General features: G+C 41.5%; 2 protein-coding genes across 2 annotated transcripts; both read right to left on the bottom strand.

Moving 5' to 3' along the window:
- Nucleotides 1-10102: 10102 nt before the first annotated feature.
- On the bottom strand, nucleotides 10103-54389 carry cpb2 (carboxypeptidase B2 (plasma)). Its single transcript, XM_072262340.1, has 11 exons — nucleotides 54360-54389; nucleotides 53994-54069; nucleotides 36313-36437; nucleotides 30767-30878; nucleotides 25105-25206; nucleotides 24921-25025; nucleotides 22485-22589; nucleotides 21727-21817; nucleotides 19285-19487; nucleotides 15215-15299; nucleotides 10103-10501 (listed from the first exon to the last, which is right to left on the bottom strand). Exons 3-11 carry the CDS (start codon nucleotides 36411-36413, stop codon nucleotides 10326-10328), a joined length of 1080 nt encoding a protein of 359 aa, XP_072118441.1. The 5' UTR covers nucleotides 36414-36437; nucleotides 53994-54069; nucleotides 54360-54389; the 3' UTR covers nucleotides 10103-10325.
- Nucleotides 54390-73920: 19531 nt separating this feature from the next.
- Nucleotides 73921-143238, bottom strand: LOC140199173 (plastin-2-like). Its single transcript, XM_072260802.1, has 16 exons — nucleotides 143145-143238; nucleotides 127277-127376; nucleotides 125590-125747; nucleotides 121585-121711; nucleotides 118970-119105; nucleotides 116361-116442; nucleotides 114713-114878; nucleotides 110430-110572; nucleotides 103145-103240; nucleotides 98188-98383; nucleotides 97275-97353; nucleotides 88719-88833; nucleotides 86994-87127; nucleotides 85955-86078; nucleotides 84240-84364; nucleotides 73921-75771 (listed from the first exon to the last, which is right to left on the bottom strand). The coding sequence occupies exons 2-16, from the start codon at nucleotides 127341-127343 to the stop codon at nucleotides 75639-75641; spliced, it is 1881 nt and encodes a 626-aa protein (XP_072116903.1). The 5' UTR covers nucleotides 127344-127376; nucleotides 143145-143238; the 3' UTR covers nucleotides 73921-75638.
- Nucleotides 143239-144179: the final 941 nt, after the last annotated feature.

Genomic DNA, 144179 nt, shown 5'->3' with positions numbered 1-144179 from the left:
GATGGTGGAGGAAGGGAAGCCCCTTTCTTTAAAAAATGACATCTCCCTCGTCCTGGAATGAAAAGCCTTATCTTGAGAGCAGATGCGGTGGAGATGGAGGAATTGCAAGAAGGGGATGGCATTTTTGCAAGAGACAGGGTGAGAAGAGGAATAGTCCAGACAGCTGTGAGAGTCAGTAGGCTTATAGTACACATCAGTAGATAGGCTGTCTCCAGAGATAGAGGCGGAAAGATCTAGAAAGGGGAGGGATGTGTCGGAAATGGACCAGGTAAATTTGAGGGTAGGGTGAAAGTTGGAGGCAAAGTTAATAAAGTCAACGAGCTCAGCATGCGTGCAGGAAGCAGCGCCACTGCAGTCGTCGATATAGCGAAGGAAAAGTGGGGGGATAGCAGTATAGGTTTGGAACATAGATTGTTCCACAAACCCAACAAAAAGGCAGGCATAGCTAGGACCCATACGGATGCCCATAGCTACACCTTTAGTTTGGAGGAAGTGGGATGAGCCAAAGGAGAAATTATTAAGAGTAAAGACTAATTCCGCTAGACGGAGCAGAGTGGTGGTAGAAGGGAACTGATTAGGTCTGGAATCCAAAAAGTGGCAGAGCGCTTTGAGATCTTCCTGATGAGGGATAGAAGTATATAGGGGCTGGACATCCATGGTGAAAATAAAGTGGTGGGGGCCAGGAAACTTAAAATCGTCGAAAAGTTTAAGAGCGTGAGAAGTGTCACGAACATAGGTAGGAAGGAATTGAACAAGGGGGGGATAAAACCGTGTCGAGGTATGCAGAAACGAGTTTGGTGGGGCAGGAGCAAGCTGAGACAATAGGTCTGCCAGGACAGGCAGGTTTGTGGATCTTGGGTAGGAGGTAGAAACGGGAAGTGCAATGTGTGGGAACTATAAGGTTGGTAGCAGTGGATGGGAGATCCCCTGAGCGGATAAAGTCGGTGATGGTGTGGGATGCAATGGCCTGGTGCTCCTTAGTGGGGTCACGATCGAGGGGTAAATAAGAGGAGGTATCCACAAGTTGTCGCTGTGCCTCGGCAAGGTAGAGGTCAGTACGCCAGACTACAACAGCACTCCCCTTATCAGCGGGTTTAATAGTAAGGTTCGGATTAGTGCGGAGGGAGTGGAGAGCAGAGCTTTCGGAAGGAGTGAGGTTGGAATGAGAACAAGGTGCGGTGAAGTCGAGACAGTTGATGTCCCGTCGGCAGTTGCAATAAAGAGATCCAGAGCAGGCAGCAGGCCAGAGCGGGGTGTCCATGAAGAGGAGGAGGATTGAAGACGCGAGAAGGGGGTCATCAGTGGGGGTGGAACCGTCTCCGAGCCTACTTCTTCGGCAAGGACTCTTCCACCCCCACCGATGACCCCCTTCTCGCGTCTTCAATCCTCCTCCTCTTCATGGACACCCCGCTCTGGTCTTCTGCCTGCTCTGGATCTCTTTATTACTAACTGCCGACGGGTCATCAACCTTCTCGACTTCCCCGCACCTTGTTCCCATTCCAACCTTAGTCCTTCCGAACGCTCTGCTCTCCACTCCCTCTGCACTAATCCTAACCTCACTATTAAACCCGCCGATAAGGGGGTGCTGTTGTAGTCTGACGTACTGACCTCTACCTTGCCGAGGCACAGCGACAACTCGCGGATACCTCCTCTTATTTACCCCTCGATCGTGACCCCACTAAGGAGCACCAGGCCATTGTCTCCCACACCATCACCGACTTTATCCGCTCAGGGGATCTCCCATCCACTGCTACCAACCTTATAGTTCCCACACCTCGCACTTCCCGTTTCTATCTCCTACCCAAGATCCGCAAACCTGCCTGTCCTGGCAGACCTATTGTCTCAGCTTGCTCCTGCCCCACCGAACTCGTTTCTGCATACCTTGACACAGTTTTATCCCCCCTTGTTCAATCCCTTCCTACCTATGTTCGTGACACTTCTCACGCTCTTAAACTTTTTGATGATTTTAAGTTCCCTGGACCCCACCACTTTATTTTCACCATGGATGTCCAGCCCCTATATACTTCTATCCCCCATCAGGAAGATCTCAAAGCGCTCTGCTACTTTTTGGATTCCAGACCTAATCAGTTCCCTTCTACCACCACTCTGTTCCGTCTAGCGGAATTAATCCTTACTCTTAATAATTTCTCCTTTGGCTCCTCCCACATCCTCCAAACTAAAGGTGTAGCTATGGGCACCCGTATGGATCCTAGCTATGCCTGCCTTTTTGTTGGGTTTGTGGAACAATCTATGTTCCGTGCCTATTCTGGTATCTATCCCCCACTTTTCCTTCGCTACATCGACGACTGCAGTGGCGCTGCTTCCTGCACGCATGCTGAGCTCGTTGACTTCGTTAACTTTGCCTCCAACTTTCACCCTGCCCTCAAGTTTACCTGGTCCATTTCCGACACATCCCTCCCCTTTCTAGATCTTTCTGTCTCTATCTCTGGAGACAGCTTATCTACTGATGTGTACTATAAGCCTACTGACTCTCACAGCTATCTGGACTATTCCCCTTCTCACCCTACCTCTTGCAAAAATGCCATCCCCTTCTCACAATTCCTCCGTCTCCTCCGCATCGGCTCTCAGGATGAGGCTTTTCATTCTAGGACGAGGGAGATGTCCTCCTTTTTTAAAGAAAAGGGCTTCCCTTCGTCCACCATCAACTCTGCTCTCAAACGCATATCCCCCATTTCACGCACATCTGCTCTCACTCCATCCTCCCGTCACCCCACTAGGAATAGGGTTCCCCTGGTCCTCACCTACCACCTCACCAGCCTCCGGGTCCAACATATTATTCTCCGTAACTTCTGCCACCTCCAATGGGATCCCGCCACTAAGCACATCTTTCCCTCCCCCCTTCTCTTTGCTTTCCGCAAGGATCGCTCCCTTCGTGACTCCCTTGTCCATTCGTTCCCCCCCCCCATCCCTCTCCACTGATCTCCCTCCTGGCACTTATCCTTGTAAGCGGAACAAGTGCTACACATGCCCTTACACTTCCTCCCTTACCACCGTTTAGGGCCCCAGACAGTCCTTCCAGGTGAAGCGACACTTCACCTGTGAGTTGGCAGGGATGATATACTGCGTCCGGTGCTCCCGAAGTGGCCTTCTATATATTGGCGAGACCCAACGCAGACTGGGAGATTGTTTTGCTGAACACCTACGCTCTGTCCGCCAGAGAAAGCAGGATCTTCCAGTGGCCACACATTTTAATTCCACATCCCATTCCCATTCTGATATGTCTATCCACAGCCTCCTCTACTGTAAAGATGAAGCCACACTCAGGTTGGAGGAACAACACCTTATATTCCGTCTGGGTAGCCTCCAACCTGATGGCATGAAAATTGATTTCTCTAACTTGCGCTAATGCCCCACCTCCCCCTCGTACCCCATCCGTTATTCATTTATATACACACATTCTTTCTCTCTCTCTCCTTTTTCTCCCTCTGTCCCTCTGACTACACCCTTTGCCCATCCTCTGGGTTTTTCTCCTCCCCTCCCCCTTTTTCTTCTCCCTGGGCCTCCTGTCCCATGAACCTCTCATATCCCTTTTGCCAATCACCTGTCCAGCTCTTGGCTCCATCCCTCCCCCTCCTGTCTTCTCCTATCATTTTGGATCTCACCCTCCCCCTCCAAGTTTCAAATCTCTTACTAGCTCTTCCTTCAGTTAGTCCTGCCGAAGGGTCTTGGCCCGAAACGTTGACTGTACTTCTTCCTAGAGATGCTGCTTGGCCTGCTGTGTTCACCAGCAACTTTGATGTGTGTTGCTTGAATTTCCAGCATCTGCAGAATTCCCCGTGTTCCCAAAATGTAGAGTATTTTTCTTTTGACAAGAGTGTTGAGGACATCTGATGATGCCATGACCAGGTCAATAATGTTTTGTCTTTGAAAATTAGCCAGAAATAGATAAATAATGAATTATTTTCCTATTTTACCAGAAGCATCCAAAAATAAGGTTCCTTGGTTATTGCAATAGCCTCCAAACAGTATCCATGGAATTCCTGTGGTATCTCAGTAAACTTGGTTCTTTCTCACAGATAGATGCATCTAACAAGTTTAAATCATAGCTGAGCTCCTGCAGAAACTTGTTGCAGAAATCTTCCCTTTCCTTTTGTGGTTTGGGTATACCAGAATTAAATGGGTCAAGTCCATCCAAATATTTAGCATCTCAAATAGATCTGAAATAATTCATCAATTTTGGAGGCGGAGCTAAGATGGGGCTAAACAGTGATTCCTTTGCTTGCATCTTTGGAAACAGCTCTATTTCCATCTTTAATATTTTTATTTTTCCCTTTCAAGGTTCGTTTGAAGACCCTGACCTGGTGTTACACACCGACTTCGGTTCTTTGCGTGAATGGGACCCGTTCTCGGGGTTTCCGGTCTGGCCATCGTTGTTCGGCACACCAAGGGTTCGGCCTGAGAGTTTCACTCATATTTGGAAGCCTACGATCTTGGGGATCCGGAGATGGGCAGATCGAGGGTCGGTGTCTCGTGTGAGACTCGTGTCATTGGGGAGGCCGGAAAATCTTTCACTGTGGGCTCGAAGACCCAGGATATTTGCGATCTTCAGGCACAGAGCTTGTAAAAAGCAACAAAATGGACTTTTTAAAATCGTGAACCAGCAGGTTGTTGTTATGTCTCCTGCTCGCAGTGAAAATGGGGGACACTTCCTTCTTCCTTATTAGGGAGGGAGAGAACCTGTGGTTTGTTGAATGCCGCATGAAATGCGATAGTTATTGGGGTAACTGCAAGGTCTGTGTCTTTGCTATCGCCTAGGTTACTCTCGTGCTCAGTAGCGGGTGTGCTTTTTTTTTGCTGGGGAGGTGGGGGGATCATTGCTTGCTGTCGCTTATGCGTGGGAGGGGAGAGCTGGCAGGGAAGCTTTTAGGGTTCTTACGTTTAACTGTTCATCCTTTGGGGCACTTCTTTTCGTGGCTGTTTGTGAAGAAAAAGCATTTCAGCATGTATATTGTATACATTTCTCTAACATTAAATTGGACCTTTGAACCCTTGAAGTTTCAATGGGGAAATTGAAAATTAATCCCACTCTGGGATAATGAGCATCTCCTATGAGACAAGAGAAAACCTGCAGATGCTGGAAATCCGAGAAACACACGCAAAATGCTGGAGGAACTCAGCAGGCCAGGCAGCATCTATGGAAAAAAAAGTACAGTCAAGGTTTTGGGCTGAAACCCTTCGGAAGGGTTTATGAGAGTATCTCCTATGAGAGTTTTAGAATAACCACAAGTGCAGTGCACACCCTTATGCTAAACCTAACTTCACATGCAAAATTTCAGATTCCTAAGTTGTTTCATTGTTGAGCTATGCACAGGACATTGTATTTCCATAAGAGTGTAAGACAGAGGAGCAGAATTAGGCCATCTGGCCCATCGAGTCTGCTCTGCTGTTCAATCATAACTGATTCTTTTTTTCTTCTCCTCTTCAACCCCAGTTCCCGGCATTCTCCCTGTAACCTTTGATGCCATGTCCAATCAAGAACCTATAATGAAGATTTCTTATCTTATTTCATTATAAATCTTTAAATTTTTCATCAGTTCTAGATACTCTTGATTTCGGATTCACCTGTTTCATTCATAACCAACATGCTTCAACTTGACCCATTGTTAAAGAAGGAAATAATGGAAGTATGTAAATTTGTCTCAGTTGCATATCCAGGTAAAACTTACTTTTGGCTGAACATGTAACAGGATGAGACTATGCCTTAATCTGAGCAAATCTAATACCGCTAATTGACCATAAATATGTGCTTTCCTTTGAGATTTATTGTTTATCAGTAAAGGAAGCTGAAGTTTGTGCCTTTACCATTTTCTCTCTTCAGGGGTTTACAATGGAAGGCAATGAGATAAAATGGCTCTTGCTTCGTTCAATGAATGTATAGTCACAACCAAATCTGCTCTGAATGGATAAAGTCATAGTTCCAAATAAAAAATACACAGTCCTTTGTGGTTATCCTTCGATGTATTTGGCAGTATTTCATTTTTTTCATGCCAATGTGTATATGCAGTGGAACCCAGTCACCTGGGCCATCAGTTAATTAGGACAACCACTTATTTGGGACAACTCTTGAACAAAAACAAGTGGAGAAAATAGCCGGGATTCCCTTTGTTTATTTGGACACTAAGCCTCTTTATTGGAACAGTAAACTGTTGCTGAATAATTTCTGACTAGAGTCAGTTGTGTGCATGTCATTTGACTGTTAGCCACTACACTGTGCTCAGAGCAAAGTTTTAAAATAACATTAGTGTGTGTTTGTGTTCAAAACGCAGTGATTTTTGTCACTGATAATTGTCGAGAAATAAGTAGTAAGATAATTCAGAAATGTTTTTCCCAGCATGGTTTCAAGCATTCAGGCTTGGAGATGCTAGAAATGGCCAGGAGTGAAAATGACTTGATTTCACTACTTCAACAAGTTAGGCACTATGAAGAATTTGAAGGTCTCAACAATCATTCTGAATGTTACAATGAAACTGAAGATTTGGAGGATGCAGTCATCAAAAGCATTGTATGAGGGCAGTCCACTATCTTCACTAGGTGTTTCTGTTGATTTGGTTCATTTACAGTCAATCAAAAGAACATGGCAGCATACACTGGATTAATTCCTCCATCAGTAACTATTAGGAACTAATACACAGTTTTATGGTAATGTAGTAGCTTTGGTAGTGTTCTAAATTGTTTGGTATTTCATTTAAATATATAATTTATTACTCAGTCAAACGGTCATTTGTCTTCTTTATACCTTCTCAACTATTTCCATGAAACTTTGGCTAATTAGACCAGCTTGAAAAAGTTTACATATAATGATAGGACTTTCCAAAATGTGGCATGAGATGGCACAGTAAGCACTCTTGATGGTAGTATAACAGTGGTCCAGTGTGTTGGCTTGTCTGGTTCCACAGTGATTTTTGAACCCTCGCAAAGTGTCAGGGCCTAATGGAGTACCTGGTAGGGCTCTGCAAACTTGTGCAACCAACTGGCAGCGGTGGTTAAAGACATTTTCGATCTCTCATTGCTACAGTCAGAAGTTCCCACCTGCTTCAAAAGGACAACAATAATACCAGTGCCCAAGAAGAGCAGCGTGAGCTGTCTTAACAACTATCATCCAGTAGCACTCACATCTACGACGATGAAATACGTTAAGAGGCTGGTCATGGCTAAAAAAAACAACTGCCTCAGCAAGGACCTGAAGCCACTGTAATTTGCCTATTGCCACAACAGGTCTACAACAAATGCAATCCCATTGGCTCTTCACAGGGCCTTGGATCACTTGGACAATAATAATAATTACATCAGGCTGCTGTTCATCGACTACAGCTCAGCATTTGACACAATCATTCCTCCAGTTCTGATCAAATTACTCCAAAACTTGGGTCTCTGTATCTCCTCTGCAACTAAATCTTTGACTTCCTCACCAGAAAACCACAGTCTATGTGGATTAGAAATGACATCTCCGCCTCACTGATAATCAATACTGGTGCACCTTAAGGGTGTGTGTTAGCCTAGTGCTGTACTTTCTCTACAACCATGACTGTGGCTGGGCACAGTCAAATGTCATCTATATATAAGCTGACAATACAACTTTTGTTGGCAGCAACCAATGTCAGTAAGACCGAAGAATTGATTGTGGACTTCAGAAAGTGTAAGATAAGGGAACAAACATCAGTCCTTGTTGATGGATCAGAAGTGGAAAGGGTGAGTAATTTCAAATTCCTGGGTGTCAGCCAGGGATCTGAGGATCTCTCCTGGGTCCAACATATCAATGCAGTGCCAAAGAAGGCATAACACCAGCTATACTTCATTAGGAGTTTGAGGAGATTTGGTATTTCATCAAAGACACTTTCAAGTTTCTACAGATGTACCGTGGAGAGCATTCTAATCGGCTGCATCATCGTTAGGTATGGGTGGGGGTAGAGCGCAGTGCACAGGACCTAAATAAGCTGCAGGAAGTTATGAACTCAGTCAGCCCCATCATGGGCAGTAGTTTTCCCAGCATCCAGGACATCTCCAAGGAGTGATGCCTCAAAAATGCCACTTTCATCATTGAGGACCCCCATCACCCAGGACATGCCCTCTTCTCACTGTTACCATCAGGTAGGAGGTACAGGAGCCTGAAGGCACACACTCAGCGATTCAGGAACAGCTTCTTCCCCTCTACCATCCAATTTCTGAATAGACATTGAACCCTGAACACTACCTTACTTTTTGCACTACTTATTTCATTTAACTATTTTATATATATAACCTGATTCTGATTTGGGGTAGCTGTTTAATTGGGCCAAAATGGGCTGGTCCTGATGTGTCCCAATTAACTGGAATCCGCCGTATATATTGTTGCGTGAATGAAATCACCAGAGAGAGTTACTGGTAGATACAAAGCAATTCCTTTATTCGACAAAACAAGGTACAGCAGGCATCATAAGGAGACGTTTTCGGTGGAAAGGTCTGCTGGCCCAATGCGATTTTATGTGCCAAACATCAAAGGGCAATTCAGTATAGACAATGCTTTCTTTTGAAACTACATACAAACTTCTCACCTCCTGATTCGCATCTGCAGGTGGCCCCCCCCCCCCGTTTTCTGAACGTTTGCTTTACAACACCTCGCTGTTACGAAAGACCTACATTAGTTACCTGTTTTCGCTAATAGAAGGTGTATTCACTGTTAAGAAAAAAGGCAGCACGCACCTGAACAGCCAAGCTCCTCCCCCGGAACTGCATTCTAGCCAGCATTGCTTATACACGTGCTTTATTTCGATTTATTTTATGCATCCATTAGCAAGATGAGTTCTAAGGTATTGGAAAAGCCTAAAAGAGCTCATAAGGGTGATACACTTAGTGTAAAACTAGACATAATTAAGCGTTTCAATCGTGGTGAACAAAGTAAGGACATTGTCTGCGCGTTGAACTTGCCTGCATCCACCATTCGCACTATTTATACGCAGAGAGAAAGAATTTTGAAAGCTGCCGATGTTACTGTTGGTTCTGCTCGTAGCAAAGTGGTTTCTCTTAGTCAGCATCCAATAATGGATAAAATAGAAAGTCTATTGTTTGAGTGGATTGATGGGTGTACAAAGCATGGTGTTCCATTAGGTTTTCTTGTACTTAAGGAGAAATCAGTCAGTCTTTTTATTAAGTTGAAACAGAAAGCGCTGGACGATGGTGATGAAAGTGTTGCGAAAGTGGAATTTAAAGATAGTCATGGGCGGTTTGATCGGTTTCTGAGGCGAGGGCAGCTTCATAGTTTAACAGTGGTCCCCAGCCTCCGGGCCGTGGACCGATACATTGCTGCGAAGAATGCAGTGGTGCGGCGGTAGTCGGAACACACCCAGCACATCTTTAAGAAAAAAGCCGAAATAAACAAGCTAATTAATTAGGTGCCACTCAACACATAAACGTCGGCCCAGATCAGAGGCTGTTGCCAATTGCGTCAGGTGGTTATTCGTATAAGCAAGTGTTTAACTGTGATGAAACTGCAATTTATTGGAGTCTTCCCAGTTCCGGTAAGTGAAACTACACTGTACATACTTAATTTCTACTTCATATAGGCTGTGTATTTTTATGTGTTATTTGGTATGATTTGGCATCTTCATAGCTTAAAGGTTACTAAAGAGAGTGTTTCTGCCGAGAGCGCTTGCGTGAGATTTTCACTGCGCTAGACAGTGCTGCAGGAAAGTATTTCTACTTTATATAGGCTGTATATTTATCATATCATTCCTGCTTTTACTATATGTTACTGTTACTTTAGGCTTTGTGTTACTTGGCATGATTTTGTAGGTTATTTTTTGGGTCTGGGAATGCTCAAAAATTTTTCCCATATGGTAATGGCTTATTCACTTTAAGACATTCCGGCTTACGAACCATTTCATAGGAATGCTCTACCTTCGGATAGCAGGGGAAACCTGTATACCACAGACACCAGCATCACCTGGACTGGGATTCACAGCTTTTAGGAATCCATCATCCCAAACTAAATCCACAATACATTTTCAAGGAACAGAAGACTGGTAGCTAAAGCCATTTGCTAAATGTAAATAACCTAAACCCAAAAATCACTCTAACAAATATTCCTTAACTAAATAATGTACACTTTTAATTCAAAGTTAGCTCATTCAGATTTTAAACTCTAAGTTTACATATTTGTTAAATTCAAATATTGTAGAATTAAAATACTTTAATTGAAGATTAGCAAAATTGTCTGGAATGGACTGGAGTTAACTAGCAAAATATGTGCATATAAAAGCCAGACAACAGTTGCAACCAGACATTTCTGTTGATGTTCATGAGTAAATAGTTAATGTTATTCAAATATTTCAAGCAAGATGCTGGAGTATTACTTTCAAAGCCATTATGGCCTCTTCACAAGTTGGTTTTATTAGATGAGGGGGGAGGAAGAAACCATATTTTCCAGTATCACGAAGTTCAAAAGTAAATGAATATTTAATGCCCAAGTCATAAGCCCAGTCATCTGAACATCCACTGGTTAAATCTGTAACGATGATGAGAAAGAGATTTAGAGATCTAGTTTGGAATTTTTCATTTGTATGGCATTTCTTGTTAACTAGCCCTAGTAGTTAACAAGAACTACTTGTTAACTAGTAATAAATTCATGCGGTAGTTAGTAAACCACATAAGACCCAGGTTCACTTCATAGTTTGTGTCATGTTAATAAACTCGGCTGCAGGAACTATGGAGGCATGAAAAGTGACCTCTGCTGTAATGTTAGGATTATAGAAATTGTCTCTTAATGTAGGCAGTCTGATAAGATGGACCTAGTACAAAGAGATGGACTTTTGACCGTCACAATCTACCTTGTTATGATTTTGCATCTTACTGTTTACCTGCATTTTCTCTATAGCTGTTATACTTTATCCTGCATTCTGTTACTGTTTTACCTTGTTCTACCTCAATGCACTATGAATGAACTGAATGCACGAGGAGCTACGTAGCTCAATACATGTGATGATAAACCAGTTCCATTGCATTCCAGTTCTTCTTGTGAGCCAGTAGCCAGAAAGTATGGTCAAAGGTTTACAGGACAGGTTATTATTTAGCCTGCCCATGGGTCTTACTTTAAGTCAGCTTTAATTTATAGAGAATAAATAATTTCAAATGTGCTTAACTTTTTTTTTGAGCAAGTAACTTAAAGTTGTGTCTCCACTCATTTGAATGGCTGACAGGCATTCTGCAAGGTTGCACAGAAGGGATGGAGCTGAAGTTAAAGGTCACAGAATTGAAGACAGCTAGAGATTGGTAGGAATAATTGGTGTGTTCTCAGATTGTGATATCCCACAAGGATTTGTTCTGGTGCTTCAGTTCTATGTAGATTTAGTGAGTGCTGTAGGATGAATCATTAAATCACAAAGAGTCATTGATAAAGTGTGGATAAAACTCCTGGCAGAGGATTTCCAAGTACAAGATGGATTAAAAAAAGATTTAGATACTTTTTTTTAAAAAAAGGAAAACAGATTTTTAAAAAATGTACAAATATCATTATAATCACAAGATCTCATATGGTTTCCTCCAATTTATCTTATCAATACCTTTTCCAAAAAAAACCAAAAGATTTTCAAGCAAGTAATCCCTTAATCATCTAAAGTTGATTGTATATTGTGACAAAAGTACACATAGACTAAGATGTTAACTGTCCTGTGCTATCACCAGTGGGATCATCAGTTGATCTGCCACCTGTCTTCAGGAGAGAGAGATAAGTAAGACAATGGAGCAGCATTTGGAAATGTTAATGAGGAGACAAGAGAGTTTAACGGAAGGAGACACCGGTCTGAGTATTGTCAAGACCGGCTGCTTTGAACCCTGAACTGTTTGAAGTCTGATGGACAGGTGGTACCCCAACAGGGGGGATAAAAAGGGACAGGTTCGCTAAGGCAAGAGACACCACTCACGACACCACAAAGTAACGAGACCCTGGAAGCGGTGCGCCCCCACAAGTCGGTGGGAGTTTTGGAGGGCTGATTGCGGGACCAGCCATAGACGCACAGGGTGGAAAGATACGGTCGGCAGGAACCTGGTGTGTGTGTCCGCCCTTGCCTGGGTGCCGGGTTCACCGCCGAGGAGCGATCGTATCTGGAATGGAGGGGTCACAGTCGGTGACCTCAGAAGACTTTACAAAGGGCTCGCCCGAAAGCTGACTGCGAGGAATATCGAAGGTCTGTTTGGAATCCGATTTGAATATTTATTCGTTCTCTCTCTCTCTCTCTCCAACGGCACAACAGCGATTACTGCGAACTGAACTAAACTGAACTCTGTCACTTGTGATTGATCATTTTACCCCTAGACTACGATAGAGCTGATTGACCCTATTATCCTAGTTCTGTGTACATGTGTGTTTATTCATTGCTAACCTGTTGCATTTATATCCTTACTATTAGAGTACTGTGTTGCTTATTTCTTTAATAAAACTTTCTTATTTCCAGTAATCCAGACTCCAACTGAGTGGTCCATTTCTGCTGGTTTGGCAACCCAGTTACGGGGTACGTAACAATATGAACTGATATTTGTAAGATTGCCTTGTGCTTTAATCCTTGAGATCCTGATGATAGTTACACAGATTGACTACTTAAACCTTTGTCAATAGAAACCCTGCTGGCACCTCCCAAACTAGTTCCTGAAGCTACATAGCAATAATGCATCACTGTAGCAGCAAAGAATGACTTTTCAGACAATATTACTTATTATATTGAAATGTTCACTTCATTGGGCACCTGACTTAAGGCTATCTGGCTTCCTAGATCAGATCTGAAGCACCAGAAGAAAATTATGACATAATTTGAATACACACTAATTATACCCAAACTGTTTCCTACAACCTAAATGATCTGTAATTGTCATCCATACCATGAGAGCTTTAATTTTATTTCTAAATAGCAAAATTTAGAAATTAGCATTGTCAGTTATCATTCATTCCCTCTGTGATAAAGTCATGCTCTACATAAGACATTAATGAACTGTTCAGAACATTATTTTTTAATTAAGAAAATAAGAGATTTACCATAAGAAGATGTATTTCATTAGAAATATATACATATGTGAACTTAATCATTATCAATTTAAGCATGGGTACTAAAGAATGAAATTAAAATACTACATGCTGATAAAAGAATCTCAGGGTTGGATGTGGTGACATATTTGTACTCTGATAATAAATTTACTTATAACTTTGAACTTGAAGTTTTGAAAATTGGTTTGACCTCCTGTCTGGGTGCATCGATGTGTCTGAATATGCTTTATTTTCTTTGTGGTGCATTGTGATAAATTATCATGACTAAAACTGCTGTGATTTTTAGTATCATTGACAGAAAGGGTAACTTTGGCATTATTTTACACGTTGAATTGTTCTAATCTGGAATGCACAGCTTGTAAAGATACTCGGTGCAAATTCAGTCATTAGTTTCATCTGCACTGGAAAGGAAGGGGGAAGATACCAGAATAAGAAGGTGGAGGGAGAGGAAGGACAATCTAGAAGGTGATAGGTCATGGAGGGGGGAATAAAGTGAAAAGCTGGGAGATGATAAGTAGAAAAGATAAAGGAGTGGAGAAGAAGGAATCTGATAAGAGAGGAGAGTGAACCATGGGAGAAAGGGAAGGAGGAGGAGCACCGGGGAAGATGAAGACAGAGTGGGGAATTGAAGAAGAGGACAGGGGGAGGGAAAAATGACCAGAAGTTGGAGAAATTCGAGTTCACACCATCAGGTTGGAGGCTACCCAGATGGAATATGAGGTGTTGCTCCTCCAACCAGAGAGTGGTCTCATTGTGGCAGAAGAGGAAGTCGTGGACCGCCAACATGTCAGAACAGGAATTCAAATGGTTGGCCATCAAGAAATCCTGCTTTTTTGCAGATGGAGCAGAGGTGCGCGACAAAGTGAGCCCCCAGACTGTGTCGGGTTTCACCAATATGGATGAGGCTGCATCGGGAGCACTGGATTTGGTAGACAGCCCTAACAGTTTCGCAGGTGAGGTGTTGCCTCATCTGGAAGGACAGAATGCAGGTGAGGGAGGAGGTGAAGAGCAGGTGTAGTACTTCTGCCACTTGCAGAGATCAGTGCCAGGTGGGAGGTTAATGGGGAGAGATGAATGGAAAAGAGAATCTTGGAGTGAGAGATACCTGTGGAAAGCAGAGTGAGCAGGAGCAGGAGGTGGAGTTGTGTTTGATGCAGGAATTGGGGCTGGGGGTGGCACTCTGTCTCTGGGGGGTTGCTCCTTATGTGCCTTCCTCTTCTGCCACATTGAGGCCACTCTGCTTATCACCTCCCCAGTGTCCCCCCCCCATGGTTCACTGTCCGCTTGTATCCGATTCCTCCTTCTCCAGCCTTCTATCTTTCCCACTTATCACTCCCCAGCTTCTAACTTCACCCACCTGGCTTCACCTATCACCTTCTCGCTCGTCCTCCCTCCTCTCCCCCACCTTCTTATTCTGGCATCTTCTCCCTGCCTTTCCAGTCCTGATGAAGGGTCTCAGCCCAAAATGCCAAGGTTTTACACTTTTCCATAGATGCTGCCTGATCTGTTGAGTTCCTCCAGCATTTTGTGTGTGTTGCTTTGGATTTTCAGCATCTGCAGAATCACTTGTGTTTCTGTAGCTGGCACAGGAATTATTTGTTCCTCATCCCTGAGTTATGGAGTGCCACACGACAGTACAGAAACAGGTTCTTCAGCCCATCTAATCCATTCCAAACTGTTCTTCAGCCTAGTCCCATCAGACCATAGCCCTCCATACATGTACCTATCCAAGCTTCTCTTAATTGCTGCTATCGAACCCGCATCCACCACCTCCACCGGCAGCTCATTCCTCACTCACATTGCCCTCTGAGCGAAGAAGAAACCCTCAGTTTCCTCTGAAATACTTCATAAGTTATGACCTCCCGTTCTAGGCCCACCCATCTTCTGTGGAAGAAGTCTGCTTGCATTTACCCTATCTATATCCTTTATAAGCTTGGATACGTCTATCAAATCTCCCCTCATTCTCCTACACTGCAGGGAATAAAGAGAGAAATGTGCAGGGCAGTGGTAAGGTAGCATGTGAGCATAACTAACTGGATGTCCGCAGACTGCGACTATGAGAAGAAAGGTCCCCAGTGTATAATGGGAATCCATCAATGTATTGACGAGACTTCTTAAATCATCACTGTCAATTATTCTACTTTGTGATTTAGCTAACTTTAGAAATATAACAGCCATACTCACAGAGAATTTCAGCTGACTGTCCATATGTGTATCTGGCCCCATGCAGTTTCATTAGAGCATTGGCAGCCTCCCTCGTCAAGTAATACTAAAGAAGAGAGATTATGAGCATCAATTGACAACAAATCAATGTCTGTTCTTTCATGTAAATACTTAAGCAATTTTACAAACAGGTGAGAATCTGCAGATGCTGTAAATTCAGAGCAACACACACAAAACGCTGGAGGAACTCAGCAGGCCAGGCAGCATCTATGGAAAAGTGTAAAACCTTGGCATTTTGGGCTGAGACCCTTCATCAGGACTGGAAAGGAACAGGAGACGTCTGGAGGGAGGGGAGGAAGAAGCAGAAGGTGGTAGGTGATATGTGAAACGGGGAGGGGCGAGTGGTGAAGTAAAGAGTTGGGAAGTCAATTGGTGAAAGAGATACAGGGCTGGAGAAGGAGAATCTGACAGGAGAGGACAGAAACCATGGAAGAAAGGGAAGGGGGAAGAGCACTAGAGGTAGGTGATGGGCAAGTAGGGTGATAAGGTGAGAGAAGGAAACAGGAATGGAGAATAACATAGAACATAGAATAGTACAGCACAGTACAGGCCCTTCAGCCTACAATGTTGTGCCGACCCTCAAATCCTGCCTCCCATATACCCCCCCCCACCTTAAATTCCTTCATATACCTGTCTAGTAGTCTCTTAAACTTCACTAGTGTATCTGCCTCCACCACTGACTCAGGCAGTGTATTCCACGCACCAACCACTTTCTGAGTAAAAAACCTTCCTCTAACATCCCCCTTGAACTTCCCACCCCTTACCTTAAAGCCATGTCCTCTTGTATTGAGCAGTGGTGCCCTGGGGAAGAGGTGCTGGCTATCCATTCTATCTATTCCTCTTAATATCTTGTATACCTCTATCATGTCTCCTCTCATCCTCCTTCTCTCCAAAGAGTAAAGCCCTAGCTCCTTTAATCTCTGATCATAATGTATACTCTCTAAACCAGGCAGCATTCTGGTAGATCTCCTCTGTACCTTTTCCAATACTTCCACATCCTTCCTATAGTGTGGCGACCAGAACTGGACACAGTACTCCAAATGTGGCCTAACCAGAGTTTTATAGAGCTGCATCATTACATCGCGACTCTTAAACTCTATCCCTCGACTTATGAAAGCTAACACCCTCTAAGCTTTCTTAACTACCCTATCTACCTGTAAGGCAACTTTTAGGGATCTGTGGACAAATACCCCCAGATCCCTCTGTTCCTCCACACTACCAAGTATCCTGTCATTTACTTTGTACTCTGCCTTGGAGTTTGTCCTTCCAAAATGTACCATCTCACACTTCTCTGGGTTGAACTCCATCTGCCACTTCTCAACCCACTTCTGCATCCTATCAATGTCTCTCTGCAATCTTTGACAATCCTCTACACTACCTACAACACCACCAACCTTTGTGTCGTCTGCAAACCTGCCAATCCACCCTTCTACCCCCACATCCAGGTCGTTAATAAAAATCACGAAAAGTAGAGGTCCCAGAACAGATCCTGTGGGACACCACTAGTCATGATCCTCCAATCTGAATGTACTCCTCCACCACAACCCTCTGCCTTCTGCAGGCAAGCCAATTCTGAATCCACCCGGCCAAACTTCCCTGGATCCCATGCCTTTTGACTTTCTGAGTAAGTCTACCATGTGGAACCTTGTCAAATGCCTTACTAAAATCCATATAGATCACATCCACTGCACTACCCTCATCTATATGCCTGGTCACCTCCTCAAAGAACTCTATCAGACTTGTTAGACACGATCTGCCCTTCACAAAGCCATGCTGACTGTCCCTGATCAGACCATGATTCTCTAAATGCCTATAGATCCTATCTCTAAGAATCTTTTCCAACAGCTTTCCCACCACAGACGTAAGGCTCACTGGACTATAATCACCCGGACTATCCCTACTACCTTTTTCGAACAAGGGGACAACATTCACCTCCCTTCAATCCTCCGGTACCATTCCTGTGGACAACGAGGACATAAGGATCCTAGCCAGAGGCTCAGCAATCTCTTCCCTTGCCTCGTGGAGCAGTCTGGGGAATATTCCATCAGGCCCCAGGGACTTACCCGTCCTAATGTATTTTAACAACTCCAACACCTCCTCTCCCTTAATATCAACATGCTCCAGGACATCAACCTCACTCATATTGTCCTCACCATCATCAAGTTCCCTCTCATTGGTGAATACCAAAGAGAAGTATTCATTGAGGACCTCGCTCACTTCCACAGCCTCCAGGCACATCTTCCCACCTTTATCTCTAATCGGTCCTACCTTCACTCTGTCATCCTTTTTTTCTTCACATAATTGAAGAATGCCTTGGGGTTTTCCTTTACCCTACTCGCCAAGGCCTTCTCATGCTCCCCTCTTGCTCTTCTCAGCCCCTTCTTAAGCTCCTTTCTTGCTTCCCTATATTCCTCAATAGACCCATCTGATCCTTGCTTCCTAAACCTCATGTATGCTGCCTTCTTCCACCTGACTAGATTCTCCACCTCACTTGTCACCCATGGTTTCTTCACCCGACCATTCTTTATCTTCCTCACCGGGACAAATTTATTATGGTGAAGGGGAGGGCCACAGTTACCACAAGCTTTGGGAATTGATGTTCATGCCATCAGGTTGGAGGCTACCCAGACGGAATAGAAGGTGTTGCTCCTCCAACCTGAGTGTGGCATCATCGCGGTAGGAGAGGAGTCCACGGACTGACATGTCAGAATGGGAAATAGAATTGAAATGGGTGGCTACCAGGAGATCTGCTTTTTCCGGTAGGTGCTTAGTGAAGCGGCCTCCCAATCTACGTCCGGTCTCACCGATATACAGGAGGCCACACTGGATACAGTAGATGACCTCAACAGACTCACAGGTGAAGTGTCGCCTCACCTGGAAGGACTGTCTGGGTCCCTGAATGGTAGTGAGGGAGGAGGTGTAGGGGCAGGTGTGGGACTTGTTCCGCTTCCAAGGATAAATACTACGGGGGAGATCAGTAGGGAGGGACGAGTGGACAAGGGAGTCGTGTTGGGAGATGGCAGAAGATACAGAGAATTATGTGCTGGTCGCGAAGGCGAGTGGGGTGGTAGGTGAGGTTTAGAGGAACTCTATCCCTGGTGCAGAGGCAGGAAGATGGGGTAAGGGAAGACATGCACGAAATGGAAGAGATGCGGTTGAGGGCAGCATTTATGATGGAGGAAGGGAAGTACCTTTCTTTGAAGAAGGAGGACATTTCAGTAGTTCTGGAATGAAAAGCCTCATCTTGACAGCAGATGTGGTGGAGTCAGACGATCTTAGAGAAAGGGCTGGTGTTCTTTCAAGTGGCATGGTGGGAAGAGGTATAGTCCAAGTAGCTGTGAGAATCAGTAGGTTTATAAAAGATATCAGTAGATAATCTCTCTCCAGAGATAGACAGAGACCTCAAGAAAGTGGAGAGAGGTGCTGGAAAAGGACTAAGTAAATTTGAGACCAGGTTGGAAGTTGGAGGCAAAGTTGATGAAGTCGATGAGTTCAACATGGGTGCAGGAAGCAGCACCAATGCAGTCATCGAAGGAATGTAGGAAGAGTTGGGGAGCGATAATGTAGGCTTGGAACATAGACTGTTTCATGTAGCTGACAAAAAGGCAGGCATAGTTGAGACCCTTGCAAGTGCCCACGGCTATACCTTTGGTTAGGAGGAAGTGGAGGAGCCGAATGAGAAATTATTGAGAGTGGGGACCAGTCCTGCCTGACGGAGGAGAGTGGTGGTGGAGGGGAACAGGTTGGGTCTGGTATCGAGAAAGAAGTGGAGAGCTTTAAGACCCTTGTAATGAGGGATCAAGGTGTATAGGGATCGGACGTCCATGTTGAAAATGAGATGATCTTGGCCATGGAGCTTAAAGTCATTGAAAAGTCAGGAGCATGTGAAGTGCCATGGATGTAGGTAGGAAGGGACTGAACTGGGGGGGATAAAACGGAGTCCAGGTATGCAAATGCAAGTTTGGTGGGGCAGGAACAAGCAGAAACAATGGGTCTTTATGTATCTTTACAACATTGGAGAAACTCCTTACCAATTCAGTATGATCCTTTGTTCTGGACATTTTATAGGAATATGGAAACAAAATCATTTGAGAGTACGAATGTATTGAGATATAACTCTTGATGTGATCAGATCTCTGCCTTATGAAGGCAACTACAGCTTTCACCTCTGGTTCTGACTCTGGGTATTGGCCAGCGTATATTTCACTGCATGGGTCATTTGATGAACCAGAGCCTGTAAAGGGAGAATAACCAAAGTGAGCTGAAATCTGATAGCCTATCCTTCCAACAAATATGGAGGGCAGCAAATAATTTTCACAGTGAAACTGAATTTATTTAAGCATTCTTTCCTCACAGGAGTTACACAGATCCTGGTTGCATTATCGTAAATCAGAAGTACATATTTATCACTTTTATCAGTTCTATTTCAATAGGATAACCTGGTGGGAAATTATTCGTTGTCACGAAAACTGTATTTACTGACGCAAATTTTATTATATTTAGTGGTCTTTTAGATAAAAGGACCTTGCAAATATGAACTTCTCAGTGTGCTACAGATTTAGTTTTTGAACTTCCTACAAAGCAGCATAGACTGCATTTCAGAGTTGCTTTATTGGGTTTAAACCTTCAGATGAAATGTACTGTATAAGTGCAAGTTCATGTGAATTCAGTTTTGTAGCTTGTGTCACCAATTTGCAGGATAATATTTTGCTGAGGAAACATTCATGAAGAAGTTACATCAATATTTTTGCAGCAGCAATGGCCTTGTGGCTTTTGTCAGCAGATACATTTTCTTTTGGATTTTCACCCAAGCTGCAATTTCACTTCTTGACTTTGAACTTAATGCCTCTACTAATAAAGGCAAGCATGTCATGTGCCTTCTTAACCATCCTTTCAACCACTTTCAGGGAGCTGTGAACTGAGACCCAAAGAGCACTCTGCTCATCAACACTGTTAAGGATCTTGCCCTATCGGTGTCTCTTTGCATTTGACCTACCAAAGCGCAGCGCTTCATACCTGGCCAGGTTAAATGCTGTCCGCCATTTCTCCACCCATATCTGAACTGATCCATATCCTGTAGTGTTCTTTGCCAGTCCTCTATGCTATTCACACCACCAATTTTCGTATCATCTGTCAACTTACTAATCCACCCATCTATGGTACATTTTCATCCAGGTCATTTATATACATTATAAACAGCAGAGGTCTCAGTACAGAACACCACTAATCACAGACCTCCAGCTAAAATAAGTCTCTGTATCTCCCTCTTGATGGCAGCAGCAAGAAGAGAGCATGGCCTGGATGGTGGGGGGTCCCTGATGGACAGCGCCATCTTGTGGCAGTACTCTTTGTAGATCTGCTCAATGGTGAGGGGGGCTTTGCCTGTGATAGATACTTTTGGGTGTTTTGCAAATTGGTGAATTGCTTTTTGTGCAGAGACGGACAGCTATCTATTCAAAGATGGTGGGGAGGAGAAGATCGCGACGTAGAGCGCGTGGCCGCTTCGAAATGATATCGTATTTGTTAAGTAGGTACCGTGCACAATCCTGATTTGATGGAGACAGACGTGAGAAGCACAGAGGAACATCTGGAGAAACTTCTGAAATGCCCGCTTCGCTGCCACTGCTACTGTGCGATCGAGAATCTCCAGAGGAGAAGGCCCCAAATCCTCAGCTTTGCCTATTGCCTGTTGCCAGGGCCGGGGTCGAAGCGCTCGGCAGAGATGGTGCTCGGTGCTCGGTGTCGGAGAGCTGGTCGGAGGCTTGAAGTTTTCAGACGGACTCAGGAGTCGACTGTGGTTGGGTGCTTCCAGGATGCTGCATCGGCAAGTTTGCGGCGCTGGAGGTTCATGGCAGGGAGAGTTTCTCTTCCTTTTTCCGTCTGCGTGAGATGATGGGACTTCCGAGAGACTTTGAGACTTTTTTTTACCGTGCCCATGGTCTGTTCTTTATCAAATTACGGTATTGCTTTGCACTGTTGTAACTATATGTTATAATTATGTGGTTTTTGTCAGTTTTTTTAGTCTTGGTTTGTCTTGTGTTTCTGTGATATCATTCTGGAGGAATATTGTATCATTTCTTAATGCATGCATTACTAAATGACAATAAAAGAGGACTGCATGTCCTCATAATCTAATCTAATCTAAAAATGGTAAGGTCAATCTCCAATTTAATGAATTGAGATTTCTTTGGATTGTCATTTTTTTCCTGTTCATTCATTAAATCTACTGCTGTGGTGTGCTTCAAGTGAAGAACTTCACTTGCTACTGATGATGAATACCTCCAACGAATCGTCTGCTTACAACGCTGAAAGTAATAAAACTTCTGGCACAGCATATAGAGGTTTCTTGAAGCTATTAAGGCAGTCATGGAATTGAGCAATAATTGTTATCAGTATGGAGACAGTTCAGCCAGAGGGAAAGCTGGAATAAACATGGTTTAAGCTTTGTACTTTGAAACATTTAGGCAACTCACCGCCCCAGTTTGCGTCCCAGTTGCGGTTTAGGTCAGTACCTACGCACCCCTTCACATTGTTCTTGGAGCGGTTCTTCCTCCAGAAACGATCCTGAAATATTCAAGTTAGAACATTTTGGTTTAAATATTTAATGCTTATGGTATAATTAAGTGTCAAAATGGAAAATTCTAAGTTGTAGGATTTTGTTTTGAACAGGAGATTCTGCAGATGTTGGAAATCCAGAGAAACACTCACAAAATGCTGAAGGAACTCAGCAGGTCAGGTAGCATCTATGGAGAGAAATAAACAATTGATATTTGCAGCTGAGACCCTTCAACAGGAAGGTGGAAGAAGCCCCCTTATGGATTTTTTAATTTCTGTTCTAAAAGAAGTTTTGAGGAGGCATTTAGGGGCTTAGCTTACCAGCTAGGTAGAAAGGAAGCATCTTTTGAAAGTAGCAAAATTCTTGGAGATTTATTAGATTTGGTATATTTTACTATTTTTTTTGACTCAGAAACACATTATCCCTGAATCAAAGCTAGCACATTGCAGGTAGAGAGCTTGCTTGTATCTTTTTAAGTATTCTAGTGATTCTACTGAAATTGCTACGTTTTCATAATTTGAAGTGGAATTGAAGCACAGATTAATTGTAACAATGCCTGCACAGCGTCATCTCTTGGGCTATGGATCAGCTTGCACTATCAACAAATCATGAAGATTATTATCTGAAACGAAAGTTATATTTTATCCATGAGTAAATTAAAATTAAAAGTATTACCGTTGTCCACGTGTAATCGTAGCCATCAACGTTCCATACAGGGAGGATGTATATCTCATATGAATTTAGAATGCCATTGATCACAATGTCCTGTGTATCTAAAAGCTAAAATATGACAGATTCAAGGATGTAATTTAGAGCTACATCAACAAAACTAAGGATAGATAGCTGGTCAAAGTATGATCCATATCTTCATGCAATTAGATTTGGACAATATAGAAGTACAGATTGATATGTGACACAAGAGTTATGCGTATTCCACAAGTGGCACCAATGAATATTTCTGACAAAAATGCCTAACTGACTACCTTTGATATTCAGTGTCATCATTATTGTTAGTTCCTCATCAACATCTTGGGGGTTTCCGTTGACCAAAAAATCAACTAGATCGACCATGTAAATATAATGAATACAAGGGCAGATGAGAGCTGGTATATCTATCAATGAGAGGCTGCATGCCTCACTTTTCAAACTCTTTTCATTTTATACATACAGCACTTCACCTCAGTAAGAGCAACATCATCCAAAATAAAGTGGCCAGCTTGTTTGACACCTCGTTTCCACACCCTTGACATTGAAACACCCTGGTTTCCTTGGCTGTGTAAGTCTAGGGAAAACACTCTCAAGTCCTGCCAAACTCGCAAGATTGAGACAGCTCGTCCCACCCCAAACCCTGGTTTGCGTGGATGCTGTGTAATTTGCTACCCTGTTACAAATTAGTGCCACTACACTGTATATGATTAAAGGAATTATATTTATGAATCTTAACTAAAGGGTTCGTAAAGAATGACAAAAAGGGCCCATTCTAATTAAACAGTTAAACGTGCACAAGTTGGAGCTCATCTTGAACTTCTCTATCACTCACACGCTGGGCCCTCGGTCAGCGTGAACACCCACACCACCTTCCGAACATCGCTTGCAAGCAGTTCTCCCACCGGATCACATGCTACGACCGGTTCTCCCCAGCATTTTCTCTCTTCATCTCCCGCTGAACAAGAGCCCAAGGCCAACCTTATTGTCCCTCACCAAGGAAACCTCCCCCTAACTGGATGGTATATATTCCCGTCATCCCTTATCTTCACCAATAACCCAGACAGGCTGAAGCAGAACAGACTGCTCTTACAGAGCTGCTAAATGAGAAACCTACGGCATAAAAGTAATGAGGTGAATCAGGGCACTACACCATCAACTCCTCCATCAAAAGTACACTCTGTGTGTGGTTACACGAGGAATTCTGCAGATGCTGGAAATTCAAGCAACACACATCAAAGTTGCTGGTGAACGCAGCAGGCCAGGCAGCATCTCTAAGAAGAGGTACAGTCGACGTTTCGGGCCGAGACCCTTGGCCGGAAATGTTGACTGTACCTCTTCCTAGAGATGCTGCCTGGCCTGCTGCGTTCACCAGCAACTTTGACGTGTGTTGCTCTGTGTGTGGTTGTTCCTTTCCTCGTCAAGTGGCAACTTTGCCATTTCTTTAGCACTTTTGTCTTGTTTTTTTTTACGAGGCTGAGTTGCTAACTTGACATGCAACCCAGCACAGATGGAAAGCATGCAAACAGCCAGCCAGATTCGAACCCAGGACCACTCACCCCGAAGTCTGGTGCTGATGCCACTGCACCACTGGCCACACCCTGTGGGTGCTCATCACATAATGTAATGCATAAGTTTATAAAGCTTTCTTCAAAGCACCACTCAAGCCCATGGCCTTCAACATAGACGTGGTAGGTACAAGGGAGTGTCACCACTTGCAGGTTTACTCCAAGAGACATCATTGTGTGTCATGAGAAGTCCTATTTCTGACAAATGATGAGATCTAGATCGGGTTTATGCAGTTAATGCTGATGTTAGAGGATATGTGAGCTGCAAAGGAAGTGTAGTGTGTTTAACTAATAATAGTCAGTGTCAGTTATGTTATCATTTCTGCAGAATGAAAGGTTGGTATTCTGGAGATATCATCTCATGCCAACTTGCTTTCTGCTGCCATCACTGCCAAGACTGCTCTGCTCATTATGACTTTGCTTGCACTCTCAACTAGCAGGCCAATGAGCCGCTCCAGTCTGCCCTACCACCCAGTACAATCATGGCTGATCTCTGCTGACCTCAGCTGCTCTTCTGCACCAACTCCCTACGCAACACCCTTGATTCCAGCAGGTTCTTGCACTAACAGGAGATTGAGTGGGTACTTTATTGTGCAATTGAATTCCTCACGGCAGTCGAAACTTTTTATTGCCTTTTCAGTATTTTTCTGTAATAGTCAAACTTGTTCAAAGAAAAATTAAGCCTGTTTTTTCTGATCTTTCCTCTTGCATCACCTGCAACAATACCCTAGGCACTCAGGGACAATCTCAGAGGAATGCATGCCATGTATTTGGGTGGAATGTAGGAGAGTACAACAGTTAAGTGTGTGCATTTGGTCCATCTTTTCAACTTACTTACATATTGCACAAGCCACTGACAGAAAGCAGGTGATATCCATTCCCGGGCATGGATACCGCAGTCAATCCAAAAGGCACCTTTTGACGCATTAACACCTTTATATATCTGGAGAAATATGTTGCATGGCATGAAGATATAGTAATTCTTGAAAAAGGACTATGTCCACAATGAAATGCAATTTTACCTTTAAGACATAGATTAGACGTTTCTCAGCTGATGACCCAATAAGAATTCTTTGAATGAGGGATGGGTATGCTCTTATGATTTGTGACATCCATAAATAAATCTGTAAATAATCAAGTAATAAAATTCAAATTACAACATTTTTCATAAGTAATCAGTTTGGATTATTATACAGTAAAATGATTGCATCCAGGAGTGCCCTTTGTGTTCTCTATGTGTCCGCAGCATTCTTCATTTCCACTGATATGTCAGTCATTATTATGTTTGGGTTTGATGGCCATTGAATAAATTACTTGTTCTAAAGTTGCTAATAGTGTCCAGTTGTTTCAGTTGTGGTATTTTGTTGGAGCCAGCAGGTTGTGGGCTGAAGTCCCAGTCAAGGACTTGAACATTTTCTAACCAGTGGAATTTGACTAGAGAGAAGCTGTGATCAGGCATAAGTCTTTTTTCCTCCTACTGCCAGGTAGAAGGTACCACAGTACAAGAACAAGGACTGTCAGGCCGGGCAAAAGCTTCTTCCCCGCAGGCTGTGAGACTTCCCAACACCCTGCCACCACCCAGTACACATTATTTGTGACAGCACCAGTAGCATTATACTGTTGTACATTTAACTATGTATCAAAAGTGCACTTTTTGTTAACTTGTGCATCTACTCGCAATACTTTTTTGTTCGTTAATATTATTGTGTTCATATTATCTTACATCCTGTATGTGATATATATCTTTGTGTCCTAGTCCCTGAGACACAGAGTTTTGTTTAGCTATGTACATGTGTACAGTTGAATGACAATGAACTTGAACAAGTGATGTGTAAGTAACGACTGGTGAAGAAGTACCTTTCTAGCCTTAAAGATTCATTTTTAAAGTCATACTAGGCAATTAAGAACATTGAAGCCTGAATAGACAAAATGTACATGTGTGAATTGGTAAAATCAGAATATTCCTCATCATAACAAAGAAAGAATAATTTAGTTCCCAGATAAAGTAATAAAGGTAAAAATATTTGAAGAATTAGCAATCACAGGGGATGTAAGATTGTTTTGGATAATTTGAAAAAGTGTCCAGTAATAAAGTTCACAAAGGAAATATCAAGGCTACCTGGAAGTTGCTTTAAAATGAAAGTTTATCTTGAAAGATACCATTCAAAATAGAGTTCAGCATTAAACTGTTTGACTGGGACTTAATTTTCTGATAGTCAGTTGAAAGCCATTAAGGTTTTTGAGCTGATCAAGCTATAAAGCTGTTAAATAAACAACGTCTGTGTGTGAGCAGCTGCCTGTGTCAGGGACATGATTCAGACTGATAAATCCATGGCACTGCTCCAGTTCTATTAAGTGGACAGATATTTTTAGGTGGCCCTTTTGTTTGATAGTATGCACTGCCATTTGCCTAGCCACACTTTTGATCTGCATTAAGAAGGAATAACTAAAAGGGAGTCAGAGGATGTGGTATTCCACATGGAAGTGGACGAGGTCCAGGATCACCCTTGCTTTTAGTGAATGAAAGAACAGGCTCATGGGGTGTTATGACCTACTCTTATTTTCTTTTGGGGAATCCAGCCAAATCTTCTCTGGAGAAAATCAGATTTTCAGACTAGCTCCACTCAGCAGATACATCTTTTCCTTTGAATTACTTTCCAACTGTTAAATTTAAAACTAATTTACAGCATCGGTTGGAGCCCAAATGCTCTACTTATCAAGTCGAGGCTTCTGGTGGATTTTGCTGTTCAGACTGTTCACTGGCAGAAGGCACATACAGCGCTGGGATAATCTGTATGAGAAAGCTGTCAGTGCGGCAGTGTCCATGGAGCAATGCCATAATCCAAGCACTGGCTGAAGGATAATCCACTATCCTTCAGCATTTCCATCACTGACTTGATGCTAATTTTATGGACAGGATGTTAACCAGGATGAATTTATACTTTTTTCTGTGGTTATGTTGAAAGCAGTACAGTTTAAGTAAATGCATTAATCCCTGATTTACCTGTAATTGCTGGAGAGCTGTTGAATGCAAACTTATTAATAAAGAATGAAACATAAATCGGTTAAACTCTCACTTTTCAAGATAATAAATGGATATGATTATTTACTGTTATTAAATATTTTATGATAACTTTTCTGATGTTGCCTGCTCAATTTCATAGCCTGTCCTCTGACTGTTTTCCTTCTGTTGGGAGTTATGTTTAGTGAATTTACTTATGCAGTTGCTTCATGTCCAATGACTGAGAATCACTAATTTTGTTTATAGTCGACACTGCCTTGTGCCGAGTGTGACTGTTGGTACTGTGCTTTGAGGAACGCTGTTTCGTTTGGCCGCATTCATGGTTATTCATGTGTGGTTGAATGACAATTAAACTTGGACTACCTGCTATGATTTAGTTACTAAAATAAAGCACAAAATTAGTGGGCTGTTTTCTAATGACAAACAGATTTTTTTTACAGATGTCCATCGGACCGGGGGTCTGACTGGGGCATTAATATCAAAGATCGAAGCCTGACGGTCAATCATAAACCATACGTCAAAGCCTGTCAGCCGATGGCTGGGGTTGGAGAGCTATCTGTGTGTGGGGCTGGGAGGGAATGAGGAAAATGGTCTGTTTTGCTGTTGTTGTTTTGTCGATTGTTGCGTTCTGTTGTTCTGCTGAGAACTTTGAACAGGCTATGTCAATGCCAAAATGTGTGGCGACATTTGTGGACTGCTCCCAACTCACCCTTAGCTAGTGTTGGTTGCTAGTGCAAATGACACATTTCATGGTATGCATTGATACACCTGTCATAAATAATTTAATCTGGATTAGGTGATTTGTTCATAAGTCAGTAAATAGACAAAATTATTCTGTGCCTAACAACAGTATTAGAATGAATAGAATCAAAAGCACTTAAGACTGATAAGAAAGAAAAATGACTTCGATGGGAAGCTAGTCCTGCCATTCGTAGGAATAAAAGTATATTGGTCTATCTGACTTTTGAAGTTAATAATATTCTTGGAGCTCAGTTATATATAGGGGGTGTCCATAAATCATGTTGCAGTATACAGAGTAACATCTAAATGGTTTCACCTGAAAGCACTTTCCTATCAATGGCTGACTGCCCATTCATTTCTTTTTTCCATCTGCTCTTTAATTTGTTTTAATATGAGCATTTGTATAAGTCTAAAATAGAGATTTTTTTTAAAGTTCATTTTCAGTGTCTGGGCATTACTGATAAGAGCAACATCTCCATAATGGCCTTTGAAAAGATAGTGCGGAGTTCCCTTCACTGATGTTCATCTGATGCAGGCATTTCCACAAAGCTACTGAAGGAGTTCCAGGATTTTGTCCCAGTGACAATGGAGCATCTGGGATATAGTTCGATGACATATGACTTGGAGGGCAACATGAAGATGGTGTCCTTCCTACCTACTTACTGCTACTTGAGGTTGTGGTTTCGGCAGGTGCTGTTGGAATAGCTGGGCAAGTCACTGCAATGCATTTTATCTACCACTGGTAAAGGGATTGAATATTTTAAAGTGGTTGATGGGGTTTTGATGAAACTGGCTGCTTTGTCCTGGATGCCAGTGACCTTTCGGAGAGCTCTTGGTGCTACATTCATCCATGCCAGTGGAGCCTGTTCCATCACATTCCTGACTTGTGCCTTTAGATGGTGGAAAAGCTTTTGGATGTTGGGAGGTGATTCACTTACTGTAGTACATCCAGCCTTTGATCTTTTTGTCGGCACAGTATTTCTGTGGCTGATCCAGCTGTTTTTGGTCAATGATGTGTTTCTGGAGCTGCCTAAAATTGGTAGACCAGAGGCCAGTCTCTGAGGACAGTCAGTAGTAATTGAGTGCGTAAAAGTTAATGCTCAGCTACCCTTTAGCTGGCTTTTATCATTTTGAAATTGTGTTTATTACATCAATTGTTGACCTCCTAAGTTCAAGGGAATATAATTTTAGTTGAATCCTTTTTGCCATTATAGGGAATTTGTTCTGTATTATTGCGGCCCCCAACTCCCCAGCACCAAAAACTGAACATAGTAATTCAGTTGCAATTTGATTAATCAGAATCAGGTTAAATATAACTGCCATACGTTGTGAAATTTGTTGACTTTGCGACAGCAATACATGACAATAGAGGGAAAAAACTGGGAATTACAGTAAATATATGTTTTAAATAGTTCAATTAAATAAGTAGTGCAAAAATAGAAATAAAAAGTAGTGAGGTAATATTCATGGATTTAATGTCCATTTGGAAATCGATGGCAGAGGGGAAAAGGCTGTTCCTGAATCATTGAGTGTGTGCCTTCAGGCTTCTGGAGCTCCTCCCTGATGGTAGCAATGAGAAAATTGCTACCAGGACCTGGGTGATGGGGGCCCTTCATGATGGACGCTGCCTTTTTCAGGCATCACCTCCTGCCTTTTATATTCAAACCTCTGAGATCTACTTTCAGTTTACTTTTCATCGTTCTCCCAGGTTTTAATGATCTGCACAAGTACCAATATTCCTTATTCCTTCTGCTTCTTGCTCCTTTACCGCTGGTCTGTCTCAGATCCATACCCTGGATTTGTATCTTTGCCTAGTCCTGTAGGCTGTCTGAGCACTTTGTAAATTCATGTTCCTATCCATCCAGCTTATTATGGTTCTTAATTTGGTACAAATTTGAAATTTGCAAAACAAAATCTATTTGTTACACTAATCAGTCATCAGTATTTCTAAATCTGTCTCCTCCTCCTCAATCATAAATTTAGCTCTTATGGTTCCTTGTAATTTTCTGCATTTTTATAAAGTGCCTTCTTAAAGCATACAGAGATGGATTATCTATGGATCATTCTCTACCTGTTAAACTGGTGGCCTCAGGAATCTCGGCTAGATTAGTCAGATGTCACCCTACCTTCACAGCCCTGTGCTGATTCTTCGATCATCTTATCCCTGGTGATATGCGTCATCTGATGATAGATTCCAGTAATATCCTCATAACTGCCCTCACAATGACATGTTTGTAATTAATCAGAAACAAGGAGAAAGACTGCAGATGCAGAAATCCAGAGTGACACACACAACATGCTGGAGGAACTCAGCAGGTCAGGCAGCACTATGGAAATGAAGAAGCAGTTGACGTTCTGGGGCCGAGATCCTTCTTGTTTATAGAACATAGAATAGTACAGCACAGTACAGGCCCTTCGGCCCACATTCTCGTGCTGACCCTCAAACCCTGCCTCCCATATAACCCCCCACCTTATTATATTTGTAGTTACTCTTTTTATCCCCCCTCCTTTCCTTTCTAAAAGACGGAGGTATATTTTTTTATTTCACATTTCAATGCAAAATTCCTAATTCCAATGAGCTTTGGAATATTTGGTGGCACAACAGTGTATTGATTAGCACAATGCCTTACAGTACCAGTTCAATCCCCACCACTGTCTGTCAGCAGTTTTTATGTTCTCACCAAGAACATAAGAAATCGGCGATCGCTGGGCAGCGTGGCTCAAAGGGCAGGATCTGAATCTCAATAAATAAATAAATATCGTCCTCCCATTTCCTCCTGCACCCTGGGATGTAGGCCACTAGGAAATGAAAATTAACTGCTCTAAATACCCATTGTTTTATAAAAAGTTAATACTTTTTATCTCCCATAACCAATTTCTTATTCAAGAGTTTGAAATAAGAGAATTAAAAAAGTTCTTACCTCTTGCAATGAATGATACCTTTCGTAGTAAGAACTGGAGGCACGGGGATGAGAAACCTGATCGGAGGGTTTTTGATTTCTTATGAGCTGCTCAACATCCTCGATCATTACTCTGAAAATGATACACATTTGAGCGTTGTGTGTCATCACTGATTAACTGCATTCCAACACCTCGCACCCATTCTTCAGCAACACTATTGCTGTGCACAAAGAGAACAGCCTGACCCCCACCACCATCACCAGACTACTCTGAAGTTACAGCTCAGAGTTGTCCACGTTTATACAGTTCTCAATCTTTATGCAACTTCTAATTCCACCACTTGTATGTGTAACTATCATATAATATGTCATAATACTACATTATATTACACACAATACTTACATATGATAAATATGGCATAATACATATTTCAGTTGTTGATAGTTAACTCTCCCTGTTAAAGGCCAATAATACTTCAGCATTCATAAAATAACTGTCCAGTAGCCATAGAATCCTTTGTTTGCATCTTTACCTTGTCTTGGTATGCTTGGTGATTGGTTTCCAGGCTTGAAAAGAAAAGGCTTATCCTTTGGATTGGGACTACAGAGCATCGTGGGAGCTGAATTGTGAAGGAAGGCAGTTTTTTTTAAAACTTCTTCGAGTGCAGGAAGGGCGAGACTGCGCAGGCGCGTGACGTCAGAAGGACCGCGCGGAGAGTTTAAAAAGGAGACCACCCTATACAGCGGGCAGCTGTCGGATCGGGCAGCGGAGTGAGCAGTAGCAGAGTGTAGGGCTTTGGCTTCAACGGGCTTCAGCAGTAAACGGGAAGAGGCTAGAGCGAAGCACCAACTCTTTTTTCTCTCCCCCCCCCACCCCTTTCGCGAATCGGCCCGGACAGACAGGAACAGCAGGGCTCTCACAGCTAACGGTTTAAAAAGTTTGTCTGTTTGGCGAAGTAAGTGGGTGAGTAGACTTATTTTTCCTGTTTCATTCGTGTAGAATTAGATAGCATGCCTGCAGGGTTAGTGCTTTGTTCAGGGTGTCAGATGTGGGGATCCTGGGAGACTTCCAGCCTCCCTGATGGCTACATCTGCGCCAGGTGCATCGAGATGCAGCACCTCAGAGACCGTGTTAGGGATCTGGAGCTGCAGCTTGATGACCTACTGCTTATCAGGGAAAGTGAAGAGGTGATAGACAGGAGCTATAGGGAGGTAGTCATCCCTAGGCTACAGGAGTCAGTAGTCATCCCTAGGTTACAGGAGTCAGAACACTGGGTCACTGTCAAGAGAGGGAAGGGAAATGCCCGGATAGTGGAGAGCACCCCTGTGGCTGTCCCCCTCAGCAACAAATATCTTGTTCTGGATGCTGTTGAGGGGGATGACCTGACAGGGGATGCCCACGGTGACCGGGTCTCTGGCACTGAGCCTGGCGCTGTTGTGCAGAAGAGAAGGAGGGAGAAGAGAAATGCGGTAGTCGTGGGGGATTCCATAGTCAGGGGAACAGACAGGAGATTCTGTGAGCCTGACAGAGATACCCACATGGTGTGTTGCCTCCCAGGTGCCAGGGTACGGGATGTCTCGGATCGGGTCCTGAATATTCTAAAGGGGGAGGGTGAGCAGCCAGTTGTCTTGGTACATGTTGGTACCAATGACATAGATAGGACAAAGGAGGAGGTCCTGAAGAGAGATTTCCAGGAGTTAGGAAGGAAGCTGAGAAGCAGGACCTCCAGGGTAGTAACCTCGGGATTGCTACCTGTGCCACGTGCTAGCGAGGGCAAGAGTCGTCGGATCAGGCAGATGAATGCCTGGCTGAGAGACTGGTGTAGGGGGCAGGGCTTCAGATTCTTGGATAATTGGGATCTCTTCTGGGGGAAGTATGACCTGTTCAAAAAGAACAGGTTACACCTGAACCTGAAGGGGACCAATATCCTGGCGGGAAAGTTTAATAGAGCTGTTAGGGAGGGTTTAAACTAATTTGGCAGGGGGATGGGAACCGGAATGATAGAGCAGAGGAAGGGGATAACAGAAATAAATCTAAGATAGTGAGCAGTAAAGATGTCAGGAAAGACAGGCAGGTGATGGGCCAAATGTGTAGCCATTGGGATGAGTTGAAGTGCAATAAAGTTGCAGTGAAATCAAAGCAAAAAGTATCAAATACTGATCTTAAGGTGTTGTACTTAAATGCACGCAGCATAAGGAATAAGGTGGATGATCTTGTTGTACAGCTACAGATCGGCAGGTATGATATTGTGGCCATCACTGAGACCTGGCTAAAGGATGCATGTCTCTGGGAGCTGAACGTCCAAGGATACATGGTGTATCGGAAGGATAGGAAGGTAGGCAGAGGGGAAGGTGTGGCTTTATTGGTAAGAAATGATACTAAATCATTAGAAAGAGGTGATATAGGATCGGAAGGTGCAGAATCTTTATGGGTTGAGCTAAGGAATAGCAGGGGTAAAAAGACCCTGATGGCAGTTATTTATAGGCCTCCAAACAGCTGCAGGGATGTGGACTACAAATTACAACTGGAAATAGAAAAGGCTTGTCAGAAGGGCAGTGTTATGATAATTGTGGGGGATTTTAACATGCGAGTAGATTGGAAAAATCAGGTCGGCACTGGATCTCAAGAGAGAGAATTTGTAGAATGTCTGCGAGATGGCTTTTTAGAACAGCTTGTTGTTGAGCCCACTAGGGGATCGGCTGTACTGGATTGGGTATTGTGTAATGAACCGGAGGTGATTGGAGAGATTGAGGTGAAGGAACCCTTAGGAGACAGTGATCAGAACATGATTGAGTTCACTGTGAAATTAGAAAAAGAGAAGCCGAAATCTGATGTGTCGGTGTTTCAGTGGAGTAAAGGAAATTACAGTGGCATGAGAGAGGAACTGGCCAAAGTTGACTGGAAAGGGACACTGGCGGGAAAGACGGCAGAGCAGCAGTGGCTGGAGTTTATGCGAAAAATGAGGAATGTGCAAGACAGATATATTCCAAAAAAGAAGAAATTTTCGAGTGGGAAAAGGATGCAACCGTGGTTGACAAGAGAAGTCAAAGCCAAAGTTAAAGCAAAGGAGAGGGCATACAAGGAAGCAAAAATTAGTGGGAAGACAGAGGATTGGGAAGTTTTTAAAACCTTACAAAAGGAAACCAAGAAGGTCATTAAGTGAGAAAAGATTAACTATGAAAGGAAACTAGCAAATAATATCAAAGAGGATACTAAAAGCTTTTTCAAGTATATAAAGAGTAAAAGACAGGTGAGAGTAGATATAGGACCGATAGAAAATGATACTGGAGAAATTGTAATGGGAGATGAGGAGATGGCAGAGGAACTGAACAAGTATTTTGCATCAGTCTTCACTGAGGAAGATAGCAGGATACTGGACACTCAAGGGTGGCAGGGAAGAGAAGTGTGCGCAGTCACAATTACGACTGAGAAAGTACTCAGGAAGCTGAATAGGCTAAAGGTCGATAAATCTCCTGGACCAGATGGAATGCACCCTCGTGTTCTGAAGGAAGTAGCTGTGGAGATTGCGGAGGCATTAGCGATGATCTTTCAAAAGTCGATAGATTCTGGCATGGTTCCGGAAGATTGGAAGATTGCAAATGTCACTCCGCTATTTAAGAAGGGGGCAAGGAAGCAAAAAGGAGATTATAGACCTGTTAGCTTGACATCGGTGGTTGGGAAGTTGTTGGAGTTGATTGTCAAGGATTAGGTTACAGGGTACCTGGAGGCAATGACAAGATAGGCAGAACTCAGCATGGATTCCTTAAAGGAAAATCCTGCCTGACAAACCTATTACAATTTTTTGAGGAAATTACCAGTAGGCTAGACAAGGGAGATGCAGTGGATGTTGTATATTTGGATTTTCAGAAGGCGTTTGACAAGGTGCCACACATGAGGCTACTTAACAAGATAAGAGCCCATGGAATTACGGGAAAGTTACATACGTGGATAGAGTGTTGGCTGATTGGCAGGAAACAGAGAGTGGGAATAAAGGGATCCTATTCTGGTTGGCTGCCGGTTACCAGTGGTGTTCCACAGAGATCAGTATTGGGGCCGCTTCTTTTTACATTGTACATCAACGATTTGGATTATGGAATAGATGGCTTTGTGGCTAAGATTTCTGACGATACGAAGATAGGTGGAGGGGCCAGTAGTGCTGAGGAAACGGAGAGTCTGCAGAGAGACTTGGATAGATTGGAAGAATGGGCAGAGAAGTGGCAAATGAAGTACAATGTTGGAAAGTGTATGGTTATGCACTTTGGCAGAAAAAATAAACGGGCAGACTATTATTTAAATGGGGAAAGAATTCAAAGTTCTGAGATGCAACGGGACTTGAGAGTCCTCGTACAGGATTCCTTTAAAGTTAACCTCCAGGTTGAGTCAGTAGTGAAGAAGGCGAATGCAATGTTGGCATTCATTTCTAGAGGAATAGAGTATAGGAGCAGGGATGTGATGTTGAGGCTGTATAAGGCGCTGGTGAGACCTCACTTGGAGTACTGTGGGCAGTTTTGGTCTCTTTATTTAAGAAGGGATGTGCTGACGTTGGAGAGGGTACAGAGAAGATTCACGAGGATGATTCCGGGAGTGAGAGGGTTAACATATGAGGAACGCTTGTCCGCTCTTGGACTGTATTCCTTGGAGTTTAGAAGAATGCGGGGAGACCTCTTAGAAACATTTTGAATGTTAAAAGGCATGGACAGAGTGGATGTGGCAAAGTTGTTTCCCATGATGGGGGAGTCTAGTACGAGAGGGCATGACTTCAGGATTGAAGGGTGCCCTTTCAGAACAGAAATGCGAAGAAATTTTTTTAGTCAGAGGGTGGTGGATCTATGGAATTTGTTGCCACGGGCAGCAGTGGAGGCCAAGTCATTGGGCGTATTTAAGGCAGAGATTGATAGGTATCTGAGTAGCCAGGGCATCAAAGGTTATGGTGAGAAGGCGGGGCAGTGGGACTAAATAGGATAAAATGGATCAGCTCATGATAAAATGGCGGAGCAGACTCGATGGGCCGAATGGCCTACTTCTGCTCCTTTGTCTTATGGTCTTATGGTCTCATGGCTCTACGAAGGAGAGTCAAGCTCTCAAAGCTTTTGTTCAGCTTGAGACTTTACAGTGTCTGCACTCTGTTCTTCCTGCACCCCATATTAACCCTGCCTTGCTGCAACTCCCACAGCGGACAAGCGGACTACCTGGACGGTAAATAATTAGTCAAGTGAAATTAGTTTGGAAACTAGCAGGGGGAAAATATCAAGTTCAAGCGATCAGCATTGCTGTTAAAGCTCCCCCCATTGACTAGTTGGTAAGGGCGGTGTCACTAGGAGTGCTACAACTGCAACACTTTGAGTCAGGGAGAGGAGAACACCTAGGTTTCCCACCCGGACTGGTTTGCAGTCAGCCCCACTGAAAGCTGTACGTGAGTTGATGGTTGGTGAGCTAGGAAAGCAGCCTTGCTTGCCAGCTCCAGGTATAAGGCTCACATAAGGGGAGTTGCACTATATCAGAGGGCTTTGCAACAGATTCTTATCTGAGACACCTGCATTATTAGCTTAAGAAACGTCTGCAATACCTGTACGTGATGTTTCCTGTAGCCATTTGAGATCTCACCTCTTCAATATCAGTGGCATTGATGTAAATGTGAATTTCTTGGTTGATCCCAATAGCATCCATTGAGATTGGTTGGAACAAAACTGTCTGCAGAGAACATCCATATTCAAACATATCAAAGCCATCCTTGGCTCAAGACATTGTTTATAGCTGTGCAAATTAACATAAATCTCCATCTGTCAGAACAGAAATCCAGCTAACGTCTGATTAACAACTGGGTTTTGTTTTGATCAGATGGGTAATATAGTATAGTTGATGTTGATATGGATATTCGCCAGCTACCTTTGGAAGTATCCCAAATTATACTTATTAGGGAAAATGAAGCCCACTGAATAGAAGCCCGGTAACACAGTTGAGGAAGGGACAAGAGACATGGTTAAGGTGAATGAATGTCAGTTGTATTGATTGGAATGATTTTTACTTCAGCAGTGTATTATGATGGTTTCTGAAGTATATTAATGACTTGCACTTGTAGAGATCTGCAGATGACAACTCTACATTAGGAAGGTCTTAATAAACTGCGTGGAGATATGCACAGGCTGGTGGAATGGGCAAACACTTCACATTTTAAATTCAAAGTTCAAAGTGATTCAATTATCAAAGTACATATATGTCACTATATACAAGCCTGAGATTCATTTTCTTGTGGGCATACACAGCAGATCCATAGAACACTATAACGGGGTCAATGAAAGATCAACCAAAGTGCAGAGACAACAAAGTGTGCAAATATAAATAAACAGCAATAAATAAAGAGATAATGAGTCCTTAAAATGAGATCTTTGGTTGTAGGAGCATCTCAGCAATGGGACAAGTGAGTATAGCCATCCCCTGTTTTTCAAAAGCCTGATGGTTGAGGGTAGTAATTGTTCTTGAACCTAGTGGTGCGAGTCCTGAGGCTCTTGTACCTTCTGTCTGATGGCAGCAGTGAGAAGAGAGCATGACAGGAAAGACTGACATGCTGACCTCATAGCTCTGGTGAGCCACATTCAATCCTGAACAGCTGAGTGACATTTGGACATTTTCTCTGTGCCCTGGTTCCTTCCGCAATTGAAAGATGAGTGTCTAGTGAGCTGAATTGCCCAATGTAAAGTGCGTCTTGGGTGCTGGGGTGGAGATATGTCTTTACCAAAGGAGGTGTAAGGCACTCCTTCCCTCTGCCTGCCTGCAGGTCACCCTTGGGCAAAGTGTAGCACCTGCTTAGTCCCCCGATCATGGTCATGTGAAGCCCTTGGAGCAGGAGGTGGATGGTTGTACGAGCAGCTGGTTATGTTACCACTGATGCCAGGCAGACAATCTCTGAAGAGTATTGATAATGGCTGGGGTCACCCATCTTGTAAAGACACTGCCCAAAGGTGGCAATGGCAAACAATTCTGTAGAATTTGCCAAGAGCAAACATGGTCACAGACCATGCAAGACACAGAAGATGCTGGAGGAACTCAGCAGGCTATTCAGCATCTATGGAAAAGAGTACAGTCAACGTTTTGGGCCGAGACCCTTCATCAGGACTGGAGATAAAAAGAGTTAGAAGGAAGAAACCCAAGGTGATAGGTAAAACTGAGAGGGGGCGGGGTGAAGTAAAGAGCTGGGAAGTTGATTGGTGAAAGAGATACAGGGCTGGAGAAGGTGGAATCTGATAGGAGAGGACAGAAGGCCGTGAAAGAAAGAACAGGGGAGGAGCACCAGAGGGAGGCGATGGCAGGCAGGGAGATAAGATGAGAGAGGGGAAAGGGAATGAGGAATGGTGCAGCGCCGGAAGTTCGAGAAAGCAATTTTCATGCCATCAGGTTGGAGGCTACCCAGATGAAATATAAGGTGTTGTTCCTCCAACCTCAGTGTGGCCTCTTCGTGACAGTAGAGGAAGCCATAGATTGACATATCAGAATGGGAATAGGAAGTGAAATTAAAATGGGTGGCCAATGGGAGATCCTGCTTTTTCTGGCAGACAGAGCGTAGGTGTTTGGCAAAGCGGTCTCCCAATCTGCGTTGGGACTCACCAATATACAAGAGGCCACACCGGGAGTATATGGATATAGTATATGACCTCAACAGACTCACAGGTGAAGTGTCACCTCACCTGGAAGGACTGTTTTGGCCCTGAATGGTGTAGGAGCGGGTGTAGCCCATGTTCCGCTTGCAAGGATAAGTGCCAGGAGGGAAATAAATGGAGAGGGCGAGTGGATAAAGGAGTCACGTAGGGAGCCATCCTTGTGAAAAACAGAAAGTTGGTGGGGGGAAGGGAAAGATGTGTTTGGTGGTGGGATCCTGTTGGAGATGGTGAAGGTATGGTCCAGGTCACTCCCCCTCTTTTCCTACACTACATCGACTGCGTTGGTGCTGCTTCCTGCAGCCATGCAATGCATGTTGACTTCATCAACTTTGCCTCCAACTTCCACCCTGCCGTCGAATTGACCTGTTCCATTTCCGACACCTCCCTCCCCTTTCTCAATCTCTGTCTCTATCTCTGGAGACAGCTTATCCACCAATGCCTATTACAAACCCACGGACTCTCACAGCTACCTCGACTCCACCTTGTCCCACCCTACTACTTGTAAAAACACCATCCCTTTTTCTGAGTTCCTCCATCTCCACCGCATCTGTTCTCAGGATGAGGCTGTTCATTCTAGGATGAAGGAGGCGTCCTCCTTTTTCAAAGAAAGTGGCTTTCCTTCCTCCACCATCAACGCTACCCTCAACTGCATCTCTTCTACTTCACATACGTCTACTTTCACCCCATCCTCCCGCCGCTCCATCAGGGATAGGGTTCCTCTTGTCCTCGCCTACCACCTCACCAGCCTCCGCATCCCAGCACGTAATTCTCTGAAACTTCCGCCACCTCCAATGGGATCCCACCCCCAAACTTTCTGCTTTCCACAGGGGTCGCTCACTATGTGCCTCCCTTGTCCATTCGTCCCTCCCCACTGATCTCCCTCCTGGCACTTAACCTTTTAAGCAGAACGAGAGGTACATCTGCACCTCCACCTCCTCCCTCACTACCATCCAGTGTCCTAAATAGTCCTTCCAGGTGAGGCAACACTTCACCTGTGAGTCTGTTGGGGTCATCTGCTGTATCCAGTGCTCCCAGTGTGGCCTCCTGTCTATTGGTGAGACTCGATGTAGATTGGGAGACTGCTTCACCGAGCACCTGTCCTGCTGAAGAGTCTTGGCATTGACTGTACTCTTTTCCATAGAAGCTGCCTGGTCTACTCTGTTCCTCCAGCATTTTGTGTGTGTTGCTTGGATTTCCAGCATCTGCAGATTTTCTCTTGTTTGTGAATGAATGAGAGACGAAAGCAAAACTAGCTTCAGTTGTTATGACTGCAGAACTTAATGTCAGTGGGCTGGTTGGCCATGATTTAAATGCCGTTACCTAATTGCTCCTTATATTTGACACAGGAGGATGAGAGTTTGCGATTTGCTCCATGGTGGCTCCTGGTGTTGTGTGCTTTCAATAAGGGAGCAATATCACAGCAGTTCCGAGTCCTAAATGAATGTGAATGGAAAACCTCACTGGAGTTTGTGCAATGTTACAATGAGCAAGTTGGCTTTTAGATTTTGTCAATATTGGTGGCACAGAAGTTAAATTACAGGACCAGTAGTCCAGAGGCATAAAATGACGATCCAGAGATCCTAGATCAACCATCACTATAGTAGATGTGAAATTTAAGTTCAGGTTAATAACGTGCAATGGAAAGGACAGTAATTAATGGTGGAAGGGTGTTATCTGGCTGGAGTCTGTCATCATTGGTGTTCCACAGGGATCCGATGCTTGGGCCCTTGTTGTTTGTGATGCATATAAATGACTTGGATGAAGATGTTCTAGGATCATGAGAGGTTGTGTGTAATGTGCTCTCCCAGAAGTTTGAAACTGCTCAGTTTTTACCACTGTGCTACCAATGTAAAGAAGGTTGCGAGAGCGAATGTGAAGTCAATAATAATCTCCTTTGTCTTGTTGGCATTGAGGAAGAGATTATTTGCCTGGAACCAGGCTTCAGACTCTGCCATCTCCCCTCTGTAGGCTATCTCATCGATGTTGGTGATGAGCCCCACTCTTGTCGTGTCGTCAGCGAACTTGACAATGTGATTGCTCGGTTATTTGGTCATGCAGCCAAGTGGGAGAAGAGCGTACAATAATTGGCTCAGCATGTAGCTGGGGGTGGGGGGAGCGGTTGCTCCTGTGAGGATGATGCAGAGGAAGGAGCAGTTGTGCATCCTGATTGTTAGGAAGTCCAACACCCATTTGCACAGTGGTGTATTTAGACAGAGGAGTCGGAGTTTGCTCACCAAGGTTTGTGGGACAATATTATTGAATACCGAACGGAAATCCAGAAACAACATTCTGACATAAGTGTCCTTGCTTTCTAGGTATGTCAGGGCCAGATGCATGACAGATGCTAAGGTATTTGTCATAGAGCAGCTCTGTTGGTAGGCATCTTGGTGAATGTCCAATGTGGCAGAAATGGAGTTTTTGATAGTAACTCTCAGATATTTGTGAGGAAGACATTGCGAGGTTGTTGTTTAGTTCTGAAGGTGCAGTGTTCTTTGGTAGAAGGATGATGGTAGCTGATTTGAAGCCTGTGGGGACGGCAGCCTGGATGAGTGAAGTGTTGAAGACATCCGTGAAGATGTCAGTGAGCACACTCCCCGAGTACTCAGCCTGGGATACTGTCTGGCCAGTGAGCACACTCCCCGAGTACTCAGCCTGGGATACTGTCTGGCCAGTGAGCACACTCCCCGAGTACTCAGCCTGGGATACTGTCTGGCCAGTGAGCACACTCCCCGAGTACTCAGCCTGAGATACTGTCTGGCCAGTGAGCACACTCTCCGAGTACTCAGCCTGGGATACTGTCTGGCCTGTGAGCACACTCTCCGAGTACTCAGCCTGGGATACTGTCTGGCCAGTGAGCACACTCCCCGAGTACTCAGCCTGGGATACTGTCTGGCCAGTGAGCACACTCCCCGAGTACTCAGCCTGGGATACTGTCTGGCCAGTGAGCACACTCCCCGAGTACTCAGCCTGGGATACTGTCTGGCCAGTGAGCACACTCCCCGAGTACTCAGCCTGAGATACTGTCTGGCCAGTGAGCACACTCTCCGAGTACTCAGCCTGGGATACTGTCTGGCCTGTGAGCACACTCTCCGAGTACTCAGCCTGGGATACTGTCTGGCCAGTGAGCACACTCCCCGAGTACTCAGCCTGGGATACTGTCTGGCCAGTGAGCACACTCCCCGAGTACTCAGCCTGGGATACTGTCTGGCCTGGCCACCTTACAGGGTTGGGGGGGAGTGGGCACTAAATATAGCATTTTATGGTGGTGCGGGTTCTGCATTGCCGGTGAGGCAGATAGTGAGGGACCTAATATGATGGGTGAATCTATGGTTTGTACTTGACTCTTGAAGCAGCTGGATCTACCTATGACAGCACTGGTAAAGGTGACCACTGCACAATTCTTTCAGAGACAACATCCCACTTTCACACTGAGGACATCCTCCATGGTATTGTGTGGTACTGCAATGATGGTAAATGGGAGAGATCTGGCAAGACTGGGCAATCATGGGGTGGTGTGAACACCACTACAATCTGTATGTTTATAGCCTGGCACATCTATCTCTCTGCCCAGGTTCAGAGAGAAAAGCAGAACAGTACATTGGTAGCTGCAGATGGCTTACCTGGCATGGCGTTTGGATATGGCCCAAGTGTGGATTGAGAGACATTGAAGTAGGTTTATAGTTCACAGACTTTTAACGTGACCAAAGTTAGAGGGAAAAGAAAACAATAAACACTAGGCCAAGCAGGGCCGTTAACTAAAACTCTCAAATGGAAAACGAAGCCAGCACTGCGGCTGAAAGGAATAACTAAATATGAAACAAATACCACTAATCTTCAGAGTCAGTTGATTCAACAATTCAATTTCTCAGGCAAGGCCGAATGCAAGCAGGCAGCGAAATGTTGCTGTGCTTTACTCAAGTCTTGACAAGCACTATGGTGAAAAGAATGGAGTTAAATACCATCGCAATGAAATAATAGTTAGCTGATACGTGTATATTTGCGAGTACAATTGGTGTATCGGCAGCGTTGCCAAATATGAGGCTGTGACATTAGCTAAAACTAAGTGGAGCTGTAACACAGGACTTCATCTGTGCTAAATAGCCACAATTAAGCAATCTCACAACCAATGTATCAGATCAGACTCAAATCTTGACTAAATTAAATTCCAGAAGAAACCTCATCCCAACATGACAGGGTTCAGCATGTACACTATATCTGAGAGTTGAGGATGAAGTACTAGCAGTCACTTTCAGCAGGATGTGCCAAGAAAATGATCAGCCACAGCTTCCTCCTGTGTTCCTTCATCATCAAAGAAGACCACTTTCAGCCAACTTAATTCACCCTCATGATATCAAGAAAAGGCTTAAGAGTATTGAATACATTTAGGCAAGCTGCTTCAGTGCCACCAGCTCAACAAGATGTAAAATTGCCTACGTTTGTCCTGCTTACAAACAGCTGGACGAATCAAATTCAGATAATTACCATCAAGTGTGTACTCTCAATTGTAAGTGATGGAAGCCATCATCAGCATTGCTGTCACACAGCTCTGCTCACCAACAGTTTGCACACAGAAACTCAGTCCTTTCCAAAAACACACTGGAGTTGTATTACAGAGGTTAGGTGAGAGTGACTACCCTTGATATCAAGACAGCATTTGACTAAATGTGGAATGAACATTCTTAATGGGCATTAAAGGGGAAACACTTCTAGAACAAAGATCTAGTGCTTTCCTGGCATTTGTGATGAATAAACACTTCTCAGGCTTCCAGTTGGGTGCAGGTAACCCATATATTGCTTTGTGAATCCAGAACTGGCTTGCCCACAGAAGGCAAAGAGTGATTGTAGACCGGTCATATTCTGCATGGAGGTCGGTCACCAGTGGAGTACCTTGGGGATCTGTTCTGGGACCCCTACTCTTCGTGATTTTTATAAGTGACCTGGATGAAGAAGGGGAGGGATGGGTTAGTAAATTTGCTGATGACACAAAGGTTTGGTGTGTTGTGGATAGTGTGGAGGGCTGTCAAAGGTTACAGTGGGACATTGATAGGATGCAAAACTGGGCTGAGAAGTGGCAGACGGAGTTCAAACCAGGTAAGTGTGAAGTGGTTCATTTTGGTAGGTTAAAAATGATGGCAGAATATAGTATTAATGGTAAGACTCTCGGCAGTGTGGAGGATCAGAGGGATCTTGGGGTCTGAGTTCATAGGACACTCAAAGCAGCTGCGCAGGTTGACTCTGTGGTTAAGAAGGTGTACGGTGAATTAGCCTTCATCAATCACGGAATTGTATTTAGGAGCCGAGAGGTAATGTTGCAACTATATAGGACCATGGTCAGACCCCACTTGGAGTACTGTGCTCAGTTCTGGTCACCTCAGTACAGGAAGGATGTGGAAGCCATAGAAAGGGTGCAGAGGAGAATTACAAGGATGTTGCCTGGATTGGGGAGCATGCCTTATGAGAATAGGTTGAGTGAAGTCAGCCTTTTCTCCTTGGAGCGACTGAGGATGAGAGGTGACCTGATAGAGGTGTATAAGATGATGAGAGGCATTGATTGTGTGGATAGTCAGAGGCTTTCTCCCAGGGCTGAAGTGGCTAATCCAAGAGCACACAGGTTTAAGGTGCTGGGGAGTAGGTACAGAGGAGATGTCAGGGGTAAGTTTTTTACTCAGTAAGTGGTAAGTGCGTGGAACGGGCTGCCAGCAACGGTGGTGGAGGCGGATACGATAGGGTCTTTCAAGAAACTTTTAGATAGTTACATGGAGCTTAGTAAAATAGAGGGCTATAGGTAAGCCTAGTAATTTCTAAGGTAGGGACATGTTTGGCAGAACTCTGTGGGCCGAAGGGCCTGTATTGTGCTGCAGGTTTTCTATGTTTCTATGTTTATGTACTCATCTGGAAGCCTGAGAAGAGGTTACTCACTTCTAGAACATTACGCAATGAAGTCATAGTTTTGTTGAAGGTGAATCATCCCTAGTCCAGGACATCGACTCCTCAGGGCAGTATTCTGGGGACAAAATCTTCAGCTGCCTCACCTTTTATAATAAGGTTCTTTAATTATAAGGTCAGAAATGGGGATATTAACGGATGGAAGCAGATCATTTTGCAGCCTGTCAGCCTTGTTTTCGTATAGCAAGACCTAGTCAACACTGGGTCAAGAGGTAAGTATCATGGGGATGACAAATGTACAGACTATCACCAAGTGAGAGTCTAGTCTCTTGCCCCTGACATTCAAAGGCAACCTTGTTGGTTAATCACTCATCTTGAGCTTGCCATTGACAAAAGCTTGGGTAGAGCAATTGTGTGGCTGTGGGTACAGGAGCATTTCAGCTGTCAGATATCTTGCACGAGTGGCTGAGCTCCTCAGTCCAGAAAGTCTTTCCATCGGTTCTTTTATATTTTCATTAATTTGGTTTCTTGATGATGCTCAAAAAATATCTTTTTATTAAAAAGTACCCTTTTTATTCACATTAAAAGGGTTGCTGGGCATGGGTGAGAAAGCACAAGTCAGGGTATTTTTAGCTTGCTTAAGGGGTACAGGGTTTTTTTATAGGATATGATGAATAAGTAGGAATAGATGGGAGGATAAAATGTAGGTTAGGGTATGTGTGTGTATGATTGGGTGAAGGAATTTGCAATGTGAGTCTATTGCACACGCTGGAGCAGAAGGTGGTGGTAATGCACCACTAAACTGGGTGCCAACCGCCGTAAAACAAGAAGAAGAAGAAAAAGATACTCAAAAAGATCAATTCCAACCACAAGGGGTCGGTAACTTTAAATTCCTTGGTGTTAATCTCTCAGAGAACCTGTTCTGAGACCAGAAGGTAAGTGCCATCGCAAAGAGGGCATAACAATGCTTCTGTTGTCTTTGACATTTGTGCAAGTTTGCAATGCCATCTGAAAGTTTTACAAACTTCTATAGAAGTACAGTCAAGAGTATGCTGACTGGTTGCATCACAGCCTAATATGGCAACACCAATGCCCATGAACAGAAAAGCCTACAAAAAGTGTTGGGCACAGCCCTGTCCATACAGGCAAAGATCTCCCCCACCACAGAGCGCTGCTGCAAGAAAGCATCATCAAAGATCCCCAAATAGTAAGAGAACCGAGAAAGCGGGACGGGAGAAGGGCAAGAGGAAAATAGTAAGAGAACCGAGAAAGCGGGACGGGAGAAGGGCAAGAGAAAAATAGTAAGAGAACCGAGAAAGCAGGGGACGGGAGGAGGGTGAGAGAATATCAGGAAGAGACTGTGAGTTTTCTGAAGACAGCCCTCAACCCCTCCAGAAGATCCATAAGGTTTAGCTAACTTTAAAAGTGTTGATAAGATAAACAGAAGCAAAAATAGATGGTGCTATACCTATTTCAAGAAATACTTATTATAATGTGGATTTTATATTACTCAATTTTTTTATTCATACATTCACACCTTTTTCCCCCACTTAAATGAGAATATATATATTGGAGGAATACACATGGAAATATTTTCTGTGTAATGGACATAGACTTGTTCACTTACTTTTATGGGTACTGTAATGGGGGCCCCCAACTCACAGGGAGGAGGGGCTATCCCCCATGGCTAGTTGTTTCCTCTAGCTCAACCCAGGGTCATCTACTAGAGACCTCAGCCTTGGAATCACACCTTCGTTGCCTTTTTTTATTATTCGCATTTCTTGGTTCATATTTGTTCAGGGAGTAGATTGATTAAGTTTTATTCTGCTAATTTCAATGATATATTGACAGATAAATACACATGACTAAGGACAAAGTAAAATTCATTTCTTTTAATATCATTGGGCTGTTAAATCCAATCAAACGCAGTAAAATTCTATCCAAAATGAAGAAAGAACAAGCCCATGTCGTATATTTACAGGAAACTCACTTAGTTGATATTGAGCATGGAAAACTAAAGAGAATGGGCTTCACTAATTTGTTTTTCTCCTCATATAAGTCAAGACATAGGAGAAGAGTTGCCATTCTTATCTCAAGCAAGCTAAATTTTGAAAAAGTATTCAAAATGGGAGATAAGGAAGGAAGATATATTCTGGTAAGGGGGAATATAGATGGAAATTCAGTTACTCTATCGAATATATACACACCCCCAGGAAGTGATATTAGTTTCTTCCAGAAAATTACTAATATTATGCTAATGGAAACAGAAGGTCTCCTGATGTGTGGGGGAGACTTAAATTTGCAATTACAACCAAAGTTAGACTCTTCCAATAGAAAAACCTATGAAACAAAATCCTTACATAAGTGAGTTAATACACTTTTTGAGGATGTTGGTTTAATTGAGATATGGAGGGACCTTTTCCCCGACAGAAGGGATTACACTCATTATTCTGTCCCCCTATTCTGTATATACAAGAATAGACTATTTCATAACATTTGGAAAAGACAAAGACAAAATAAACGCCTGTGGAATTGGGACAATAGATGTAAGTGACCATGCACCTATATATTTATCTGTTGATTTTGATCTACAACCAAAGAATACTATTTGGAAAATAAATTCAAGTCTACTCAATGATCCCCACTTTAAGGAACAAATTAAAAAGAAATTGGTCTTTACTTAGAATTCAATGATAATGGAGAGGTTTCACCTCCCATTCTATGGGATACTCTGAAGGCCTCTTAAGAGGGAAAATTATAGCGATATCTCATATAAGAAAAAAAATAAGGAATAAAACATTAGAGGAATTACAAAATAGACTGAAGGAACTAGAAAAAAACACAAATTGAATTTGGCACAGGATACATTAGAGAATATTAAAAAAATTAGGAATGAAATTAATAGTTTGGCTACGCAAGAAATTAGGAAAAAATTAACGTTTCTGAAACAGAGACGTTATGAAAGTGGATCTAAGTCTATGAAAATACTGGCGTGGAAACTGAAGAAAGAGAAAGCAAAAAGTACAATTCATAGAATTAGGGATCCAAGAACAAAAATGATAAGAAAAAATAAGCTAAGTGAAATTCAAGAAGCTTTTGAAGTGTTTTACTAAACTCTGTACTGTATTCCAAAGTTCCAGGGGGAAGCATAACCCAAATTGACATTTTGCTGAATTCTCTAGAGTTACCCACTTTAAGCGAAGAACAAAATAGAAAGATGACTGCTGACATAACTGAAGCTGAACTAAAAGCTGCAATTAGTAGGCTTAAATTAAGCAAGTCACCAGGATCAGATGGGTATACGGCAGAGTGGTACAATGAATTTAAAAATGAGTTAATTCCTGTCTTACTCCCCACTCTGAACTGGGCTCTAAAAAAGGCACAAATGCCACCCAGCTGGAAGGAAGCGATAATCTCAGCTATACCAGAAGAAGGCAAGGATAAAATGGAATGTGGGTTATTTAGACCAATATCCATTCTTAATGTAGGTTATAGATTATTTACCTCCATCATGGCCAAACGATTAGAAGAGTTTCTACCCATACTGGTACAGAAGGATCAGACAGGTTTTATATAACAATGCCAAACACAAGACAATATACGAAGGACACTTCAGATGTTGGATCATATACAAAAAAAAATAAATCGAAGCAATAGGGATAAGCGTGGATGCTGAAAAGGCATTTGATTCGGTTAATTGGAATTTTCTTTACAGAGTTTTACATAGATTTGGTTTCCATGACACAATTATTAAAACTGTACAGACACTATATGACAACCCTACTGCTAGGATTGAAATCAATGGATATTTATCAAATAGTTTTACCCTAGAAAGGGGCACGAGACAGGGTTGTGCATGGTCACCGCTACTCTCTGCATTATATCTGGAATCATTAGCTCAATACATCAGGCAAAATGAAGATATCAGGGGAATTACTAATAAAGGGACAGAGCATAAATTGGCCTGTTACGTGGATGACATTTTGATCTATCTAGGGCAACCAACATACTCTTTACCTAAATTGATGCAATCCTTTGAACAATATGGCCAATTATCAGGATACAAGATCAACATAGATAAAACCCAATTACTTTCATATAACTATAGCCCACCAAGAGAAATTGAAAGTAGATATCCCTGGGCATGGAAAACAGAGTCTTTCAAATATTTGGGCATCATTATGCCAAAAGATTCGTCAAAATTATCAGAATGCAATTATTAGCCTATATATATACAAAAAGGAAGATATAACAAGATGGAACCTAATTCCTTTTTTTAGTCTCAGTTCAAGGATTGAATCCATTAAAATGAATATATTGCCCAGACTGTTATATCTCTTTCAGACCCTACCAATAGAGATTAAACAGAATCAATTCAATGAAAGGAACAAAATGCTATCAAGATATATATGGCAAGATAAAAGGCCTAGAGTTCATCTCAAAACTTTGCAATTAGCCAAGGAAAAGGGGGGAATGGGGCCTACCTTCTCTTAGAGATTATTATTTTGCAGCACAGTTGAGAACTGTGATATGTTGGTACATCCTATCATATGACGCTCAATGGAAAAACATTGAGGAGGGGATACTTCCCATCCCCATACAGGCAATTTTGGCTGATAACAATCTACAAACGTACATAAATACTATTGATAATCTATGGGTGAAATGGACTCTTAAAATATGAAAAACTATTATAAAAGGGTAAATTGGATTAGTAAGTATGCAGATGATACGAAGATAGGTGGTGTTGTAGATGATGAGGTAGGTTTTCAAAGCTTGCAGAGAGATTTAGGACAGTTAGAAGAGTGGGCTGAAAGATGGCAGATGGAGTTTAATACTGAAAAATGTGAGGTGCTACATTTTGGTAGGACTAATCAAAATAGGACATACATGGTAAATGGTAGGGCATTGAAGAATGCTGTAGAACAGAGGGATCTAGGAATAATGGTGCATTGTTCCCTGAAGGTGGAATCTCATGTGGATAGGATGGTGAAGATAGCTTTTGGTATGCTGGCCTTTATTAATCAGAGCATTGAGTATAGGAATTGGGATGTAAGGCTGAAATTGTACAAGGCATTGGTGAGGCCAAATTTGGAGTATTACGTACAGTTCTGGTCACCGAATTATAGGAAAGATGTCAATAAAGTTGAGAAAGTACAGAGGAGGTTTACTAAAATGTTGCCTGAGTTTCATCTCCTAAGTTACAGAGAAAGGTTGAACAAGTTAGTTCTTTATTCTTTGGAGCGTAGGAGGTTAAGGGGGGACTTGGTAGAGGTGTTTAAAATTACAAGGGGGATTGATAGAGTTGATGTGGATGGGCTTTTTCCATTGAGAGTGGGGAAGTTTAAAACAAGAGGACATGAGTTGAGAGTTAAAGGACAAAAGTTTAGGGGTAACATGAGGGGGAACTTCTTCACTCAGAGAGTGGTAGCTGTGTGGAACGAGCTTCCAGCGGAAGTGGTTGAGGCAGGTTCGATGTTGTCGTCTAACGTTAAATTGGATAGATATATGGACAGGAAAGGAATGGAGGGTTGTGGGCTGAGTGCAGGTCGGTGGGACTAGGAGAGAGTAAGAGTTCGGCATGGACTAGAAAGGCCAAGATGGCCTGTTTCCGTGCTGTAATTGTTATATGATTATATGGTTATGGTTAAAAGAATATAAACTGGAGGGAGATATTGCAATTCTTAAATGGTGTGCATATGACTGGGATTTTACGCCGAATAAACTAGATGCTGCATTTAAGGACTGGACAGCTAAAGGAATAACAGTTCTTTGCAATATAATGAAAGAAGGAACACTGTTCAGTTTTGAAATGCCTAAAAAGAAACATTTATTAGAAAAACAAGACTTATATCGTTATCTACAGATGCGGCAGTATGTTAATAGGAGGGTTAAAAATGTAACCAAGGCAAGTACATGTTTGATAGAGCTACTTAGAAAAGCATATAATTCAGATAACGGTAGTAGAATCATTTCAAGCATGTATAAGGGTTTGTCAAATCTTAAAACGCATTCGACTTCATACATTAAAACAAAATGGGAGAAGGAAGGAGGGATAATTATATCTGAGGAAGAATGGACAATAATATGGAGGTATCAATGGAAGTGTACCAGTTCACAGAAATGGAGGGAGTTTGGGTGGAAAAACTTGATAAGATATTTTATTATACTCTCTCAGAAATCCCATTATGATAGTAACCTCCCTGTTTGCTGGAGAAATTGTGGAAATCAAAATGCAAACCATTATCATATTTTCTGGGATTTCCCTGTTATCAAAGACTATTGGAGTGGGATACACAATGCCCTACAAGACCTTTAAATGTGAAATACCCTTAGAGAGTAAGACCATATATTTTGGGAATGTACCTCAAGAATGGTTGAAAAGAGATAAATATTTAATGAATATACTGTTGGTGGCTGGTAAAAAGACCCTTACCAGGAAATGGTTATCACAGGAGAGCCCAGCTTTAAATGCATGGATGAAAATTACAATGGACATTTACAAAATGGAGAAGATAACAGCATCTGTTAATCATAAGTTGGAACAATTTGATTCATACTGGGAAAAATGGTTTAACTACATAGCACCTCATAGGCCTGATTTTATTCTCAAATCAATGAATAGGTTGTAAAAAAAGATCACTCCCTACTTGTACATAGTTTTCTCCTTTTGCTTGTTCTTTCTTTCCTCTCCTTTCTATAGTGTATAACTCAGATAAATAGTATGTGATTTGTGGCAAATATGATTATATGATATATGTGTACAATATCTGAAATACATCTTGTGGAAATGTTTGTTTGATGATGAGCTTCAATAAAAAATAAATTACAAAAAAAAATCAAAGATCCCCGCCATCCAGGCCATGCTCTGTCCTCGCTGCTGCCATCGGGGTGGGGGTGGGGAAGGTACAGGAGCCTACGGTCCCACACCACCAGGTTGAGGAATAGTTATTACCCTACAATGATCTGGCTCCTGGACCAGTGTGGATATTTCATCCATCTCAAGTCTAAATAGATCCCACAACCTATGTACTCCCTTTCAAGGACTCTACAACTCAGGTTCTCAGTATTATTTATTTCATTTTTATTTGCACAGTTTGTCTTTTGCACATTGGTTGTTTGTCAGTCTTTCAGCGTAGTTTTTCACTGATGCCATTGTATTTCTCTGTTGTACTGCAAACACTTGAAAGAAAATGAATCTGAAGGTTGTATATGGCGATATATATGTACTTTGATAATAAATTTACTTTGAATTTTGAACTTTGAACCAGATTGGGAGTTTGCTGTTAGTCTAATAGTTCAGAGAAAGAAAACAAAAATTGTTAAGAGGAAGGAATGTGTAAAGGAAGGAATTATTTAGTGATTTTCATGTCACTGGTTTGCCTCAAAGTACTTTACAGAAAATTGTATACCTTTTGCTGAGGTACTGTACTTTTGAAGTTGGCTCTTTGTTGTAAAATTCATTCCCAGTTTGCACACAAGATTCCATAAAAAGCAATGGGATGATGACCAGCTAAATTGTTCTTAGTAATCGTAGTTAAGTATATATTGAACAGTTTTTGAAAGCAGAATACACCAGGCCAAAGAGTGGTCCTGTTATTTTGCTCTGGTTACGGTGGATAGATAAGTGCAGAACTGAAACAGAGGCAATTCTGCTGAGCTAGACAGTGGAGAAAACTATCAAAATTAGTTTAAGTGGTCTGAATGATTTTGATTACATGCCCCTAAAGTACATCATGGAATTCTAAAGTAAATTGTGAGATAATTCAAAGTGCTCAATGAAAGGCAAAATCAAAGCACTAACAACCTATTAGAGTCAGAGTCACAGAAAAGTACAGCACAGAAACAGGCCCTTCAGCCCATCTAGTCCATGCTAAACCATTTAAACTGCCTAGTCCCATCGACCTGCATCCAGACCATAGCCCCCACCCCCATATCCCTCCCATCCATGTACCTATCCAAGCTTCACGTAAACATTGAAATCGAGCTCACATGCTTGACTTGGCTGGCAGATTGTTGAACACTCTTATGGCCCTCTGAGTGAAGAAATTTCCCCTCATGTTCCCCTTAAACATTTCACCTTTCACCCTTAGCCCATGTCCTCTAGTTGTAGTCCCACCAATCTCTGTGGAAAAAGCCTGCTTGCATTTACCTTATCTTACCCCTCATAATTTTGTATACCTCTATCAAATCTCCCCTCAGTCTCCTGTGTTCCAAGGAATAAAGTCCCAACCTATTCAAACTTAACTTATAATTCAGGTCCTCGAGACTCGGCAACATCCTTGTAAATTTTCTCTGTACTCTTTCAACCTTATTTACATCTTTTCTGTAGGTAGGTGACCAAAACTGCACACAATACTCCAAATTATGCCTCATTGATTTCTTATACAACTTCAACAAAACATCCTGTATTTAATACTTTGATTTATGAAGGCCAAATTGCAAAGCTTTCTTTACGCTACTATCAACCTGTGCCGCCATTTGCAATGAATTATGGACCTGTACTCTCAGACCCCTTTGTTCTAGCACACTCCTCAGTGCCTTACTGTTCACTGTGCAAGACCTACCCTGGTTGGTTCTACTGAAGTTCAACACTTTGCACTTCTCTGCACTAAATTCCATCTTCCATATTTCAGCTGATTTTTCCAGCTGATCCAGATCCCACTGCAAGTCATGATAGTCTGCCTTGCTGTCCACTACACTCCCAATCTTGGTGTCATCTGTAAATCTGCTGATCCCCATTATCATCCAGATTGTTGATATAAATGACGAACATCAACAGACCCAGCACCGATCCCTGTAGCACTCCACTAGTCACAGGCCTCCAGTCAGAGAGGCAACCATCTACTACCACTCTCCGGTTTCTCCCACAAAGCCAAAGTCTTATCCAATTTACTACCTCACCTTGAATGCTGAGCAACTGAACCTTCTTGACCAACCTCCCATATGGTACTTTGTCAAGTGCCTTGCTAAAATCCATGTAGACAACAGCCACTGCCTTGCCTTCATCCATTTTCCTGGTCACCTCCTCGAAAACTCTATAAAATTGGGTAGACACAACCCACCACACACTAACCCATATTGACTATCTTTAATCAGTCCTGGTCTATCCAAATACTTATGTACCCGGTCCCTTCAAATACCTCCCAATAACTTCCCCACTGCTGATGTCAGACTCAACAGCCTATCATTTCCTGGTTTATGTTTAGGGCCTTTCTTAAACAGTGGAACAACATTGGCTCTCCTTCAATCCTCTGGTACCTCACCTGTCGCTAAGGGTGATTTAAATATCTCTGCTAGGGCCCCTGCAATTTCTGAACTTGCCTCCCACAGGGTCTGAGGGAACATCGTGTCAGGCCCTGGGGATTTATCCAGCCTTATCTGCCTCAGGACAGCAAACACCTCCTCCTCTGTGACCTGTATAGGGTTCATGACCTCGCTCCTACTTCGTATTTACTCTGCGTCCGTCTCCCAAGTAAATACAGATACAGAGGATTCATTTAAGATTTCCCTCGTCTCTTTTGGCTCCACACATAGATTACCATTCTGATCTTCCAGTTGTCCCTTGCAATCCTTTTCTCTTAAAATATCTGTAGAATCCCTTTGGATTCTCCTTCACCTTCTCTGCTCGGACAACCTCATGCCTTCCTTTAGCCCTCCTGATTCATACTGATATGTGTATTAAACCGGTAGACTTCACTTTTACCTGATATTGGTTGTATATTTGTTTGATAACTTGAATCTCTTCATCTGATGTAGGCTTGATATACAAAACTTGGTCTCTAAAAGAAAAAAAATCACAGAATTTAAATATTTCCTGATGATACTTTATGACTCATTTACAAATTAATAGTTTCGCATGCTGATTTCATGGTATTACATTACTGTAAAGATATATTTGATTCCCATTATCAACCTGTGATAATGATTGATGGAACCTTTTGTGAAAGAACAATAAATAAAATTGAGGCCCACCACTCCAGTTTGATTAACTGGGTATTTAATTGATGTCAGATCTGGGAAATAAAGGCAAGTTACGCCAACACAATTTGAAATTGAGATTCCCAGTTACCTTATTGGGGAAGGTGCAACTGTTCCATCAGTAAAGGTACACAACAAACATATAAAAACTAAAGTATAATTTGCCATCTTGGGTTGCACTGGAACTACACAATGCAGGAAGATTTTGTGTCCTGTCACTTAGCCTGGACTATTGACTCGTGGGACTCACAGTATTTGCTCTCTAGTTAAAGTTTATACTGACTGGAATCCTGTTGACCATAACGTTGTGTCATTTATTTTGTCATTCTCGGTGTGGGCTGTCACGGACAGGTTAATTTAGTTTAATTGCTCGCCTTTGCATTGTTTTGTTATTCTCCCCACTCTGATTGTATTTCCCTTGTTATGCTCACCCTGCTGTCCAAATAATTAATGCATACTTCTTTTCTTACTTCCAATTTTTCACATGCCTTTATCTTTCCATGCCACCTCAAATTTTATATAAGTGTCCTTTTTTCTCTCTTGGACTTGTTTGACCATTTTAGATGTTTCCCGCTGTTTAAAATCATGGCCATTATTACTGTCCCTTTTATTTTCCCAAGTACTTTTCTCAGCCCCCCCACCCCCAGCGTTGGTTTCCCTTCAGCGATTGTTGCAGGCTTTGCCCTTATCAGTTATCCTGAATCTTATCATGTAATGATGGCTATTGCCCAGATAATCCTCTAGTTTTATTTTTCCAGCTATCCCGACAATTGAATAAGAAACCCAAGAAAGTCTGCAGATGCTGGAAATCCAAAGCATCCCACACAAGATGCTAGGGGAGCTCAGCAGCTCAGGCAGCATCTGTGGAAATGAGTAGACAGTTGACGTTTCAGCCTGAGACCCTTCTTCAGGACTAAGAATGTAGGCAACATGAAATCCCTGGAAAATTACGATGTCACTGCTAAAGTAAAGCTGAGTAAGAATATAGAGTAACTAATTTCACCCCGCAGTGTCCCCTTCCCCCCCACCAAACTCATTAACATTCCCCAGCTGGGTTGTAGAGTATTACATTATGGAAACATGCTGTCCAGCCGGGCACGTCCATGCCGACCTTGGTTCCTGCCAAGCTAGTCCCGGTTTTAACACCGATCACTCTAAAACTCTTCTATTTATGTAATCAACCAAATGTCTTTTAAATCTTATATTACCCGCTTCAACCACTTTCTTTGGCAGATAGTTTCATATATACACAACCCTCTTTGTGAAGAAGTTGCCCCTCAGGTCCCCTTTTATATCTTTCCTCTCACGTTAAATCAGTGCTCTGGAGTTTAGTTTGGTAAAGAGACCATATGCATTCACTCATGATTTACACACCTCTATAAGATCACGCCTCACTCTCCCACATTCCAAGGAGTAAAGTCCCAGCCTGCCAAACCCCCTTCTCGAGTCCTGGCGGCATCCTGTAGGGTCTCTCAAAAACAGAGGTGGAGGTGTATGTCTCATGATCAACTCCTCTTGGTGCACAATTTTTTTTAAATTTCAAAATATACTTTATTCAAAAATAATCATATACAATAAACCATTCAATAACTTTCCATCCTTTACATACGTTTCCGTTATAGTCTGTACATATCCATACTTTTGGCCACCCACGTGGCACTCTGTTGGTTCACCTTACCACACCATTGTTGAGGGGTAAACTCCCCGTCACCCGACCCCTCCCACTCTCGCCGGTGAAGAAACCTATACTGTGTTCCTTCCCCACCGGGCCCTTGCGGTGGCTGCACCGAGTTTCAGTGCGTCCCTCAGCACATACTCCTACAGCCAAGAATGTGCCAGTCGGCAGCATTCTCCCACGGACATCTCCATGTGCTGGTAGATCATCAAGTTTCGGGCTGACCAAAGAGCGTCTTTCACCGAGTTGATGATCTGCCAGCAGCACCGGATGTTGGTCTCCATGTGCGTCCCCGGGAACAGCCCGTAGATCAGAGAGTCCTCGGTTACGCAGCTGCTGGGGATGAAACGTGGCACTAGCCCGTCCATCTTCCTCCACACCCTGTTTGCGAACTGACAGTGTGCAAAGAGGTGGGTCACAGACTCCTCCTCACTGCAGTCCTCCCGTGGGCAGCGGGGTGCGGAGACGATGTTCCGGGCGTACAGGAGGGCTCTGACTAGGAGGGCCCCTCTCACTGCCAGCCAGGCGAGGTCTTGGTGCCTGTTGGTGAGATCTGGCAATGAGGCATTTTGCCAGATGAACTGGCCGGTCTGCTCAGGGAACCACCCCACTGTGTCATCACGTCCTTCTCCTGCAGTGTCTGCAGGACATTACGTGCCGTCCACTGCCTGATGGCCCTGTGGTCAAAGGCGTTCTCCTGGAAGAACTTTTCTACGTAGGACAGGTATGCTGGCAACAACCAGCTGACTGGGGCATTGCGCGGGAGTGGGGCCAGACCCATCCTTCGTGGCCAGGGCGACAGGTAAAACCTGGGCACATAATGGTACTTGGTGCCCACATACCTGGGTTCTACACACAACCTGATGCAGCCACATACAAAGCTGGCCATCAGGGTGAGGGCAACATTGGGGACGTTCTTGCCCCCATTGTCCAGGGATTTGTGCATGACGGTCCGTCTCACCCGCTCCATCTTGGATCCCCAGACGAATCTGAAGACAGCTTGGGTGATTTCCGAGCTGTAGAAGCAGCATGCACCAATGTTCCAATTCTGCTCACCAGACCTGGAATATCACGCAATTAGGTGCCGTCCATTTTACCTGCTGTGGGAGATTTCAGTGACCCTTTTGGTAGCGGGGTACATTCCACTTCAGGCCAATGTCAAACAGGCTCTAGTTGATCCGAGTGATGTGATCAATGTGCACAAAACAGCACACCCTGATGTCTTCACCATCATTTTGGGGGATTTTAACCAGACCAGGATGAAAAAAATCACTATAAACAATTACCATCAACAAATCACTTGTAGTTTCAGAGGAAACAACATACCGGACTACTGTTACAACACCATCAAGGGTGTTTGCCGTGCTATTTCACGCCCACACTTCAGAAAGTCTGATCACCTGGCTGTACTTCTACTCCCTGAGTATAGGCAGAGTCTGAAAATTGCAGCACCAGTAGTGAGGACCAAGAAGGTATGGACAAGGGAAGCACAGGAGCGCCTACAGGACTGCTTTGAATCAGTGGACTGGACTGTATTTAAGGATTTATCTTCAAATCTGGATGAGTATGCTGCAGTTGTTACAGATTTCATTAAAACCTGCGTGGATGAGTGTGTGTTTGCAAAAACTTGCTGTACATTCCCAAACCAAAAGCCATGGATGAACCAGGAGGCTCATCGCCTGCTGAGGTCTAGATCTGTGGCATTTAAGTCCAGTGACCCAGGTCTGTATAGGAAAACCAGGTATGACTTGTGAAGGGCTATTTAGAGAATGAAGAAACAATTCTGAGTGAGGTTAGAGGTAACATTGGATGCATGCCAACTCTGGCAGGGTTTGCAGGATATTACTTCCTACAAAGCGAAACCCAATAGCATGAACGGCAGTGATGCTTCACTACCAGATGAACTCAATGCCTTCTCTGCCCACTTTAAAAGGGAGAATTTAACTACAGCTGTGAAGATCCCTGCTGCACCTGATGACCCTGTGATCTTTGACTCAGAGGCCAATGTTAGGCTATCTTTGAGGAAGGTGAACCCTCGCAAGGCATCAAGCCCTGAGAGCATACCTGGTCAGGCTCTGAAAACTCGTGCCAACCAACTGGCGGGTGTATTTAAGGACATTTTCAACTTCTCACTGCTATGGGCAGAAGTTCCCACTTGCTTCAAAAGGTCAATGATTATACCAATGCCCAAGAAGAGTATTGTGAGCTGCTTTAATGTCTGTTGTCCAGTAGCGCTCACATCTACGGTGATGAAATACTTTGAGAGGTTGATCGTGGCTAGAATCAACTCCTGTCTCAACAGGACCTGGACCCACTGCAATTTGCCTATTGCTATAATAGGTCTATGGCAGACACATCCTCAATGGTTTTCATATAGCCTTGGATCATCTAGACAATACAAACACCTATGTCAGTAAACACGAGGAATTCTGCAAATGCTGGAAGTTCAAGCAACACACATCAAAGTTGCTGGTGAACGCAGCAGGCCAGGTAGCATCTTGAGGAAGAGGTACAGTACCTCTTCCTAGAGATGCTGCCTGGCCTGCTGCGTTCACCAGCAACTTTGATGTGTGTTACCTATGTCAGTATGCTGTTCATTGACTATAGCTTAGTGTTTAACACCATTATTCCCACAATCCTGATAGGTAAGTTATAGAGCTGGGCCTCTGTATCTCCCTCTGCAATTGGATCATTGACTTCCTAACCAGAAGACCACAATCTGTGTGGATTGGTGATAACGTCTCCTCCTCGCTGACGGTCAACACCTCAGGGGTGTGTGCTTAGCCCACTGCTCTACTCTCTGTATACACATGACTGTGTGTCTAGGCACAACTCAAATACCACCTATAAATTTGCTGATGATACAACCATTGTTGGTAGAATCTTAGATTGAGATGAGAGGGCGTACAGGAGCGAGATATAGCAGCTGGCGGAGTGGTGATGCAGCAGCAGCATTGCATTCAGTGTTAGTAGGATCAAAGAGCTGATTGTGGACTTCAGGAAGGTTAAGATGAAGAAACACGAACCAATCCTTGTAGTGGGATCAGAGGTGGAGAGAGCGAGCAGTTTCGAGTTCCTTGGTGTCAATATCCCTGAGGATCTAACCTGGTCCCAACATATCGATGCAGCTATAAAGAAGGCAAGATAGTGGCTGTATTTCATTAGGAGTTTGAAGAGATTAGGCTGGTCACCTAAAACACTGAAACTTCTACAAATGTACCGTGGAGAGCATTCTGACTGGCTGCATCGCTGTCTGGTACGGTTGGGGGTGGGGTGGGGGGGAGGCTACTGCACAGGACCGAAAGTATCTACAGAAAGTCGTAAAATTAGTCAGCTCCATCTTGGGTGCTAGCCTCCATAGTACCCAAGACATCTTCAAAGTGCGGTGCCTCAGACAGGTGACGTCCATCATTAAGGACCCCCATCACGCAGGACATGCCTTCTTCTCATTGTTACTGTCAGGTAGGAGGTACAGAAGCCTGAAGACACACAGTCAGTGATTCAGGAACAGCTTCTTCCTCTCTGACTGTCACGGTCCCAACCGTTAATTCCAAATTTTCTTCTAATTCCCTTTGATGGCAGCACACCTGGTTCTCATCAAGATCTGTAGCATAAAGACCCTGACTTTGCATCCATTCATTGCCAGATCGTTGTTTCAACCATTGTGGTAATTAACATTCCCGGCCGCTTAGGATTGCGTATTCTATTCAAAGATATCTTTGATATTATTTCAATTGTTTTGAGTATTGATTTAAAACCCCACCCTATTACTGCAATTTTTGGTTTACCAATGATAACACCTTCAGCTTGTCGGATGATTGCATTTCTTACACTAATGGCCAGAAGATCCATTTTGCTGAATTGGAAAGAGATCAATCCCTCCCCCCCACCACCACATTTCATTGGTTCTCTCAAACTATGTTGTGTTTAAATTTAGAAAAAAATAGAAGTGTTATTTATGATCCCTTTATTAAATTTGAAAAGATTTGGAGGCCATTTATTCAACACTTCCATATGATGTAATTTGACCTTTTCCAAACCTACTCTATTTCTTTTTAGTATACGTTGAGGGGAGCGGAGTCAACGACACTAATGGTTCCTTTTTTTTAATGTTTCACAACAGCCCATGTCTTTTTTTCTATAGTTTAGTTGGTTAGTCTTGTTAGATTTTTTGGGGGGTATATATTTTTTCCTTTTTCATGTTAATTTGTTTATATATAATATTTGTATCCTGTAAGATTGGGAAGTTTAATATCCATGTACTAACTGGGCTTATATTTATATATGGTAATTATAACAATGTAATCCCAATAACTTTGTATGATTATTATGTTATGTTAACGTTTATTATTACGATACTAATAAAAAGTTTGAAAAAGAAAGGATTGTGTATTCTAAGGCTACGTCCACACTAGACTGGATAATTTTGAAAACGCCGGTTTCGCGTAAAAATGACAGGCGTCCATACCAAGCATTTTTGAAAATACCTCCGTCCTCATTAAAATGGGTATTTGGGTGAATCTCCTACTGGGCATGCGCAGGACACACAGAAAACAAACGAAGAGGAAATGATATACTTGGTGCGCGTTTGTCTAGTTACAGACTAGAAAAACTTAAAAGGAAATTGCCAAACGAAAGACTTGTGTGTGTTTGTCCAGAAACATTTCCTACAGCCATAGTCTCTTCACCGATGAAAGAGATGACAGCTACAACAAATGCAATAAGGTTTGTTACTGGGCAATAGTGAAATTTGCTGTTATCTCATTTGTTTGCCTTTACTTTTGCCATGTCTTTGTGTATTATTTTGCTGTATTTAACATGTGCAATAAAACGACGAGTTACTGGGCAAAAGTGACAATTTAATCTATTGAATGTTTGCACAAGCAACGCATTAATAAAGCACCTTGTTAAATGTATAAGACATGTCTGCATCAGTGTTATCTTGTATTTCCATACAATGTTACATTAGGCTGTTACACATCTATTGTCAGATATTGTTGTGGTGTTGGAGGTTGTGTTCAAGAAAACAATGAAATGCCGCGCTGCCGGTACCATTTGTTCCGGCACGTCATGACAGTGTTTTAAAAATGGCCGGTTACCCCGTACACACTACGCCCGATATTAGGCGTTTTCAGCTTTATTCACTCTGGAGAGTGTTTCTGAAAAGCTCCATTTTGGGGGGAGGAAAACGCCATTTCAGTGTGGACAGAGGGTCCAAACGAAGAGAAAAAGCTTCGGTTACTGATTTATCCGGTCTAGTGTGGACATAGCCTCAGTTTTACTTCAGTACCGAGGGTTGCCTGTGTAACTCTCTCGCTCTGTTTCAAGTTAAGTATTGCCTGCCGTTTGTCTTTCCATTCACCGTTCAGCTCTAGCCACGCTCCGTGTCAAGATAAGTTTTCCTTGTTCTGCCTTGTTCCGCCACCCGCCTACGCTCTCCGTTGGCTCAGTGGGTAAACGCCACGCTCTCACCACAGCGACCCAGGTTTGATCCCCGGTCAAGTCTCGCTCGATCCCCGGCCTCCCTGCAACCGTTAATAAACACTCTTCAGATTAATCTACTTCCGTGTTAGTATCCTGCGTTTGGGTTCACCCGTTCTTTGCAACACTGCCATATGACTCCTAAGTGGACATTGAACCCATGAACACTACCTTTTTAAAAAAATATGTTATTTCTATTTTTGCACTATTTTAATCTATTCAATATACATATATATTTACTGTAATTGATGGATTTATTTATTGATTAATTGATTTACCTATCTATATTATGTACTGCATTGAAATACTGCTGATAAGTTAACAAATTTCACAACACATGCTGGTGATAAACCTGATTCTGATTAAATTTTCTTTGCACTCTTTCCAGTTTAATGATTTTCCTATAAAAATCTGTACATCATACTCCATGTTCCATCTCACCAGTGTCTCATACAGCTACAGCATGACGTCTCCACTCCTGTACACAGTGATGAAGGGCAGTGTGCAAAATGCCTCTTCACCACCACAATCCTTTCAGCGAACTGTGTATTTCTACTCCTGGGTCCCTCTGTTCCCCAGCTCTGCACAGCAACTCCCATTATCTGTACACGTGCTACCCTGGATTGACTTCCCAAACTGCAGTGCTTAGCACTCCACTAAATTGAAAGCTGTTTTCCAATCCTCAGCCCACTTACAAACTCCTCAGTAATTTTGATAGCCACCTTCATTGTCTATAATACTACCAATTTTAGTATCATCTGTAAAAACTTCATAACCATGTCTTGTACATTGTTAATATAAATAATGAACAACAGTTGCCAGCACTGACCCTTGTGGCACACTGGCCTGTTGTGCGGGACCTTGCTAAAGTCTATTTAGACAACGTCCACTGCCTTACCCTCACCCATCCCCTTGCTTTTTGTACCTCACACACATTTGCCCCTAACCTAGGTTTCTGTGAGAGGAGAATGAGTCATGGAATCGTACTTGTAGAGTTATACAGTGAAGAAACAGGTCTTCCATCTCACCGTAGCCGGGCCAATCACCGAGAGCACATTGCCACCCCTCCATCACCTCCTCAGGCAATGTGTTCCAGATTCCCATTACCTTCTGGGTGAAAAGAAATCCTCCTCAGATTCACTGTAAGCCTCAGAGCTCTTTTCCCTATGCCCAGACCCCAAAGTTTTGGACACCTCTGAGATGGGACCATGGACTTAGAATTATAAGTCCATGGACCCCCTGATTTCTTTGTCCTATAGTCAATAATCAGCTCTTTGGTTTTTCTGACGTTGAGTGAGAGTTTGTTGTCTGGCACCACTCAGCCAGAGTTTCTGTCTCTCTCTCCAATCTGTCTTAGTCCCCTACTCTTCCCCCTTGTACATGCTGCCCTTAGGAAACATCATTAGAGACATAAACTTGATTTCCACAGTTATGCAGATGACACACAGTTGTATATCTTGGTAGAGGCTGGCGGTAATAACACCCTATCTTCTCTGACTTCTGGTATGGCTGCAATAAACAAACGGATGAGCAATAATTTCCTAAAACTAAATGAAGATAAAACTGAAATACATCTAGTTGGTCCCAAATCTAAATGAGATAAACTTCTCAATGAACTTGAGAACATGGCTCCCCTTGTAAAATCAGAAGTAACTATCCTTGATTCAGATTTGAATTTTTAATCCCACATAAAGAAACTAACCAGAGCAGCATTTCTACACTTAAGAAATATGCAAAGGAATGTCATTTCTGTCATGTAATGATGCTGATAAACTAATTTCATGCCTTTATATCGAATAGACTAGATTACTGCAATGCACTTTTTACTGGCCTTCCAAAGCAATCTATTGACAACCAATTCATTCAGAATTCCGCTGCTAGACTTTTAAGTAAAACCAGGATGAAGGAACATATCACTCCTGTCCTAACTACTCTGCGTTGACTTCCTGTATCTTTTAGAATTGATTTTGAAGTTCTTTTACTAAAGCTCTCAACGTTCTGAGACTGGTGTACATTGTAAAATTGCTTTTGTTTTATAATCCTGTCCAACCTCTCAGATGTTCTTTTGTCAATCTCCTAAATTTAAACAACCTCCCTCAAAAAATCATTGCCAGGTCAGCTTTTTTGAACTACACTCCTAAATTGTGGATAACTGGAACTCAACACCTAAAACTACAAAAGACGCAGACTTGGTTGACACTTTTAAATGGCAGCTCAAAACATGTATATTTAACTTTGCTTTTAACTAACATCTTTTTTGTCTTTTAATGTTCCCATTGTAAAGCACTTCGAACTAAAATGTCTGAATGAAAAGTGTGGTATAAATAAGTTATTATTATTATTAAATGCTGATTTGTCATCACAGTGACGGCAGTCATCACTATGGCGTGAATAAGTTTGTTTCAGTACTGATGCTTTTACTTGATGTAACTAAATTTTTGTTCTTTGCATCACTGCATATTACTTTTATCTGATTTGCCTTGGCTAATTGATAGCATTTTAAATCTGAGTGAGAAGGTTGTAGGTTCAAATCCCTCTTCAGAAGATTAAACACAAAATTTGTTCTTTCAGATCAGCAACCTTCTGACTTAACTGTCCATTAACATAATTTCTCCTCTTATGATGCACCGACCCTTCACCACGTTATTTTGCCTCTTATTGCAGAACACCAGGAGGCGACACTTGTCCACCATCATTCCCACCACCGAGGAGAGAGACTTTATAAGAGGAGGACACCATACTGCTGTACTTGACACTCTCATGCACCAGCCTGGGTCATGGCCCTTTGCAAAATAGCACTGGTAGGGCTGGGTGGCACATTTCATGTTGTGAAGCCCAGCCAAAGACTTGGGTAGCTTATGTGTCAACCTTCTGGAGAGAAAGATCACATGGAAGTCTGCTGTGGAGCAATCATTAGGATAGCTGACAGGTGGCTGACGTGGTGTGCAAGATAGACTGCTATAATGAATGTTATGGCTGTCAAGGAGCATAGATGTGTCTGTCATTTAATGTTTCACAAGATTCACAAGAAGAGCAGGAGGTCCTGAAAGGTGAGTTCAGGGAGTTAGGTGCCAAGGTAAAGGACAGGACATTCCAGGATAGCAATCTCAGGATTGCTACCATTGCCATGTGCAAGCGGGTTTAGAAATAGTAAGATAGCACAGATCAACATGTGGCTGAAGACATGGTGCAGGAGGGAGGGCTTCAGATTTATAGATAATCGGGTAGTTTTCCAGGGAAGGTGGGACCTGTTCCGGTGGGACGGTTTACATCTGAACTGGAGGGGGACAAATGTTCTTGCACGTAGGTTTGCTAGCGAGGCTCCGGTGGATTTAAACTAGATACGAGCGGAAACAGAGTGTAGGAACAGATGTAGGGGAGAAGGAAGAAAAAGAAAATAGTAAAGTTGTCTGCATCGTTAGTGATAAACAGAGAGTAAGAGGTGGAAAATTTCTTAAATGAATTTATTTTAATGCTAGGAGCATTATAAGAAAGGTGGATGAGCTTAAAGCATGGATTGATACCTGGAAGTATGATGTGGTAGCTATTAGTGAAACATGGTTACAGGAGGGGTGTGATTGGCAACTAAATATTCCTGAATTTAATTGCTTCAGGTGTGATAGAATCAGAGGGACAAGAGGGGGAGGTGTTGCATTGCTTGTCGGAGAAAATATTACAGCACTGCTCTGGCAGGATAGATTAGAGGGTTCATCTGGAGAAGCTATTTGGGTGGAATTGAGGAATGGGAAAGGTGTAGTAACACTTACTGGGGTGTATTATAGACCACCAAATGGGGAGTGAGAATTGGAGGAGCAAATTTGTAAGGAGATAGCAGATATTTGTAGTAAGCACAAGGTTGTGATTGTGGGAGATTTTAATTTTCCATAGTCTGGGAAGCCCATACTGTAAAAGGGTTGGATGGTTTGGAGTTTGTAAAATGTGTGCAGGATAGTTTTTTTGCAGCAATACATAGAGGCACCAACTAGAGAAGGGGCAGTGCTGGATCTCCTGTTAGGGAATGAGATAGGTTAGGTGACAGAGGTTCGTGTTGGGGAGCACTTCGGGTCCAGTGATCACAATGCCATTAGTTTCAATATAATTATGGAGAAGGATAGGTCTCAACCCAGGGTTGAGATTTTTGATTGGAGAAAGGCTAACTTTGAGGAGATGTGAAAGGATTTAGAAGGATTGGATTGGGACAATTTGTTTTATGGGAAGAATGTAATAGAGAAATGGAGGTCATTTAAAGGTGAATTTTTGAGGGTACAGGATCTTTACGTTCCTGTTAGGTTGAAAGGAAAGGTTAAAAGTTTGAGAGAGCCATGGTTTTCAAGGGATATTGGAAACTTGGTTCAGAAAAAGAGAGATATCTACAATAAATATAGGCAGCATGGAGTAAATGAGGTGCTTGAGGAATATAAAGAATGTAAAAAGAATCTTAAGAAAGAAATTAGAAAAGCTAAAAGAAGATATGAGGTTGCTTTGGCAAGTAAGGTAAAAATAAATCCCAAGGGTCTCTACTGTTATATTAATAGCAAAAGGATAGTGAGGGATAAAACAGGTCCCTTAGAGAATCAGAGTGGACAGCTATGTGTGGAGCCAAAAGAGATGAGGGAGATTCTGAACAATTTCTTTTCTTCAGTGTTCACTCAGGAGAAGGATATTGAATTGTGTTAGATAAGGGAAACAGGTAGGGAAGTTACAGAAAATTTGATGATTAAAGAAGAGGAAGTACTGGTGCTTTTAAAGAATATAAAAGTGGATAAGTCTCCGGGTCCTGACAGGATATTCTGTAGGACCTTGAGGGAAGTTAGTGTGGAAGTAGTAGGGGCTCTGACAGAAATATTTCAAATGTCATTAGAAACAGGGATGGTGCCGGAGGATTGTCGTATTGCTCATGTTGTTACATTGTTTAAAAAGGGTTCTAAGAGTAAACCTAGCAATTATCAGCCTGTGAGTTTGATGTCAGTGGTGGGTAAATTGGTAGAAAGTATTCTTAGAGATGGTATATATAATTATCTGGATAGACAGGGTCTGATTAGGAACAGTCAACATGGATTTGTGTGTGGAAGGTCATGTTTGACAAATCTTATTGAATTTTTTGAAGAGGTTACTAGGAAAGTTGACGAGGGTAGAGCAGTGGATGTTGTCTATATGGACTTCAGTAAAGTCTTTGACAAGGTTCCACACGGAAGGTTAGTTAGGAAGGTTCATTCGTTATGTATTAATATTGAAGTAGTAAAATGGATTCAGCAGTGGCTGGATGGGAGATGTCAGAGAGTAGTGGTGGATAAATGTATGTCAGATTGGAGGCTGGTGACTAGTGGTGTGCCTCAGGGATCTGTACTGGGTCCAATGTTGTTCGTTATATACATTAATGATCTGGATGACAGGGTGATAAACTGGATTAGTAAGTATGCAGATGATACTAAGATAGGTGGTGTTGTGGATAATGAAGTAGGTTTTCAAAGCTTGCAGAGAGATTTAGGCCAGTTAGAAGAGTGGGCTGAAAGATGGCAGATGGAGTTTAATGCTGATAAATGTGAGGTGCTACATTTTGGTAGGACTAATCAAAATAGGACATACATGGTAAATGGTAGGGCATTGAAGAATGCAGTAGAACAGAAGGATCTAGGAATAATGGGCATAGTTCCCTGAAGGTGGAATCTCATGTGGATAGGGTGGTGAAGAAAGCTTTTGGTATGCTGGCCTTTATAAATCAAAGCATTGAGTATAGGAGTTGGGATGTAATGTTGAAATTGTACAAGCCATTGGTGAGGCCAAATTTGGAGTATTGTGTACAGTTTTGGTCACCACATTATAGGAAAGATGTCAACAAAATAGAGAGAGTACAGAGAAGGTTTACTAGAATGTTACCTGGGTTTCATCACCTAAGTTACAGAGAAAAGTTGAACAAGTTGGGTCTTTATTCTTTGGTACGTAGAAGGTTGAGGGAACACTTGATAGAGGTATTTAAAATTATGAGGGGGTTAGATGGAGTTGACATGGATAGGCTGTTTCCATTGAGAGTGGGGGAGATTCAAACAAGAGGACATGAGTTGGAAGTTAAAGGGCAAAAGTTTAGGGGTAACATGAGGGGGAACTTCTTTACTCGGAGAGTGGTAGCTGTGTGGAACAAGCTTCCAGCAGAAGTGGTTGAGGCAGGTTTGATGTTGTCGTTTGAAGTTAAATTGGACAGCTATATGGACAGGAAAGGAATGGAGGGTTATGAACTGAGTGCAGGTCGGTGGGACTAGGTGAGAGTAAGAGTTCAGCACGGACTAGAAGGGCCGAGATGGCCTGTTTCCGTACTGTAATTGTTATATGGTTATATATGGTTATTTGGACGTTGAATAGAATCTATGGCATCCCTGTAGCCAGTCTGTAAGTGGTGGACATCTTCTTACCAGTCACAGTACAGTGGTTGATGGCAAGTTTCAATTCCTATTATAGCACAGTGGATTTCCCCCACTGTCTGTACGTTCTCCCTATAGAATGTGTGGGTTTCCTTCAGATGCTCCAGTTTCCTCCCACAGTTCAAAGATGTGCCAGTTGGCAGGTTAATTGGTCATTGTAAATTGTCCCTTGATTAGGCTAGGGTTAAATCGGGGTTGTTGAGCAGAGCAGCTCGAAGCGCCAGAAGGGAGTATTCCATGCTGTATCCTAATAATAAATAATTTTTTTTTTTTTTTAATTTCAAAATATACTTTATTCAAAAATAAATATATACAATAAACCATTCAATAACTTTTCATCCTTTACATACGTTTCCATTATACTCAGTAAAATACCCGTGTTTATAGCCACCCACGTGGCACTCCAGTAGTTCAGCTTAGCATCTCATTGTTGAGGGGTATACTCCCCACCCACCGACCCCTCCCACTCCCACGGGTGGAGAAACCTATACTGTGGTCCTTCCCCACCGGGCCCTTGCGGTGGCTGCACCGAGTTTCAGTGCGTCCCTCAGCACGTACTCCTGCAGCCCAGAGTGTGCCAGTCGGCAGCATTCTCCCACGGACATCTCCATGTGCTGGTAGATCATCAAGTTTCGGGCTGACCAAAGAGCGTCTTTCACCGAGTTGATGATCTGCCAGCAGCACCGGATGTTGGTCTCCGTGTGCGTCCCCGGGAACAGCCCGTAGATCAGAGAGTCCTCTGTTACGCAGCTGCTGGGGATAAAACGTGACACTAGCCCATCCATCCTCCTCCACACCCTCTTTGCGAACTGACAGTGTGCAAAGAGGTGGGTCACAGACTCCTCCTCACTGCAGTCCTCCCATGGGCAGTGGGGTGCGGAGACGACGTTCCGGGCGTACAGGAGGGCTCTGACTGGGAGGGCCCCTCTCACCGCCAGCCAGGCGAGGTCTTGGTGCCTGTTGGTGAGATCTGGCGATGAGGCATTTTGCCAGATGAACTGGACAGTCTGCTCAGGGAACCACCCCACTGTGTCCATCACGTCCTTCTCCTGCAGTGCCTGCAGGACACTTCGTGCCGACCACTGCCTGATGGCCTTGTGGTCAAAGGCGTTCTCCTGGAAGAACTTTGCTACGTGGGATAGGTATGCCGGCAACGATCACCCTCATCTACAAGCAGAAGGGGGAAAGGGAGGACATTAGGAATTGGAGACCCATCTCTCTCCTGAATGTGGATTACAAGATCCTGTCCAAGGCTATCACCAACAGGGTCAAGTCTGCTCTGGGACAGGTGATCCACCCGGACCAAACCTGTGCTGTACCGGGCAGGAAGATCTCAGACAGCCTCGCGCTGCTGAGGGACACCATCGCCTACGTGCAGGACAGGGGGGTGGACGCCTGCCTGGTCAGCTTGGACCAGGAGAAAGCCTTCGACAGGATATCGCACACATACATGGCGGACGTGCTCTCCAAAATGGGATTTGGGGAGGGAATCCGGAATTGGATCAGACTGCTCTACACAGACATCCGTAGTGCAGTCCAGGTCAACGGGTGGGAAACAGACAGCTTCCCCATCAGGTCTGGAGTCAGGCAGGGCTGCCCCCTCTCCCCTGTCTTGTTTGTCTGCTGCATAGAACCCTTTGTGGAAGCCATCAGGAGGGATGAGGGCATAAGAGTGGTGACGCTGCCAGGCAGTGGAGGGACCCAAGTGAAAACCTCCCTGTACATGGACGACGTCACCGTCTTCTGCTCTGATCCGAGGTCAGTTCGCAGGTTGATTGGCACCTGCGAACAGTTCGAGCTAGCGTCGGGGGCCAGGGTCAACCGCACGAAGAGCGAAGCCATGCTCTTTGGCAACTGGCCCGACCGATCCAGCGTCCCCTTCACCATCAGGTCTGACCACGTGAAGGTGTTGGGGATCTGGTTCGGAGGGGCTGAGGCGTGCAACAAGAACTGGCAGGAGCGGACTGCCAAGGTGAAACAGAAACTGGGACTGTGGGGAGGGCGCTCCCTGTCGATAACGGGCAAGAACCTGGTCATCAGGTGTGAGGTGCTCTCAGGGCTGCTGTACTTGGCGCAGGTCTGGCCCGTCCCCCGCTCCTACAGCTCGGAAATCACCCGGGCTGTCTTCAGATTCGTCTGGGGATCCAAGATGGAGCGGGTGAGACGGACCGCCATGCACAAGTCCCTGGACAACGGGGGCAAGAACGTCCCCAATGTCGCCCTCACCCTGATGGCCAGCTTCGTATGTGGCTGCATCAGGTTGTGTGTAGAGCCCAGGTATGTGGGCACCAAGTACCACTATGTGCCCAGGTTCTACTTGTCGCCCTGGCTGCGAAGGATGGGTCTGGCCCCACTCCCGCGCAACGCCCCTAATAATAAATAAATATCCTACCGAAGTCTGCCTGGAACAATAGCTGCTCAGACTGCTGCCAGTGAAGCTCTGTGAACCACCAGCTAGGCACACCTTACTGTCATCACGGCACAGAGAATGGAGGTATTTTAGGCCAAACTAGTATTTAGTGCTTATCTTAATTAGCATTGAGCCATTGTTATCCTTTTGGCAAAGGTATGCCTAGTATGCATTTTGTTAATAAGTTTCAAAATTAAGCCTTAGCCATGATGGAAACATGCCAAGACATTCTCAGACAGAAGATGCTGGAAACACTCAGTAGCCCAGGTAGAAATGACTAGCCAAATTTCTCCCTTCATGCATGCTGCCTGACCTGTTAAGTATTTCCGGTGTATTTAAGTTTTATTTTGGATTTACAGTATCTGCAGTATTTTGTTTTTATAATTCTAAGTCAGGATATTGTGTGACGTAAAAGAGTACTTGCAGGTGTTCGCATTCTGACCTACCTTCTGTCCTGTCATCCTTGGCGACAGATATTATTGATTATGAGGATACCATCAGGATAGCTTTAGTGAGGAACTGCAGTTCGATGAGCCTTTTCTAATCATTATAGCTTCAGTCCTACTATCATTTTAGCAAGTCTTACACCATAAGACATAAGAGTAGGATTCAGCCATTCATCCCATCAAGTCCACTCTGCCATTTGATCATGACTGATTTCCCTCTCAACCCCATTCTCCTACCTTCTATCCATAACCTTTGATGCCCTGACTATCAACCTCCACTTTAAGTATACTCAATGACTTGATTTCCACAACTGTCTGCGACAATGAATTCCACAGATTCACCACCCTCTAACTAAAAAAATCCTCAACTCTGTTGTAAAGTGACGTCCTTGCATTCTGAGACTGTGTTCTCTGGTCCTAGACACGCCCACTATTGGAACCATCCTCTCCACATCCAATCTATCCAGGCTTTTGAATATTTGGTAAGTTAAATCTTTTCTAGTGTTGTTAGATTCACTTTGCAATGTAAGGGACAGGACTATACTTGTGTAAATAAGTGTTCTTGGTGGAAGTAACAATGTAATGATATTTTATTATGACTGTAACTACTTAGTGGAAAAGGGGAAGTAATCACTAGCCATATTAATCATTGTCATAGGGACATATCTTATGTAAGTGCACAGCATGTTAGTTGATGCTGCAGTTCTTAGTGAACTGAAGCTGGGAGCAGAAAAATGACCCTTGCTGCTCCTGCTATCCCAATGCTATTGTGGTTGCTAGTTTGAAACAGATGGTACAGAACTGCAATTGGTAATTTGCCAAGCCATGGGCCACAGAGATGATCTTTTCTTGTTGGACTGCAAGTTAAAGCATGGATAATCTGCTGCTGCCTCCTGATTTCTTGGCACATCCTGCTATCTTGTACTACTCAACCATGAAATATCCAATGGGGCTGCGTCAAAATAAACCATCATTCACCTCTCTCATTGCCTACTGTGCAACTCTACCTTGCTCTTGCTTCTCAGCAAAATTTTATAATAAGTGTATCTTTCAGGCACTTTTCTTCCGGTTGCTCCTGTTCTATTGCAGTTTTTGAAATATATTAATTACAACCAGCTTTCAGTGCATTTTTGTTCTATATATTACCAACTCTGTTCTAACAAAAAGGGAATTATATATTAAAAATAATAATGGCAAGGTTTTTACCAAAATGTTCTATAAATCTAACCATTAAAATTTATTTTGAAAATATTTGAACATAACATTCCTTAATCTCATTTTAGGTGCCGTAAATATATGTTTAATACAATTCTAACCATTATTTTAATATTAAAGTACCACCACCTCTAAAGCCTTTTACCGCCAAAAATATTACTTCCTGTGGGTGGAGTTTGAATCTTCAAGGTACTACTTTGATACACTGAGTTTAGCTTCAATGTAGCTAAATTATCTTTGACAACAGTCTGAGGATTCGAGAAATGTAGCTATGCATCATTATAGAATACAAAACTCATAGCAAGATTTGTAAAATCCTTTACACAATGACTCTATGCAGACAGAAATTGTGGCAAATGATGTGAATCTACTTTTGCTTTCATTAGTTCAGGAAGAACAGCTCAGTGCATCATTGCACCTTACGTCCTCTGCTGGATAGGTAAATGGAGCTCAGTTTAATCTTTCCACTGAACAGCAGGACCTCCAACAGTTTCCTCGATTTGGCACTGAAGTGTGAACCTAGAAGTATTCCAGGCATACAGAGGGGTTGCAAAATCTTTAGCAACTGACTATGAAAGTGCTACCGGGGAGCCACGGAATGATAGGTTCTACACTTAACAGGTGGGACATTAGTTCAGAGAGGCTGAGATGTGTAACAAAAATTGGCTGGAGCAGATAGGCAAGGTTAAAGGAAAACTGGGATTATGGAAGCAGCAATCCTTCTCAATGAGCTGGTATTTAGGTACAAGGTGCTCTTGTCATTGCTGAAGTTCTGCTTATCCCTGGTGCTGTGAAGGATGGGCCTGGTCTCTTTGCCATGCAATGTTCTGCTCAGTTGCACATTACTGCACCGAATAGAATATTGTGTCCTTTATTAAAAGGTTCCTTCAGAAAAGCACCTTTGACCACGAGCAACAAATGAAAAGCATCTAGGAGGGAAATGGACAGTCAATGTTTTGGGTCAAGACTGTCCAGATGAAGGGTCTTGACCCAAAAAGTCAGCTATCTGCATTCTTCCATTGATGCTGCCTAACCTACTCTGTTTCCCTGGTGCTCTTAGGTTTTTTACTCAGAGAGTGGTTGGTGCGTGGAACGCACTGCCTGAGTCAGTGGTGGAGGCAGATACACTAGTGAAATTTAAGAGACTACGAGACAGGTATATGGAGGAATTTAAGGTGGCGGGTTATATGGCAAGCAGGGTTTAAGGGTCGGCACAACATTGTGGGCCGAAGGGCCTGTACTGTGCTGTAGTATTCTATGTTCTGTTGTTGCTCAGATTCCAGCATCTGCATCTCTTGGGTCTCCACCTTTGAGCACAAGCTCATCAGCGAGTTGTTAGCATGGGATGTACTCTATGCACTACAGAGTAGGATCATATGGAAGGGTACTCTGAGCAGACTGTCAAAATAATTTGGCAGAACTCTCCAAAAAGCATCATGACCTTGCAAGAATGGCAGTGAGGCGCCGTGCCCTTCAGGTTCTTCTGACTGAGCAGTTAGAGTCTTATTTCTAATGCACACTTCCCTCAAGGTGGCTATGATGAAATTGAAACAATCACCACGCTATTTGTGGGCTGTCTTTTGCAAAACAAGGGGTCTGAGTAAGAATGTAAGGTCCCTTGTCAATGTTCCTCCCAAGTATGTGGTGCAGTAGCGGGCGTTCTGATCTACAGGTTCAGAGACGCATATATAGTGAAAGCTGCACTTTGGTCTCTCCAAAGCATGTTACGGTACAATGAGATTCGTGAGGGAATGGCGCTGGCTGACACATTTCAGGTTGCAGGAGTACCTGTAAAAGGATGCATTGAAGCTTGATGGAGTCAATACAAAGGCTGCACTGTACGGTTCTCCTGCCATTATACATTGAAGGTTTACCCTACACGGAAGCGTCGCAAGCACTTGAGGTTTGCACTATCCCAGGAAGCAGCAATATGCTAAAACCAATACAGTAACACTATGAATGTACAGGCTGCACAACGCTATGAATGACTCTGAGAAAGCCAAGCACACTTCTTTAAAATTTCTTGTATTTATTTTTGTGAATAAATTTTATTTTTGAAACTATAAAAAGATTGCAAATGCCCTTAGCACAGGGACTGGAATTATTGAAGATATGGTCAACTAGGATTGCCATTGTAAGTGGAAGGAATACAAGGAAAAAAGCTGTATGATGTAAGTATGCAATGTTTTCTTAAAATGTCAAATCATTTTATCAGTGTATTTATATGAAGCACAAATTTTAGATTTGTAAATATTTTAATAGCATTTTATCCTAAAGCTAGCATTTCAATATGAATTTTACAAAACCAAAATATAAAAAAAGATTTGGGTTGAAGAGTTGGTTAAGAACATAAAATTTGGTAATTTCAGTATCCATCATTACATCCTTCAGATATTGAAATATCCATTAGGTAATTTACCTTCCAGATGATCAATCCTTTTAAGAATTCTAATTAAGAGTGACTAAGGAAACATCTTGTTAGTATACATGCAAGTTTATTTTACAAGACTATTACCAGTAATTACTTAGAGAGCGTTATTCAGGATGTATAACAATGGATGTGCACTCAGCATATTTGCAGATCACCTGACAGCTAGGGACAAATGAGCATAATAATAATCTTATTTCTTTTAAATTCTTTTTATTGCTATCTGTGAATTCAGAGAAAATTGTATGTAGACAACACAACATACTGGTAAATTTCAGTGGTGGGAGTATGCAAATGGAACAACAAATTAGCTCTAGCCTTAGGGTTAAATATGGATGTAGTAGAAATCTTCTGTGTCAACCTGCAATTTCACATTTCATTGACTTGAAGATTTAGTTGGGGAAAAAAGTCTGAATGACAAAACAATACCATTTTCAGCAGGTTGAGGAAGTGAGAGCCCAGGAGTTATAAATAACCTGAATTTAGAGGGCTGATTTGCACTGTTCTGCCATTAGACTCAGGTAAACAGCATCTTGTGCTGAACAATCTGGCAATTGCCATGAAGTTGTTGCATTTGTACTTTTAACTGTTTGTTTAATAGGTAGAAAAAGTTGTGTGGGAATAAACAGAATTAACAATGTGATAATTACAAAAGATTTAATGTATTTTATCATTGTCTCTTGCCAGTAGTGGAAACATAAAGAGAAAATTTATGAAAACAAAATTCTACATTTTGCTTTGTTTTCTTTTTCTTTCTGTCTACCATCTCTCCCTTAATCCAACTTTTTGTCTTTAATGTACTTCAATTTTTTCACAAAGTTATCAACAGTTTTTAGGGCAATAGATTTTAAAGCTAAATGATGTGAGTAAGCTTTACAAAGCATGGTACTTGATGCCTTGCTCCAGCAAAACTTAGGTAATTGTAAAGAGTTGCCAAATGTCCTCAGGCTCTTCATTATTCTGTGGATGTAAAGAAAATATCCAAAGCTGTTCTAGGTCTCATAATTCATTTTCCAAATAAAAGGCTTCTGTGTTGGGAAGTGCTCTCATGTTAACTAATATCTTTGGTTTAGATGAATGCATAGCAGGTTTCCTGTAGTTCAGCTTGTGTTCTAGAATATCTTCAGATTTTTATATAATGTTTAGGGAAATGAAAAACTTTGATCTATTATTTTAGTCTGCAATTGCAAAGCCAGGTAAGGTAAGACAGGAGTATTTCTGAGCAAAGGTCCGGCATTTGAATGTTGCCTCCAAAGTAGGACATGCCAGAAGAAAACAGTTTAACTTGGATCAAATCCTTTAGACTCTCTTCATTCCTTTTCCCATCAGGCATGCAAAGACAGTCATTACCATTTTTGGTTTTACTTCAACTAGATCTTCTGGAAGAGCGTAGACTCGAGCTCCAATCTTTCTTGCCATTGAAATGGCATACCTTTGATTAAAGCAATGTAAAATGTATTTAGGTCAGACAAATCTTTTTAATAAGGCCAGCCATTAGTTTAGATTAAATTAGTAAATATTTGCTGTAATAATATAATCTTAAATATAATTTATAGACAGAAAACATTATTGTATCTAAAGAGTGCAGAATAAAAAGTTAAGTTGTACTCTATAGGAACATAAGTAATGATACTGAGCGTTGTAAGATATCAGAGTAAATCTATTTATTACATTACTGCAGAGAAAATAAATGAATTGGTGGTTTTCAGGCAACAAACAAAAATGTTCATTTGTATAGTGTCTTTAACGTCATTAAAGTAGCTTTGAAGAGTTCAATAAGACTGAAATTGCTCCAAGCCAGTGAGAAACTAGACTGATAACAAGAATGGTTTTCAAGAAAAGGAAGGGGAGAGAGCCAGTGAGATGAAGTACCTTCGTGGAATTAGGAGGGTATGTGAATTAAAACTGGGATCAGCAAATGTAGGATTGAAGGATAAACAGGATTTATTGTTAGTTAGGATATTGACACCTCAGATTAAGTTTAAGGAGTCTATTCTACCTGATTTGCTAGAGTTAGTTGGTCAGTTGATTTATTAATTTTAGAAAATAGGAATGGGAGCAAGTCCATCATAATTCACGTAGTTGCAGGAGGCGAGTAGTTGGGTGACTGTCAGGAGAAATGGAAATGTGAATAGGCAGTTAGCGCAGAGCATCCCTGTGGCCATTCCTCTCAATAATAAGTACACTGCTTTGGATACTGTTGTGGGGATGACCTCCCGGGGGATGCTTCGGAGAGCACTGAGCATAAGTCCAAGGTGCAGAAGGGAAAGAGGGAGAAGAGGGGAGTGGTAGTGATAGGGGACACAATAGTCAGGGGAACAGACCGGAGGTTCTGTGGACATGAACGGCACACCCGAATGGAATGTTGCCTTCCAGGTGCCAGGGTCCGGGACATCTCAGATCATGTCCACACCATTTTGGAGAGGGAGAGAGAGCAGCCAGATATCTTGGTACAAATTGGTACCAATGACATAGGAAAGAAAAGCAAAGAGTTCTTGAAAAGAGAATTTAGAGAGCTAGGTAGAAAGCTGAGAAGCAGGACCTCCAAGGTAGTAATATCTGGATTGCTGCCTGTGCAACGCCCCAGTGAGGGTAGAAACAGGATGATTTGGCAGATAAATACATGGCTGAGAAGCTGGTGTAAGGGGCAGGGCTTCAGGTTCTTGGATCATTGGGATCTCTTCTGGGGGAGGTATGACCTGTTCAAAAGAGACAGGTTGCACCTGAACCAGAGGGGAACCAATATGCTCAAGGGCAGTTTTGTTAGAGCTGTTGGGGAAGGTTTAAACTAATTTGGCTGGGGATGGGAACCAGAATGAAGGGTCTCAGGATAGAATGGATGGTGAAAAAGCAAAGATAGTGTGCAGTCAAACTGTCAGGAGGGCAGGCAGATGATAGGACAAAAATGCAGTCAGCAGGTGGGTATCAGTGCGTTAGGGATGAAGAATCAAAAACGGTAGCAAATGCAGTACTCAGTGTTATATCTCAGTGCACAGAGTTTAAGAGATAAGGTGGTTGATCATGTTGCACTGTTACAGATGGTCAGGTATGATGTTGTGGCTGAAGGATGGGTGTCATTGGGAGCTGAATGTCCAGCTCTGATACATGTTGTATCAGAGGGATAGGAAAACAGGCAGAAGGGGGTGGCATGACTCTGCTGGTAAAGAACAACATCAGATCAGTAGAAAGGTGTGACATAGGACAGAAAGATATTGAATCTTTGTGGGTTGAGTTAAGCAACTGCAAGAGTAAAAGGACTCTATTGGCTGTTAAAAACGGGCCTCCCAACAGTAGCTGGAAGGTGGACCACAGATTACAATGGGAGATAGAAAAGGTGGATCAAAAGGGCAATGTTATGACAGTCATGGGAGATTTCAACATGCAGGTCAATTGGGAAAATTAGGTTGGTGGTGAATCTCAAGAGAGTGAGTTTATTGAATGTCTATGAGATGGCTTTTTACAAAAGTTTGTCGTTGAGCCTACTAGGGGATCAGCTACACTGGATTGGGTGTTATGTGATGAATGGGGGTGATTAGGGAGCTTAAGGTAAAAGAACCCTTAGGAGGCTGTGATCGCAATATGATTGAGCTCAACTTGAAATTTGATATGGTGAAAGTAAAGTCTGACACAGCAGTATTTCAGTGCAGTAAAGGAAATTACAGTGGTATGAGAGAGGAGTTGGCCAAAGTAAATTGGAAGATGTTGGCAGAGTAGAAATGGTATGAGTTTCTGGAAAAAATGAGGAAGGTACAGGATCGATGTATTCCAAAAACAATGAAATACTCAAATGGCAAAATAGTACAACCGTGGCTGACAAAGGAAGTCAAAGGTGATGTAAAAACAAAAGAGAGGGCATGCAACAAAACAAAAATTAATGATAAGACAGAAGATTGGGAAGCTTTAAAAAATTTACAGAGAGCAACTAAAAGAATCACTAGGAGGTAAAAGATGAAATATGAAAGCAAGCTAGCAAACAATATCAAAGTGGATAATAAAAGGATTTTCAAGTATCTAAAAATAAAAGAGAAATGAGAGTGGATATAGGACTGCCAGAAAATGAGACAGGAGAAATAATAAGGGACAAGGAGATGAAAGATGAGCTAAATGAGTATTTTGCATCAGTCTTCACTGTGGAAGACACTGGCAGTGTGCCAGATGTTGAAGGGTGTGCGGGAAGAGAAGTGAATGCAGTTACTATTTCAAGGGAGAAGGTGATCAAAAGGCTGAAAGACCTAAGGTATATAAGTCACCTGGACCAGATGAACTGCACCCTAGGGTTGTGAAAGAGGTAGCGGTAGAGATTGAGGAGGCATTAGTAATGATCTTTCAAAAATCATTGGACTCTGGCATAGTGCCAGAGGACTAGAAAATTGCAATAGAAAATTGCAAATGTCACTCCACTCTTTAAGAAAGGAGGAAAGCAGCAGAAAGGAAATTATAGACCAGTTAGCCTGACCTCAGTGGTTGGAAAGATGTTGGAGACAGTTGTTAAGGATAAGGTTATCAGTACTTGGTGACACAGGACAAGATAGGACAAAGTCAGCATGGTTTCCTTAAGGGAAAATCTTGCCTGGCGAACCTGTTGGAATTCCTTGATGAGATTGGAAGTAGAATAGATAAAGGGGATGCAGTGGACGTTGTATATTTGGACTTTCAGAAGGCCCTTGACAAGGTGCCACACATGAGGTTGTTTACCAAGTTAAGAGCTCATGGTATTACTGTTAAGTTACTGGCATGGTTAAAGTATTAGTTAATTGGTAGGAGGCAGTGAGGGGGAATAAAAGGATCCTTTTCTGGTTGGCTGCCAGTGACTGGTGGTGTTCTGTAGGGGTCGGTGTTGGGACCGCTGCTTTTTATGCTGTATGTCAATGATCTAGATGATGGAATAGATGGCTGTTCTGCCAAGTTTGCAGATGATACAAAGATTGGCGGAGTGGCAGGTAGTGTTGAGGAAACAGGTAGGCTGCAGGAGGACTTAGATTAGGAGAATGGGCAAGAAAGTGGCAAATAAAATACAACGTTGGAAAATACATGGTCATGCACTTTGGTAGAAGAAATAAATGTTCAGACTATTTTCTAATTGGGGAGAAAATCCAAGAATCTGAGATGCAAAGTGATTTGGGAGTCCTTATGTAGAACACCATAGAAGTTAACTTGTAGGTAGAGTCGGTGGTGAGGAAGGCAAATGCAATGTTTAGCATTCATTTCAAGAGGTCAAGAATACAAGAGCAGGGATGTGATGCTGAGGCTTTATAAGGCACTGGTGAGGCCTCACCTTGAGTATTGTGAACAGGGTTGGGCTCCTCATCTAAGAAAAGATGTACTGGCATTGAAAAGGGTTCAGAGGAGGTTCGCAAGGATGATTCCAGGAATGAAAGGGTTATCATACAAGGACCATTTGATAGCTCTGGGCTTGTACTTGCTGGAATTTAGAAGAATGAGGGGACATCTCATTGAAACCTTTCAAATGTGGGAAGGCCTGGACAGAGTAGATGTGGAAAGGATGTTTCCCATGGTGGAGGAGTCTAGGACAAGTGGGCACAGCCTCAGGATAGAGGGGCATCCATTTAAAACAGAGATGTGGAGAAATTTCTTTAGCCGGCGGGTGGGGGTAGTGAAATTATGGAATTTATTACCATGGGCAGCTGTGGAGGCCAGGTCATTGGGTGTATTTAAGCCAGAGCTTGGTAGGTTCTTGATTGGACACGGTATCAAAGGTTATGGGGAGAAGGCTGGGGAGTGGGGCTGAGGAGGGAAAAAAGGATTAGCTGTGGTTCAATGGCAGATAAGGCTCGATGGGCCAGATGGCCCAAATGGACCAATTCCATTCCTGTGTCTTATGTAATGCACTGAAGCAAATATCAGCTAAGTTCTATATCCTCTGATACTCTTATCTCATCCATAGTTCTCCCAGAGAGGCCGCTAAAGAATGTTTATTTTTAAAATGTCCCTTTGTTACAAAACTTAATTACTATGTTTTGGTAATACCTTGAAGCTCTTGGATGAAAATGCTTCTCTAATTCTAGTCTAGTGAGCATTACTAAATGTAATTCACCCCACCATAAGTAAGCACGCCATTACTTACCATGGCTCTATACTCTGAAATTTCCTCCCCAATTTTTCCTCCTTTAAATATACATCTTTGGACAAACTTTCAATTTTGGTCAGTGTCATATTTTGTTTTGTAACCAAGGTGAAGTGAAAGAGAAACTGTGAGTTTAAAACTGAAGCTTTTCAGTTTTTTTTAAAACAAGCCTGTTGAGAAAGGCTAAGGCCAGTAGTTAAAGGACTTTGGGAACATACAGACACCTCTATGATTATAGAAGTGATCCCAGATAGTGTCCTGCTTCCATAATGCTAGAATCATGTTTATCATTCAAGGATATTACTGAGATTGCATAACATTCCTCAGTAAAAGGAAGATAACCTGAGATTGTGGTCCTTATTGACACTAATAACAGAAGTTAAGAATAGGGTGAGTGGTGAGATCCTGCCTGCCGTGCACCAACAAGTACAGAAGTTAGAGGACAACACGCATAAACATGTAGCTGGTGAGATGGTGCGTTAGATTACTGGAGAATTGGGAGTGGTTGTGGGGAGCTGGGACCTGAATGACCAGGTAAATTGCAACTTGGTACAGGTGGGAACAATACCCTTGTAAGGAGATTCTTAGATTGAGCATCAGATGCTACATTGAAAAAGACAAAAAAGAATTGAGAGAGATAAATAGCAATCAAGAGAAAACTTTTAGGTTGGACCAGAATAAAAAGTACAAAAGGGTGTGAGATATGGTTTACACTGCATGTACACAAACACATGCTGTATTATGCAAGGCTGCGAAACTTTTAGTGATGTGGGATGGTGAAGTCAGGGAATAAGAAGCCCTGCTTATCCAGAGGTGTAGGGCTGGGAATTGGTTCTAAATACTCATGGATACAAAGTTCAGTAAAAGTAAGGAGTGGAAGAATGGTGGTGGGGCAGTGGGGAGTGGAAGGATGAGAAGAGTATTACACTGTTGTTTAAGAAAAGTATTACCATAATATATAGGAATAGAATTAGGCCATTTGGTCTATTGAGTCTGCTCTACCATTTCATCATGGCTGATCCATTTTCCCTCTCAGACTCAATCTCCTGCCTGCCGCCCCCTCGATATCCCTTCACCTCCTGACCAATCAAAAATCTATCAACCTCTGCTTTAATTATATATATATATAAAGACTTGGTCTCCACTCTCTGGCTAAAGAAATTCCTCCTCATCTCCATTCTAAAAGGATGCCCTCTATTCTGTGGGGTCCTCTGGTCTGGGACATCCCACCAGAGGAAAAATCCTCTCCACATCCATCCTATCAAGGCCTATCACTATTCGACAGATTTCAATTAGGTCACCCTTCATTCTTCTGAATTCCAGTGAATACAGGTCCACAGCCATCAAATGCTTTTCATATGACAAGCCGTTCAATCCTGGAATTGTTTTCGTGAACCTCCTTTGAACCCTCTCCAGTTTCAGCACATCCTTTCTAAGATAAGGGGACCAAAACTGCTGCCAATACTCCAAGTGAAGCCTCACCAGTGCTTTATTAAGTCTTAACACTACATTCTTGCTTCTATATTCTAGTCCTCTTGAAATGAATTCTAACATTGCATTTGCCTTCCTTGCCACAGACTCAGCCTGCAAATGAACCTTCAGGGAATCCTGCACAAGGACTCTCGAGTCTCTTTGCGCCTCAGTTTTTTGTATTTTCCCTCCATTTAGAAAATAGTCAACCCTTTCATTTCTTCTACCAAAATACATAACCATACACTTCCTAAAACTATATTCCATCTGCTACTTCTTTGCCCAGTCTCCTAATCTTCTGTAGCCTCTCTACTTCTTCAAAACTATCTGCCCCTCCACCTGTTATCTGCAAACTTTGCAACAAAGCTATCATTACTGGAGAGAGGTGGGATGGTGTCCTGAAAAAAATGATGTCTGGCGAAATAACCTATTTGGATAAAAATCATCATTATATAAAAGAACGTATTGTGTTTGCCTCCAGTAAAGGAAATGGATAGTGAAGAGCAAATTCTGGAAAACTATAAAGATTTGAAAAAAATTATAAATGTGATGCTGGGGGAACTGAATAATCCACATATAAGCTGGGATGATAATGGTAAAAAAGACATGGGGAGGAGCAAGGAAGATGTTGCTGGAGCAAAACCAATCCAATTAGTATTTTGGGTGGATTATAAATTGATAAAAGGAATACATCAGAACTGGCAGCTGCGTTAAAGTGGATCAAGTAACTGGCCCAAATGAGATGCATGCTGTTGCTGATGAAAGCAGGGGAGAAAATGCAGAAGACCCGCTTTAAATGTGCAAACTTCCATAGATTTAGGGGTAGTGCCTAAGATATGTAAATGCTACACTTTGTTCTGAAAAAGGTGTTGGGGTAAACTCGGTAACTATAGACAAGTCAGTTTAACCTGTCGAGTGGGGAAAGTTCCTGATAATCAGGGACACAATTAGTAGACACTTGAACAACTGTGGATTGATTAGGGAAAACCGGCATAGACTTGCAGATTGGGTTTAACTAACTGATCAGCTGATCCTTGGTCAGTGTGGACTTGGTGGGATGAATGGGCTTGTTTCCATGCTGCTGCATCTCTTCTGACTCCATATCTCAACAAAGTTTTCCCTGAACAGAGGGGTCTTGAGGCAGATGTACTTGATAAGATATAAATGTAATTTCGAAACACATTTGATATAGTTGATCCACATTGGAGACCATACAGCACAGGGATTAGAACATTGGCTAAATGGCAGCAAATGGATAAGAAGTGAAAATTGTTTTTTGGACCCAGACAGTCCCAAATTTTTTTATACCATGGACTCTTACTATTAACCAAGGGGTCCAAGGTCTTGAAGAGGAGAAGCCCTAGACTAGAGTAAAGTGTACAGTGGAGTTTTCCACGAGTCAGTACTAAAGATCACTGCTGGGAATGGGTAAATAGGCAGCAGATGAAATTTAACACAGTGAAAAGTGAGAACTTACACTTTGGTAGAAAAAAATGTGGCAATATAAAATTAGAGGGCACAATTGTAAAAGTGATACAGAAACAGTGATCTGAAGGTACATGTACCTAATTCAGTGAATGGGTCAGGGCAGATTAACCACCACCTTGAAAAAATCAGACAGGATAGACAGAGCGAAAGAGTACAAGAGCAAGTAAGTCACATTGGACCTTTATTTGCTAAAAGTACAACCACAATTGTGACTAGTCTTGTGACCAGCTCTGGGTGCTAGACTTTTAAGGATATGAATGCCTTGAAGAAGGTGTAAGAAATAATTCCTAAGTTGAGGAATTTTAACTGTGTAGATAGATTGCAGAACCTGTGATAGTTTTTGATGAGGAGAACAAATTGAGGTATATAAAATCTTGAAGATTATAAACAGAATAGATTGAGAGCAGAAGTGGCTGTAGGGTCAAGAACCAGAGGACACAGAAAGAAGATAATTGCTGAAAGAAACAAATGTGCTTTGAAAGAAAACAGTGACTGGCTGGAAGTTGGAATACAGATTCAGTTGTTCAAAGGGAAGCTGGAATAGTTTGTGACAGGAAATAATTTTCAAGGAAAAGTATGAGAGAGTTAAATAAGTATTCTTCACTCTCTTCAAAACTGCAAAATGTCCTCCTATTCCTATCTTCCATAATTGTATGAAAGCTACATAGTTCTGTGGGAGTCTTTTTAGCTTAACAGTTAAAGAAGGCAGTTCATCATCACCTTCTCAAAGACAATTAGGAACAGGAAATAAATGCTGGCTTTGCCAGTGACACCCACAAGCCATGAATGAATAATAAAGTAAATATGCTTTCCTGATTTCTTCTTAAATAATATTATAGTATTTAGATGTGACTCACTTAGCATTGTCAAGCTTCTCTTCATCAGTCAAATCTCCTGTCTTCACAAGGTCATACCGGATCGATGCAGTCTGAATGGCATCAATCAAATCCAGTACTGGTATACTTGTGCTAATTACTTTGTCCTGTGGATTAGGTAACATATCGGAATGGCAAATGTCAGAAAATCCAGCATAAATTTGATGCTTTTATAGGTTAGTGGCTTTGAGAGCTAATTTACAAAGGTTATTTACTGGATATCCATTTATTCTAAGCCTCACAGTTGTAACCTGATCTGATAGCCAACTGAGGGGCTAGTGTGGAAAGGATTCATCCAATTCAGGTTTAGAACCACTCTGGTAATATGCACGTAGAGCCATAGCTTCAAATGTTCTGCAGACAACCGTCAAATACTTGCCTTTGTTGCAATTGATTTTATTCAAATATCTAAAGAAAAAAAAAACTATACCTGAAGTGGCACAAAGCACCACCATCAGTTTGTGCCAGAATGCAAGTGATTACATAATTCCCTTGCTAATCAAAGACCATGCTGCTGGCAATGATTTTTATTCGTGAAACAATGTAGACATCCTCCACTCACCGCATTTTTCTGAAGCAAGAACCCTACTATTGGAAGACTTGGCTGTAGTTTCATTGTGAGCTCTGATTAATTTGCGGGACTGCAAGTGCATACTGTCCATTAAATGAATAGACTGCTCACTGCAGAGTATTGGACTATGTTTAAATAGACTCTACTTGTTTGGATTATTCTCAAATAACTGGTATGTAATTGAATCACTGAAAAATTATGACACACCAGTAAGCCGTTCTTATACGTGCTAGTCTGATAAAGAACCACCAACTTAGTCTTGGCTCCTAATATATGGGTATGGTAGTACTTCTTAAGATAAAAACCATTTGACTAAGTTGACGTGGTGACTGACTGAAAAATTGAATGGTATTTCTGTGTGTGTCTGAAGGACTACTAGAGGAGGTACATGCCAATAGATAAAGAGATATATTGAACATACAAATATTCAACATACACACAGTGGCCACTTTATTAGGTACACCGCTCATTATTGCAAATAACTAATCAGCCAACCATGTGACAGCAACTCAATGCTTAAAAGCATGCAGACACGGTCAAGAGGTCCAGTTGTTGTTCAGACCAAACTTCAGAATGGGGAAGAAATATGATCTAAGTAACTTTGATGTGAAATGATTTTTGGTGCCAGACGGGTAGTTTGCGTACCTCAGAAACTGCTGATCTGGGATTTTCACACACAACAGTCTCTAAGAGTTTACAGAGAATGGTGTGAAAAGAAAAAAAAACATCCAATGAGCAGCAGCTCTGAGGGCAAAAATGCCTTGTTAATGAGAAAGGTTAGAGAAAAATGGCCAGACTGGTTCAAGCTGATAGGAAGACAACTGTAACTCAAATATCTGCTTGTTACAACAGTGCTGTGCAGAAGAGCATCTCTGAACACATAACACATCAAAACTTGAAGTGGATGGGTTACAGTAGCAGAAGACCACAGTCATACACTCAGAGGCCACTTTATTAGATACAGGAGATACCTAATAAAGTGGCCATTTAGTGTATTGCTTATTGATTTATATAATTATTTATTATAATTTCTTAATTACTCTATTTGTTTATTTACTGTTTTAAATTTCAGTGCTGAGCTCGGCCCAGGGAGGTCTATGTGTAAAACACTTGGAATGTAAGTTACCTTAAAGCTAGAGATAGTGGAGCTTTTCCCTGCTTCAGATAATGTCTGATTCACCCAGTTCACGATGATGTCATCATTAACCTTTTCACCATCACCAATCTCCTCCAGCATGTTCAAGGTATACCTACAGCAAGGAAAACAGCATGGCTTTGAGGTGCATGAACTGTGAAAAGAGATGTCAATACACCAACTGTTCATCAGAAGATGCTGTAAATGCAACTTATAAATGAACACTACTTCAAGGCGTGAGAAAATAATATTCCTATGGTTTGGAATGCATTATTCGAATGAGAGGTGGAATCAGATTCAAAATTTAATTGGAAATACACTTGATGGATATAAATGTAGAGCTTAAAAGGCAGGGGTAATGAAACTAATTGGCTTCTTCTTTCAAAGAGTCAGCACAAATTCAGAGGGCTGAACATTTCTATAATGTATGATTCTAAGAATGATTGTCAAAGAGAGATGGATTCAAAGAGCTGAAAAGAAAATTTAAGCCTGGATTCAGGAAATTACTCAAGGGATACATAGAATGGACTCTCATGCAGGATAGGAAATCCTCAATGTGCTGTGGAACTGGAGTTAATATAGGCTGAATGCCCTGATCACACTGTCTAATCAAAATACAAAGGTAGAATGTCTCACTCATGGTGCTCATATCACTTTTCTACCCATTACAGAAAATTTCAGAACGATTCTCAGTTGGCAACAATGTTTTAGATGGTCAATAAAGTTTTGGGAATGGGTGCCAAATGAAAAAAATACATAGAAATCTAGGATCTTTGTGCCTCATATTCAGTTACTGAGATGGGTTGGAGATTTCCAGGACTAACAGCCCCAATAGTAAGCAGCATACATACTGTCTACTAACCATTTTGGTGTAAACCCCAAGCCATATGGAAAACCTAGACATGTTAAATCTACAAAATGCAACAAATTAGCAAATTTGTACCAAACTATCCAATACTTCCATGATATATCAGTTAGCACTTGACACCATCTTTGTCTCACTTATCTACATAAGTTAAAATATACTCACCTCCTCATTAATTGCCACAACAAAGCTAAGGTTGGTGTGTGTTTGCCTTCATTCAGGTCCTGACCCGCGATGCCAACAAGCGAGAATTTGGCTTTGTTCTTTCCCAGATCAACTGCATAATTACAGTTTTCCAGCTGTTGAATAATATAACCTACATGTTAGCAAAACTGCTTTAATTCATTATTTATATAATGAATTCTTCTTGATTGCAGTTAATAAAGGGCTTAAGTGCCTGCATTTTCCATCATTGGTGCTCAATTCAAGTCAATGAGCAGGTCTCCCTTGTTGTGGTTTGGGACACATTATTTGAAGCACTTAAGTTACAATGCACCATATTAAAGCTATGGATATTAATGAACTCATCCCACTGTTCTACTTACTGCTCACATCAAGATACTCTGGTTTAAGTTCCTGCATACTGGGCCATACTCCTCTGGTTGCAGCTGTGTGCCTAACAGCTGAATGTGTTAAATAAATTCCGATGTGGTGCTCAAAGTTGCAGGCAGAGTAAGGAGTGATCATAAAGTTGCCCACCAATCTGTTCACCATTTACACGGTAGCACTGGTGGAGTCTGGTCTTTGCACTTATTACGCTTACCCGTTTTCTATCTGCTTTTTACCATTTGTAAAGTACACTGTTATCTTTTCTCCCCACTTCAAATTTGATGATCTTACATTGTCTCCATTTCCATATTCCCCCTCCCCCATATATAATCTATTCATGTCTAATTTTTATGCTTTATACTATGTTGCCAACCTTTGTGTCACCCAGCAAACTTTGGTAATTGGCTCTTAAACTCATTTCATATATTGAACCATGTTCTTAACAATATTTAATAAATCAGTATTGATTTGTAAGGAATTAAATGCAAAAATAAGTGGATTAATGGTAGCAGTAGTTTCATTTACATATCGATCCAAACCAAAGCTGCAGATAGAGTATCAGAGTGGAAATAATTTAATGACACTTCCAATAAATTGGCTCAGGAAAATGAACAAACACATGGAATTCATGAGCGCAAACCCTTAAATTTCATCAGTTGTTGTCCGTTTGGAAATTAAATAGTTTCATGAACAACAAATGTAAAACGTGGAGAGTGAACATCAGTGTGGAAATTAGACTAAGTGATTCTAAACTAAATGGATTAAATATCCTGTTTCCGTGCAATGACATTTAATAGTGGGTCAGAGACATTCACAAAACATCCACAATTCATATGACTTTGACCGCCATTGATCCTGAGTTGGCTTTGGGATTTGCTTTAGATGGTGTTGGTGGCTTACCAGTCACTGAGACAGGTAGGGAGGAAACACTCCATGATCACATGATCCAAAGTAGGAACACAAGTTCTCTCAATCTTGAAGACCAGCCCACAGATTTGTTGCCATGTGTTCAGCATACCAATTCAGCTTTGGCTATGAAAATGGAAACTGGAAACCAAGGAATGCTTTCAATACAGTGATAATTAGTCTTTCCATTGCGATATATAAAACGTATAGACAGATGGATTTTGATCTTTCTATAGATATATCTGTATTTGCTACAGATGGGCACTTGATGGTCAGTATGGGCAGAGTTGGCTAAAGGACATATTTCTGTGCTATTTGATTATATATCCATCAGCTTTGGGGATGTCAAGTGATCAGCAAAAAATGAAACTACAAAAGTCTCAGTGATATGATTGTTCCGATATATACCAATGGAAGTTTTAATTGAACACTTACTTTCTTCATGTTAGCACCCAGTTTAGGATAAGGGGGCTTGTTCACCCGACTCCAATCCACAGGGACCTTAATCTTTTCATAGAGCTGCAGAATCACCAAGGCATCATCTAGGTCACTGAAACAAAATAATATGTAAGCAATTTAGATCATTAACAAAGTAATGAATGAGATACTGCAATTGAAACATGACATGTGGTAAGAGTTAGGCTTATTTGTGTTTTAGTCTTTTGTTTACTGGAAAAATAAGGATTTAACATTGAAACAGACTCAGAACAGATTAGAGTGAAGACATGTTTTGGGACCAGAGTACACAACTACACCCAGTTCAAGCTGTAATATTCTGATTCAGAATCTGTACTATTATATTCAGAACCAGTGCAGAAAACAGTTGAATTTTCCAGCAGGCTGATCAATGTCAGAAAGGGAACTTGGGGCAGGAATTTGGTAACAGATATTCCTCCTATGAACTGCTCTGCTGATGATAGAACATGTTTTTATTAACTGCTGAATTTAAGAGCAAAGAAAAACTCCCAAAATACTTCATTCTATCCAGATATAAACAAATTTAGAAATGTGCAGATTGACACTAGCTTGCTTTTTGAATGGATTTAGAACATAGAATGGTAAGCACAGGAGCAGAACCTTCAGCCCACAAAGTTGTGGCAAGCTAATAAAATTAGTAATCAAATGTTCACTAAATTAATCCTTTTTGTCTACATAATGTCCATATCCTTCCATTTCATACCTTCATATGCCTATCCAAGAGCACCTTGAATGCTCCTATCTACCACCACTCCAGAAGGTGCATTTCAGGCACCCACCACTCTGCGTTTAAAACAATTAGCCCCACACATCCCTTCTGAATTTACCGCCACTTGCCTTAAATGGCAATGCCAAATAGAAGTCCATTTTTAATTTCTACATTAGTGTTTGTGTCATAGTTTATAGTTTGTGTTCACATAGTTTTTGTAAGTGGTCGCATATGATTTAGTTTGTTCTGTGTAAATTGATTTCTACCCTCCTCACAATATCTACACTCTAATATCCACTGTTCCTTAATATAAAGTATGATCATCTTAGTGCAAGAGCTTTAGATGGGCAGAATTTGTAGCGTGCATCCAAGAGGGTTTCTTAAATCGATATGCAGATAGTCCAACAAGAGGAGAGGCTGTATTGGACTTGGCATTGGGTAATGAGCCAGGCCTGGTGACTGACCTTTCAGTGGGTGAGCAGTTACAAAACAGTGACCACAACTCCTTAAGTTTTAAGATAGCTACGGTTAAGGATAAGTCTAGACCTTACAGGAAAAGTACTAAATTAGAGCAGGGCAAATTACGAGAGCATTAGGCAGGAACTAGAGAGGGTTAGTTGGGAACACAGACACGAGGAAATCTGCAGATGCTGGAAATTCAAGCAACAAAGCAACTGTCTACTATAAGCCTACTGACTCTCACAGCTACCTGGACTACTCCTCTTCCCACCCTGTCTCTTGCAAAAATGCCATCCCCTTCTCGTAATTCCTCCATCTCTGCCGCATCTGCTCTCAGGATGAGGCTTTTCATTCCAGAACAAAGGAGATGTCTTCCTTTTTTAAAGAAAGACACTTCCCTTCCTCCATCATCAACTCTGCTCTCAAATGCATCTCTCCCATTTCATGCACGTCTGCTCTCACCCCATCCTCCTGCCACCCCACTAGGAATAGGGTTCCCCTTGCCCTAACCTCCCACCCCACCAGCCTCCGGGTCCAACATATTATTCTCCATAACTTCCACCACCTCCAACGGGTTCCCACCACCAAGCACATCTTTCCCTCCCCCCCCACTTTCCACAGGGATCGCTCCCTATGTGACTCCCTTGTTCATTCATTCCCCCCCCATCCCCTCCCACCGATCTCCCTCCCAGCACTTATCCTTGTAAGTGGAACAAGTGCTACACATGCCCTCACACTTCCTCCCTCACCACCATTCAGGGCCCCAGACAGTCATTCCAGGTGAGGCAACACTTCACCTGTGAGTCGGCTGGGGTGATATACTGCGTCCAGTGCTCCCGGTGTGGCCTATATATTGGCGAGACCCAATGCAGGCTGGGAGACGTTTCGCTGAACACCTGCGCTCTGTCCGCCAGAGAAAGCAGGATCTCCCAATGGCCACACATTTTAATTCCACGTCCCATTCCCATTCTGATATGTCTCATCACGGCCTCCTCTACTGTAAAGATGAAGCCACACTCAGGTTGGAGGAACAACACCTTATATTCCGTCTGGGTAGCCTCCAACCTGATGGCATGAATATTGACTTCTCTTACTTCCGTTAATGCCCCTTCTCCCCTTCATATCCCTTCCCTTATTTATTTATTTAATATATTTTTTATATATTTTATTTTTTCCCCCTTTTTTCTCTCTTTTTTGTCCCTCTCACTATAACTCCTTGCCTGCTCTCCACCCTCTGGGCTCCCCTCCCCACTTCTCTTTCTCCCCAGGATTCCTGTCCCATGATCCTCTCCCTTCTCCAGCCTGGTATCCCTTTTGCTAATCAACTTTCCAAACTCTTAGATCCATCCCTCCCCTCCTGCCTTCTCCTATCATTTCGGATCTCCCCCTCCCCCTCCCACTTTCAAATCGCTTACCATCTCTTCTTTCAGTTCCTGAAATGTTGACTGTACCTCTTCCTATAGATGCTGCCTGGCCTGCTGCGTTCATCAGCATTTTTTGTGTTAATTTGGAACATCTGTTTTTGGGCAAGTTCACATCCCTGTGGATGGTGTTTAAAGACCAATTGCACAGAGTACAGGACAGGTAAGTTCCAGTCAGGAGGAAGGACAAGGATGGCAAGGTAAGAGAATCTTGTATGTTGAGGGGTGGGGGAGGAATTTAGTCAAGGTGAAAAGAGGAAAGTATGTAAAGCTTAGGAGGCTAGAGTTAAACAGAGTCCTTGAAGATTATAAAGAAACCAGAAAAGAACTTAAGAAGGGAATTAGGAAAGCTAGAAGGGCCATGAAAACCCAACACTATCTCCTCAAAATTACCTCAAAATGCCCTAGCAGATTAATACACACAGTACTGGCAAGTAGGATTGAAGAGAAACCCAAGACAATCATTACATACCTCAAGAGCAAGAGGATAACTAGGGAGAGGGTAGGACCACTGAAAGGTAAAGAGGGGAACATATGCTTGGATATGAAGGATGTGGGTGAGGTCCTAAATGAGTACTTTATATCAGTATTTACCAAGAAGAAGGACATGGAGGATAGGGAGATCAGTGCTGTGCATATCAACATGCTATGGCATTTTGAGCTAACAGGGGAGATAGTGTTGGGTTCCTTAAGGACCATTAATGTGGCTAAATCCACGGGGCCTAATGGAATATACTCCAAGTTATTGAGAGAGGCGAGAGAAGTGATTGCTGGGGCCTTAACCAATATCTTCATGTACTTTCTAGCCATGGGCAAGGTCCTGGAGGATAGGTAAGTAGCTAATATTCTTTCATTATTCACAAGAGGAACCAGGGATAATCTTAGAAACTATAGAGCAGTGGGTCTTACATCAGTGGTAATGAAGTTACTGGATAAAATACTTAAGGACAGGATTTATGAGCATTTGGAAAACAGTGGCCTAATTAGGGAGAGCCAACATTGCTTTGTATAGAGAAAGTCACGTCTTACCAACCTGAGTTTTTTTGATGAGGTGATGAGGGTGATCAATGAAGGCAGAACTGTGGAGGTTGTCTACATAGATTTTAGTAAGAGTTTTGATAAGGTGCCTCATAGGAGACTCATTTAGAAGGTTAAGGTGTATGGAATTCATGGTGAATTGGCCATTTGGATTCAGAACTGGCTTGTAGTGGTCAAAGGGCCTTATTTTAGTTGGAGGTCTGCGATTAATAGTGTTCCTCATGGACCTACACTGGGACCTCTGCATCTGTAATGTATATAAATGACCAAGATGAAAATATAAGTGGGTGGGTTTATAAGTCTGTAGATGATACAAAGAATGGTTGCACTGTGATAGCAAATGCAGTGGTGATCTTCTGTTATATTCTATAACCCAGCGGTCCCCAACCACCGGGCCGCGAGGAAGCGATATGAGTCAGCTGCACCTTTCCTCATTCCCTGTCACGCACTGTTCAACTTGAACATAGGGTTGCCAACTGTCCCGTATATTGGGCTAAATTGTTTTGTCCCATACGGGACTGCCCTTGTCCCGTATTTCCCCCGCTAAGGTAGAGTATTCCTATGAAACCATTCCTAAGCCGAAATGGCATAAAGCGAAGAAGCAATTACCATTAATTTATATGGGAAAAATTTTTGAGCGTTCCCAGACCCAAAAAATAACCTACCAAATTATACCAAATAACACATAAAACGTAAAATAACACTAACATATAGTAAAAGCATGAATGATATGATAAATACACAGCCTATATAAAGTAGAAATAATGTATGTACAGTGTAGTCAGGAAGATTAAGTCAAAACGGATTTGTGGAAAAACATCAGCACATACGCGCATGCGCACGTCATGCATGAGCACACAGGTGCCCGCGCAAGGCTTCATGGTTATGGTAGTCTTTCTCGGGGTAAACACAAGTGTCCCAGGATTTGACTGCTACTTTTGTCCCTTATTTGGGAGTGAGAAAGTTGGCAACCCTAACTGTAAAAGACATGTTGAGGTGAGTTTAACCCTACTTGAACACCCCCCCCCCCCCCCCAGTCGGCCGGTCCACAAGAATATTGTCGATATTAAACCAGTTTGCGAGGCAAAAAATGTTGGGGACCCCTGCTATAACCAATGCAGATGGTGTGGGGATATTCCACAGTACTCCTTCACTGTTGAAGTGGTTCCAGCGATGATGAAACTGAATTGAAGGATGCCCAAACTAGGTTAATATGCACTTGGGGAACAAGTAAGTGTAAGTTTAAAAAGCAAGCAGGACCTGTTGGGACTTTCGGAGGAGCCTGAGATCACGCTTGTTTTGAGTAAGCGTGAGATGTAAGAAGTCAACAAGGCCTGTCGGGATTTTTAGCAGAGTTTGAAATTATTTGCGTTATTAGGCACTTGGTAAGGACCAATAAAAAGGAGTTAGGTTTACGTGGCGTGGCCATGATGTGAGTGGGCCAGGTTTAGTGTGGGGAGCTGAGGCTTTTGATCAATAGGCTTCAGTAAGAAGAGGCGAAAAGTAGGTTGAGGTTTTTGTCAAGTTTCTCTCCTTTCTTTATTGGTGCCTAGTTAGAGCATCGAGAATGAATCCCAGGTCAATGATATGTTCTTCATGCAAGATGTGGAAGATCTGGGAGATCTTCAGTCTCCTTGATTGCTACATTTGCAAGAAGTACATCTAGGTGCAGCTCTTTACCAGTGTGTTAGGGAACTGGAGCTAAAGTTGAATGACCCTTGTTTCATCTGGGAGAATGAGAAGGTGATAGATAAGAGCTACATTAGTCAGTGGATACTGTCTCTGTGGACATTGGCAAGGCCTTTGACAAAGTTCCGTACGGGAGACAGGTTGGCATTCTGGATGAAGTAGTAAATTGGATTCAACATTTGCTTTGTGGGAGAAGTCAGAGGCTGGTGGTAGACAGTTGCTTCTCTAACTGGAAGCCTGTGACTAGTGGTGTGCAGCTGGGATCGGTGCTGGGTTAGGATCCTTGTCTTCCTGACCAGCAGTCCGCAATCAATAAGGATAGACAGCAATACCTCTGCCATGATTATCCTCAACACTCATACTCCACAAAGCTATATCCTCAGCCCTCTACTCCCTTTACATTTCACTGTGTGGCTGGATTCTGTTAGTACTCCATCCATAAGTTGCAGATGATACCACTGTAGGTGGTCATGTCTCAAGCTATAGTGAGTTGGAATCTAAGAAGAAGATAGAGAACCTAGTGACATGGTGTTGTGACAACAAACTTTCCCTCAAAGCAGAAGAGCTGGTCATTGACTTCAGGGAGAGGGAAGGCGCCCACACTCCTGTTTAAGTCAGTGGTGCTAATGTCAAGAGGGCTGAGAGCTTCAAGTTCCTATGAGTGAACAGCACCAATAGCCTGCCTGATCCAACCACATAGATGCTATGGTGTGAAAGATTCACCAGTACCTCAACTTCCATAGGAGGTTAAAAAATTTGGCATGTCCTCGCTGAATCTCACCAATTTTTATTGATGCACCGTAAAAAATATCCTGTCTGAATGTATCACAGCTTGGTATGCCAACTGCTCTGCCAGTGACCACATGAAACTGCAGAGATTTGTGGACACAGCTCAGCATATCATGGAAACCAGCTTCCCCATCCATGGGCTCTGTCTATACTTCTCGCTGTCTCGGCAAAGCAGCCAGCATAATCGAAGTCCCACCCGTCCCAGGCATTCTCCCCTTCTTCCCTTTTCCATCGGACAGAAGATACAAAAGTCTAAAGCATATATCACCAGATTTAAGGACAGCTTCTATTCTGCTGTTAGAACATTATTGAATGGTTCCCTTGTATGATAAGATGGGCTCTTGACCTCACAATCTGCTGCGTCCTAACCTCGCACTTTATTGTCTACCTGCACTGCATTTAATCTGTAACTGTAACACTTCATTATGTATTCTATTATTGTTCTCCCTTGTATTACCTCAATGCACTGTTATAATGAACAGTATGTGAGACAATTTTTTTTCATTGTATCTTGCTACATGTTACAATAATGTACCAAATTACCTTCCACAGGATATATACTCACTGACCTACTTCTGTAGCCACAATATTTATGTGGCTGGCCTATTTGTGTTTCCAGTAAATGACAACTTGCAATTGGGTGAAAAAAAAATCAGTGATAACAAAATTGTTCTTTGTCCAGCAGTAGTAGTTTGATTCTCATACACATTGTGCATTGCCTCGTACAGATGGTACGAATTTCATGATCACTGCTCTGCCCCAAGCCTGGACGTTGTGCTGGTCCTGTTGCATGCAGGCATGGACTGCTCCTTTATCTGGGTTTTTTACAGGATGTTGGACATTCATTCCAATTTACAATGGCAGCAAGGTTATTAATTAAAAGTTCATGAAGGTTACTGACAAAAGGACTTTCTTTTACTCTTCATACAGATAGTAAAGATCCCACAGCACTTTCTAAAAGAAACACAGATTTTTTTCCTCCTGCCACAAAGAAGAGAAAAACTGCAGATGCTGGGAATCCACTGTGACGAAAAACCAAGTTATCAGAAGATTGATGCTAATGAGAGAGATAAGTGAGACAATGGAGAAACATTCAAAATGTTAATGAAAGAGGAGAGAGAGATAACGGAAAGAGACACCAGTCCGAGTATTGACAGACCGATTGCTTTGAACCTGAATTGTTTGAAGTTTGATGGACAGGCGATACCCCAGCAGGGGGATAAAAAGAACAGGTTCGCTAAGGCAAGACACCACGAGATCACGAGATAACGAGACCCTGGAAGAGCGGTGTGCCCCCACAAGTTGGTGGAAGTTAGAGGTCTGGTCGCGGGAACCAACCATAGATGCACAGGGTGAAAAGGGTACGATCGGTGGGAACCTGGTGTGTGTGTCCGCCCTTGCCTGGGTGCCGGGTTCACCGCGGAAGAACGGTCGTATCCGGAACGGAGGGGTCACAGTTGGTGACCACAGAAGACATTAAAAGGGTTCGCCTGAAAGCTAACTGCGAAGAACAAAGGTCTGTCTGAATCAGATTTGCATATTATCTCACTCTCTCTCTCCAACGGCACAACAGCGATTACTGCAAACTGTACTCAGCTGAACTGAACTCTGCGTCACTTGAGACTGATCATTTTACCCCTAGACTGCGATAGAGCTTGGTTGATTCCTATTACCTTAGTTCCGTGTACATGTGTGTTTTATCATTGCTAATCTGTTGCGTTTATATCCTTACGATTAGAGTACTGTGTTACTTATTTCTTTAATAAAATTTTCTTAGTTCCAGTAATCCAGACTCCAACTAAGTGGTCTATTTCTGCTGGTTTGGCATCCCAGTTACAGGGTACGTAACACCACACACAAAATGCCGGAGGAACTCAGTAGGCCAGGAGCATCTGTTGAAAAGAGTACAGGACCTGATGAAGGATCTCGGCCCAAAATTTTCCATAGATGCTGCCTGGCCTGCTGAGTTCCTCCAGCATTTTGTGTGTGTTGCTTTTTCCCTCCTGTTTGGCGATCAATATTTACCCCTTAACTATTATCACTAAAGTAGATTACCTTTACACTATAACCCATAACACAGCTATTTATGAGGCATTTCTTTGGCCAATTTGGTTACGCCATTTTATACATTACCCTTCAAAAGAAATTTATGAATATAAAACACTTCTGGATTCTCTAAAATAGAGCTATGATAATTTATACTGAAGATTTGTCATGGGCAGAGCAGCAATTGATTGTATGTGAAATTTGCAAAGCAATTAACTGTACAAAGCATTTTAAGTGTGGATGATTTAGACTTTCATAGTAACTTGTTGTGGATGGTGCACATGCCTCTGAAATCACTTGGTTAATGTTCTGTGACGTAGGCCCTACAACCTGTGTCTAGCCATAAGAGTTATCCTTCCTTACCTGTACAAATGATTCACATGAGGAGTCACACCAAGTGAATTCATCCAGTTTCTGAAAGTCCTTTCTTCTCTTGTTTCACCTACAAAATTATTGAAGCAGGGAGAAAATGTTTAGTTGCTAACAAAAAGGCAGCAAAATCTATGATTCTGGAAAGGGAGCATCCATAAATCTTGCCCATATGAAGATGTAGTTGAAGAATGCAAGGAGATAATTGCACAGTTAATAAGTGTTGAACATTGAAACAAATAAGCGTTCTGCTGTAACCGGCTGATAAAATGTGGTATTTCCTCAGAAACTGTCCTAGTGCCTCAGACCACAAACGACCAGCCACGCTCCATCCCGAGTAGGAACTTGCTGTACAAAATCAAACTAAAATATGTCAGATAGAGTCAAGGTACCTTTATCTATCTGAATTTTAGTGATTGAATGAAATAAATCCAACTACTCAAGTCTGTCTTTGCAAGCATTACCCATATCTTTGATAATGTACACTTCAAAATTTACAATATATATTCTCTCTACAAAGAAATTGTGCACAATATTCTTCACCAATTACAGCTTTTCTTTGTTTTTTTTATTAACATTATTTATGCTGATCTGATAGAAAAAAACAAAATCCATTTTGAACAACTGCATCCCTCTGTGCCAGTAAAGAATAAATTTACTGTTGCAGTGTGAAGCTCAACCTGAAGTGTTTGTACCCAAGTTTCAGTTTGATCCCTGGACCCACAAGCCTTTACTGGAGCTCATTGCTGGGAAGGCAACATTAATTGCTTTTGATTAGAGTAAAGGCACTAATTTGTACCAAAAGATTAGCAGGTTTGGACTGACATCTTACACCAGACCGACAAAGTTCTTCACAAATGAAACATTTTAAGTTGTCAAAAGCATTTTAATTTTCTCAAGTGCTTACCCTCCAGGAGACTCCAGTCTATGTCCTGATTCTCAGGCTTCTGAAGAGCTGGATATTTGTTGAAGAGATTGGCAACAAACGCCAAGTTTAACTTGGGGTTTCCACGTACGACATCTGCTGCTGTGACAAACTGTCTGCAGCCAAGTTTATCGGCTTGCTGAAGCATGGACTCTGCACGTTTCAAGTCATCTTTTTCCTGAATAAGTAATGAAGTATTTGTGATATTCAGCCTGATTTGTTTTTGAAGCCTCAAACTGCAATCCTAACATATCCTTAGAAAAACTGACTATGCTCTTCACTCAGCTCTGGAACCCTTGGGCATTGAAGATGCATACATCAGGATTGTCTTTGTTGACTACAGCTTAGCATTGAACACTATGATCTCTTCAAAACTCATCACCAAGCTTCAACGCCTGGGCCTCAGTACCTCCCTGTGCAACTGGATCCTTGATTTCCTCACTGGCAATCCCTGGTTAGTATGGATTGGTAACAGCATCTCCTCCGCACAGACTATCAGCGCAGGGATGTGTGCTTAGCCCCCTGCTCTACTCACATTATACTTATGACTGTGTGGCTAAGTTCACCTCCAAAGCCATATTTAAGTTTGCTGACGACTACAATGCTGTTGGCTGAATCAAAGGTGGTGATGAATCAGCATATAGCAGAGAGATTCAAAATCTGGTTGAGTGGTGCAACAATAACAATCTCCCACTCAGTGTTAGCCAAACAAAAGAGCTGATTATCAGCTATGGGAGGAAGAAGGTGCAGGTCCATGACCTAGACTTATTAGGGGAACAGAGGTAGAGGGGTCAGTAGTTTTAAATTCCTTGCTATCAACATTGCAGAGGATCTGTCCTTGTACCAGGACATAGTGTCATAACAAAGAAGGCAAGACAGAGCCTGTACTTTCTTAGATGTTTGCATAGATTTGGCATGTCACCGAAAGCTTTGACAAACTTCTATAGATGCACAGTGGAGAGTATTCTAACTGGCTCCATCATGGACTGCTATGGACACACTAATGGCCTGGAATGAAAAAGGCTACAGAAAGTGGTGGATACAGACAAGTCCATCATAGGCAAAGCCCTCCCCACCTTTAAGTACATTTACATGGAGCACTGCCTCAAGAAAGCAGCATCCATCATCAAAGACCCCCACCATCCAGGCCATGTCCTCTTCTTACCACTGCCATCAGGTAGGAGGTACGGATGCCTTAAGTCCCACATAGTCAGGTTCAGGAACAGTTACTATGTCACCACCATCAGAATCCTGAACTGTTCACACTACTCTGAACTAATTCCACCATCTACAGACTCACTTTCAAACATTCTTTACAACCTATGTTCTCAGTATTATGTTTATTTGCACACTTCTTTTGTATATTGGTGTTTATTAGTGTTTATACATAGTTTTTCTTAGAATTCTATTGTCTTTCTTTTTTTCTGTAAATGCCTGCAAGAAAATTAATCTCAAGGTTGTATATGGTAACATTTACGTACTTGGGTAATAAATTTACTTTGAAATTGAACTATAACTCAAATCCAACTAATAGTTGGCAAGTATCCTGAATTGTAAGCATGGTGATGTTACTCTTAATACAGATGAGTTCAATTTCTCATGATCAGTTAACAGCCATCATTTTACCATTTATCTGAGTGTTCCACAGAAATTATACCAACGTTTGAACAATAGGAAAACAGTTCACTCACCCCAAACAATTACCTGCCTGGCCTTACATATCTTCTGACCTCCCGTCCACACCTCATTAGAATTCAGTTCATTTTGTGGACTGGTACTACATCGCTAATCATTCTACTTAAATACTGTAGCCATTTCATTTACATTTTTAATGAAATGAAAGCCAAGAATTCTAAGCGAATGTTTACCAACATACCGTATATGCAAAGAAATTAACATTTTAAAAGAGTGGATTAGTGAAAGTCACTCAGAACCACAATCAGAATCGTGTTTAATATCACTGGTATATCTCAGGGAATTTGTTGTTTTGCAGTAGCAGTACATGGCAATACATATTAACAAAAACTATAAATTACAATAAGAAGTATATAAAGAGGAAAATTAAATTAAATAAGTAGTGTGTAATGCCTGGTTAAGAACATGTCTTATTGTATTGCTAATGTTGTGCTATTAAGTGTTTTATTTTCTGCAGCTTTTCTGTAAAACACATTGTGTTCTGTAAATTAAGTTTCACGGTTCAGTACTTTGGTTTCTGCAAAGATAAGGATTCATTTGCTCAGTTTAGGAATGTGGTATCAGCCAATCAGGTTTGTCCTGGTAACTTTCTGTACAGTGGGATGCCGTGGAACATTTGAGAGATTTCTGAGGGACAATGGGATGGTTTTGGGTCTTTGTTGGAATGAGGTGTGAAGAAGAGCAACAGGGAAGATGCTTGCAGAATCCCGCCCAAAGGAGATCCTGTTGTGAGAAATGCTTAGTGCAGACGAATGGGTCCAAGGAGGAAGTGCCAATACTCCTGAGTTAGCCAGTCCGTTTGAAATGGTCTTCAAGGGAAGTTCCAACTGTGGCTGGTGTCTTTCACGCAGAACGTGCGTTCAATAGGTGAGTAATCAAAGCAAAGCACCCGACTACTCCGGAAATGATCTCCAACATTTTGCGCGCACTTAGACTGGCCTAATTGTACTGGGCCCTTTTTCTTTTTCTCTATTAACTGCTTAAAGTTGAAATATCTGTAAATATACTTCCACTTTAATTTTGTGCTGGTGTAAGGTCCGTTATTTCCAGGCAAACGGTAACTTTGCGTGGGGCAGTATTTACACAGCATTCACCATAATTTCCACACCCCCATTGGAACATTCCAACTTTCCTATTTGGTTGAATCCAAGTCATTCCAATCCTAGACGTGTTGTCTATTGAAGGTGCCCTTCTCACCATTACCCATGCAATGCTGAGTTACTTGGCTGTTAGCCAGAGTTAGCTAACAAGCCTGGTTTATTTCAAGTCACGGTGAGAGGGTTACTAGTGCAAAAAGAGAGGGAAAAAGTACTGAGGTAGTATTCATGGGTTCATTGTCCATTCAGAAATCTGATGGTGGAGGGAAATAAGAGGCTCCTGAAACATTGAGTGTGTGTTTTCAGGGTCCTGTACCACCACCTTGATGGCAGAAATAGGGCATGTTTTGGGTGATTGGAGTCCTTACTGATGAATGGCACATTTTTGAGCCTTGGTTTCTGAAGGTGTCCTGGATGCTGGGGAGGCTGGTGCCCATGATGGAGCTAGCAAAGTTTACAACTTTCTGCAGCTTTTTCTGATCCTGTGCAATGGCCCCTGCATACCAATCAGTCATGCAACCAGTAACAGTACTCTCCATGGCACATTTGTAGAAATATGTGAGTGTCAATTCAATTCTCAAACTCAAACTCAATACGAATTCTTAAACTAATGAAACATAGCCTTTGTCATGCCTTCTTTGTAATTGCATCAATATATTAGGCCCAAGATAGATACGCGAGATGTTGACACCCAAGGAGCTTGAAATTGCTCACCCTCTCCACTTCTGATAGCTTGGTAAGGACTGGTCTGTGTTCCCTTGACTTCCCCTTCCTGAAGTACACAATCAATTCCTTGGTCTTGCTGATGTTGGGAGCAAGGTTGTTGCTACTACACTACTCACCCAGCAGCTGATCTATTTTGCTCCTGAACATCATCTTGTCACCATCTGAAATTCTGCCAATAATAGTTGTGTCATCGGCAAATTAAAAGGTGCTGTTTGATCTGTGCCTAGTCATACAATCATGGGAGCAGAGAGAGTAAAGCAGTGGGCTAAGCACACGTCCTTGAGATGCGCTAGTGAAGAAGTCAAGGATCCAGTTGCAGAGGGAGGTACAATGGCTCAGGTTTTGGAGCTTGTTAAATAGAACTGACAGTACGATTTTGTTGAACACTGAACTGTAGTCAATAAACAGTGGCCTGACGTAGGTAGTGATATTATCCAGGTGACCCAAGGCTGAATGGGGAGCCAGTGAGGTTGCATCCACTATTAACCTATTGTAGCGATAGGCAAATTTCAGCGGATCCTTACTTTGGCAGAAGTTGACTCAGGCTATGACCATCGTCTCAAAGGACTTCAGCACGATAGATGTGAATGCCAATTGGCAAAAGTTGTTGAAGCAGCTCACCCTGCTCTTCTTGGGCACTGGTATGATTGACACCCTTTTGAAGCAGGTGGGAACCTCTGACTGGAGCAGTGAGAGATTGAACACTCCTGCCATTTGGTTGCCACAGGTTTTCAGAACCCCACGAGGTACACTATCAGAGCCTGACGCCTTGCGAGGATTCACCCTTTGACTTCCGCCACTGAGACGGAGATTACAGGATGACCGGATGCTGCAGGGATTCACACAGGTGTAATTTTATTCTCCCTTTCAAAGCGTGCATGAATGGCATTGAGCTCACAAGTTAAGAGCTAACAGAAGGCAAAAGGATATAGATGTTCACAGGAAGAGGGGAGCCATGGGGGAATTGGGAGCAAAAGAGGGAGAAAGAAATAAGAGGATGAATGGACAGAACAGGGAATAAGGAAAGTGAGCAATTGGGAAGTAGAGAAATAGCACGTGTAAGAAGTAACTAGGAATTAAGGCATGGTACTAGGAAACAAAAAATCAGTAAAGGAGGATAGCAAGCAGGTGGGTGAATTAGTGGAGGGCACAAGGGGGATTTTTAGAGAACCCTGGTAAATGGGATATTATCAGAAAGTAAGGGAAAATATGTGGAATTAGTGAAGGCCATGTCATCGAAGTATTGTGTAGAGTGTTAAACTAAGTATGTGATAAAGGAATGTCAAACCCTTTAACTAGTTTGTAACAGAAGGGAAATTAAATTCCTTTTCTTCCTACAATGGGTTGTAGCCAACCTTTGATCAACCTGTATACTATTTTAAGAAAATGAGAAGATGATAAGACTACATATTAATACGTACATTAATACCAGACATATCAACCGCAATTGGAGCCTGTCCCTCTTCATCTCCTTTTGGTGCGATTTGATTGAGAAGATGGTAGTAAGCTTTTGAATCCTGTGGAAATCAGAGAGAAGACTTGGAAAGTGGAACATGTAATGCAAGAACAGATTTAGCACATGCAAACAATTCTACTTGCACTACATAATTATTGTTTGTAAAAATCTAATTCTGTCACCAAATAGACAGGAATAATCAACAGCTAAATCAGTTGGATAGTCTCATTAAGACCACATTAATCCAATGCATTGAATGATTTGAACAGATACCTTTGTTAGGTTACAGAAGTCAGTCAGCTTTTGAATTCACCCACATGACAACAATCCAAAAAAATCGAGACGTCCAGGGGCAGCATTAAGAATTCAAACAAAGAGGAAAGTAAAAGCTGTGGAGGATTTAGCATTAGGGTTGACATATATAGATAAAAGACGGGGGATCCCTAAAACTACAGCAGCACAATAATAATAGCGTGATGTATACCAGATGTTCCCAAACTGGGGTCCATGGACCCCTTGGTTACTGGTAGGGGTCCATGGCATAAAAAAGGTTGGGAACCCCTGGTGTATACAGTTTCACTCATGTTGCAATCACTCTCACAGATGTTTCTTTACAGTACAGAAACATTGTATAACTTCATAGTGTGAGCTAATGTAGTGGCTGTGTTACTGGATTATTAATTCAGAGCTATAAGAGTTCAAATCCCACTGGCAGTGTGAGCACTTGAACTAGTTTTAAATACCTCAAAAATCTATTATAAATAAAAATGATGGTGAAACTCTCAGATTGTAGTGAAAACCAAATTGGTTTCACCCATCTTGTCATGGTTAGGTTACTGTATAATTCTAGTCCCTCACTGATGTGATTGATTTTAATGTCATGTCATGTGATTGCTCTTTTGATCAGACCACTACCGGGGCTTAAAATAGAACATCCAGTAATAATAAGCAAATGTCATCTTTGCTAAAGATGAGAATATTTAGCCATATCCCCTTTCCTTTGCAAAATTATTTCTGTTTTGTTTACATGTTTGAGGACAAACTTGTTTATGCTGATTCTTGACTCAGAAAACTGTGACTCCAAACTTCACCCTGGCACTTGAACAGGTCATCCAGACTGACCTCACAGTGGACCAGAAGAGTCTAGTTAATCTGGCCCTGGTACTTAATTACACCAACACAACCAAAGAAAACTCACTCCCCATTCAGCTCAGTGGCTGCTCTTATAATCTTGATGTGCACAGGAAAACTACACTTGCTCACAAAAATAATTTTATTTCAGGAAACAACTATCAAATGTCCACGTGGACTTTAAAGCCACTTTGTGAGTACTGTACACACCCATTCCTACCTATTCCTCTTCTTCCACATGTATTGAAATAAAATTTTACTGATTGAGTACTATATACTGTTAAATAAAAATGATAGTTTTCTCTTTATGAAATGGAAGTCCAGAAGTCCAGCACTCACTGATCCAAGACCAGTTTCTGGTACCCTTCTGGAATGGAGCTCATGAGTGATTTGGAATAGGTTCGGGCACAGTAGAAGGCCTTTACCCTGTCCTCCCTCTGCTCATACACCAGGTGAAGTGATAAGAAGAACCATAGTTGTGAAAAGGGTATAATTCTGCCTATAATTGCTCGGTGCTCATGTTCAAATTTTCTATCTTTGAATACAATTACCTTCTATAAATTGTTATTTCTTTATTGTTACCTATGCTAGCAGTTTATTCTTGACATTCATTGAACGAAAACGTGATTGCTTCTGTTTTTAAAATGACTTTTCACTAGTTTACATGTCTATCATCACAAAGTTGTTAGGGATTCTTGGTTGAAACCAAGAAAACAAATGTATCTAAAAAGAGGATGTGATCTAATACTTGGAACATTTTATTGCTATCGCTGCAGATAGCCAGTTATGGATGATAGATAATGTGGATGTAAGCCCACATAGAGATATAGAGGCAAGTAATTAGGGAGGGGATCCTACATGAAGGGCATTTTCGCTATTCTACTTAATTAGGTCCCCCTTGAAGTTTGGCTTTCCTGGGACAGTATTCAGTCCATGGCCAAGAGGAGGGTAAATTCAGGAGTTACAGAATTATGTGAATATAGCAAATATTAATTCAAATGCGAACCAGCCACCTGGAAATAAAACCCAGACCCAATTGAACTTCCAACTGATACTTTGTGGCTAGTGAAACCAATCATTGGATGTGGGACATTCTAATTCTGTACGGCAAGACGGTAGATAAATGTTTATATCAATTGGTTATCATTGAAAACTTCAGAATGAGATCAATGAAAGTATTCAGTGACCATCTCTTATACTGACACATTGTTAAAGGCATTGCTATTTAATGTGCAGTTCAGGACAGGTCTGTTCTGTCACTTAATTTTTAGGCTAGTTGTATATTCAAGGAGCAATCCCTTAACATTTAATGAAAGGGGTATATTTTGGGTGTCTGGAGTTTTTGCTCAGAGGCGGTTGGAACAGACAACACTATTGAATATTCAGAGGTTTCGGATGTACCACCATAGTAAATATGTAATTCTATAAAGTTACCTTACTACATTCAAGATGTTAAAATTAAGCATTGAAACTGTAGCTAATTGTTCAATGTTAGTAACACACAAAACGCCGGAGGAACTCAGCAAGTCTGGCAGCATCTATAAAAGGGAATAAACGGTTGACATTTCAAGACAAGAGCCTTCATCGGGACTGGAAGAGAAGAGGGCAGAAGCCAGAATAAGAAGGTGGGGGTAGGGTACAAGCTGGCAGGTGATAGGTGGAAGAGGTAAAGGGCTGAAGATGATGGACAGGTGAGAAGCAAAAGGGGTAAGAGGGTAACTAGACTCGAGAATGGAAAAAGAGAGAAGAGTGAGGGAGAATAATTACCAGAAGTTGGAGAAATCAATGTTCACACCATCAGGTTGAAGGTTACCCAGACAGAATATGAGGTGTTGCTCCTCCAGCTTGAGTTTGGCCTCATTATGGCACAGAGCAAGCCAAGAACAGACATGTCAATATGTTAATAGGAAGTCAAATTGAAATGGGTAACCACTGGGAGATTCTGTCTTCTGAGGTGAACAGAGCAAAGGTGCTTGACGAGGTGGTCTCCGATATAGAGGAGAGGCTGCACCAGGAGCACTGGATAAAATAGATGACCCCCACAGCCTCGCAGGTGAAGTGTCATTTCACCTGGAAGGACTTTTTGGGACCCTAAATTGTAGTGAGGGAGGATGTGTAGGGGCAGGTGTCATGCTTGCAGGGAATAGGGAGATCAGTGGAGAGGGATGAGTGGACAATGGAGAGACTGAGCCCTGCAGAGAGAGGAAAGGGATGTGCAGTGGGAAAGATATACTTGTTGGTGAAATCCTGTTGGAGATAGCAGAAGTTACAGAGAATGATAAGGAGACTCATGAGGTGGTAGATAGGGGCAAGAGGAATTCTATCTCTGTTATGATGGTAGGAGGATGGGGTAAGGGCAGAGGAGCAGAAAATGGAGGAATGTGGATGAGGGTAACATCGATGGTGGTAGAGAGGAAACCCCTTTTTTTGAATAATGAGGACATTTTGGATGTCCTGGAATGTAAAACTCGTTCTGAGAAAATGTGCATTAGAGACTGAGGAAATGAGAAAAGGGAATATCATTTTTACATTGACAGGTTGGGAAGAGATATAGTGAAGATAACTGTGAGAGTCGGTAAGTTTGTAAAATATGTCAGTGGATAGTCTTTCTTCAAAGATGGAGACAGAGAAATCAAGAAAGGGAAGAGAGATGTCAGAGATGGTGCCACAATGAGACTAAACTCAAGTTGGAAAAGCAACACCTCATATTCCATCTGGGTAGCCTCCAACCTGAAGGCATGAACATCGATGATGTAACTTCCAGTAATTACTTGCCCCATTTCACCTCCTCTCTTTTTCCACTCGCCATTCTGGTTACGCTGTCATCTTTTCTCTTCTTTCCACCTACCCATCACCTCTCCTCTTCCTTCCCTTCCTTCCATGGTCCACTATCCTCTCCCATTAAATTCTTCTTTAGCACTTTACCTCTTCCACCTATCAGCTTCCAGTTTCTCACTTAATCACCCCGCTCCTACCTTCCCCCTCATCCATCACCTGCCAGCTGCACTCCCCATCCTCCCCCACCTTCTTATTCTGGCTTCTGGCCCCTTCCTGTCCAGTCCGGATGAAACATCGACTGTTTATTCCCCTCCAAAAATGCTGCCATACATGCTGAGCTCCTCCAGCATTTTTGAAATATATTGCTCAAGATTTCCAGCATCTGCAGATTCCCATTGTGTTTAAAAGGTATAAAACATTGTGGCAGGAGAATGAAATTCTCTTGGATTCTCTTTCCTGAGGGTTTGTTGTATGAACAAAGACTTTTATATTTCCTAGTTAGAGTTTCTGTATGACTCAGTTTTAGTCAGTCACAACACTCTGTACTTGGCTGCAGACTGGACCAAGTACAGAGGCTAATACTCATTCCATTATGATTAAAATTAAGAGAGAGAAAGACATTTGGAAGTCTGTGAATCAGGGCTCGCTAGCTGGGTGGACACTCCCATTGAACAAAGCTCCACTCTATGAATTCTAACATGTTTATTCCACATTGCTACTGTATATTTGAGCAATCATTTTAGCATTAACACTAAATTAGTCAACCAAATATACAACTACAACAATTCCATACACACTACGAGGATGCAGATATACAAGGAGCAAGATTTACAGACTTACTTGAATTTCTTCTACTGATGACTCATGTTTATAAGAAGAAAGGAAAGATATTAATTTAATAGACAAGAGCTTTTGATCTTACAGACAGTGGTGAAACAACCAGGTTCAGTGTAAGGGAAGGAGGTCACTGTCAGACAAAACAATGTCGAGCACCAAGTTCACCAGGTAACAATCACATGAAAGGAACGACACAAGCAACAAACTAGGAAGTACAACCCAATATTCGAGATTAAACTTATTGAAAAATCAAACCCTTTTGAGGTATAACATTTAAATTTCCAATATATTGAAATAATTACCTTAGGTAATTACAATTAATAGGCACAAAATTTTTTTTACTAGTGCCAGAATGTTTGCTAGCCAGTAATTATTAGCTTAATATATTAAAAACACGTTTTGCTCTCATAGACAAAGCAATGATGGTTTTAGATACATTGACTTGAAATTATTATCAAATCACAGATTTCTCTTGACTTTGCTGGAGAAGCCAATAGAATAACACTTCCCATGGAAAGAGGATGAATTATTGATAGCAATTTTGATTTTTTTCCCCTTACGTGGAAATTTCAGTTTCTGTCAGTCTTGTATTGTCTTACTATCACACCAACCTGACTTCAGATAAATTTCCTCATAAATTAGCATTGACCCTATGTCGAAATGCACCATTGTAGTGCACCGTAGAAAGTATGGGGAAGGGAGCAGTACACAATTTTCAATGGATCACATCTGAGCAATTTTAAGTAACATGATTAGTTTTTTTTGAATGAAAGCTGTTAAAATTTCAATGTCAGCAAAACTGGTTATTTGGTTATCACTTTCATGGATATTTGCGAGTCCACGTCACATCAAATAACCAGCCTGTCTGCCCAGTTCTAAAGTACTTCTGGTGATCTGGTGAATGCTGTAAGTTTTATTTTTTCCAAATGAATACACGGTATCAGTCACCCGGGCTCAATTCCTGCCACTATCTGTAAGAAGTTTGTACATTCTCCCCATGACTGCGTGGGTTTCCTCCGGGTGCTCCGGTTTCCTCCCACGGCCCAAAGATGTACAGACTGGCAGGTTAATTGGTCATTGTAAATTTTCCCATGATTAGGCTAGGGTTAAATCTGGGGTTGCTGGGCGGTGTAGCTCAAAGGGCCAGAAAGGTCTATTCCATGCTGTCATCATCATTATCATCAGGTGCCATGCCCAGATTGAGCTTTGACTGCCATGGCCCACACACTCCTGTTTTGCGTCAAGTGGATCAATTCATTGGTATTCATTTCCAGTTCTCTGGCTGCTGTCTCCATTATCATTTGTCTTTGTCTTCCTCTTGCTTTCTTCCCTTCAATCTTTCCCATAATTACCATGCATTCTAACTCCTCTTTCCTAATCACATGTCCAATGAAGTTGCGTTGTCTTTTCATGATCTCATACATTATTTCTCTTTTTGTGTTTGCTCTGTTCATCCTCGTTAGATATCTGTGTCATCCATGATATTCTTTGCATCCTCCTCAAAAACCACATCTCTGCTGCTTCAATTCGTTTCCTCATGTTACTAGATATTGTCCAACATTCTGATCCATATAACATAACTGGATAAACGTAATATCTCAGTACTCTGAGGTGGGTTGTCATGCCTAGTTTAGTGTTGGTCAGTATACCCTTCATTCTCGTAAAGGTGTCTCTTGCCATCCCTATTCTTCTTTTGATGTCCATGTCGCACCTGCCATCTGATGTCACCAGTTTCCTAAGTAGCAAAAGTTCTGAACTTGTTTTATATCTTCCCCATCTATCTATCAATTGCAAAAAGACAGAATGTATGGTGATATCTAAAAAGAAGAAGAATCCTATCTGCAGGCTGAAAATAAATGGTGAAGACATAAAACAAGTACAGAACTTTTGCTACTTAGGAAGCTGGGTGACATCAGATGGCAGGTGCAACATGGACATCAAAAGAAGAATAGGGATGGCAAAAGACACCTTTACGATTCCACGCTGTATCTCAGCAAAATAAAATAAAAATAATTTAAAAGTTTGGGAAAAATCAAACTTTAAAGACTGCTAAATTACCACTAAAATGCAAGAAAAATCAGGATGATTGCTGGAGCTTTGCTCCAGAAATTCAGAAGCTCTCATCTCAGGATATCTGAGAATTCCCCATCCAATGCTGGCAAGTGGTCACTACTACTACAGGCACTGCAGAGTTCAAACAAAGGTCAATGATCACCACAAAGAGACTTGGAAGGGGATGTCACCAATTTTTTAAATATTCTGGAAAGTTCAGCTGTGACATCTACAGAGAAAAACAAACCCTTGCACTAAAAATACAAACACAAACCTTATAAAAATCACGAATCACAATTTCATCAGCCTCAACAAATCTTTCGGGTGTATTGTACCAGTTAATTTAGAAAAGCGTAAACTTCAAATTGCCATTCCATCAGGTTCCCCCATTAACACGATATATTACATGAGGGGAAAAAAGGCAAACTTTCTTTTTAATTTATTGTTCATACCTTAATATCACTGCTGAAGTTGTTAACTTTTTGACATCCTGCACCTTCCAGGTGATAATTAGCCCATCGTAGTAGCAGCTCCTCAGGTGACAGTTTCATCAGGTCTTCCAGACTTTCACCTTCTCGGAGCAGGGCAATTAGTGCTGGAAAGAAATACTTCTCTGTAAGTAACAGCAGCTCCATTCTTATCATATTAATTAAGGATGATCAGTCTATGATAGTGGGAGTTTGATACAAAAAGTGAAGAATTGCACTTTGTGGTAAAAAATTATGATTAATTGTTTCTAGGAAGGGAAGGGGTACTGAAAGGTAGTAATTTGCATTTAGGTTTTTAAAAAAGTTTTCAATAACATATCAGTACATAAGGCAGTAAATCAGAACATAAAGTAGTAAATTCAGAGCATTTTTCTCCCCAAACTCATTAGGTGCTAAATAACAATAACAACAACTTTCATTGGACAATGGCTTCATCAAAACAAAAATCATGTGAAGGTGATAATGCTCAAAATGCTTGAGCAATATTAAATAAAAATTCATACCAAGCCATAAAAGAGGTATTAGAGCAAACTTGATCAATGCAACAGCTTAAAAGGAGCATTTCCAAAGAGGAATGAAAGGCAGTTTCATTTAGGCAGTTTAGGAAAGAATTCCAGAGCTAGGCTCCTGGCAATTGATAGAGTTGTGGTTAAATTCAGAAACTGGTATTGGTATTGGCTTATTAATGTTTCATGTACTATGATACAGCAAAAAGCTTATCCTGCATACTGTTTAGACAGATCAAATCATTACACAGTACAATGAGCCAGAATAAGGTGAAAAAACAATGCAGAATAAAGTGTAAAATACTGAAAGAGGTCAGTGCATGTAAATGATTAAGTGCAAGGTCATAACAAGGTAGATTGTGAGGTCAAGTCCAGCTTATCGTATAAGGGGTCCATTCAAGAGTCTTATAACATTGAGACTGAAGTTGTCTTTGAACCTGATGATACATGCTTTCAGGCTCGTGTATCTTCAGCCTGATGGTCGAGGAGAGTAAAGAGAATGCCCATGATGGGTGGGGTCTTTGTTTATGCTGACTGCTTTACTGAGGCAGTGAGGTGTAGACAGAGTACACAGAGAGGAGGCTGTTTCCTGTGATGTACTGAGCTGTGTCCACAATACATTGCAGTTTCTTGTGGTCACGTGCAGAGCAGTTGCTACACAAAGCCATTATGCATCCAGCAGAATGCTTTCTATGGTGCATCGATAAAAATGGGTAAGAGTTTATCAGGGACATGCTGAATTTATTTGGTCTTCTGAGGAAGTAGAGGTGATGTTGAGCTTCCTTAGGCATGATATCAATGTGGTTGGACCAGGAAAAGCTATTGGTGGTGTTCACAATAAGGAGTTTGAAACTCTCAATCCTCTCAACCTCAGCACTATTGATGTAGACAGGTGCATGTGCATCACTCTGCTTTCTGAAGTCAACGACCAGCCCTTTCATTGACATTGAAGGAAGGGTTATTGTTATGACACCAAGTCACTAAACTCTCTATATGCTTCCTATACTCCAATTCATGATTGAGACACAGCCCACTATAGTAGTATCATCTGCAAACTTATAGATCAAGGTTCAAAGAAAATTTGTTATCTAAGTGTGTGTGTATACATATATATATACAACCCTGAGATTTTGTACTTTTGCAGGCATACTCAATAAATCCATAGAATAATAACTAAGTAGGATCAATGAAAGACCGCACCAACTTGGGCTTTCAACCAATGTGCAAAAGACAACAGACTGTGCAAATACAAAACGAAATAAATAGTAATATAGAACAGTGCAGCATAGGAACAGGCTATTCCGACCCACAATCTTGTGCCAAACCAGTTAAGCAAATCAAAAACACTCATACACTAATCTCTTCTACCTACACCATGTTCCTATCCTTTCAACTTCCTCAAATCCACGTGCCTATCCAAATGTATCTTGAAAGCCCCCAACGTATTTGCCTCTACCACCATACTGGGCAGCACATTCCAGGCATCCATGACTCTGAATAAAATAACTTCCCCTCACATCCTCTTAGATCTTCAATGCATGCTCCCTGGTCTTAGAGATTTCAACCCTGGGAAGCAGATACTCCCTGTCTACTCTATCTGTGCCTGTCATAATCTTATAAACCTCTATCAGATCACCCCTCAGCCCCTGGTGCTCCAAAGAAAACAACCCAAGTTTATCCAGTCTCTTGTGATAGCACCTGTCTTCTAAACCAGGCAGCCACTTGATAAACTTCTTCTGCACCCTCTCCAAGGCCTCAACATCCTTCCTATAGTACATGGAAAAATAATAAATAAATAAGCAATAAATATCGAGACTTGAGATGAAGAGTCCTTGAAAGTGAGTCCCTAGGTTGTGGGAACATTTCAATGATGTGCAAGTGAAGTTGAGTGAAGTTAACCCCATTGGTTCAATAGCCTGATGGTTGAGGGGTAATAACTGTTCCTGAATCTGGTGATGTGAGCCTTGAGGCTCTTGTGCTTTCCTCCTGATGGCAGCAGTGAAAAGAGCATGTCTTGGGTGTTGGGGTCCCTGATGATGGATGCTACTTTCCTGCGACTGCATTTTGTGTACATGTGCTCAATAGTGGGGAGAGATTTACCCACAATAGACTGGGCCTTATCCACTACCTTTTGTAGCATTTTCCATTCAAAGGCAATGGTGTTTCCATACCAGGCTGTGATGCAGCCCGTCAATATACTCTCCGCTACATATCTATATAAGTTTTAGATGTCATGCCGAATCTTCACACTTTCCTAAGAAAGTAGAGGCACTGTTGTGCTTTCTTCGTAATTGCACTTACTTGCTGGGTCCAGGATAGGTCCTCTGAAATAATAACACAGAGGAATTTAAAGGTGCTGACCCTCTCCACCTCTGATCCTCTGATGAGGACTGGCTCACTGACCTCTGGTTTCCTTCTCCTGAAGTCAATAATCGGCTCCTTGATCTTGTTGACATTGTGTAAGAGCTGCTGCTTTGTGGACTGAGATGCCTGACTATACCCAAACCATGGAAGAGGATAAAGTTTTTTTTCCATCTGTTAGCAATGCATCAAGGCAATGAGGTAATCATGGCATTTCAATGTGTTTTAATACAGTATTCATTTTCATAGTGATATCCAGACCTATTGAAGAGATTACTAGAATTGTTATTGGAGACAGAAAGAGGGCGTGCAGAGCAAATTTAATGGAAAGAAAACAGGGATAGAATGATTAAATTATAAGAGCAAGGTTATGTCCACTTTGACTGGATATAACAAAGGAATTTAGGCATGAAATGGAATTGATGGCACAACAAGAAAATGTTTACTTTGGTGAGAGAATATAAGGGGAGAAGATCGACTGGTGGAAAGAAGACCCTGTTAATTGAGCTCCAACAGTTGTGCACAAAGTGGTTGAACTCTGATAAGTTTGGCGTCTTTTAGTTTCCTTTTATATTGTATAGTTAATTGCATAGTTCCAGTAAGATTTATAATGTGTAATCTGTAAATCGTACATTGTGTGCTGTCTGTTAATTGGCGGTGTGGGGTACATCACACGGCATCCACACAAACTTGATTACCCAGTTTGGCGGGGCCGAAGGCTACTCCCCCAGACGAAAACGAGCTGAGCTAGCCTGAGGCTTACCAGGAGGCTACACTTATAATTAGGAGAGAGGGAGGCACGACAGCATAGTGGTTAGCACAACGCTTTACAGTACAGTGACCCGGGTTCAGTTCCTGCCGCTGCCTGTAAGGAGTTTGTACGTTCTCTCTGTGACCGCGTGGGTTTCTTCTGGGTACTCCGGTTTCCTCCCTGAACCCAAAGATCTACTGATTGGTAGGTTAATAGTTTATTGTAAATTATCCTGTGATTAGGCTAGGATTAAATTGGGGGATTGCTGGGCAGTACAGCTTATTATTTATCTCAATAAATAATTTAAAAAAGAGTACTTTAAAATCAGAGCCAGCCCACTCAGAGGAAAACCTGGAATGAAAATCTAGAACCCTTTGTCAAAATGTTGGCAAGTCATGTTAAATCAGATTTCAAGAATAGGATGGATAGATTATTAGTCTATGGATCTAAGGAGGATAACTAGACATAAGATGCAAATCAGCCTTCAATTACTCTTCCAATGCAGAGACCCTCGTAAAAAAATATGAAGGATGGAGGCTACATCCTTCATGTCCTAAGCCTTTATCAACTCTAATACCCTGAAATGGGGTAATTGTAGACAAATCCCATTACTGCACACCAGTACCTACCTTCATTTCGGCTCAACTCAATGTCTGCGAACAGACCAATTTTGATGATCTGCCACAGAAGGCCCAACACAAGGTAAGGCTTCCCCTCTTTTAGATCCTCAGCACCAATATTAACCACGTGGCACCCAATCGCTGAAGCAGAATTCAATGCCAGATTCAGGTTTTCCTGGGGAAAAATAAGAAGTTGTGGAAGAAATAGTGAACAGTCAAACATGTGGGATGGGGATAGACAAGGAAAATAGGCTTGATACCACCAGCTTCTGTGTTGCTAAGTGGTTTTTGAGCAAGATGGTATCTGCAGCACATAGGACTCATTTTATTAGGGACATTAGAAGTCAAATGGTATACATCCACTGGAAGTACAGAACAGCTACATCCCATTATCAATGTTGATGTGATGTCATTTTGGAACTCAGTTCTCTCAGAAACACTCTGAACTTTGCAATCCATATTATTGCATGCATAATGCACTCAATTGAAGTGATCTGTAACTTAAAATCTGACTGAGCAGAATGTTGGTAAGTTAAAACAACACCTCCCACTTTAGTTTGCCCTGATACTCAGCAGGGTGACTGTAAAAACTGCTACACTGAAAGCTTGTGAGGTCAGGAACATACGGCTACAAGAAATATTTATGTACAATACAGAAACCGGTGTTACCTGCATGTATTGTTGCCATGCAAAAGTTGCTGGAGAATTTGCAAGTGGGAAGAAGTGGAATGATATTTAAAAACTTGACTTTTTAAAGTGCCATTTAGCAAGCAAATCACATATGGATGGTGTGTAACAGCTCCGGTGAGAAAATGCTTCATTTCCTGCTACAGGCCTGCGATATATGTCTTGTAAAAGTGCAGATGAATAAGAGCAAAAACAATCAAACTGGGAGGAGAACAAAGTTCTTGTTGACAGTGTTTTGCTAGCTGTTAAAATGACTACCTCCTTATATAAAATTCAGTGCATGTTGTTGTCACTGGGCAAAAAATTGCACAGCACAAGATTTTTGTGCATACTGGTCATTACAAATTAGAACGAACATTGCTCACAAATCAAATTTATTTGTTAAATCATGCCAAATTTGTGCATTCTTCCAATGCCTGACCCAATGCTACTCACAGAGATGCCTCAGCAGCTGCATCATGGCTGGTGAAAGGCTGCTAACTGACAGCAGAGGAGACGGCAGATAGCTCCTGCTTTGCACCTCCCATATCAAATGTATGAAAGCTGAAGCCTACACTGTCCCATGTTGCATCAGTCTGTAATGTCCCAAGTCATATTCACTTATCAAATGCCTGGAAGGATCACACCTAACATAATTTAACTCCCCTTCAAAGGGATCAGCCTAACTTTCAGTAGACAGATTTAATTGATACCTATCTCTCAGAACTTTGGCCTGGAGTCAACTTCAGCCAATCAACCCAGTGCAATTAAATGCACATCATAATCCATGCTGCAGGAAATTTTCCTCCTCCCTTGCTATCGTTTTGTGCCCCAAGCAAATTTTTTTAACCAAAACAAATTCAATTGCCTTTATATATCGGAAATATTACAAGAAGACATTCAATACATTTGGTATCAGTGACAGCCATCCTAAGTGTAAAAAAGATGCAAATATTTTCATTAATTCAGTCCATATAGTTAATCTTAATACCTGTATAGTGAAAGGGGTGAGCTTCTTTTTGTTGATTGTCCTCTCATCAATGGTATCGGGCACTGACAGATTGATCATTTTACTAGATTAAAATAGAAGTTAAACAGAACAGCAGAGTGGTTAGTTTCTATGATTTCAAAGGCCAAACAACCTTCAAACCAAAAATAAAATGAAATGACTATCTCTCCATGTTAGAACTCTAGCCTTTTCCAGGCTTAGCCAGCAGGGGCAGACATAGTTCCTTAAGATAGTCCAATCAGTTCTGAAAAAATCCCTTAGTATTGATCAGTGACTGCTCATATTCCCAATTAACATCTGTGCATTTAAACCCTGCTTCCTGTACCTCACTTTGCTCAGTCTTAAAGTGTGATCTTGTAAATAGCAAGAGTCTCTGAGTTTTTTTAATGTCCGCTTACTGACTGCCGTTTTTGGATCTTACTTGTGCATCAAGATCTTGGGTTACTGAGCTTGTGTTTAGATAACTGCATTTTTGAGATGGACTGGTTGCCTATTTTTGCCCACACCTATTTTTTTTTTGCACATCTTGGCTAAAAGGAAGTGAAACTTGCTTTTGACTCTGCACATCAACTCCTGTCTACAGCATGGTTTCTGCAACTGGATTCACTCACGATCCTCAGTGGTACCGCGGTAAAGTGTGGACTTTCAACCCAGTGAGCAGAGTTTGATTCCCAATTGTGCCATTTCCTTTACACCCCATAACTGATTACCTTTATGAAGCCAGCTAAGATTAAAGAACAATTCAATAAACATGTAAAATACTGAACAGGACAGATGTTAACTTTAATTTAAATTTTTTGACCTTAAACATTAACTTTGATCCACCTCCTACAGCTGCTGCCTGACCTGCTGAAATTTTCAAACATCCTCTGTTTTTATTTCATTTTCCAGCACCTGCAGTATTTTGCTTTTGTACTCCATCCTAGCTTTATCTTTCAAGTTTGGATATTCCCCTTCCCCCTCTGCTGAAGTACTGCCGTTACCCATGAAGCTGCCACAAAGTGAACATATAAAGGAAGTGGCAGAAGGGAAGATGTGGACACCAGTTTCTTACAACAGACATTTCCTATTGCCAGAAGAACCAACACAAAACAACACTTGAAGAGAACCAAATATCTGCAAGGCAGAATCAAGAGGTAAGTAAGGGGAGGTAACATGAACATTCAGTCATTCTTGCTTTGTGCCAAAACTTATCTCTACTGTACCAAGACAACATTAATATAATATCAGAGCTTTAGGTAAACCCATCAATTCCCTTTTTTATAATGCTAAGAACATCAACAAAGGTAGTAAGGTGATTCTAGGAGAAAGCTTTGCTACTTTACTAAGCTCACATAGTTCACATTAAAAACAGAAGGTACTAGAAATACCCACATCAGGCTGTATTCATGGAGAGATAAACTAATGTGTTGGATCTTCCTGATAAATCCAGGAAGAAATGCTGCAATGATTGTACTTTCTTGGGAAGATGCCTTCAATTATTTCCAGCATAAGTAAGTGTGGGACTCCCACACACTTTTCCAAGCCTCAAACTTTGACTATTTCCCAGTCTGTTCCAAGATTGGACTCTGCATAGGTTGCATTGGTGAAGAACGGACTGCTGAACTTCCTTATGCTGACTCTATAAAAGTTGCTATCTGAATCTGAATCTGTGAAGGGATATCAGGCCTATACGTCTAAATAGAGAAGGATAGCTGCATGGAAGAAGGGTGAGGTGTAGGAATTTTTAAAAATTAAAGATTAATTACGTAGACACAAGGGACTGCTGATGTTTGAACAATGCAGAAGATGCAGATGAAGTATCCTAACCCAAAATGCCAACTGTCCACTTCTCTCCACAGATGCTGCCTGACCCACTGTATTCCTCCAGAAACTTGCGTGTTACAATTAATTATGTGTTCTAACATTTGGAGATGCTGGGAAAGAATGAAGGGGGGGTGTTGATATTGACAATGTATGTCTTTGTTCTGGATTCCTCCACCAGAGGAAATCATTTAAGTGTATATTTTCCCTTACTCACTTGAAACACACAATTAAACCAAAATTTAACTTCATAAATTTAAGGGGATGCATTTAATATCTTTGGAGTTCCGATGCCCGAATCTAATTTTAGTGAAACTGTTCTGCAGCCTCTCCAGTTCCAACATTAACTTGCTGTTCAGACACAAATCTCACTCCCCATCTCTGCAAATATTTCATTTAATACTCAAGCATTCCACTGTGAAGAGCACATACCCAGTTACTTCTCATTTGTTCTGAAAATCATTGGGGAGAGCGGTATTATGGAGAATGTTTTTATTTTCTCATCTAAACTGTTTGATCTTCGATAAAGCATAGCCAGGTAACACAGTGGTGGCAAAGCTGGTGGTTTGCTGGCACTGACTCACTGGCAGTGAAAGGTAAAGTCGGGGTTGCTAATTGGGTCATGGTACTGGAAGGCCGATTGATTTTAATTACAGACAGCCAAATTAGGGTAGTAATTATGTGCCAATCAATTCATAAGCCCTATTCTACTTGATGCATTCGGCAATAAACGCTGATGGGTTGTCAGAGACCATTGTAAGCCAGTGAGGAAAATGTACAACACTTACCAAAGGACAATGCCATTCCCAACAGCTGCAAAAAGTTCAGTGTCACTGTTGGGATCCATAGGAATGAGTTGCTGACAATCTGGATCCTTTTCCAAAGCCTTGTTGATCCAATTAGCAAAAGCAAATCGTTCTTCCTCTACAAGCAAGAAGATCGAGAACTCAGTTGATGATTTATTGAGAGTCAGAAGAAGGGAAGCAGGGTAAGGTACTGGTCTTCCTGGCTCATCAATGTACTGAACATTTTTACAGAAATTCCACTATGCTTTTCCCTCCCTTCCCCATCTCCATCCCCTTCCATAAATATTACACAATGGTGCATCACAGTAACGCTGGAAATAACAGTAGAATTTTAAATATTAATCAGAATACATTAGTTTGTGCTTAATAATTGTTAAAGAAACAAAAGTAATATAAACCAATAGCAATGTGTTGGCAGTAAATGTCTTTCACTTTGCAGACAATGAGCTATAACTGGAAAGCACAGTTCTACTAATGCACTGGGAAAGATTGGGGAAAATCCTTCACCCACAGGATTAAAGTGTTGATCGCTGCAATCATCATTCCTGTAGAGTGAAAAAAAAACGCCTTCTTCACTGTCGCCTGCTCTTAGTATTTTGGTAACTCTAGCTGGCAAGACCAGTTTGCATATTTTCTTGTGACTTTTATCTGGTTATTGAATTTCCGGAAACTATAGAAGCTGCTTGTAATACAACTGCACAAACAGAAAATCATACAGATATTCTGCTCAAGGAGCATGTAGCGATTTATAACACCTTAAGTTTTTATTTCATACCTTCAACAGAAGCAGTGCTTTCTATTTAATTATGTTAACTTGCTAGTTATAACTAAAATTTATCCAATATACACAAACCTTTATGAAAATATTGTGACTATGCAGTACTCACTAATGTATATTCCTCTACCAGAAAATAACAGTGAGTCATATTTCAAAAAGGTTAGCATGAGATTATTTTTAATATGCACTCCATTATTATGGCACATGAAAGTAGTAGATTTATGGGCACCGCAGAGGTGGAGTGGTTAGCACAACATTATCACAGCTCAGGGCTTCGGAGTTCAGAGTTCAATTCCAGCATCCTCTGTAAGAAGTCTGTTTGTCCTCCCCGTGGAATGTGTGAGTTTTCTCTGAGACATTCAGTTTCCTCTCACAGTCCAAAGACGCACTGGATAGGTTACTGGTCTCTGTCAATTGTCCCGTGATTAAAGTAGGATTAAACCGGGTCGTTGGAGGTTGCTGGGACGTGTGGTTCAAAGGGCCGAAAGGGCCTATTCTGAATGACATCTCTTAAAATAACTATCACAGATAGGGAAGGCCCTTCAGTCCAGAATTTGAATAAGGTCCACACCTCACCTGGCTCGCCTGTTTATGAAGACCATTCTAAATATTAAACATCAAAATGTGAAGATGTTCCTACTGGCACTTGTTCTTATTCTTTTAACTATTTTAGCCAATAATACTGCTTCACTTTATTATCCAGGGTCAAATACTACCACATACTATTGATACATGTACAGGAGATCTCTGAAAAATATTGATGTTATTCTCATTACTGGGCATATCTTTGAATAATGTCCTTATTCCCTTTTATCCAGAGACTAGTTCAATTTTATGGGAATTAGCTGAACAATAGTTAATGAGCTTGTAGCACTCAATGAAATAATGCTCCTTGACTGTCCATCACTTATGCTTCCAGGACCCATGATCAGTATTCTGCTATGCAATTCTCTGAGACTATGATTAAACTACCTTACTGTACTAATGAATCCTTACTTAAAGAGGATCAGTGGGGTCTCTCTTCCAACCATCAAAGATATTTATCAGTAGGAGTATATATCGGGGGGGGGGGGTGAGGGTAGGTATTTTTTTCTCATGTATCACTTGAAAACTCAATAAAAATTATATTAAAAAAAAAGATATTTATCAGGACCTCTGTGTCCGCAGGCCCTTAGCATTGTCAATGTTCCCTTCCATCTTCCAATAATCTCTTTGACCCTCTCCCATCGGGTAGGAGGTACCATAGCTTTAGGACAAGGACTGTTAGGATGGAGAACAGTTGCTTCCCCCAGACATTGAGACTACTTGAACCTCACTACCACCACCCAGTTCTCATCACATATGAAGAGCCAGCAGCGTTATACTGTTTACTTTTTAACTTGTGTCATAAATGCATCTTATTATTTGTTAATTTATTACTGGTACTATTACTTTATGTTGGGGTTAATCAGGCTTGTAGAAGGTTGCTGGGGCAGAGAGGCTGATAGGGCCTACTACACGCTGCATCACTAAATAAGTTAATAAATGTTATGTGTGTGAGTTGTATGTACTGTGCTGTGCACCTTGGTCCGGAGAAACGTTGTTTCATTTGGCTGTCTACACGTGTATGGTTGAATAACGATAAACTGAACTTGAACTTGAATCAGCCTCTTCCCAGTTTTGTATCAATTTGTCTGAATGCCTTTCTGTTTCTCTTCTCATGTGCACATCTAAAGCCCCTTAACGGCAAGAATCAAAATCATTCCAATCAAATCTATAACACCAAACAGAGTCAGGTTTCCTCTGGGCCACACAAAATGAACAAGTCACCCCGTGGTACCTGAGTATGAGTGCTGAGTTCCTTCACTAGATTTTTCAGTTCCTTGAACAGCGCATATTCCCTCCTTCTTCAAGAGTTGTTTTCTGAAAGTTTTAGCCACATCGTCACTCTTTAAACCATAGTAAAGCTGTGAAAGTGCAAGATATGTTTCAATGGTGGAGTTAAAACAATCAATATCAAGCAGTTTGGAAGTAAGGTTTATAAAGTTCAACAAGGCAGGAATGGATGACAATCGTATCTGTCTGAGGACCAGATGTAATGAGGTGCTGCTGTAAGTAGCCTTGTACTTATGCTTTATCCCAGTGAGAAACATTTGCCAAGCACACAAAACTACATAAGCAAGAGGGCACCTAGAGCATAGGCAGGGCCTAACTTGCAGTACCACAACTACAAGTCATCATAATGCATTAGAAAGGTATTGCATTTCTATAGTGTCTTCCATGACCAATGAGGTACTGTTAAAGTTCAGGTATGAAGGAAATTGGGTGACTAATTAATGCACGGGAAGATCCCACACTAGCAATGTAGTGCAACAGATAAGTTGTTTAAAGAGTAAATATTGAGAAGGAGTTTTTATAACTCCATCATTGCTATGGAATCCTTGTATTCACACCAGAGGGCAGATAATGCTTCAATTTATTATGACTGTCAGCAGTACCCTGACTGTATTACATACCCAGTGTATTGCACTGAGGTGTTGGCATAGTTATACACTCAGGTCTCTGGAGTAAAACACAAACCCACAAGCTGTTGACAAGAAGTAAGTGTGCTCTCACTGAGTGTGACACTCACTATAATGGGTTGTTGGAAATCAAACAACTGCAGATACTGGAAATCGGAATAAAGAGTCTTTAGTTAAAATGTTAACTGTTTTTCCCTTTCCCAGAAGCTGCCTAACTTGCTGAGTGTTTCCAGCATTTTCAGTCTTTGGGTGATACAGCTAACGTCAAGAAGGGTAGACCAATCACAATGTTTACCACAGTAATATGTTAATATAGTTTAGCCAGGCTGTTTATCTCCATGAATCCTGGGTTAATTCTGTTCTCCATACCCTTCAATATTTTTCCATGAAGCTAACTTAGGTTTTCTGACAGATGTCTTGTCCAAACTGCTGATCAGACTCCTTACTAGCCCCACTATTGCTCTGCACAGTTCTGGCTCAGAATTTAGTATCTCCACGGGAATTATCATGCTTCCTCATTTCAATCTGACCATATGTTCACTCAAATCCTTTCTCTTATCTTCTGCCAGGGATGATCCTTACTTTAAATATGCCCGTTAAACACTCCTGATAATGTACTTCAACCATTCATGGTGCAAGGTTTTGCAAAAATAATGGGAACAGTAATAATAAAACTATCCAAATAAAAGGTCCAGCAAAAACCTTATTAATTTCAGGAGGCCATTAGGATGGGAGTGGGGTAGCAAGATGTTGGTTTCTGTACAGAAACTGTAAACCCTCTAGGATATCCAACTCAAGACATGGAATGATCAATCCCCACTAATCCCGAAGCCTAACAAACTCTGGGTAGCTCAAAGCTTCAGCAAGTTTGTATATTCTGGAAGTATACAACACGATAGGTCAATTTTGTACACAGAAGCTTGCTCATGTATACTGTTCATGCGCCATGCCTTTAATTTGCAGCACATCACTGAGTCTTTTAAAGTGAAATTATGCAGTTGAATTGCACCATACATTGGCTACATTTTCAGGGGCCACTATATGGTGTAATTCAACTGCAGGGTGTTTAATAATATCTTTTGTTAATTCCATATCCCCCAGGAATATGATGGCTTAAATTTTCTATGACAAGCTTAATTTATATCTGCACACAGAGACAGCAATTCTAGCCTATACTGTATTATGTATTCCATCAGTAAGGCAGACAACCAGATGTTCTTTTTGTGAGGCTTGTGGCAGAGGCCACAACTTGGAAGACAAATTGCCTTCTAAAATTGCTGTACTTTCTTTCTAAAGTTCATTTTCAGAATCTGGGTGATGCAGGCAAGACAAGACCAGCATTTATTGCCCACTTGTCCATATGAAATTCCACTTAGATTCCTTGATCTTTTAATTTGCCCATTAAATACCAACAGCAAAGAAACTTAATAATTGCAACACAATGCAATTTTCCTCCATTTAATTTTTACAATAAATTTTTTTGATTGGAAGTAATATATTAATCTGTCTTCAATGGTCTTCATTTCATCCTTGACTTCAATGTGAAGTAAATCTTAAATTATGAAAGCTTAAGACAAGCAAATGGTTTCCAGTTATTGGCTTACATAACTAAAGCGAAATGCCAAAAATTTCAGGATAATTGTAAAATGTTTGAAAGATAAATCAAGGGAAGACTACTATTTGCTAAATTACACTTCCAAAAGTATTGAATTGAGAAGAGAATTACAGAAGATTTGACTTGAGTTACTTGCAGCTGACAGAAGGCAGCACAGTAGTATAGCGAGTAGAGCTATTGCCTCATAGCTCCAGCAACCCAGGTTCAATCCTTGACTTCTGGAGCTGCCTGTGTGGAGATGGCATGCTCTCCTGTGACCACTCAGATTTCCCCAGGTCCCCTAGTTTCCTCCCACATTCCAATGACATCCAGATTGTAAATTGTTCTACCGTGTATCATCATCATTATGTGTTATGTCACGTGACATGGGCATTCATGCTCTATCAATGACCATGATTATTTTTGGCAAAATTTTCTACAGAAGTGGTTTGCCATTGCCTTCTTCAGGGCAGCGTCTTTACAAGACGGATGACCCCAACCATTATTAATACTCTCCAGAGATTGTCTGCCTGGTGTCAGCGGTTGCATAACCAGGACTTGTGATGTGCACCATTGCTCATACGACCATCCACCACCATGGATTCACATGATCCTGATCAGGTGGGGGGAGGGGAGGCCTAAGAACATGCTACACCTTGCCCTAGGATGACCTGCAGGAGGGAAGGAGTGCCTTATACCTGCTAGAAACATATCTACTGTGTAGGCAAGTGGTAGAATTTGGGAAGAGTTTATGGGAATGTACAGAGCATAAAAAAGAGTAAAATAGAATTTGTTTAAGTGAAAGGTTGATAGTTGTTGTGGACTTGGTGGGCTAGGGACCTATCATTGCTGGATGACTCCATGAGAATCAAATAAAGGCAGTCAAAGGTTTGGGCAAGGAGCTTTCAAGTAGCATCTTAAAAGAAGAGAGGCTTACAAAGGAACTCCAGAACTTATGACCTTGGAAGCTGAAGGAATATTGGAAAATGATCAGGTAATTAAAATAGGGATACATAAGAAGTGAAAATGGAGGAAGATAATTTGCAAAACTGTGGCCATGGGGGTCTATAGTTATTAGAAGGAGGAATATAAAAACATGAAAGAGAATTTGAAAATCAAAGTTTCTAAGTGTCAATACAACCGATAATTTGAAGGTTAATTTCAACATTTAATGGTATTATTTTACACAGAGGGTGGTTGGTGCCTGCTGTGTGGATTAGAAGTTAGACAAACTTGGGTTTTGCTCTGAAACAGGGATGGTCAGTAAAACTGCTTCTGGCAGCAACATGCACATGTGTGAAAACCACATGTGTTGAGTGCTTTGAAGAGATGCTATTTTGAGCTCAGACATCATTTACACTAAGCCAAGGGTTACACTAAGAATTACATGTGTCTTAAATCAAAATGACACTATCTTTTGGGTCAGGTTTTAAAAAGGGAATCAGTCTGACCTCTCCAATAGACATTGAAAAGTTTTGTAGTACTGATTTATCCACTCATTTAAATTTAAAATAAATTAGTCAGTTACTCTATTACTGTTTGCAAGACTTTGTTATGTCCTAAACAGCTGGTATATTAAGGAGGTTCATCTGAAGTATCTCAATGAAAGGGACCCACACATTTTTCCTATCTTTCTCAATGTTCCTTCAGCAACGATTAGTCAAACAATAATGTTCATATGTTGACCTTCTCAACAGAAGTAAACCAAAAGGGCACAAAAGAAACCTACCTCAATAAATTCATCAAAACTAATTCGGTCTTTCTGATTTCCAGATTCTGCTAACTTTTCTTTTAGTTCACGGACTTTGAAGCCTGGGATTGGTTGATTGGCTTCTTTAAAAAGATTTTGAAGTTCATTGCTATCAATGTATCCAGAGCTATCCACATCTGAAAAACAAAATGAGGTTTAATTAAAGCCTTTAAAAACCTAATGTTGCAAGTGATTCATTCATCGAAGGGTGTGGCCAGTTTAAGGGTGTGACGAATTCAAGCACTGTTCACAGACAAGTATTGTTCTTTTTCTGGGTAAGTAGATGGCTAGCTGCAACTTGACCACCCTGACACCCCACTACTGGCCTCCAGAAACAGTGTGGTACAATGGAGTTCCCTGGGAATCCACTTTACCATTCTGGAAGTAGGAAGAGCACACAGTCAGCACCACAGAGATCACCATAGTGACAAAATTTAGTGTGTACAGGGGGAAATAAAACAATAACAGTAGCAACAAATTCTATTACCTTTACACTGGTTTCCCTCTGGATCTTGTCACATTTATTTAAACTAACTGCATTGAGTACAGTAATGAAATTTCCACTACTTTTAGAAGCATTTATCCAGAAGCAATTGAGTGTTGCTGGACTAAAACGGTGATTGAATAACTTAAACTGATGCAAGATAAGTAATTTGTCCCATGCTTGAGGAAAAATATATCCTTTTTGCCCGTGATCTGGAATTTATTCATCTGGAAGTGACTTTCAGCTGTTTCCTCCACAGCATTTTTAAAGCCACCAACACAGAATTATTCACAGAGCATGCAGCAGGTATTTTAGCAAGGTCAGAAATTGCTGATTCCATCTTCAGATGAGACATACTTTTCTTTCTTTCTTTTTAAATCTTTTTATTGAATAAGTATACAAAAAGGTAAGCCATATAGGCACTAATACACTGTTAGAATATAATAAAATTACAGGAGATATTAATACAGATAAAAAAATGATACAAACAATGTAATTTAAACATAATATAATAAGGTAACATAATAGTATACTAATTTTTATATATATATATATCAATAGAGAAAAGGAAAAAAAAACCCCCAAAAAACCCCAAAAAAAAACCCACCGTGCAACTAAACTAAAAACAAAGCAATGGGCTAACTTGGAACCAAGTAGAGTTAAAGAACTTAAAATCACGTCCTCAAACCCGACCTCCATTAAAAACAGTAAAAAAAAACAAGAAGGGAATATAAATATGGAGCAAAAAAGAGAAGAAAAAAAATTACATTAAATGAAAATATTGAATAAAAGATCTCCAGGTCTGTTCAAATTTAAGTGAGGAATCATAGAGATTGCTTCTAATTTTCTCCAAATTCAAGCATAATATCGTCTGAGAAAACCAAAAAAAGGTAGTTGGAGCATTAAGCTCTTTCCAATGTTGTAAGATACATCTTTTCGCCATTAAAGTAAGAAATGCAATCATTCTACGGGCTGAAGGAGAAAGATTACTGGAAATTTTAGGTAATCCAAACATAGCAGTAATAGGGTGAGGAGAGATATCTATATTCAATACCTTTGAGATAATATTAAAAATGTCTCTCCAAGATGAGACATACTTTTATGTTCCTCCATTGTAGTCAGGCAGGATCAATGGTCCTTCCTGGTTTACTACTGCTGAAATCGTTTATTTAAGATACTCACCGATTTTTGAAAATGCATCTTTAAGTTCTTCCAGTTCTTCATTGGAGATCTGTGGTACTTCTGCCATGGTCTTCAAATATCTCTATGAAGGCAAGCTAACCTGAAACCAGATTTATAATATTTTGATTATTATCTGCATATTACAAGTCAAAAAGAGTTATTTCTCTCAACAGCATTCATTACTAATCAAGAAAGAAAATATATTTTACTTAATGTTTCAGGCTCAGACCCTCTGAAGGCCTGAAACGTCATCTGTACATTTCCCTCTATAGCTGATGCCTGGCCTGCTGAGTTCCTCCAGCATCTTTTGTGTTTAAGACATCCAGCATTTGTAAGATCTCTTATGCTCCCACTTCAGATGAATTTGGCATCAGTATATAGCACAACCTATCCGTACATACATTGCAAAGGGCTCTGATAAGGTATTCATGCGCTCACCCACACTAGAATTTGGCTAGAAGTGTACTTTTACACCTAAATCAGGTGTACTTCTGTTTTCAGTTTGAGCCTTAATTTGTCAAATTATTAATATATTCTGTATAAAACATGAAGCCTGCATGAAGTTGAAAGTCCAAACTACTGAGCATGATTCCAAATAAAAGAGTTTGATTGGCACTCATTCTTCTTTAGCACTGTCACACAACATTGTATCAAGTACAAATTCAACCGCAATAACTTGTTAAAGCTCCAAAAGAACCGAGAAACCCCACAATCTACCAGTTAGAACAAGAACATGAGTCAGCCTTTAAGTTCTCCAAATCAAGCATCAGTTTGACTTGGATATCGATTACCGTCTGATCATCACTGTTGGTTAAAATTGTGTACGCATTTGTGAGAGAACCTTCAATCGTCTTGAAGCGAAACAAGTCCACCACTACCTCTGAAGGTAATGCTAACCTTGCTGCTGGGGCTTATGGGCTGAGAATAAATTCAAAAGAGAATATATTGCAGTAAAACCATTACTTCTCATGAATTTAATAAATAATCCATGAACTATTACCAATAATCATAAAGAAAAAAAGAATTAATTAGTCTATAGGTGTTCCAATAAAATACTTAAGATTCCAATGACACCAGATTATGAACCTATATTTAGTGAACTGAGATGCAATTGAAATTGTATGCTCTAAATCAAGTTACTGGAATGGTTCAAACTTAGTGAAATGTCATCATGTTTTTCATTGGTAATATGCCGTTTAGTACATGAGGAAAGTGTGGCAGATTTTTCAGATTAACAGGAACAACTCTATTAATTACAAAATACTTTTTTTTCCTATTAGAGTCATTCAGTCAGGAAAGGTAGAAGTCAAATCCACTTTATTACAGACACAGAGCTGTATAACATGATGCTATCTTTCTCTCTCAGATTCTATACTAAGAATCTCCACAAACTGACTTAAAGTGGCTTATGTTTTTTTTTAAACTTTATTATGAGAATTCCTGAAGCATTTTCAAAAATCAAGTTCGATGAAGTATTGCAACATATAATTAAAATGTACGTTCATGACTTGCTGCAAATTGAGGAAGAGGCTTCATTTTTGAAAGCAAAGAGAAAGGTATCACTCTCTGAATTATTCCCAGATAGTCTCTTAGTGACATTTTCTGAAGTACACTGGTACTTCTTCCTAGAGATGCTGCCTGGCCTGCTGCATTCACCAGCAACTTTTATGCGTGTTGCTTGAAATTCCAGCATCTGCAGATTTCCTCGTGTTTGCTGATTTTGATGCTTGAATGTTTCAACTTCTATGTCATAAAGTGCTAATGAAAAAATATTGCCTACAGTTTAGATCATGCGAACAAAATAGTCACATTGTAACAATACTTAGCAGCCATAACCTAATTTCAAAATGCAAACCACAATCTATAATTTGTTACTCTAATTATTAACTTTTTCCATTTAATTTTCATTCCCAATGGAAATTGAAGTCACCATAGGCAAGAAGGTCTAATTACGATATTACAAGCTCATATGGGCAATTTCCATTATAAACCCAGACACAGTTGTTATGGAGTGAAAAGTATATATTATAAATTAACTCATAGAATGCTTTGTTTTTAAAATGGGAATTGAAGTAAATTCGCACAATTTGGAACATCTCTCTAATCCCATCACTGAAACACTGCACAATCTTGATTCACTACTTTTTGCAGAGCATTTGCGCTCTGCCCTTAATGGCCACCCTGAGCTTCCAGTTGCATATCATTTTAATTCCTCTTCCCACCCCCACAAAAACCTCTCTGATCTTGATCTTCTCCATTGCCAATGCAAGGACAACTGCAAGCTTAAAGAACAGCAACCACTCATTTAACCTCCACCCAAATTGCATGAACAATGAATTATCCAGTTTCCGATAATCCATTCTCCCTATGTTCCCTTCCCATTCCCACCAGTCCACTCAGGGTGTCTCTTCCCTTGCTCACTTTCCTCCCAGATTTATCACCCTCCCCATCTGATTCCCACCTTCCCACCTTCCCTCCCTCATCTGGTTCCAGCGATCACTTACCAACTTCTGCTCAGCACCACCCCTCTCCCTCCCAGATCCTTCTGCCCATACTTCATTTATTTATTTTAAATTTAGAGATACGTACAGCATGGTAACAGGCTCTTCTGGGCCAAACCCTCACCCTAGCCCAAATGACCAATTGACCTACTAACCCATACGCTTTGGAATGTGGGGGGAAGCCAAAGCACCTGCAGGCAACCTACACAGTCACAGGGAGAATGTGCAAACTCCTTATAGACAGCCACAGGAATCCCCTCACCCAGTCTGGCCCATCCTATTGCCTACCAGCCTCTGTCTCACCTCTTCCCTCTTCTACTATTGAGGTTGTCTTCCCTCCATACTTTCAATCCTGATGCAGGGTCTTGACCTGAAACACTGACCATTCCTTTGCCTCCACAAATGCTATTTGAGCCTCTAGGTTCTTTCATAGTTAATTTTTGCTTTATATTTCAGTAGCTGCAGTCACTTCTCCAGGAAGACCATAACCTCGTTGTGGCTGGAAGCTTGCCTGCCTCAATGACCTGGAGAGCTACAGTATGTTGGCTGGAGTCGGGGTTTATGACTTGGCTCTTGGTAGGGTCACCCATGCCAAACAGGTCAAAGGGTAAAGACCAGACTAAGAGTGGTCCACCGGTCCTCCAGGTTTGGGATTCAGCTCAGCTCTAACATCCCTGACAAGTAAAACAAAACTGTTACAGAAACACCATGAAGAATCCTTCTACATCTGAGTGCAATGGTATTTCTGAGTCCCCACCCGGAATTGCAAGGCTGACAGTCATGAAAACCAACAGGAAACTTGGTATGATGAAGGAAACCATGAGCACCATTAGAGATGGAGGACCTTCACTGCTACCCTCAATGCCAACGGCATAAGGGGCAGCTAGAAACTGCAGTCACTGGTGTTCCCTCTCTCGATTCACCTTGTACATGCCACACAACCAATCAGTGGAAGTGAATTGACTCCCTCTTTGCTTCCAAGAAAAGACACTTCCACAACTTTCAACAGGTCCTGAAAACTGAACTCTGAAAATATTTCACAGAACATGTACCGTACTGAAAATAAGATAATCCTTTGAGATCTGGGTAGTGAAGCAAACTTGAAACAGATTACACACTAGTGCTATATAAGGAATGCAATTCAGTTTGATCTGGACCCACTTTTGAAATATTGATACAGCCGACTTTATACTTACATTAAGCTGCAATTTATTAAGGTTAACAACTTTGGTGATGGACCTAACAAAGAGTAAATATTACTTTCCATCATTTATTGACAAAAGAGCTAAAAAGTGTAACAGCCTTATTTCCTGGGATTTTGAAACCAAAAAAATTAGCAACAGCAAAGTCAATTTTAACTATGAATCATTTTCAAGAACATTCCTTTGCAATCCTTAAGCAGAACTCCCATCAAATGACAAATGACATTTTTGAAAATATTTCATGAGCTCCCTTTGGGAATATAGTCGTGGCTCCACCCACATTCTGCAGGAATTTAAGCTTCATTCCCAAACTGTAGTAGATGAGTTGAAGTGAGAATACTTCAGGTTCCAGATTAGCAAGTTACATTTGGTGATAAATCATTAAGGAAGAAATAGTGAGACATCTGGATAGAAGTGTTACAATCAGGTAGACACAGCATGGATTCAGAAAATACAGGTCCTGTCTGACAAACTTGCTGAAGTTCTTTGAGTATATAATGAGCATAATGCATAGGCAGAACAGGTAGATTTTGTAAGGTTGGATTTTCAGAAGGCATTCGATATGGTGCTGCACAAAATACTTATCCATAAGATAATGATGCATGGAGTTGAGGGTACAGTGATTATTGACATGGATAGAGGATTGATTAACCAATAACGATTTGCTTTATTTATCCACGTACATCAAACACTGTGAAATGTATCATTTGTGTCAAATGTAATCATTTGTAACCAGGCCAGCTTGATAAAGTCATGAAATTATTATCAACAAATCATCTGTAATACCAGAGGAAATAACACACTGGACCACTGTTACGTTAAGATCAAGAGTGCCTTTCGTGCTATCCCAGGCCCACACTTTGCTAAGTCTGATCACTTGGCTGTGCTTCCTCTCCCTGAGTATAGGCAGAGACTGAAGACTGCAACACCAGCAGTGAGGACCTAGAAGGTATGGACAAGGAAAACACAGGAGCGCTTACAGGACTGCTTTGAATCAGTGGACTAGACTTTGTTCAGGGAGTCAGTTATCTTCGAATCTGGATGAGTATACTGCAGTTGTAACCGACTTCACTAAAACCCATGTGGATGAGCGTGTGTCTACGAAAACTTACTGTACGTTCCCAAATCAAAAGCCGTGGATGAACCAGGAGGTTTGTCATCTCCTGAGGGGTAAATCTGTGGCATTTTAGTCTGCGATCCATGTCTGTATAAGAAAATTAGGTATAACTTGAGGAGGGCTACTTCAAGACCCAAGAAACAATTCCAGGAGAGGTTAGAAGCAACATTAGTTGCATGTCAATTCTGGCAGGATTTGCAGGCCACTAACAATATCAAGCAAAACCCAACATCTTGAATGGCAACAACGGTCACTACCAGACGAGCTCAACACCTTTCAAGCTCGGTTTGAAAGAGAAAATAAAACCACAGCTATGAGGATCCCTGTGGCATCCAATGACCCTGTGATCTCTGTCCTGGAAGTCGAATTTAGGCTGTCTATCAAAAGGATGAACCTTCGCAAGGCAGATGGGGTATCTGGTAAGGCTCTGAAAACCTGTGCCAATGAAATGGTGGGGATATTCAAAGACATTTTCAATCTCTCACTGCTACAGTCAGAAGTTCTCACTTGCTTCAAAAGGGCAACAATTATACCAATGCTCAAGAAGAGCAGCGTGAGCTGCCTCAAAAACTACTGTTCAGTAGCACTCACATCTAAGGTGATAAAGTGGTTTGAGAGGTCGGTCATGGCTAGAATCAACTTCTGCCTCAGCAAGGACCTGGACCCACTGTAATTTGCCTATCGCCACAATAGGTACAGCAGACATAATCTTAATAGCTCTCCATGCAGCCTTCGATCACCTGGACAATGCAAATACCTATGTCAGGATGCTGTCTATTGACTATTGCTCAAAATTTAACACCATCATTCCTACAGCCCTGATCAAAAACCTATAGAATCTGGGTCCATGTACCTCCCTCTCCAACTGGATCCTTGAATTCCTAACCAGAAGACAACAATTTATGTGGATTGGAAATAACACCTCCACCTTGCTGACAATCAGCACTGGTATCCCTCAGGGGTGTGTGCTTAGCCCACTGCTCTACTCTCTCCACACCCATGACTGTGTGGCTAGGCACAGCTCAATGCCATCCATAAATTTGCTGATGTCGGCAGAATTTCAGATGGTGTCGAGAGGGCGTACAGGAGCGAGATTTATCAGCTGGTTGAGTGGTGTCACAGCAACAACCTTGCACTCAACATACAGAAGACCAAAGAGCTGATTGTGGGCTTCAAGAAAGGGTAAGACAAGGAACACAAACCAATCACCAAAGATGGATCAGAAGTGGAGAGAATGAGCAAATTCAAATTCCTGGTGTCAATATCTCTGATGGCCTAAACTGGACACAACATATTGACGCAGCTATAAAGAAGGCAAGACAGCAGCTATATTTCATTAGGAGTTTGAGGGGATTTGGTTTATCAAGGAAAACACTCAAAAATTTCTACAAATGTACTGTGGAGAGCATTCTGGATTGGCTACATCACTATCTGTTATCGGGGTGGGGGCTACTGCACAAGATCGAAGTAAGTTGCATAAACTTGTAAAATTAGTCAGCTCCATCATGGGTACTAGCCTCTGTAGTATCCAAGGTATCTTCAAGGAGTGGTGCTTTAGGAGGATGGTGTTCCTCATTAAGAATCCCCACCACCCAGGACATGCCCTCTTCATACTGTTACCATTGGGAAGAAGGTACAGAAGCCAGAAGGCACACACTCATTGATTCAGGAACAGCTTCTTCCCCTCTGCCATAAAGTTAACAAGTTTCACAACATATGCCGGTGATAATAAACCTAATTCTGATTCTGGTTCTGAAATCAAATCAGCAAGGATTGTGCAGCAAGTATCAACATGCTTCCATGCCAGCAGAAGGCACAGAGTTGGAATGAGGTATTTCTCTGATTGGCAGAGTACTGTAGGAGTCAGAGCTGGGCCTGCAACTGTTCGTAATATACATTAATGATTTGGAAGAGGGGGTTGAGTGTTAGCCTAGCTAAGTTTACTGATGACACTAAACTGAGTAGAAAAGCAAATTGTGCAGGAGATGCAGTGAACCTGCAGAGGGTTGGAGTTACGTGAATGGGCAAGGGCCTGAGAGGTAGAGTAAAAAATGATAAATCAAAGTAATTCACTTTGGAAGGAAAATAGAAGACCAGATTATTCTTTAAATGGTGAAAAATTGCAGCATGCTGTTGTGCAGAGGGACTTGTGTATGAATCACAAAAGGCGGGATTCTAGGTACAACAGATTATCAAGAAGGCAAATAGAATGTTGGCTTTTACTGTTAAGGGGACTGAATTTATGAGCAGGGAGGTTATGCTGCAACTGTACAAGGACTAATGAGGCTGCACCTGAAATGCTACATGTAGTTCCTGTTTCCCTTTTTTGTTAAAAAAATGATATACTGGCTTTGGAGAAAGTGCAGAGGATATTCACCAAGTAGATTGCAGATATGAGGTGTTAGCCTATGAGGAGAGACTGAGTTACCCAGGACTACACTGACTGGAATTCAGAAGAATGAGTGGAGATCTTATAGAGACATATAAAATTATGAAAGGGATTGATAAGATAGAGCCTGTAAAGTTGTTTCCACTGGCAGGTGAGAATAGAACAAGGAGACATAGCGTCAAGATTTAGGGCAGTAGATTTAGGATGGAGATGAGGAGGAACTGCTTTTCCTAGGGAATGGTGCATCTGTGGAATTCTCCACCCAGGGAAGCAGCAGAAGCTAACTCATTAATTATATTTCAAACATACAGTAGTTAAATAGATTTTTGTGTAGTAGAGGAATTAAAGCTTATAGGGGAAAGGCAGGTAGGTAGAGTGGAGTCCATGGCAAGATCAACCATGATCTTATTGAATGTTGAAGCAGGCTCACAGGCCCGATGACCTATTCCTATTTCTTATGTTCTTATAAATATACTTGGAGTAAGATCTAAAGATTTAACATTAAAAATAAAGTATTGAAAAGTTTACTAAAATAACTATTCAAAGGTCATGAAAAGCGGTATATTAATGCAAGTCCTCATATTCCATAGACATGGACAGAAACCAATGCTGGAATACCAGGCTGAGTTCCTGAACAACAGTGTTATATCTGTGAAAGCTTTTGTAAATTCTAAGTTTGGCTTTTATTCCACTACTACTCCCTTTTGTTTACTTGTTTAAGACATAGGATCAGAAATGCAGCAGCTTCTGGTAAGAGGCATTAGGATAATGCTCTGCAGGGTGTTGTGCTGCGTCCGTGTGAAGCTACACCCCACATGGAAATTCCATCTCCTATTGAGCATATTACTGGGAAAGCAGACCAACCAGCTTCATCAAGATCCATGCCAAACTTTTCCCTAAGCAAATACATAATTAATATTTTCTTCATATTTTAGTGAAATTCTGAGCAGCACTGAACCCAAGTGGAGGATTAACTTGACAGCTCTTGTGCTGTTCTCTGCTCTAGTAACAAGATTGATGCCAACAGCTAATCAAGCACCTGTTCCCCGAGATATTCTCTGGATTACTAAACCTAAAATGGATAATTTTGCAAAGTATATCAGACTGCAAAAAATACAAATGTGAATATTTTATCAGATCTTAAAATTCAATTATATTTACTAAGCTGTAAAATTATCCAACAGTCTTGTGAATGAAAAGATTTTTTTAAGATAACACAAATTGACAAGCAGAAACCATTAAAGCTCTATATCACTTGCAGAATGAACAGTCTCTGTCTGCATGTTTCATACAGTGTTCTGCTGTCTATTCTAAGCAATTTAATTAAAGTTTCTCCTTAAATTAAGTTTTCTTTATATACACCATACTACAACAGTGACAGAGCAGAGGATGGGGCAGGTGGTGTAAAAGAAGATGCAGTGTGTAGTGAGACTGTGAGCAAGGACTGGCAGTAGATAGGGCAAAATTGCAGTCACTGGGATGGGTTAGTGTGCCTTTAAATTCAATAAAATGGGGCTGGTGTCACTTCACCTTTTTGGAAAACTGAGGATAAAGTAAAAGGGAAGGAGAATGCAGGAAAGGTTATAAAAGTCTCCAGAATAAATAAAAACCCAGGTAAAATGGCAGTTTCCTCCCTGAAGAACATTAGGACAATCCAATGATATTGTCGGTTTTGTAATCATCATTATTACCTAATAGTCTTTTTTTCACTTCATGATTATTACCTGAATTTACATTCTGTAGTGGCCTGATGGGATTTGAATTCATGGCTGCATTGTTAATCCAGTCTTTTAGATTACTAACACAACAGGCAATCTGACGGGGAACTCAGTCCTGATGTAGGATTTTGACTTGAAACTATTTATTTTCTCCCTCAGATTTTTAGAGACTAACAAGACCAGTGAACGATACACCAGGATTGATTTTTCGGCCTGAACACATCCGCTTGTGTTCCATGAGATGACTTCAGGGACAGGCCTGTGGTTTTTCTCATTTAGAAAAAGCAAGGAAATTACTTAAAAACAGAACTCAGCACCAGGGAGCACAGGAAATACACAGGGGGCCCATGTGCAGCAACACTTTAAGGAGATCTAAAGAAGATTAGGACTGTTGGGAGGGGGCATGGTCAGCATAGCAGCAGATATGAAAGTACAGGACATCTCCAAGGCAGCAGGTGCAGTATGACACAGTGGCGCATTTGGTAGTACTACTGCCTCAAGGCGCCATAGACTCAGGTTCAATCCTGACCTCCAGTGCTGTCAGTGTGGAGCTTCCCCTCTAAACGTGTGGGTTTCCTCCAGGTTCTCTGGTTTCCTCCCATATCCCAACAATATGCAGACCTGGTGGATTAATTGGCCATTGTAAATTGTCCCTATCGTGTAGGTAAGTGATAGATTATGCAGTGGAATTTGAAGAGCATGTGGAGGAAATTTTTTAAAAACTTATTTAATTTAGGATTGGTATAAATGCTTGTCTGGTAGCCAGCACAGACCTGATGGGCTGAAGGGCCAGTTTCCTTGCTGTATGTTACTCTGAATTGATGTCTCTGTGACTCTCCACAACACCAAAGAAGTGGCCTAAAGAGAGCCTTCCTGTTCGAAATTCACAATGCCAAAGATGCTCCCTACAGATTTGGTATCAGGTTTCAGAATGAGGGGTGACAGCATGGCCGGCAGCTCGCCTCAACTCCTCTCTAAAACAGTGCTGAGCTTATAAAATCACTACACAAATGCAAGTTTTTCTCAATGAAAATTTCATTACCCAGTTTTGAATTGGACAAATAGTAAAATAAAATGTTCTGCCACATTGGCAGTCTTCCAGTGGTAACTTGGCAATTATTTGTCCCACTACAGACTGCGGTATAACTAAGGTTTAAAACCTGCCCCCTTGTTGAATATTAAATTGATTGTTTTACTTTCAACATCATGCCGTTAGCTTCTAGTGTACTTTTTTGCCTAAGCCTGCTTAGGAAGCAGATCTGAAACTCCACTTAATATGAGCTAAATGTGATTTACTATATGAAATTTTGATATGATGAGTAACAATTGTGCGCCTTCAATTCAGTATTCAGGGCAAACCAGCAACAGGAAATAACAAAAGGAACAGGTTCCATTTTGAGTTTCATCATGCCATTTACAGCATATCACAGTATGAATTTCAGAACGGGCACTCATATTTAAAGTTTTTCATCCTGATATAAAGTCACACATTTTCTGAAGTCAGATCTAAAAGGCTAGAAGCAAGTTTTTCTCTTTTTTTGTTTTTTTTTAAGAGGAGGTTATTTATTTGACTACCCAAGATACAATTGTACTCATATTTAAGCTTCATTATTTTATTATAATCTTCAGAGGATTTCGAAGCCTGGTATGTCGCTTCGAGGGTTGGGAGAGTATTCTCAATCTCTAATAATTGCCCTTCTCTCTCCCTCTTAGCAGTGGATTCATATGAAATTATATACCCACGAATTACAACTTTTAATATCTCCCAGAGTGTGGAATCTGACACCCCGCCATTATCGTGAATTTGTATAAAATCTTTTAATCTGGTGGTGATATTTTCTATAAATTTCTTATCGGCGAGTAGGGAGGGGTTAAAATGCCAGGAATAGATTTGTTTGGAAGGGGAGGGATTTAGGGACATTGTCAAGGGGCTATGGTCAGAAATTAATCTATTATGATATTTTGTATTGGTAACACAAGATATTAAATGAGTCAACCAAAAAATAGTCTATTCTACTATAAGGTTTGTGAACATGAGAATAATAAGAATAGTCCTTGTCGGTAGGATGTTGAACTCGTCAGATATCTACTAAATTCCTAGATTTAATCAAATTATTTAGGACCTGCACTGACATGATATTTGGGGGTGGGTGGGAGGACAATCTATCTAAATATGGATCTAAATAGCAATTCAAGTCACCACCGATTATTATATTTGAATTACTGGCATCCGGAAGTAAATCAAAAACTTTCCTAAATTTGACTCGTTTGTGTTTGGACCATAAATATTAAGGAAGGTTAGCGGAAACGAATTAATAGTGTCAGAGATCATAATAAACCTGCCGAGAGGACCTGTGGTCATGGAAGTGAGTTGAAATGGAATATTTTTCCTAAAGAGGATAGCCACACCACAGGCATGATAAGTAAATGGTGACTGGTAAACCTGTGATGTCCAGCTAGACCTCAATCTGCGTTGCTCAGTTACTTTAATATGGGTTTCCTGAAGAAGCAAGTTTTAAGTGAAAGCAAATCAGATGCAAGTAGTCTGGGACATAGAGAAGAAGCTACTCCTGCAGATGCTATCAGACCTGCTGAGCTTTTCAAGCCTTTTTAAAATTGGATTTAGATCATCTGCAGTTTTGTTCTTGATTTTCTATGTTGGAATATTAATTATTCCATCTTACAAAGTAATTGAGGCAAGGTCAGTGTGCAATAGTGTGCAATAGTTGCAAGGTTAGTGTGCAATAGTGTGCAATAGTTGCAAGGTTAGTGTGCAATAGTGTGCAATAGTTGCAAGGTTAGTGTGCAATAGTGTGCAATAGTGTGCAATAGTTGCAAGGTTAGTGTGCAATAGTGTGCAATAGTGTGCAATAGTTGCAATGACATGTCTGTGGAGGCAGAATAAGAGCTAATGATCATCAGAACCTTTCTAGTCATCAACTTCAGACATTGACTTTGTTTCCTCTACACACAGATTCTGTCTGATCTGCTGATATTAACCAGGACTTTCTGGTTTTGCATGTGCTCTGATATTTCTTCTGTTTAAAAAAAGATCAACCTCTCCTTTCATTATTGGTGATGATTATAAATTCAGCAATCCTCATCACCACATACCTAACTAGAGGAAATAGTTTCTTCCACTTCACCCATCAAAACCTTACATCAAGTTATCATCCTCTGTTAGCTTGGGTTGCTCTAATTAAATAGATCTGTTGTTCATTATTGATTTCTAATCTAACATTTTATTAGTCTAAACTAGCAAAATTGAGATACCTTTGTGTTTCTATCTTTCAAATTCAGCTACCTAGACGTTGCTACTATTCTGATAATACATGGAAAATAAATAATAGCAATATAGACACTTTTTTACTTATTTAGAGATACAGCCTGGAATAGGCTTTTCTGGCCTTTCAAGCCATGCTGTCAGCAAGCCCTGATTTAACGAAATTTAATAACCCCTGTGCAAGATCTGAATAACAGGCTCCAAAAGTCCATTCCTTCATCTTTTTGAAGTCTGCACATTGTTGGCAAGTCCAGCATTTATTGCCCCTGAAGAGAATGTCTTGTTAAATCTCTTCATAGTCAACTACATGGGTGGGCCTAAGTTCACACATATTCTAGAAAAGGTAAGATGGCAGCTTTCCTACCTTGAAGAACATTAGGACAATCCTATGGTTTTGTAGTCATCACTATTACTTAATAGTCTTTTTTTAATAGTCTTGATTATTAACTGAACTTAAATTTTACAGCTGCCTGATGGGATTTGAATTCATCACTTCATTATTCATCCAGCCTTCTATATTACTAGCACAACGAACAATTTATTGGAGCAACTCAGCGGGTTGAGCAGCATCTGTGGTGGAGGGTGGTGGGGGAAGAAATTGTTTCAAGTCAAAATCCTACATTGGGACTGAGTCCTCCAGCAGAGTTTTGTTGCTTCAGATTCCAGCATCTACAGTCTCCTGTGTCTCCTCTGAGTCACTGGGTCAACAATTTGATCACTGCAGCACCACTCAATCAAGGTTGCAGCCCTCATTCATGAATCTATCTGTGTACAATCCATGCGAATCCCAAAAAAAACTGCAGATGCTGGAAATCAAAAACAAAACAGAAAATGCTGCAAGTGCTCAGCAGGTCAGGCTCACCTGTGTTCTGATGAAGGGTCTACAACTGAAATGTTAACTCCGACAGGCCTGCCTACTGAATATTTCTAGCATCTTCTGTTTTAACCTAAGCAAATCATTAGACTGGGAGGACCATGTTGATCTTCACCGCAAACTGCAACACCCACCCTATTGCGATTCATTCCTTCAAAAAACATTTAAGTACACTTGCCCATGAACTACATCTCCAACATCATACATCCCTATCTGCCGATATTTCTGAATATTCCTCAACTTCCCCCTTAATTCTGAGCCACCCATCCACTGAGCTTTCATTCTTCAACTGATATCCACTATCATCCTCCCCCGGAATGCATTTTAAGGCTTTGCAAGTGACAGACGCTCAAGATATAAAGGCATTATTGGCACAGTTTATTGTTTTACAATGCCACTGGAGGATGGAGGATGCAAGTTTGTACCAAGCGATGAAGGAACCACTCCATTCATCACAGTGGGTATCAGATGCTAGCCATGTTGGGTCAGCATCTATTCATCCATACATCATTGGGTTAGAGGGTCAAAACTAGAAGGTAAAATTTTCTGCAAAGATTTTTTCAGAAGCTGAAGACAGTTACAGAATGTGCCACACTTTTGCAACATGTAATTTTTAGTTCCTTAACATTCACTTTCACCATTTCCCCTCATACATCACTTCCGCTTGTTCGAACAGTTAGACTTCTGCTCAGTTAGACTGCAGTTTATACTAATGAACGGTGCATTCAGTAAAAAGTACCTTTGAATTGAACTGTGTAGGAAGCAAAGTTTACAGTTTCTGTGTTATTTCAGGTTACTAATAAATTTAAAATAGGGTAATTCCTTGAAAAAAATCTACATCAAACTGAGATATAGAACGTAGAACATAGAATAGTACAGCACAGTACAGGCCCTTCAGCCCACAATGTTGTGCCGACCCTCAAACCCTGCCTCCCATATAACCCCCCACCTTAAATTTCTCCATATACCTGTCTAGTAGTCTCTTAAATTTCACTAGTGTATCTGCCTCCACCACTGACTCAGGCAGTGCATTCCACGCACCAACCACTCTCTGAGCAAAAAACCTTCCTCTAATATCCCCCTTGAACTTCCCACCCCTTACCTTAAAGCCATGTCCTCTTGTATTGAGCAGTGGTGCCCTGGGGAAGAGGTGCTGGCTATCCACTCTATCTATTCCTCTTATTATCTTGTACACCTCTATCATGTCTCCTCTCATCCTCCTTCTCTCTAAAGAGTAAAGCCCTAGCTCCCTTAATCTCTGATCATAATGCATACTCTCTAAACCAGGCAGCATCCTGGTAAATATCCTCTGTACCCTTTCCAATGCTTCCACATCCTTCCTATAGTGAGGTGACCAGAACTGGACACAGTACTCCAAGTGTGGCCTAACCAGAGTTTTATAGAGCTGCATCATTACATCGCGACTCTTAAACTCGATCCCTTGACTTATGAAAGCTAAGCTTTCTTAACTACCCTATCCACCTGTGAGGCTGGTGATCTAATTAAATCTTTAAAAATTGGATCAAGATTATTGTGTTCAAATACTCCAATATATAGACATGTCTAAGAATAAGTTATGCACACTGTGTATTAAGAGTAATTTCTTGGCATATATTTGATGCCATATAAAGCAAAAATCTATCACAGCTTTTGATGTATTTAATGATCCAGTCTCCACAGCTTTGGAATAGAAAATTCCAAAGACTCACAGCTCTCCAAGAGAAGAAATACTCTTCACCCTCATCTTAAATTAGCAACCTCTTTTATTGAGAAACTATGTCTTCTTTATTTAAAATAGTAGGGGATATAAGTAAGGTAAAACATCCGCTCCATTTCCACCATAAGAATCTTTGTCAGAATCTTGTGTTTCACTGACTGTCTTTTATTCTTCCAACCTCCAGTGAGGAGAAGCCCAATCTACTTAATCTTTCCTTATAAAACAATCCCTTCTTCCTGGGAATCAACCTAATGTAGCTCCTCTAAACAGTCTCCAGTGCAAGTACTTCCCTCTGTGCATTGTACAATATGCTGGTGAGACCACACCTAGAGGACTCCATATTTACAAAGACCGCTCTTATACCATCCTTCCATTTCTCTCTTAATTACTTGCTGCACCTGCATGTTAAAGGATTAAAATTACCTATTTTAAGAAGAATCATTGGCTCCAAATACTGCAACTGAATTGCTTTGGATTCTGTACAGCCCTGAAGTTCCACGACAAGCGAGTCAACATGTTAATATCCCTAACCATTAGGCAAACTGGGCTTCAAACAAACATTAGAAAGTATCTATAAAATATAAATCCTAATCTGGATCAGGAATGCCAAATTTTAAATGTAATAAGAGTTGCGAGAGCAAAAAGCTGTCGTAGAAACAGAACAGCACTTTGAACCGTGTGACCTAAAGAGGTGCCATGTAATCAGATATTAGCAAGTGGCGCCTTGTTTATGTGACTGTGCCAAACCCAATAGCAAAAAAGAGGAACCTGACCAACAAATAGAGCATTTTGTAATTCTCATTGATTCCTCTCCAACCATACCATAAAGTGGCATTAGGAGATAGACCAATTAAGTACTCACAATCAAAACGGGTGCCTGGTACACAGCCTAACCACAAGCTTCCGGTAATTTTGATTAAAACAATCATCACATGCTTACAGCACCGACTCTGTTAAACAAGTCTAAAGATTAATTTCAGCATAGCAAGCCAAAATGCGACTTTCATTCCTTTGCATTGAAAAAAAGATTCCCACGGCAAAATCCTTAAGATCATTTCCATCTTTACCTTGGTGAAGCAGGCTTTACTTTTCTCTGCCACTGTCTTAAAGGAGTCCGCAGTCTCTCCTGGAAGAAGAGAACACATATGTCAAGCAGTTGCCTTAAGAGGAAGGAAGTGAGTTTTTGGTGGTAAGTGACATGTGATACAAAAGAGTGCAAGATTTGTCTTTATAAGGCAATACACAGCAGAAACTGTTATCGCATGATCCAGCTCACTGCCCATGTTCACTCTTTGATCGTCCCACCTGATCACCATTCTCCAGAAGGACTTCATGTTCTGCATTCTAACTGGATTATTTATTATCAAGTCATCCTGAATAAGGTCCTTCTTTTGGTGAACTTACAAGGGAAATAGGCAATCTTCTGCTCCAATGATTAGGAGCCAGCACATTGCCAAACCCACATAGATAATACCTAAGAGAAAAAAGTGATTGGTACTTGAATCCTTGCATCATTTATTATTTACTGGTTAGGGCCTACATTAATTCCCTGCTTAAAATTTACTGCAATTTTTAATGATAGTTAAACATACAAATTCATACCAAGTCTATACAATAAAATATGAAGATGATGAGATTACTTGCAGCTAGTGCCTGAGTTATTAAAAAATGCTACTTTTTCTTATTAGTTGTTCCCTCTATCCATATTTATATTGTAAACATGATGCTGTCAATGGCAGGAATTAAAATGACCGCAGTGTGACAAGTTTGTATGAAAGCACTTTACACTTATGACTGTCTGACTAAGCACAGCTCCGAAGCCATATTCAAGTTTGCTGATGACACCACTATTGTAGGCTGAATCAAAGGTGGTGATGAATCAGCTTATAGGAGGGAGGTTGAAAATCTGGCTGACTGGTGCCATAATATCTATCTCTTACTCAGTGTCAGCAAGACCAAGGAGTTGATCATTGACTTCAGGAGGAAGAAACCAGAGGTCTATGAGCCTGTCCTCACTGGAGGATCAGAGGTGGAGCGAGTCAGCAATTTAAAATTCCTCGGTGATATCATTTTAGAGGACCTGTCCTGGGCCCAGCCTGTAA

Source organism: Mobula birostris, chromosome 6 (genome assembly GCF_030028105.1).
Source record: "Mobula birostris isolate sMobBir1 chromosome 6, sMobBir1.hap1, whole genome shotgun sequence".
NCBI lineage: Eukaryota > Metazoa > Chordata > Chondrichthyes > Myliobatiformes > Myliobatidae > Mobula > Mobula birostris.
Note: the sequence above shows the minus strand (reverse complement) of the source record. Positions and strands in the feature narration are given on the sequence as shown.

What these genes read in the sequence shown, in the direction of transcription:
- cpb2 (XM_072262340.1), bottom strand. Translation starts at nt 36,413, where the DNA reads ATGGATGCTATTGGGATCAACCAAGAAATTCACATTTACATCAATGCC. An exon ending in GTCTAATCTATGTCTTAAAG is followed by an intron (nt 25,026 to 25,104) that starts GTAAAATTGCAT and finishes ATATTTCTCCAG; the next exon opens with ATATATAAAGGTGTTAATGC. An exon ending in ACGATTACACGTGGACAACG is followed by an intron (nt 21,818 to 22,484) that starts GTAATACTTTTA and finishes TGAATATTTCAG; the next exon opens with GATCGTTTCTGGAGGAAGAA.
- LOC140199173 (XM_072260802.1), bottom strand. Translation starts at nt 127,343, where the DNA reads ATGGCAGAAGTACCACAGATCTCCAATGAAGAACTGGAAGAACTTAAA. An exon ending in AACTCAGCACTCATACTCAG is followed by an intron (nt 119,106 to 121,584) that starts GTACCACGGGGT and finishes TCTTGCTTGTAG; the next exon opens with AGGAAGAACGATTTGCTTTT. An exon ending in ACTTCAGCAGTGATATTAAG is followed by an intron (nt 103,241 to 110,429) that starts GTATGAACAATA and finishes TGATTTCCACAG; the next exon opens with GATTCAAAAGCTTACTACCA.